Below are 114,013 nucleotides of genomic sequence, written 5' to 3'. Positions count from 1 at the left end.
TGGGATTGACGAGCAGAGACAAGGCTTAGAGAAGAGGGATTGAATCAGCGTGGAGGATTCTGTTGAATAGTAGCACCTGTGAAGAAAAACTATTTATGTCCAAGTACTGGACAAGGAGATTCAGGTTTTATGAAGCAGAGTTTGGAATCAGCTTCCCTCTTCAGCTGCTTTGTTGAATGAACAAAGTCAGACATTCTTTCTGTTATGCAGAATTTTCTGCTTCCTTGAGTTTAATTAATAATCTGGAAGTCTTTGGAACATCAGCAGTAGGACTAAGGACTTCATTGTGTTGGGGAGTGTGGGTGTGGATATGGGTGTGGGTGTGAGTCTGATCAAGGTAATTTCAGGACAGCAGGAAGCAGAACTAGCTACCACTTCTGAAAATATGTTCAGGATGTTTTGCTCTGGATTAGGCCCAGTTCGGAGTATTCAGCTCTGAAAAGCACATTCACTGCTTGCACCACCAGGAGGTGATGCAAGCACACTTTTTGCTGAGTTTCTGCCCTCTTGCTTGTACCCCATGGTAATGGTTGGCCTCAAGCTAAGGATGGAAATCCCAGCTCAGTACCTTCCTTTGTTTTCAGAACACTGTCTCATCACTTCTTTAGCCCACAGGATACCTGGAAATTAACTTAAAGCTTTTCACTTTTAGAAGCCACATTGGATTTTAGCCCCATTGAACACCCAGCAATGGCTCAGGAAGACAGAAGCATGACTACAGGCCTACCCCAGCAAAATTACAGCATAAAAACATTCCCCTGAACCAAAAACCCCCTTCTTCCAGGGCCTGAAATGCTTAGAAAGTGAGTTTCATCTATCACACAGTGATGCACCAAAATTATGGAGAAACTAAATCCCAGGTTCTATCTTGTAAGGCACCTTAGCAGCAGAAGAGGGGACTGGAACCAACCAGAAATGCTGCAGACAGGCATCCCTCACTCAGTAGTCAGCCACCTCACCTCATTGTGAAAAGCGGGTGGAAAAGCAGTTGCCCTTTGCACAGTACCATGCTTTCCAAACCAGCCTCCAAGGGAGAAGGAAGCATGATCTGAGTAAGAGTCTGAGCTGGTCTGTCCCAGGACAGAGTCAGTCATCCTCCATAGTACTGGCTATGATAGAGAGCACCTCCTGCACCATAGCAAGGAACCTGCAGCAGGCACCACTGCAAGACCATAGACGGATGAATGCAGGGGAGGAATGGCAGCATTGTGGCCACATGCTCTTGTTCTGCTTCATCAACCTGGCCTACAGTTCATGGCTGGACCATGAGCATCACTGCACATGAGCTGGCACCACCACGTTAAAGTGGTGTCTGTCACATGGCAATGTGAGACCACAGTCTCCCATCTGCAGTTGCTGCCTAAATTACTTCTGTGACTGTTGAAGTCATTCAGCAAATTAACTCTCTCTTGGTACCCATAGGCACTGGAGCACTAGAGTGAGAGAGGGATGCTGAGGTCTGAGACAGTGAACAAGACCAGATTTGGAACTCCCAAAACATCACCCTCAAGACATGCTGGACACTGCATCTGTGCTTAGTTCTTCTGTGAGAAATGGCACTTCTGGAGTGCTATCAAACAGGAGGGACAACAGAGCTGTGAGGCACTTGTACCCCATAGCTTAACAGATATTCTAGATAAAACACCTGCCATTTCACACAATTAACTCAGCTCAATTCAGATGGCGGTATCATGAGCACCTGCAAGCATACCTAGAGTGCAGGAGGCAGCAGGTTGTGCCACAGCTGATTTCCCCAACATTATCTGCAACATCTGTCAGCAGCAAGGAAGCTGCATACTGCCTGCCTAAAGGCTTTGGATGCTCCCTGGGAACCACCTCTCAGAATCTGACCCAAGTCATAGGAAGTGCATGGGGGAAAGGCTCTGTTCCAGGCCACTGGAAATACACCTTGCAACCGCAGGGGCCATCTGCTGTGCTGGCCTTCCTTGCATGGGGACAGAAGGTCTAGTAATGTGTGTATGTAAGGCAACTACTAGAAACTGAAATTTTCCTTTACAGGTTCCACAGACTTATTTCTGTTTACTTCCAGACAGTTTGCTGGTAGATCTCAGCTTCCTGAAAGAGGTAACATTGCTGAGAACACAGAAGATCAGAAGATAAGATCCTGCCTGACAGAAAAACAAAGGGACAGAAAAACTTCAAAAAGAACAGTGCAAAGCAATAAGGATCCTTGATAAACAATGATAACTACTATCAAACAAGTCTGATAATTATCAATCAAAGTAAGTTACCTTGTTTGGTTAAAACAGGATCTGAAAGCCACCTCACTGAGAAAAGGTGAAGGAAACTGGGTGCACCCCTTACCTGGGCTCCTTCCCCATTGCACCCACTCCTAGCTCAGACTCTGTGCAGAAAGTTGTGATTCTTTGACTCTGCTGTTTTCTCCAGGGCCTATCCTGGGACAAACTTCCTTTCTCTGCAGAATCTGAACCAGTCAGCCTTGCCCAGGATTACCAGCAGTTTCTGTTATGAATAAATCTAAGGTTTAACCATTTGCTTGTATGTTTAACCATTTGTCTGTTTACTCCACAGTTCAAAATTGTTTGTACGTTTAATCATTTGTCTGCTTATTCCACAGTTCGAAAGTTCACTTGTGTATTCACTAATTCCACCCCTGTTCATATCTTCCCTACATGATGTATTTGCCCCCATGCCCAAGCCACACTCCAGTTGTATTCCTCTTGTTTCTGTATTTCTCCCTGGTGTTAACCCCTTTGTTAGAACCCTTTGTACCTAGCAAGTTGAACCCTCTTTTGTCCCCTTCACGACGTCGGGTAGTTCAGCCGCTGCTCCCCAGGATGACTTCCTGATTCCCAGAAGGCCTAGCGTCTATTGCATAGTAATTGCCGGACCCCAGCAGTGGACCAAAAATGGACTCAGACCACAAGCCAAAGTAGGGACTGCACAACAATCCACATCTACAGGATAAGAAAGTCTCAAGGAATCAGAGAAAGCCTTCAACACCCCTGGAGCCAGTCACCATGACTACAGAGAAGTCCGAATGAAGTAACTGCCTTAGAACAATAAGCCATAGCAGAGTCTTTAGATGGATCTTCCAATGGTGAAGATACTGACCCTGCCTAACTGACAGGATCATCTATTCCTTCTCTGGGATGTTGGCTCACCTGGGAGTGGTGGTGGCGGCGTCGTGAACCCTGTACCCCCACCTCCTTAGGCTATCCTTTCAATAAAGACCTTATTAAGAAAGGAGCACATGGTTTATTTACTCACACAGAGCTGTGGTTTGTGGCTCTGTACAGTCGTTTCACAGGCAAGAGTTGACATGTGCTGTAGAGTTTCCTCTTCTCTTAGATTTTTCTCAAATTCATGAAGTTCAGCCCATGAGTGAGGCCAGTTTGGCATTTATCAAAGTCCATTCCACAAGTGCTTTGTTTCCTGCCTGGCACACTTAAGGGAAGGCAGCCAGGCACACTTCATTGGTGCCTGGCTTTCTGTCAGACACAGAGTGAGAAAAAGAATAAGAATGGTGTATCTCATCTTACTTGGGACAGTAGCACATTAACACTAAGGACAGGAATGAACAAAGCCTAGGAGGGAAAAAGGATTTTCTTTGCTGCAAAGTACATTTTTCACATCATAGAGGCCCTGTGCCACATGAAAGCTCAATCCTGCAAATCTGCAATGTGTGAACGACCTTTACATCTCCAAAGAGGCTTTTTGGGTGACTTGAATCAATTAAGATATGGAATTGTACAATAACTAGCAAAACTCCTCCAGCTCCACTGAAGGCAAACTTCACCACTAGGGAGCACCAATAGACAAAGTTTTTTAGAGCTTTTCTGTATTGAAATCAAACTACAACTATAAACTATAAAATACATTTAACAATGTTACAATAAATATTTTAAATTGCAAATTTTTATAACTACCCACTGAGAAACTAAATGAATCAGAATTAATGGGGCAAGAGATTTTAGTTTATTTGATCACTAGGCAAGTCCTGTAAATGGGCACCTACTAAGAGCTCTGCTGACTCATCTCTGCAATTCATGGATAATTTTTTTGAAGTTTCAGTATGATTGGTAACTTTATCATCATAAAAAACCCCACAAATACCAAGCAATGAAGGAATCTTTCTCTACCAGAGATGAACTTTCTAGGTCAAATCCAAAGTACATTACAGAGCCAAAAGAACAAACAGCTTATTTTTTCTGTGGCAAATCAAGATCAGAGGTACCTGTCAGTGTTTAGCAGTGACTCAGAGGTAGATAAAGAAAATTCAGAGCTGTAGCTCAAATCACAGGTCACACAGCAGAACTGCCTGACCAGAGGTGTTTACTAACAGCTCACCCTGTACACCTTTGGTTCCTCTTCCACTTGCTGGAACCACAAGCCCTCCTTATCCTCTCTTTCTCTCTGAGTTGGACATAAAACATAAGCATCGCTAAACGCCTCTGCAGAGTGAGGTGACATTAAGGACATGTCAGACTGTGCTCTGGCTGTTCTGGCTTTATCTGTATGCTCCATCAGCCAGGTTGCACCAGGGTGTTCAGGGGCCTCACAATAATGAAATGAAGACAAAGGCTCAAGTCAACACAACTTTGACACTAAATGGCTTTGTGGACAGCAATCAAAGCTTAAAATAAACTGATAGTTAAGGTAATATTTCAAATCTTATCTTCTGTTTCTGACACTAGAAGATGGAATTAGACTTGATATTTCAGGGACTCAGGAACCACTCAAGTTGCCAGTCTTCCTAGTCTTCATTTTCCCCAACAACCAGGATGTTGCAACACAGCCCTGGCATACCTCAGACCAATACCCACAAAACAGAGGAGATTCAAATGGAGGCTATTTTATAGCCACTGCTCAAAGGGGATCTCCTCTGTGTTTGGAGGCACGGCAGCAAGGACATTCTCCAAACAAACATGCTTGTGCCATATCTGTCAAAAGATGGGTGATGCAAAGCTCTACAGACCTGATGCAGTGGATGATGGCACTCTGAGCACTCCTGTGGAAGCTGTAGTGGTTATTTTATGGAAACTAACCTGCATTCATCAAGCCTGTCAGGATAGCCCATTTTCAGTTGGATTAAGGCTCTCACCTTCATCAGTAGCATGTTATTTCTTACCTTGTCCTTCCCACATCAGTGTAGTGAATGTGCTTTAAATATCACAAGAAGGTGTAATTGAATTCAGTAGGAAAGCTCCTGCTCACTTGTATATTGCAATAACACTTAAGGTGACATTCATGATCACATACAGAGGGACAGCTTCTGTGCTGTGGTGCTGCTGGGCTGGCCAAATGTGCCAATCCCAGTTAAGGATGCCTTAGTCCACCCAAGCACTGTGGGTTTGGGACTGAAAGAAGAAGTGGGGCAACTGAGGAGATATTAAACTGAGAACAGTAGTTGCATACCTGATACATGCATGCTTGATACACTCTCCAAAGCTGGATAGGAGAAACCATACAGAGGGTAAAAGCCTTGAGGGTTTCTGGGCATTGTATGGACTACAGAAAGCAGAAATGAAACAATGCCCTGTGTTGGTAGACAATGCTTCCCTTTTAATACAAGAATTACTAATTCCTGTTTTAGGATCCTGATTTCTGACCTGCCTTTATAGCCATAGCACACATGTAAAGGTCTGCTCTCCAAAGTGCTTGTGAGCCACATTCTTAGTGGAATAAACAGACAAAGTTTTGTGTCAGGCAGGAGTGCATGAAAGGAGCCCTGAGTTGTGAGGGGTCCCAAGGTCTCTGTTGCAACTCTGCTGTGATTTGACCAGTGGTATGCCTGAGCAGACCTAAAAATCAAACCATAGCTCTTGTCAGCTGAGGTGTAAATGCTTATCAGGGCTCATTGCAGGGACTGCTGGACTCCAGGACAGTTTGGATGGGTGGTAACGAAGGATCTCTGAAGCCCGGTCTTTAGAGCATATGGTTTATTGTAAAGGATGAAGGGCCCTGCTTAGAGTTGCTAGCCGCAACTCGTGGCGGGCCCAGGGAGAGCGGGGGAGAGAGAGAGAGAGAGAGAGAGAGAGAGAGAGTGGCAGGTGGGCGTCCCAGCAGGAGGGTCCAAGAGAGAGCGTCCGGTCCCTCGGCCACACCTTATCAGGGGGCTTCAAGGTGGGCTGGGACAGGACTTGGGCCAATGGGGTTACAGACACCTGATACTTCAGGGGAGGGTTACAGGTATGGGATAAACCATACATTGGGGGGTGAGACAGGACATTCCATTTGACCTTAGGATCTATCAGAAGGGGGGATTGCTTTCAGCTTGGCTGTATTATTGTTTTCGGGATGCTCAGTAATTAAGGTTTGGTATTTCAAACCTTGTTTTCATCTCGATATCTGTATTCTCTGATTCTTTTGCCAGGCCATCATATTTATAGGGCCTTGCTATTTCATCTTCCCCAACACTCATGAACACTGTTGTTCTGGGAAGATGTTCCTCTGGCTGGTACATATGTGACCCAGCCTATACATTGCAGGGCATTGCTAGCTACTAAAGAGCTGAAGATCAGCCTCAGCTTTGCACAGAGCCTATATCTGATAGGACTGCCTGCCCTGCAAGGTCCCAGAGCCAGCAAACACAGCTTCAGCAAACGGGGGGTGAACTGCCAGGTGCACACGGAGACTGCTGACCTCTGCTCATTTGCACTCATCTCCTGAAATACCCCTGCATGCACCAGCACACCCTGTTTGCAGTGATTTGACCATCAGCTACAGCATGTGCTCACAGTTAACCTTCTTCAAACAAAGCATTATACGGATCCTACTGCATTTTTCCAAGGACTCCCCTTTACTGCAAGCACCCCCACAGGAAGAAGGAAAATGGACTAAGCTGTCTGCCAAAGTGTTCAGCTTTCCTGGACAACCCCAAGCCCCTGTCCCAGCAGCAGCAGCAGTAGGATCTGGTCCTGGAGACCAGCTGTGTTTCTAGACATCAGCTGCTGCAGGACAGTGCTGTTTGCCCAGTCTCCAGCACTGCTGAACCTGCATTTTGAGAAAGGCCTAGGTGAACAGGAGGCAGCCCTGACCTGGTGCTAATGAACCCAGTCACAACTGCATCGCTATAAAACTGTTTCAACACCATTCAGCTCATATGAGATATTTTTGTTTCATGCTGGTGCAAGTGGGAAATGTTGAACTCTAATGTGCTTGCAGTGATTGACAGGCTCACAAGGGGATCCAAAGATGTCTCACTATCTGTCTGAGACAGCTTTAAAATCGAGCTTACAGTAGTCAATCCTTCTTCAGAGACTTAATGAGTTAACAATCATCCCAGTAAACCAACACTCAATTTACAAAAATAAACCCAGGGGGCAGGAAGTGAATTCAGGTAGGTTTCAGCCCCCTAAGCAAGCCCCACTGAAGATGAAAGATGGTTTATAGTGTACCTGTTCTGCAGATAAGCAGAAGATTTGAGATAATTCTATAATTACATGTGTGCCCTTCTCTGAAAGCAGTGGCTATTTTCATACCTCAGTCCAATAAAGGAAATGTGAGAGGCATCTGTGCTGTGTTTATAGCTCCATTAGCCTTTCTTGAACTGTAAATTACTTGGCAGTGCCTGAGACAAAAGGGAAAGGCAGGGCTGGATTGCAAAGGAAAAGTTTGAAGTTCACAGCTAATTAAAGTCTTTCAGATTTTACTGCCTAAAGTTATAGTTCCTTTGAAAATTTACTCCATAATTATAAAGCTCGTTAGAAGAAATCAGCACATTTAGTATATGTTTAGTTGTAGAACAGACTACTGTAAAACACACTTTTTCATATATTTTCTTCATAATCTTTCAACTATGATCATTTTCCATGGCAATCTTCACTTTTCTCTCTTTCTTATTCTTCATCAGTCAGTGAATAAACTAATGAGTTCAGGCTCTGCCTAGCACAGTTGAAATTTTCAGAGATAAGGGAGTTAGGAGCAATAAATTGTACTCCCATTTTCAGTCCCCTGGTTTAACCACAATGACAACACTAGGAGAACATAAAGGCACAGCCTGTGAGGACCAGTAGCAGGAGGCACAGTGTTGTAACGGCATCTGGAGCATTATCAGTAGCACAGTTGTGAGTAATTGCATTAATTGCCTTTAATTACATTCTCTGACCTGAAGTAGGCTGCTTCCAAGAAACATGACACAATACTAATCATGATGGGTTTAGAAAGTAACTTGAATAAGTATGTGGCTAGATCTTTGTAATGAAAGCTACAGCTGGAGTGACAGGCATATGCATGCTGTATTTTTGTGCCTGTTTTACAGGTCACCCATAACAGAAGTAGAGGACAAAGCAGAAGATTTTTCTTCATAGAGTGAAACCTATACAAAGGACAAATCTGGAAATTATGCTTTGCTTTCCTTTTCATAGATGTGACCTCCTTCTCCTGCCATTAGTGTCCCTGTTCCTATGGAAAATCTTTAGAGGTGATGGGTTTTGCCACAGTTCCTGCTGGATAGTAACATCTTTGCCATGGGCACAGTGCAAGTGGTAAATGACCACAGCTTTCCACAAATCCTGAAAGGATTATTTTTCTCAAAGTCAGCTTGTCTCCTTTTTAGTTGCAGTTCTGCAAAGATGAATAAATGCATTGAGGCAAATCTGTTCAATGCTGGACAGAACTTCCTGATGAAAGACAAATGTCAGTGGAGGAATTGCATTAGAAAGACATTCCCTAAGCTCTCTAGCCAAGTCTTGGGATGGACCTAAACTTCCAGTCTTTCACCCCAGCAGAGCTAGGATGTTTGCTGGTACACACGTGCCTCAGCGCAGGCAGACAGTTTTTGAGGTGGTCTGCTGTGGAAACCAGCACTACTGTTTCTCTGTCGCTCTCATGTTCTACAGCAGGATGGAGCTGCTGGTGTTGCCATGCCACCTTTACATCACTCACCTGCAATTATGGGAGCTGCACTCTTCTTCATGACTCAGAATGTTTTATTCATGATCCATTTATGGCAAGACAAAGCACAGGGAACTCTGATGATACTGGAACTCCTTTGCATGCTAATGGCAAGGGTTTCAGCTGTGAGTCCCTAATTCTCATGCTTTACAGTGACATTGCATGTTTGAAGGAGAGTTGCATTCTGAACCTGCTGCATGTACATTTATCTGCATGTGATGTGCATGCAGAGTGCAGCTGGCAGTTTAAATTTGGTGTGCATGCCTCCGTATGCAAGGATAACTGCATGCTTGACTGCTTGAACACCTGTATGAAGATGGAGGAAAAAGTGATACACTATGTCTTATGGTTCAGGCAGTCACCTTCTCACTCTTTCCATCAAGCTCCTTCAGAGTGTGAGACCCCCAGGCTGACCCCCAGCTTGGCTTCCTCTGAGCTGCACTGTAAAGCCTTCCATACCCAGCAAAATAAAGGGGGATCTATATTATGCCTACTCCTGCTGCTATTTCCTCTGTAGCAGACATAAGTGGAAACCCATACAGTTAGACTGATGAAAAGGAAAAATCAACTTCTGCCTTGCCCTTCATTGTGAATATTCATGCAGTCATAGACTGTCCTTTCCCTGCCCAAGGCGCCAGTAGATCCTCAGTGAGTCCTTTCTGAGTTTCTGATATTCACCCTTACCTGTATTGACCAATTTTGAGGTGTTCAAGACATGGATCCAGTAGGTCACACTGTGATTTTGTTCAAGTCTACCCATCACATCATTCATAGTTTTACGTTTATTTTTAGTTAAAAAATGTATTGCAGGTGGCATATGTATATATTTATAAAGGAACTCAGTGGTTATATGCAAGTGCCAAAAAACATAACAATCAACTGACAGTTTGACCAGGGTCCACATAATTCTTCTTACCTCCTACCTTGGAAGCAGGAGGCAAATAAAGGAACTTCAAATCTCCAATGCGGCATTCTGGTGTTTCTCCTGGGTCCGGAGCAGCCGCCGTGCCCAGCAGGGCATCATGGCTCCTCCAGTCCCAGTCCCGCTGCTGCTCCCGGGCTCCGTGGCTCCGGGAAGGTGGGTCGGCCGTTTCTACCACCGCGTGCGAGGGACCTCGATAAAGGGGGTGAAGGAAGGACCAAATTCCCCACAGCAGAAGCTGGGAACATTTTATTGACACACTCACAACTCCCATGTTGGACAATATGGCCACCCAGCCTCGGCTCCATGGGGGTTTTATAGGGGGTGGAGCGGGGGTTGTCACGTGGTCTGGGGAAGCCAATAGGACACAGTAGGGGACGACACCAGGGCCTGGGGCGGTCCCGGGGTGAGGCGTGGCCCGGGGGAGCCAATATGAGCATGGCAGGGGCGGCACCGGGGCCTGGGGCGGTCCCGGGGCTGCAGGGGTGTGGTGTGGAAGGCAGGAGCCAAGGGGGAAGTGGCAGGGGCGGCACCGGCGCCTGGGGCGGTCCTGGGGCTGCAGGGGCGGCACCGGGGGCCGGGGCGGCCCCGGCCACGGGGGAGGGGTAACAGCAGGAAAGGATCCACAGGCAGGGACCGGGGGGATGGGAGCCAGGCCACATGGTAAGGCAACTCGGGAACCGGGTACTGCGGGGTGGGGGGGAAACCAGGGGATACATGGAGGTACATAGAACTTGCTAAGATATATCAGAACCCCAATCTCAACCCAAATTCCGGGATGCAACACTCCAAAACCACCATTTACAAGTAACTGAAATCTTGTACTTTCTAATTGGTTTCAAAACCAGCAAAATCATTCCAGAAACCAGCAGCAAGTCTCTGACTCCCTCAGCTGTCCCTGAAAACCCTAATCTAAGACCTTGCTCCTATTGTCATTGAAATAATTAAATTAATGAAATTCAAGATCAAGCAGCAGAGGGAAGCGTAGACCAGACAACCAAACACCAGGTTAGGAACTAGAAATTACAAAACCAAATCTCATAGCTCCTTTTCTATAGATTATGCCAAGTTACTCACTTTTCTTGCTCTTTTCTTTATCTGTTTTTAGACTCAGGGGTTTATTCACCTACTTAAAAAAAGATCTGTTCATTTCTATGTCCGCTACATGATCTTCAAGGTATTAATTTTCTTGGATAAAGACATCACTGACAGCCAGGTCTGCCTCTCATCATGCATTTGGGAACAGTCTGGACTTCCCTTTTCATTGCCTGCAACTGTATGAATTCACACAAGAGACAAAAGAAGACAGTGCTGTGCAGGAAAGGGGAATAGACCATGAAGGCTTTTGTTCTGTGCTTGTGAACCACAGGGACACAGGATGCAAGAAATCTGCTGATGGAGGAAGCTGGTGAAGATTCAAGCATACAGTGCCCTTCGTGATTTAACCCCATAGGAAGGAGGTCTCATGACTAACAAAGCATTCCCAGGCCCCTGGTGCATCATCATTGCTAACTGCAGGCATTTTGAAGCTTGCTTTCCCACCCACACCTCCTCCACTAAATCCACCTAGTCCCAATGTTTGGGCATGGACAGCCCTGCTCTCAGATTTTTTATACATTCACAGCACGTGACCAGCACAGCTGTAATACTCATCTTTCCTTGCCCAGATGGTAGCACAGCAATAACCTGGTGCCACTGTCCTCCATGGGTCCCTTTCTCTCCAGCCAGCCAGCCCTCCATGCAGTCACTCAATCCTATCTGCACAGAGGCTTGGCACCACTCTGGGCTTCCCTGGCTGTGGTTTCTCCTTCTCAGGCTGCTCTACACTGCCATCATGGCACCATGCACTTGGCATCACAAACTGCATGTAGGCCTCATGGTAATGCCTTGGAGAGGCTACCTAGAACAGAGGCTAGACAGAGTTAGAAAATAAAGTAGATATTTTTTGAAAGGCCTTTAAAGGATACAACTTGGGCAGTGCAGGAGCCTTGTAGAGACTACACTCAAGATGGACAACAGTCATCAGTTTTCTTAGACAAATATAAGTTTGGTCTATTTGCATATCAGGGGTTAATTGTCCAATTACAGCTTCAGGTAATTAAGTCATATTCCCCCAGTTTGCTCCTCCCAATTCACTTTTGTTTATATTTTTTGGGCCTGAGGCTGAGATGATGACCTTGGTTCCCATCTGAGAAATTGTTCAAACAGTGAGGAGAACTTACTAACACTACATATGAAATTTCAGAGTTATACACTAATGCAGTATAGGATCTGAAAAATATAAAAACTAAAACTTAAGGCATCAGTGGTGACTATGAAAGGGCACTGGTGGTTTTGGCTATAGAGGTTCCCATTTCAACTTTTGAAGTCAGTCTTGATGAAAAACAAGCTGAACACTTACTGCAGATTCAGCATATTGAAATTGCCAGCCACACAAAACATTACATGAACACTTGCTCAACACCACCTTTGCCCCTTAAAGATAGTCATAATGAGAGGGTTTCCAGCACTGCAAATGATGGTGAAGAAAGTTGACTGCATCACTGCAGTCATTTAGCCCAAGGGAACCTGTAGAAACAAATGAGGCAACATATATCACAGATTTGCCTTCTTTTTTCTGCTATTCACCCTAGCCAACAAGGTCATGCAAAATATCTTTCATTTCATTACAGGCAATTTGAGTCATTAACATAAAGCTAACACTGTAGTGTTAATTCTGTTCTGCAATGGTAAGAAAATGGCCAGTGACCTAAATTTTGCATAGACACAGTGAAATTGCAATGCTGCAGCCACGGTCAGTTCCATTTCTGAGTATAAAAAGGCTGTTCCTTCAGACAAGGATTAGAAAGGTCATGCTGTACTGGGTCTGATTGAAGTAAAGTTCACAGCTGTGCTTTGCATTGGTAGCTGAACGGGTGTTGATAACACACCAGTGTTTTGGCTACTGCCAAGCAGCGCTGTCTCTCTGACATCCCTTCCCCCACCAAAGGGGATGGGAGTGGGCAAGATCCTGGGAGGAGACGCAACCAGGCCAGCTGACCCAAACTAGCCAAAAGGATAGTCCATACCATGTGATGTCAGCTCAGATATTTAAACTAAGGGAGAGAGGAGGAAGGGGGGGCATTAGTGAGTTTTCAGTGTTTGCCTTCCGGAGGAACTGTTACAGGTGCTGAAGCCCTGTTTCCCAGGAAGTGCCCAAACATTGCTGCTGATGGGAAGTAGAGACTGATCTTCTTCCTCTTTAGCTCCTGCACACACAGATCTCCACTTGTTTCTTTCTTTTTGCTGTAATAAAACTGCTGGTTGTACTCCATCTTATTCTCTCCCCTGTCCCAGTGAGAAAGGGAGTGATAGAGCGACTGAGTGGGCACCTGGCACCCAGCCAGGGTCAATCCACTACACATGCTTACAAGAAAGGTCATAAACAGACATTGGGAAGAACAGTAAAGGACTCTTCATTTTAAAGTTATTTTGGAATTTTGTGATAATGCTGGCTGGATTTTTAAATTATTATTAAGAAAATAAGAGCAAATCAAATGAGAAGCTTCTCTATTTCTGTCTCAATGAGTGTAAAAAAACACAACTATGAAGAGGAGGGATTAGTAGAGCAAGGAGGAGATGGAAGTTTAGGGAAGGTTATGACAGCAAAGAGGAGTACATTCTGTGTGACCAAGCACATGAAGGAATTTTATTTATTTTTGAACAAGTTATGTAAATTAAAAGGTTTTTTATCACTACATTAACTCAGCTTCGTTTTTCCTTATGAATGAACCAGCTGAGATTCAGCTTTACTGACAGGAATTTGGTTACTCTTCTGATGACCATAAAATGGGAGAATTGGAACAGTTGAGGAAAGGAAGAATCCGTGGCCCACCAAAAAGAAAAATTACCCAAAATATGAGTTATATATTTAAACATGAACCAGCTGATGCCTCATAGTAGCTGTGCATATAGACTGCCCTTTCTAGAACCTTCACAATCTGACAAAAATGAAAGATGATGTGATACAGAAGGAGTTTTAGGACTACTAGATTAAATAAAGCAAGATATCACCAAAACTACATATGGTGCATTTGTAAGACACATTCATCACAGTGCTGTACAAGAGGGAGCTTGTGCTGAATATTCTCCCAAGAGGAATCACAACTTACTTGATATAAATGTAGTCTTAAGCATGTGTGCATGTTTATTATAGTAAGGCTCACTGTTTTCTGCCTAACACAAGGCAAGAGTGCTGAAGATGTGCTACTATAATATTGATTTATTTTCTTAAATGTCACTTGAAGTCTCACTGCACTATTAACTTAAGGATTTATAAATATGAGTAATAACCAATCTTTTTCAAGTTGTTGGGGATTACCAGATCTGTAAGAAATCACAGCAGAACCTTGTTATCTGCACTCAAGAGTGTGATTTGCAGACCCACCATCATTCCATGATTCCCTAAGGGGAAGCAAACACTGCTATTTAGTGCCTTAGTATTCAGTGCTACATGCAAGGCTAACATATTGTCAGACTGTATGGATCAGTGTAAGAATTATTGTATTTTGTAGGACATGGCTATTGCATCCTGGGGTTCGTGTTTAGATTAGGGGTTTTTAATTAATGTTAGATAGCCAAGTTCTGTAATCCCACGCACCCCCCGTATTTTCCCCTCCTCACAGTGGTTCGCTCTCTGCATGTTATTGGAGCTTACCCCAGTCACTCCGGCAGACACTCCCCGTCCTGGCCAGAGAGTTCCCCGCTAATCTCCCTGATGCCGCATCCCCACTAGCCCAAGGACCCAGGAACCACCCCAGCGCCGCCTCAGTTGGTCGCTGTTGCTGACGTCACCGCTGCAGCAGCCGCCCCTATTGGCCAGCAGGCCGTGGATCCTCTCGCCCCGCCCCTCCATAAAATCCTACCCTGCCGGTACCCATGCGCCATTTCTCCCATGCGAGTGCCGGGAGCGGTCGCGTCTTTCCATTGAACCACGCCACGTGACCAATAAACCGTTCCAGTCCAGCACAGAGTAAATGGACAATTCCTTACCTCTTTACCGGATCCCTAGCGCATGGTAACAGAGGCTGGCCAGCCCACGCGCCCGAGACACAGAAACCGGGTCTGGGAACCCGCAGCAGAAAACCCCGGCAGCACGTGGAAGCTACGCCACAGCCCGGCTCCCAAGAGCTGCATGCGGCCAGGGAGAACAAAAGCAAACGCCGCACGTGGCAATATCACTTTTTAGGTCACAACACTGCTGAATCCAGCAGCAACTTAAAAAACAAGTCATGCCACCCTTAACAGTGGGTGGCACTGGAAATAATGCAGTGAGCACTTGCAGAGCAAGTTATGGACTTCAGGATAAGACAAGCATGTCTTGCATTTGGCTCCTTAATGTCGGATTTTGAGGGCTGCTGACTGCTGTAAAGCAGAAACTCATCTTGATTTAAGTCTTGATTTGTTCAAAGTACCACACAAACAGGTTTCAATGTCTGGCTGGTGGCACTAAGGTAAATTGTGCCCACAGCCTCACAGATGCTCACATCACACATTCTTTGTTTCTCAAAAGCCCTTTTTCACCTGATTTGATCCTTGAGCAACCCTAAGAAAGGAATTATCACAGACTGATGCTACCAAGATCCTCTAAATGCTATCAGAAGTCAGTGCATTTTGGTTTCACTAGCACAGTTTTGGGTAGGGAGAGGACAGAGAAGGAGGGGATACTGTCCTGAAAGTAAATGTTTTCTTGTCCCTTCCCATGAAGAAAAAAGTCCATGCTAAACTTTAGCAAAATATAAGAAAATAGAAAATAGAAGAACCAGTAGAGATGTCTGAGGATGGCTCAGTTCACAATTAGCCACTGCAAAATTTCTGTAAAACTATCAATACCAGTGAAACAATCTTTTCATGGGAAATGCAAGTCAGTCTGACATGGAGTATTTTGAACCACTGATGATTCCCAAGGGGATGAATTCAGTTTGATTAAACATAAGTGAGACATAAACACAGATGAGACCCAGACAATAAGCTAATACATGTGCTGCTTCAGTAACAGCAAGAGGACCTCATGGATTTTATAATTACTATGAAGTGGGTCCTTAAAGGATGAGATTTTCACAAGCCCCAGTTTAGTCTGAAGAATGAGCCAATTACAGAGTCAGACATCTCTCCTGAATTTACTGAAAATTCTTTCAGTGACACACAAATATGCTCAGAGTTGCACACTTCATCACCTTCAAAGCAACAGGATCAGTGTAGCATGGAGACAGTGTTTCAAAGGAAGTATTCTTTCTGCCATCTGAACACACAGGAGCAACACAGGGGCACCTGGACTTGCTGTGGAGCCATGCTGATATCCTGACATGACTGGGAACTATCAGGAAGGTGTTACTCAGAAAGGAGAGCCAGTTGCCCCTTTGAAGACAAATTTTAAAGTACAGTGAAGAAATAGAAGAGCCATTTCCATCAGATATAAGCAATTAACAAGATCTCAAATAACACAGCTTAGATACAACAGTGAGTCAAAGAAAATGCTGCTTTTAAAAACAGCTCAAAGGCATAGAAAATGACAGTCATATTGTACTTTGAAACATAATAACCTTTGCAAAATGATGCAAAGCCTCGTCCAGCAGATGGGGAGGCTTCTTCTTTTCACCCTTGGGCAACTGGGCATGTGTGGGACCATAAGCCTCCACCACTGCTGTCCCCAGCTGTTTGAAAAATCCACAGAGAAGCTCCCATCCCCAAGGCTTTATGCTTTTTCCAAGTGAATACAAAGTGTTTGCAAATTAAAGCACCCATATTATCTATGCACTTTGCAGAGATATAAATGCCTGTGAGGCAAGATCCAAGGCAAAAGGGCATAACCAGGGCACAACACTGCACCAGAAATGCTTAAGAGGCATTTATAAAGTACAAAATAATTACCTGTTAAAAGATTGCACATGACTCTCAAACCAGGTATGCAAATACATATCAGAATCAGTATCTACTTGCAGAGGGTTTTCTGTTTGGAAGATCAGTGTGCTCTGAACCATCTGCCCCAGAAGTTTTGTACAGCAATTCAAGGAAAAATGTATGAGAAAAAATCAGTAGACCAATATGTTTTGTGCTCTCTTCTCCCTTGCTCATCAGAAGCTACCCATCCCCTTTGTAATCACAAAATAACAACACAAAGGTCCCCAAACCATTTTGTTCCTTTCCAACTTGTCCAATTTTTAGGAGAGTATGGACTAGAATAAAGCTATTCTATTTTCCCCATCTATCAGTATTTGAGTGTTCCACACAACATAAAAGAGCCCCGGGAGGAGAGAATAGAAGAGCTTCAGACCAGTTGGCATATAGATCTGTTCGTGGGGAGCTGCCTGGGGCTAAAGCCCAGTGATCTTGCATCACAAAAATATTTCTCTAACATGAGACATGTTAGCAACTTTGTGTTGAAAAAGCATGTGTTTCTGGAAACAAGCTTCAAAACAGAAAAAATCCCCAACCCCAAATTAATATATAATCTTGTAAATTATAGAAACACAGGACAATTCCTCTTTGAAGGAGGCCCACTGTCTCCTTTAAGTGCATGAAAGTGCTCACACTGATGCATGCATGATGCTTATTATGGGGCAGAATCACTATTTCTTTTATTCTGAAACAGTAAAATATATATAAAATAAAAATACGTAAACTTACTGAGAAATCTTTGAAAATGTAGTATGGTTCAGCTCCTTTACATGGCTTTTCAAAAAAAATGGATGAAGTTCTTGCAATTCAGTTGGATAAATTCCAAATGTATCAAAATGGCACTCAGATCATTAATGCTACAGTATTTACCACTTGCCTTTAGGTAAGAGAGAATTTCTACAAACCTGTGAATAAATGTCATTTATATTTATTAATAAACTATTTCTGAACATGCACCCACCAGATTGCTGTGGAACTAAAAGTTATTACTCAATATCAATAACTTGTTTTTTTTACCCAAAACCCTCTGCAAATTAAGCTTCTTTTTTACTCTAAGAGTTGTATTTATTCAATCCAGAATTTTATCTTCATTGCACAAAGAGAACATCAGAGGAAAAGCTCCTCAGAGCTCTCCTTTGATAAACATTATGATTACAGGCAAATTAAGGCACTTTACACATACATATTTGTTAACTGCAGCCTTTGCACAACTGATGCTTTCAACGTACAAAAAGAACAGCCCTGAAAGCTGACAAGCAGCTTCATCAAAAAATTTTGATTTACATTTCTCTTTGTCAAGTCCTTTTAGCCCTAATTGAGGACTCAATGTTTAATTAAAAATAAAGCAGAAAGAAAATCACAGACATTTGAGAGCAGCAGCAGCAGCCATGTTCTGCCCCTCCCCCCCCCCCCCCCCCAGCAAACAGCCCAGGAAAGATGCATTTGTATTTGCTTTTTTCTGCTCCTATTTCTGGTCTAAAATCACCAATTCCTCCTAATCAGGCTAAACTGCAGCCAAATTTTATGAAGTCGGAACCATTTAGCTGAACCCTTAGAAACCTGAGATCCTACCTGATGTGTGTTCCTCTGGACAGAGTGGATGAGTAGCCCAGAGCACCAGCTCTTAATAAATCATTGCCAATAAAAGCCAAAAGCCTAAACTTCTTGTATCGTAAGTACTCTGTAATGGCTGGCTAGGTTTTTCATGCTCCTCTTCTGCAGTGGATGTAACCAGCCGTAATCCTTGCTGAAACATCAAGCGTACTTCAGCACTTGGTAGCATCATGTGGTATAACAGCCCCCATTAGCTTTCAGTAGCCTTGAAATACACAAGCTTGGCCTTGCTGCTTGCCAAAGAGGGAGCAGCTAATGGCCCTACCCTGTACCTCCCACTCAGCTTTGAGCTTGCAGGCTCAAAATCACAATGTTCAAAATCACAATGTTCAGACTATGTGGTCAATTCTTACAGTGGTAGTGTCAGATTTTGCAAGAAGATTTTTGAAAAAGCTTCCTCCTGCTTCCCCACTACACAAAGACCAATTATGCAGATGTACAAAAAGTTTCAGCCAGGTTTAGCTTGCTCATTTAAGTGTTGTAGCAAGGAGAATATAGATTACATGATTTTCTTGCAGACTGTGTTGTCTGCACAAACAGCTGTACAGAGTAATAATCCTCATATTACAAAAAAAAAGCACCTGATCCAACCATATTAGAGCTTTAGTGATGCAGTAATTCAAGTAGGCGACAAACTCATCTGCAAAATGTTTGATTAATTGCAGCGCTGCTATTTTGTCCAAGTCCATGAATCATGGAAATTATTAGCAGTTTGTATAACTATGTAGTCAATTACCCTGAAGCATTCCATGTGGAAGCTTGCTTTTGATCTGGAAAAGGCTAACGTAGCCCTTGTTTCCTTGAACATGGAGCAGGAAGACACAATAGCTTGTTAGGTTGGACTGTGGGACAAGGCATATGGATGGGTTTGATGTGACAAGCTGTGACTCCAGCTAATGAAGTACTCCTGGCTCTCCACTCTGCTCTACATTATATGCACAAATATTTAGCCCACAAAACTACTGTCACCCAAATGTGGACTGGGTTAATAACCAGGCAGTCTTATGAAAATCAGTACATCAAATAGATGAATGAAGACACAACAAAATCTTTTCCTCCCAGGAAGTGTTTTCAGCACCTGATAATCCTATCTAGCCAAGGGTATTAGGAAGGATTAAATATGGAAATAAATGAGGCTGAAGTATTCTGTGACCCTATGATAACAAATCAGAAGGGTACTCAAGGGGGCGCTATCCAAACAGAGTTTATCTTCACATGCAACTATGAATTAACTTTTTTTCTATTCATCACTAGACAAGTCCTATCAGATTTTGATTTGTGTGAAAGATTACCTTATTTAGTATCATTTGTATTTGTTTCTTTCTGTGAGGAAAAAACTGCTTCTAAGCACTCTCCCACCACCAAACTATTCACATCATAGGAATTTTGTGCGACAAATCCACTGTCTCTGTATTAGCAACCTGCAACAAATTTGTTGTTCATGAATCTGCCTAATCTTCCTTTGGGATGATGAAAATATTCAACACCCATCCCAGCATCCCATGGTAAGAAGTGTTGTGGTGTAACTACCCAGCAGTTGAAATCCTCTCCTTATGTCTGCTCTGGACATGGCTCTGGAAAGGTTCAGGTGATGTCTTATCCTATTGCTTGTGGGACACCACTTGCAGCCGTGCCACTCATGGTTTGATAGCCAGCTATGATACCTCCTCCTACCAGCCTCATCTCCAGTCCGAAGAGTCCTGACTTCATCTTTCCTGAGCTGGAAGTTTGTTGTAACTTTGCTTATCCTTGTTGCTCTGACCGAGTCTTTTTAGGCCTGCCACATGCTCCTTAATATTGGCTAACCAAACTAGTATTAGTATTAGTATTAGTATTAGTATTAGTATTAGTATTAGTATTAGTATTAGTACTAGTATTGATGGTGCCTGGATGAACACATAATGATGTGCTCTACTTTGTTCCTGTATTGTTCCCCATGATCCCTACTGTGATTTGCTTTTCTGACTGTCAAAGCAAATGAATTTTATTGCTTAATTTTGTTTCAGTGCTGATGGTATGGTCAATAGAGGATTGAAAGGTAGACAGAGAGATGACAAATCTACATTTCTCAATAGTCTGGAAAATAGACCACAGACATTTGCTGTTTGTATTCACTGTTAATTGTATATTTCATTTAAGTTAAAATAAAAAATAAAAAATAAAACCAAGCACACATTTTTGAAGCAATCCCAATGGGATTATTAAAATGTATTGGCCACTTTGGGACCATGCAGTGATTCTATATGAGCAACAAGGTCTAAAGAAGGAAAAAGTACACCCAGAATGTTTTCTTTCTGACAGCTTTCATGCTTTCTATTTCTCAGTGCTGTAATTGGAGGAAAAGCAGAGATGTATTTATACGGTTGCAGATACATGATACAATAGAAAAGAAATTTGTTCAGTTTTGGGTCAAGTGTTTAATGAACATGGGCAAATCTTCCCATTACTGCAGGAAAATAATGTGGTGATTTTTTATTAAGAAACCAACCCTCTAAAACCTTTTACAAGATCTCTGGTGACTTGTGTCAGATGACTGCCAGGTTGACGAAACTGGCTCTAGGGAAATGTGAAAGTGGCAAACCCTGACTGCTGTCAGTGTTCTTGGCCACAGCAGGTCACATCTGCACTGGGGCAGGCAGGGCTTAGAAATTTGGCAACAAGGAATTCATTCAGGTATCACCCAACAACTTGACTCTCCCTCCTCCTGGATTTGAATGCAAACTGAGAGACTTCACATTTCTGAGTTTCTAGAAAAGCAAAGACAGAGGACTTAGACTGCAGGGTGTTTTTTTGTACTCGTAGGTAGGATGTATCCCGGCTGTTTCACCAGTGTGGCACCTGACATATCCAAAACATACCCCAGCTCATGCCCTCAAATTCTTCCTCAAGAACTTTACAAGCTTCAGAAATGTGATGGCTACTCAGGGAACAGAAATGGTTTGTTCAGACAATAGTTTTGCTAATGAGGGTGGTGTTTGCAACCCTGGAAACTGTACAGGAACAAGAAAACAAAATGTATCTGCATAGATGGCATGACAATAATGAGAAAGGAGCATGTTTGTCCTGTAAATCAAGCAGGAGTTTTTTAAAAACTCTCTTCCCTTTTAATTAGAATGCTGTGAGAGAGAAATAGCTAGCAAGAAGCACTGCAAACTCCTACCTGCCTGCAGATTATTGTTCAATCTTTAAGTTTTTTTATTTTCTTGGCTTCATCTGGTTCAAATATGAAGGTGCTCAGGTAGGTCTTTCAGGCCATACTTTCAGGCTGGGCTGAATCTGTGTGATTGTTATAGAGACAAAAGAGAGTCAGGTCTTCAAGTGCATTCTCCCCCTCTCCCTTTCCAAGGTCTCTGATGTTCAGTGTAGTTTGTCTAAGATGGGAACACCAGGGTGGGTATTGCTGGAGGAATTATCTGTGTGACTGCACAAGCAATATATTCCAGAGATGGGGGAGCTGAGATGCATGCATTGACTTCGGCACACATTGGCTTGCTAAAGGGTGATGCCTATATAACTTAGATCAAAGTTACAAGGTGCTTATATAGCTTGAGTTATAAGATATCAATACAACCTGATACATCTATATAACCTGATATCAATATAACCTAAATCATTACTTTTTATATATCTATATATTCTGATACTTTTATAACCTGAATCATAGCTTTTTATACCTATGTAACATGAATCATAACTTTTATACATATCTAACGTGATATAAATAACTTTTTATACAATGTAATGGCTAGTATAAGGCTAACTAGTTGCTTGATGCTGAATAGATAAAGAAAAGAAGAAAAAACTCGCCAGGTGGATAGCTTTAGAGATAGATAAGTATAGTACTAATGAGAAAATGGCAAGTGCAAAGCCAATTAGCCACAAAACAAAGAATTTAGGCCAGTTAAGACCAGACAGACCAAGGAACACTGTAACTGCACATGCTCTGAAGACAGAGTTAAAAAATTCAGATGCAAAAAAGACCTTGGAAGTCTTCATCAAAGACCCCTAGTGACGCCCAAATTGGGGAGGCACAAGTGCAGCGCAAAAGAACTACCTAATAACCATGAGATCATACTATATGAATTAGTTCCAGGGCATATGTGATGATGCTGTAGTGACATAGTGACATTGAGCAATACTTACTCTATCACAGCACTTGACAAAAGTGGGTGAGTTAGGAGGAGAAATCCCCCTCACCACCAGCGCTGCAATAAACAAATACCTGCTCTACAGATGGCGGTCTGTGGGGATTTATTTCCAGCCTTTAGGGCATCAAGTGTATGAAATGCTGCTGGATACTGGAACAACTGGGTCTTCCAAGATTGCAGGCAGCTTCTGTGGGCATATTCTTCTGCCAACCCCACCCCCACTTCCCCCTGCCCCTTGCCAGCACGGATGCCTGTGGATTTTGTCCAGACTGAACATTTGCTATTGGATGTGTGAGTAAAAGCATTAAGAGCCATGATGCTAAACTCAACACCGTGTTTGATGTCCCTTCCAGCTGACCAGCTCCTGCTGCAATTTGTGCCACCCCCACATGCTCTAGTCCAGTAGCACTGCCAAGAGCTGCAATTTTTACCCCTCTGTGTGCATGTTGGCTAGCTTTTAATAACCATATGAAAATTTGGTATCACTTACAACATTTTAAAGAAAATATAGAAGCTTTGTTGATTGATAATGATCTGAACTAAAGGCTACATTTACTGCTTAGTAACCACTTTAGCAATGGTGAAAATTTATTCTGTGTACTGACCAATTAACATGCTCCTGTTGGTAAGACAGTACCTGTGGGTTAGGAAGAAGTAGGGAGACATTTTAAGCAGCAGGCAAATTTAATTCATGGGTTTCTGGAGGGATTCACTGAGAGACTTGCTCATCTTTCATGGCCTCTTCTACTGTAACCCTGAAGCCTGCAGCCTTCACCTGGGCCAAGTGAGAGGTCACAAAGAGTAGGAGGGCACTGTATTTGGACTGGGTTTGCCTGTGACACAGTAGGAGAAGTGAGCAACTGGAAAACAAAATTTCTGGCCTTGTTAGGAAAATAATGTAATGCAAACCTTAAACTTCAAGCTTCTGCTATGCAGAAAGGCTTTAACCTTTTGACATGCCACACCCAGCTTTGGCTGGAAGCTGGCCCTGCTCCTGTGTACAGAGCACTCTTGCTAGGAAGTTGCCTGGTTCTGAGGGGGGTCCCTGCACCCCACAGGAGACACCAGGACTCACCTCCTCACTGGTATGTCCTGGAGCCAGACTTGGGGCAGCAGTCAGTCTGCTCCACTGCACCTGCAGGCAAGCAGCGTTTGGTTTGCCTCAATGGTGGGCCTCACTGAGCGTGGGCAGCGATGTGGGACAGCCCAGGGGACAATGAGACACTTCACAAGGGCGGTCCCCTGCATTCCAGACACCAGTGGTGTGAGCCAGCAGGCTGCATCACCGGGTCTTGTTCTTTGCTGCCTCACACAGGCGGGGGCTGGAGAGCCCCACTGGGGAGAAGAGGTAGCCAAGAGCCCACCGTGTCCCCGACAGCATGGACACTCACAGCATGGACACACCACAGACAGCATGGACACTCACAGCATGGACACACCACAGACAGCATGGACACTCACAGCATGGACACACCACAGACAGCATGGACACTCACAGCACAGACACACCACGGACAACATGGACACTCACAGCATCCTGTGGTATTGAAGGGTCGTTATAGTAACCAGGTAAAAAGGACATTCCCAGTGCAATGGCCTCAGGGGATGGTCCATGTACACCCCTTACATATCAGCACAGCCTGTGTCTAATATATGGCTCCACCCCATAACCGAAATTGTGCTTAAAAAGTCTCCCACATGAAAAGCCTTAAATGAAGCAACAAAGCCATTAAACAAGAATACAGGTACCAGAGCTTTATTAGATGTTTCACTGAATACAAAGAAACTGGATTTTATATTACCTTTTTTACTCTAAATACTCATTCTTGTCATAAAAATTCACATTTGCTATACAGAACTGTAGGCATTTTTAACACAACATTTAGTAAAGTACCATTAAACAGATCCTAAAACGAGAAGGTGCAGCTCTGTGAACCTTTGTGGGCGCAACACGCAGGGAGCTCCATGTTCTCAGTGTTACACAATCCTCCTTCCCACCAAAACTGAGACAAGTCATTCAAATGCATTAATGCTCACTGGGAAGAATAAGGCTTCTGTACAGAGACCCTGAACAGTGTCAGGAGGCAGTGTGGCATGCTAAGTAGCAGACATGCTAATAATCATCACCTAGATGATACTAAATTACTGATGAGTGAGGCAGTCAAAAACTTAACTGTCCTGGCAAGCCCATATAATTTTTCTTTTTAAAATTGTGTTTTTAACCATGTATTTTTATTTTCAGTAATAGTAATTACACATAACTCCAGGATTCTGCTTTAAGGATCCCCGCTTCACAGCAATACTAATTGCAGCTACTTGAGGAATTGATTCTAATCAAACTGACCTTTGTAGGACCAAAGGCTGAAGGAAGATATTAGTATATGCAATCTTAATGCAGAAACAAAAACCCCTAAGTGCACCTCCCTCTGAAGAGATACTCATTGGCCAGGGTGACGCCTCTTCAAGAGGATGTGTGTGCGTAACTTGGAGTGTGGAGATAAACCATCCTGGGACATCAGATGAGGCCCACTTCCAGCTTTTAGCTGCACATCTTATATGACCATGTGGACTGCTCTGATGTGCTGAGGCTGACAAATTTCCAATATTCAGCTGGTGGGTAAAGGGATGTGTATGTACAAGTCCAGACAAACAGCACTGAGCAGAGGCAAAGGAGAGAAGTGGGAAGATGCTGCATTTTAACTGGACAACTGAAGAGGCTCTGAAATCAGACTTGTGCCTTCCCTCAGTCACTGTTCAGGTGGATCTGACTGAAGCTGACCTCATACCAAATGTGCTGCTGGAGAACAGGCACCCTACTCCAAGCCAGGCACAAGGTTGACACTCTTTGTGTTTAGTTAACACCTCTATGCTACTCTTGGCATCAGGCATCTTAAATATAAACCATGAATGGAGAGCTAGACTTGGGTGTGGGAATAGTACAGGAGTCATACCTGTAGGCAATGTTGAGATTCCTAAGTAGGTCCTGCAGGGACAGGGAATTATTATAGTTTTTTTATTTAAAGCTGCCACAATTCCTGAAAGCAGAATGCTGTACATGGGCAGGCCAGGCCATACTGATCAGCCTATGGCGTTCCCAATTTTTACATAAGGATTTTTTTTTTTTTTGATAGGTCCAACCTACAGTGGAGCAAAGTTCAAAGCTCTTTCTGCAAATTTAAACCTATGTTCCAACACAGGACATGAGCAGTATTGCATAGCATCCAGGCACTTCCTTAAAGCCAGGATATCCCCATCTTCCTATCATGACTATATTCCAGAAGATTAATTTGAGGCCACTCAATTACATGATCACAATTCCTGCTGACATTGGCAGGAGTTGTGTGCGCGCAGAAGTGATTTGATCTGTAACACACTGGAAACCATGTCTTTGCCACATTGTACAGTCAAGGCAGTTGATCAGGCAAACATCCTGTTCTGTATTTACAAATCTGTAAGTGAGCTCCAAGTAACTTTGTTTAACTCCTTCGTGCGAGAAAGTGAGGGAGTCAGCTCTATGGACAACCCTTGGTAACATCTGAAACAGAACTGATAATTATAAGATTTAACAATATTATCTTAATGCATTAAGGCAGGTCACATAACTGCCCTTTTCCTTTAGGATTAATTATTATTTCCTTGTACACTGTAGACAATCCATAATCCCATTTACATACATATCTACGAAACAGCAGCACAGTAAAAATGAAATAGACCACTGAACTCCAAATACTTGTAATCAATATATTACACATACTGTACAGCATATTTTAACCTCATCATTGGGTAAACGTATACAATTCAGAACAACATTGATTGTATGTTACACAGAAGCTACCACTGAGATATGGCAAGTACATCATACACTATTAGCTTTTACTTCACTGAAAAGGAATTTAGAACTTTGAAATGGTGTTACCTGAACTCTTGAAATCACCAAATGGCCTAATCAGTTGCTAATAAGTAGTGCTTCATATACTAAATTGAGGATAAACAGCTCTGGAACTGTGTTTTCAGGGCACTCTGCTTTCTTTTTTTTTAATTTTTTTTATTTTGTGGAATTAAGCTCCAGAACTTTAAATTTAATTTGCAACACAGCCTATAATTACTACACAGTGTCTTTCTGCTCACTCTCACCTCAGGGTAAAGGCTTAGTAACTACTTTGAAGTTAGTAGAAACTGTCTAGATTTGTATCAGTATGGCAGAAAGATTGAGCCCAGCATACATTCCCTCTCAGCCACGCATGCATATATATTTATATATACATACATGCTTACATTTAAAAGAATGTTTTGAAATAGCAGGACCTACAAAACCAGAAATGTATCCAACAGCAAAAGAATGCAAATAACCCACTAATTCTAAAACTATGCTCCTGTGGTTTGATTCTGATTCACCCCTCACCATAATAGGCAGGAATTGCACTCCCGGAACCACCTCCTGTTTGGACTGGATTTCTGCAGGTTAGATCAGTATGGAATGAAGATGTCTCAGCATGTGTAAACTGAAAAATGGAGCCAGGTGGGTATACGCAGCTGAGACATTCAGTTTGTGCAGCACAGTTGCCATTTTTCAAGTATGGGTGAAAAGAAAGGATCAAGTAATCACATTAAAGTGCCAGAAAACAAAAGCACTTGATGTATACATCAATATCAATAATATAGACAGGTATTTTTCTTTGATGGGCTGCTTACAGTCAACTAATTTCCCATGCAAGATTCCTCATAATACATGTGAAGAAATCTTTCAAATTCGTGGGATCAGAATAACACATCTGACCCAACCCAGCAAGCACATTTCTGGTTGAAATCAAAGACAATCTTAGCTGCATATGGGTGACAAAACTGGGCTCTTGAATGGTCCAGTTGTGCTGCATAGTACTTTCTGGCTTGTTCTTTTTTGGCAAGATCCCCAAGCAACATCAACAGGGAGTGCATCTCTATCAAGACTTAGTTTTAAAACTAAAACTTACAGCTTTAGGCCCTCACAGATGAAATCTTCAGAAGAGCATGGATAGTATATCCCCACATGCACTTTTTTCTTTTAGTAATTAAGGCAAGTTTGTTTACCTGTTCCTACCATAAAGTGCTGTGCTTCTCCAATAGAAAGATTGACAGCTAAATGAAAACGTATTTTTTCTGACCAGAATTTAAGATTTTGCTAGTATTCTTCCCCATTAATGGACAAATGATACAATTTGTCTATTATTGTTTCTTGTCAGAGGATTTTTTTTTGCTTTGCTTTTACTTTCTATTTATTTCCAAATGAGAATTAGAATAAAACTGACACTAAGCAAACATTTCATAACAATACTAACAAACTCTAGATAGCTCTATACTTATTCATATATATATAGGCACACACACATACATTTTTTAAAATACAGCAAAGCATTTGCCTTGAGTACACCTCTGAGCAAGCAAAAAGCCTGGTGTGTCTGGTATGTTTGAGCAGGGCTACCAGCAGAAACCTGGTGTTGATGCTCTCAGATGCAACAGAATTTCAGCCAGAATCCAAAAAAAAAAAAAAAAAAAAGAAACCTAATTTTCACTCCACCCAAGGATTCAGATCACTTTACTGTATTAGAATGATAGATTAACTCTTTTGGCTATATTTGAATGGCTGAAGAATCACAGGAGGAGTCTGGAAAAAACCAACTCTAGCTAAATGAGAAAAAGAGCATTCTACACTACACTGCCAATAAATAAGCAAACATTTTCACATTTTTATGTAGGACACTCACATAGGTGTGGGTTCAAAATTTATTTTCATGTTTCATTTTATATGTCTGTTACATAAATTTTACTTGGAGAGCCTGTGGAAACCAGAAACAAAGTCTATCAATCCATTCTATAACTTGTTTTGTTGTGGGCAAAAGCATTAAAGTCATACCCCTTGTTCAACAAAAACATGATTTGTGACTCTAGGTAAATTTTTGATGCAGTCTGGATGAAGTTTAAATGCCATAAAAAAACCTAACTAGCTTAGATCACAGATTTCATTGGGGATGACTTGTACAGTCCTAACCTATACAGAAGAGAATGCTACTGAAAGAGCCATCATGACTTCATAAGAGCTGCATGGATTTTTTGCAAACAAATTTGTAGTAGTCCTGTCCAGAACCCCAAAAATCATTATGCAAGTGTAAAAGGATGTGTGTGCTATACACATACATTTAAATGTGTCATACTACACATACAATTAAATTACTCTTTATTCTACACTCATATGTGCATACACTTTTTCCAAGGCACCCTCTCAGTACAAAAAAGCAGGAAGTGTTCTTTATTCCATTCCCTAAAGCAAACAAATCCCCCATAATGCTTCTTACCCATCTGTTCAATATGGCCATTTCTGGACTTCTAAACTCTGATGGGAGATAGTAGTCATTATCATCTGACAGAAAATAGCAACGGATGGTATAATGTGATTCTCTCTTCTCACTCAACCAGAAGTTTTAGTAATATCAACAGAAATTTGACCTTAATTCTATCCCATAAATCCTCATAATATTTCAAAGAACATTTCTTTGTAAGATGTTATAGCATCTATTGTTTCGTACAGATGAGATGCTTTATTTTCCAAAGTTGTGTACATGTGTATTGATGTGTCCAGGTGATAGGACTGCCTGTATTTTCACCAGTTTGGTGTCATACTCCAGTTAGGTGTCAGTTGGAATGCTCTCATTTTATAAATTACTAAGTTTTTCATTTACTTTTTATATATGTTTCTTTAAAGCTAGGATGATCAGTGATTTTGTTGCTGGAACAGTGCCATTCAGTAGATTTTCAATCTTGTGTTATGCAGTATAATATCCCACAGACAATTTAAGGACTATAGAGCTATAGAGTACTGCTATTAGTTAAAATTGAACTACTACACTCTTTAGTACAGGAACTTTTCACTGATTAAACTGGCACTGATTTTTTGTAATCAGTGGAAAAGTGTTCTGCTCATAGCTGCCTTAAAGCAAGCTTAGACTGCACCTATTTTTAAGTGCAGTTTCAGTCTTGCAGAAATCAGGTTTGCACCATGGGACAAAATACTGCACATGTTAGAGTATGCACAACTCACCTTATGTTCAATCCATGCTAAACACAGTCGTTTTCATATTAGGCTCTTATATTAGATTAATCCTGGGAAGAAGTGGTGCTTAAAGCTAGTCTAACTGTGTTCCTGATGGAACTAGGGAAAATATGGACCAGCAGCTGTCCCTTAGAGGTTCATATTGTGACCAGTGTTGTTTAATATCTTCATTAATGACACAGATGAAGGAATCAAGTGCACCCTCAGCTAGTTTGCAGGTAACACCAAGCTGAATGGGGTTGTTAACACACCTGAAGGATGGGATGCCATCCAGATGAACCTGGACAAGCTCAGGAAGTGTGTCCATGGGTACGTCATATGGTTTAACAAAACTAAGTGCACGGGCAGCCCTTAGTACCAGCACAGGCTGAGCCTGAACAGACCCAGAGCAACCCTGCCCAGAAGGGCTTGGGGGTGCTGTGGGTGAGAGGCTGCACATGGCCCAGCCATGGCACTCACAGCCCAGAGAGCCAAACGTGTCCTGGGCTGCATCCAGAGCCCTGTGGGCAGCAGGACAGGGAGGGCATTCTGCCCCTCTGCTCTGCTCTGGTGAGACCCACCTGGAGCACTGCATGCAGCTCTGTGCTCCCAGCATAAAAAGGACAAAGACCTGCTGGAGTAAGTCCAGAGGAGGCCATGAAGTTGATTAGAGGGATTGAGCACCTCTCCTATGAGGAAAGGCTGAGACGATTGGGATTGTTCCATCTGGAGAAGAGAAGGCTCTGGGGTGACCTAATTTTGGCCATCCAGTACCCGATGGGAGTCTACAAGAAAAGTGGAGAGAGACTTTTTACAAGGGCATGTAGTGACAGACAAGGGGGAATGGCTACTTAGAGTAGGTTTAGATTAGATATTAGGAAAAAATTCTTTGCTGAGGCACTAGAACATGTTGCCAAGAGAAGCTGTGGATGCCCCATGCCTGAAAGTGTGTAAGCAAGGCTGGATGGAGCTCGGAGCAACCTGGTCTAGTTAAAATTGTCCTGCCAATGGCCAGGGTGTTGGAACTAGATGATCTTTAAAGTTCCAACCCAGGCCATTCTGTGATTACAGAGTTAGGCCAGTATCATATACCTGCTGGCTTGACCTGAGGCAGAGACCTTGGAAAACCCCATTTTGAGAATGAAAAGCAAGGAGGATTTCATCTGTGCTTTGTGCAAGCTACACAGTAGATGATGTTTACTGTCCACTGATTATGGTACATAACACGTCATGTTTACTGTCCACTGATTATGCATGTGTTAGAAGCATAACTTTGGATTTACATCACAAAGGCATTTAAACCTGCAGCTCATTGATAAATATGATCAGTTAAACCACCTAACAGATGAAATGTAGCAGCTTGAAATTTTTGTGCCAGATATACTGCCCTCAGTCTCCTGGTGCAATGCTCACACCATTGGGAATCCTGCTGTAAGCAGGAAGAGGACAATATATACATCCCCTTGCTCTGAAAACAACAAATTTCTTGGCACTATTCATAACCACAGAAGACACATGAATCACATTTGGTACCTCATGGAGAACCTGTAAATGGCCTTCTTTTATCAGACACTGTAAACATGTTTAGTTTTGCTCTTCACACTAAACACAAATATGAAAAATGATCATAAATGATGAAAACATTTCCCTTATACCCACCCACTAAAACCCTAAACACCTCCGTGTGTTACAAGAAGATGAGTGTTTTACAATATAATCCTTTTAGAATACAATCTTTCTTTTTTTTCAAATTCTGAATAATGCAACAACACACATATCACAGTACTATCAAGTAGTGTCATCTTCACCTTCATCCAGAGAATAGTTGAGTTTTATGACTGTGCTGATAAAGTCACCAAGTTCTACAAAATCTGCAGTGATAATATTCACACCACTCTCTCCTGCTTTCTGAGTTCGGACCCACTCCATCATTGCAGGAAGAGCCCTAAGGAGAAAAGAGGAACAATAATTACTCATAAATCAGTGAGACAAATGCATCAAGGCAGGATTTACTGACAGTGTCTCCCACTGATCTTACTTGGTTCCTAAGGGAAAGAAACCAAGTGAGACAGGACACAGGTTACTGCTCAAGCTTTTTAAAAACTTTTTTTAATTTTCATTCTCTGGGGAAATAATATGTTGATTGCACTTCAACTTCTCAGTGAAAAAGAATGGATGGAAGATCATGCAGGCTTAGAGTAATTATTGATTTTGCCTAGGCACAAGGCAAAATTGGACCATGGACCAGATACTTTTTGATATCATCTGGCCATATGACTGCAAGGGAATTGCTTATGGAAAAAACTAGTAACACAGAACTCAAGCCATTTGCAAAGCAAGTTTGATACACTCAAGGAAATGCTAAAAATAGTATTTCGAAGAACACAGAAACAACCATGATTCCTACAGTATAAGTACAACATATACCAAAAACCCTTTCTTCACTAGTACTGATACGCAAGCCATGAATTAATTAGACTTAACAATGAGCCAGTGGTTGGTAACTGAAATAGAAAGCATCATAATCATATCAACTCTTTTCTAAGATGGCAGATTTTAATTATGTCAGATCCTTAGCACAGGAATACTGGGGTCTAAAGGATATCTGCCTAACTGTGCTTCTGAGTATAAATAAAATTTTCTGACATTTTTCTGTGCAAATACAAAATAATAATCACAAGAAATATCTGTAAGAAAAATAAAAGGCTCCTTAGTCCTGCTGGGGCTGTGAAGCAGCAAAATCCAGTTTTTAGAAGAAAGAAGTTAACAGAGTTCCAAAAAAAATAGGTATACATTTTTCAGAGAAAGGGTGTTTTTCAGAGAAAGGGCATTTTTCAGAGAAAGGGTAATTGACCATTGGTACAAAATCCCAATGACTGTGACAAACTCTGCAGCAGTCTTTAAATAAAGCCTGGGTATAGCTCCAAAATTATACTTTTGGTCAACCTCAAGCTGCTGAGTTAAATAAAAGAACCTAATGTCTGGGCAGGGCTGCAGTCAGTTTAGATGAACATTGTGTTCTCCCTTTGCTCTAAGCTCTATAAATCTGTGATTTCCCCTAAACAAGCATGTTGTGCAGTCTTTTTCACAGACACAAGGTACATGGAAAATTTTGGTCTGACAGTAATGAAGGTGAACATGTTGACCCCATATCTTCTCTCAAAAGCTTTAGGAAAACAGATATAAAGAAAAGAGAACTATTAGCAGACAGAGATTGTACTTTTCAGTGGCTACTAGAATCAGTCCGTTTGAAAAATAATTTAATACAGAATAAAACCCAAGCAGCTAAAATGATTTTTCTCTGTGATTTCACAGGAGAATACCAAGGTTTTATTTCACCAAAATGTACTTGAATCTACTGCAAGATCCACATATCAGCAGTACATTTTATTTCAGTCATTGATTCAGTATGACTGAAGCACTCGTATGTATGCACACCAGCTCATAAAACCAAACTCAAGCATTCTGCTGCTTATGAACCCAGCCAGCACTTTTAGATGTAAGTTTATGTAATCCTGAAAAGCTGTAGAACTGTAACAGGGCACAGGTCAGGTGTTAAATACCTGGCAATGCCTGGACTGTTTGAAAAGATCTGCAAGCAACCAGAACCAGGACAGATCTCAGCAGAACAGGATAGACCACCAAGGTGACAAAAGCAGCTCAGAGCACCTGTAAACTCCACTGCATCTTCACATCTGAAAGGTACTGCTGAGCTCTGCACAAAGATACAAGGCTGAACTTATGAGATGGCTGTATGTTGCTTTTGTAGTTAATACCATCCTATTTAAGACCAAAGAGTTAGAGGTTTAAAGGTCAACTGATTCATTGTAGGCAGGCACAAATCCATCCTTCCTTCCTTCCTTCCTTCCTTCCTTCCTTCCTTCCTTCCTTCCTTCCTTCCTTCCTTCCTTCCTTCCTTCCTTCCTTCCTTCCTTCCTTCCTTCCTTCCTTCCTTCCTTCCTTCCTTCCTTCCTTCCTTCCTTCCTTCCTTCCTTCCTTCCTTCCTTCCTTCCAAACTTCCAAACTTCCAAACTTCCAAACTTCCAAACTTCCAAACTTCCTCCCTTCCTTCCAAACTTCCAAACTTCCAAACTTCCTTCCAAACTTCCAAACTTCCTTCCAAACTTCCTTCCAAACTTCCTTCCAAACTTCCTTCCAAACTTCCAAACTTCCGAACTTCCTCCCTCCCTCCCCTTCCTTCCTCCCTCCCCTCCCTTCCTTATAACCTTGATGTTTTCCTCCCCCTTGAAGTATAACTAACTTCATTTGCTGTCTTTTACTTGTTCTGAAGCTGGTTCTGATATCATTCTTTCTTCACACCATACAGTTTGCTGTCCATACACTCAGCCATATTGACCAAAATACAATTTTCCTTTTCCTGATGTGTTCTTAGTAAGTCAGACTCCACCAAACAGTCATGCCTCCTTTTGATTTAGGGCTTTCTTCTGAAGTCAGCCTGCCTTGCCATTTCATCCACAGTTGGCTTGGTTAGTTGAATGGGTTATTTTTGTTTTACTGATATTTCACACAGGACGCAGTTGCATGACATTCTGCTCACACATAAATTGCTAGATAAAGTCACGGAAATCTTTTGTTCATGAGACTAAAAAGCATTTATAGATAAGTCAGAAATGAATCACATTATCAAACAAAAAACTTATTTGCATAGCAAAGCTAAATAACACAATCCTATTTTTAAAAAAGATAGCTGAAGAAAAGATTCCACTGACCTTAAAGATTTGATGTAGGCTCTGTAGCTCTGTTAATTTTATTTAATGCAAAAACCATACAGATTATCTCTTCCCCATGTGCCATCCTGAGAGTGGATTACACCAGTGACTCTAAAAACCACACGTTGCTCAGTTTCAGTGTTTATCTCAAACGCTCACAATAATTATTAGAATAAGCCTGCTTTAATATTCCTCAGGGTGCCTTTGTGGTAGCAGTACAAACCTTGTTCACCCTGCCTTGTAATTTCCAAATTGTGCCTCAAACTAGTGATTGTTCTCACCAAGGGTTTTACTCAGGCGAACAAACCACCTACATGACATGGTATGTACTGGGCTCACAAAAGCCTAATATCTATGAAGACATACCATGGTCTTCATAGATATTCTTATGTGGTTCTCTGTCAGACATGGGGGAAGCTTCTAGAAGCTTCTCACAGAAGCCACCCCTGTAGCACCCCCCTCTACCAAAGCCATGCTATGCAAGCCCAACTCATCTTGCTGGGTTGGTAGGAAATGATTTTATGCACGAGCATATAGACAGAAGCCTCTCACCCTGCAAACGGGCATCACTGCCTCTGAGTTAGGCAGGTCCTGGCTCTCCTATGGAGGATATCTTTAGGGTGCCTCTCACAGCTGGTACAGTCCAGCCCTTATGGCCACAATCCCAGTTCTCACAAGGAATCATTTCTAACCCCTACGGGTTCCAAAGCCACCATGTTACCCAGAGGCACATGCACAGAAGGTGCTGCTTGACTTTGCACAGAGCCAGGGAGGAGAGTAGGTGTGCTCCTCCACAAGACCTGTGCCAGGAGAAAGAGAGGAGTCCTCTCCTCTTACCTCACTTCTTGGGGCACTGCTTTCATTCTGCTGCAGTTCCTCTGACCTGGGCTGGAGTTGGCCAGATCTGACACTACCAGCTCACCGCAGCACTGCCCCACAAACCAGCATCTGAAGTAAATTAGTTTTTCCACATCCCTAGTGGAAGTAGAGGGGTTAATGGAACCAGTCATCTAGGGAGGGCAAAGACACAAGGCTGGGGGGCTTGAGTAATGGCAAGGAAGGAAGTGAATGGCATGTTACCTCGATTTCACCATGGATTGAGATCAGTAATCTTGGTGATAAATTTTCTGGCCTGAAGGACTGTGTAGAGTATCTCATTTCTTTTCACAAAGTGGAAGTGAGGAGGTGCCAGACAGCTGGCCCTCGCTGCCAGGATGGTGGGAGCAAAGCCACGTGACTGACTGATGTGAAAGAAACTCATGGGAAGGGCTGTGCAGCCACCACCACCACCACTGCACCTCCACAGAAGCAGACAGATCCATCACCCGTGATGCCCAGCAGCCTACTTGAGTAGCATTTCCACCTGCCAAAGACTGCATGAGAAGGGGGAGAGTACAGGAGATCTGAGTGGTAAGGACCTACCTATGCTGGACAATTCAAAGTCACACAGAGATACTTGATGTGGTTTTCTTCTGAGATCTATGTTTTTATCTCAGGTGGCACCTCACTAGGTTAGTCAGAGGTACTCATAACTTGGGCATGACCTGGGTACAAGTATGGTTTACACCATGACTGCAAGCATGCCCTACAACACCATTCTCAGCTTTTTTTTTTTTTTTGTGGAGCCATGTACTTTCTCCTATAGCATTGCTACAGCAATTTTCACTTACAACACAATAAAATCTAGGCTCAGCTTTGACACTTATTTTATTATCTCTATTTTCCCTGTTCTGCTTGCTTGCTTATATAAGCAGAAATGTGCACATATTTATTTTCAAGTTTTTCTCCTCTTTCAGGAACCATTTTCTGATGCATTAAAGATCTGCTGAGAAATACTGACTTCAACTACAAAATAGGCATAGCCTTTTTTAAAGTTACTGAATATTAAAGACCTCTTTCTCCTTTTTTTTTTTTTAATCTATCAAAGCTCTCAAGTGACTTCAATGGCATTGAATTTTGTTCAAAAATTATAATCAAACATTCAAGTTGCTTCAGTTCAAGCAGTAAAATCATGAGTCCCATTAAAAGCTTTCAGAAAGAAAATATGACCTAATTATTTGTATTAAGATTTTCTTTTAAAAAACTCTAAGGCTATTTTAGTTCAGAAAGAGGGTTGGTTATTTGGTTTTTTTAATGCCTGAGTCATGAAAGCCCGACAGTGTGACAGAAGACTAATGACAGCAGGGCTGTAAGACAGGACCTCCTGTGGCAGAACAGCCGTTCCCCTCTGCAGAGCTTTCACAGGAGAGGAGAAGGAAAAGCAACTTCACAAACACAAAACCGAATGGCTATTCACTATTTAATGAGAGTTTGATCACTAAAGGCAGAGAACACGTTTTATTCTGGAGTGCAGGGAGTCAGTACAACCTAATCCACACTGAGAAATTGGTCCCATTCACAGGGTGTGATGCTGCCGAGCATTAAGTGCCTGTTCCCAGTAACACCAGTGAGAACTGCAGCAGGTCTCCATGCTCAGGGCAAAGTGACATGTGGCATTTCTTCCCTCTCCAGTGAACCACACACCCTGCTCCCTGCAGCCTTTCGCAAATAGGTGTTATGGCTGAACAAAACCAGCACCCCTTTGCATGAGGCTGCGCTTACACGACCCTGACTCAGAGTCCCTATATTCTCTAATTTCCTTGCTGTCCATTCAATTTTACCACTGTCTGCAACAACACTGAATTCATAGCCATAATTCAGCATATGCTTACCTTGGCTTTTCAAGGATGCTGAGACTTCATCGCTCCAGTGGGAGCAGTGGATTTCCTGTGTGTCACTGAAGCATGAAAATCATGACTGGAGAGAACTTTGAAAAGTCATCCACGTTCATCCAGCCCACTTTGAACAGGATCAACTGCACAAAGATCAATGATACAAACCAATCCTGGATCAGTTTAATCTATTTACAAGCCCCCAGCGAGGGAGATGTCACAACGTTTCTGTGTATTTAGGGCAACCCTATATAGATATCCTTGTACATCCTCATTTGCTTCACCTGGAGTACCCAGAAATAATGGCATTGTGGCACGCTGCTCAAGAGTATTCACCATGCCCTCACTCTGCTCCGGCTGAAGATTTGCTCTACATATGTAAATAAATTTCCCTGCAAAGGATGAGCCTTAGGTACCATTCCACACTACATCATTCTACCATAATTTTCTCTGTGGCAAAACTACTTTAAAAGGTCCTCCTCTTTTATATGCTAGTCATTTGTTTCCACTCCCTGATCAAAATTTACAATTCTCTCAGTTGTGCTAATAGACCTGTAGAGACACATGCACATGGAAATGGTCTGAATTAACAGAAACAGAATAAGTGGTTTTGCTTTCCCTCTGTCACTGATTCATTGACAAGTTTTGGTTTGTAACAGGTCCTTGCTAATTGTTGAAATGTGACAAACAAGGAACAAATGAACCAAAGCACAGAGATTTACATGAACTCAGCACAAAAAGGCTGGAAAGGAACTCTTCAGATGCACTTCCACATCTTTTGGATCCTCTTTAGGTAGCAGTAGCATTGTCATAAAATCGGCACCACCAAAGTCAGATTGACACAAACCAGAAAATTTGGGCAACATTGAGTGGAAATTTCTTTCCCTGGATCTTGAGTGGACATTACTGCACATGAGCTGCCATGTTGCAATAACTACCTACATTAATATATAATAACCTTGAATTTATTCTTCTGAAAAACTTGTCTGTAATTTAGTCATCCTCAAGTGCTTTATACAATTTGGAAATGCATCTATTCAAATGACACAGACAAGCATGCTGGGGTCAGATGCATCTTTGAGTGTAATTATTTTAGCAGCATACTCTGCACAGTCACCAAGGGCTAGATGTCTTCCTTCTCAGATTGAACTGGTATTGACTTTCTGGGTTTCATTTATAAAGGGAGATGGAAATGAGCTCAAAAGGAATATTCCTGCCCTCCCTTCAAAAAGTATGTCAGCTAAACTTGTTAAACCTACATCTTGTGCAAAACTGCAATGGGATATTTAATATCTGGAGGTAATTAATGTTCAACATCCCATTTTTTCTTTATTCCCTGTTTTTAACCATTGCATCTAGAGCATTAACTAATAGCATTAGAAATGCAGGCAGGAGGAAAAGGACTCAGTGGACACTGTAGTATAAAAGATCTCTTTATGGAGACAACTCTGGTATCTTGGCTACTCTCTTGGTTAATGCAGGAGGGCACAGAAGAGGCAAAGACAGAGCTAAAGTCTGAGCTGCTGCCATACAAACCATGGTGTTCAGCTTTTACATTATGACTGAAAAAGGCTTGTAAAACATGTAGTTACCCTTGTATGGAAAATACAGAACAGCCAAAGGATTTAGAGGAAAAGTACTACTTGCTATGAAGATGTCTCTGTTCAAAGTCTGGTATTTCTCAGTGATTTATCAGATTAAATTAGATGATCTCACCAACTGCTTCTCTGACCTGGAGCTGTGGAAAGCATTTGACATGATCCTTGTCTCTAAATTGAAGAGACATAGGTTTGGTGGATGGATCACTTGGTGGATAAGGAATTGGCTGGATAGTCACACTTAAAGAGCTGTGGTGAGTGGCTTAATGTCCAGGTGGAAAGCTGTGTCAAGTGGTACTCCCCACTGTATTGGGACTGGTACTGTTTAATATCTTTGCTGGTCACATGGATAGTGGGATTGAGTGTTCCCTCAGCAAGTTTGCTGATGACACTGAGCTGGGTGAGGCAAATCAACACACAGGAGGGAAGGGATGGCATCCAGGGGGACCTTGACAGGCTTGAGAGGCAGGTCTGTGCAAACCTCATGAAGTTCAAGGTCAAAGGCAAGGTTCTGCACATGGGTCAGGTTCTGCACAGGCTGGGGGCTGATGGGATTGAGAGAAGTCCTGCAGGGATGCACTTGGGGGTGTTGGTGGATGAGAAGCTCAACATGACCCAGCAATGTGCACTTGCAGCCCAGAAAGCCAGCCTGAGCTGCATCCAGAGCAGTGTGGCTAGGAGGTGGGAGGAGGGGATTCTGCCCCTTAGCTCCACTGGGGTGAAACCCCACCTGGGCTGGAGTAAGTCCAGAGGAGGCCATGAAGATGATGGGCTGAAGCAGAAGGCTGGAGTACCTCTCCTGTGAACACAGTCTGAGAAAATTGAGCTTGTTCAGCATGAAGAGAAGGCTTTAGGGAGACCATAGAGCATGTTCCAGTACCTAAATGAGGCCTACAGGAAATCTGATTATTCACAAGGATTGTGCCTCAAACTTATTCACAAGGGCATGGCATGACAAGACAAGAGGAATGTCTTCAGACTGAAAAAGATCAGGTGTTAGGATTAGATGTTAGGAAACAGTTTTTTACCATGAGGGTGGTGAGGCACCAAAACAGAGAAGTCACAGGTGTCCCATGCCTGGAAGTGTTCAAGTCCAGCTTGGACGGGGCTTTGAGCAACCAAATCTAGTGGAAGGTGTCCCTGCCCATGGCAGGATGCCCTATGCCCATGGCATAGGATGACCTCTAAAAGGTCTGTTACAACACAAACCATTCTAAGATTCTATGTTAATCAGTTATCTCTTGGAGATCACAAAGTGGTGATCAGGGAGGTCAGAGTGGTGTTCAGCCCTTTCAACCTCTTATAGCACAAACACAAAGTTTGAACACTCATTAACACAGGTACCTGGATGAGGCGTATTTTATCTGCATGAGGCAGCTGGTCCTGCTCCCAGTTCCACATAGAAATCTGAGTGTTTAAGAAACATTTGAAAATTCACATAAATGACAATATGCCTGGAATATGGAAACTGGAACTGGAACTTATTCCACTGTCTGTGAAACAGAAAACCTCTGCTTTACAGAAGAAAATATCTGTCATTAATCAAAGGAACAGCTACAGGTTTGGGGTTTTTTTCATCCCTCATCTTCTAGTTCTTTAAAAAAATAATTATGATTTATTCATACACCCATTACACTTGAATCCCTGTATTAAAGCATCCAAATCAGGTGTTAGAATCTGACAGCAGAGCTGGAACTCCTTTGACACAGATGTATGTTGTAGCCAGTACCAGACCATTCACAGCCAAGGGCTTTTCCCCCACCAGACTTAGCCAAGGGCTCTGTTTTCTCCAGGAGCTGCCATCATGTGTTATCTGGGATCTTTCAAAGAGCTCTCTTGCTGAGGAACTTATTTGGGTACTCGAGGTGTAGAACTGTTCAGCTACCACTCATTTTGGAGTTTCACTGGCTGCTGCTGGCTCATCTCCTTGTTACAAAACTCACATTCTTGAAAATGTAAAAATTGAACGATTCAAGAAAAAAGACAGAGATTTAGAGGGGGAAAAAAAGTAGAAGGTAGTGCATAGAGAAAATATTCTGAAATTTAATGTGGAGTACAATGAAAGAGACTCTACCACATCAAAGGAGGAGGAGTGATTTTTATAAGCATTTAGCCCTGCCCAGAACCTTGAAACACAGATTAATTAGCAGAGTGATTATGAAAATCCCACTTCTGAGTAACAGGAAAAGTTAGTAAAAAGGTATGTAACATTAGCTGAGAAAGCAGAGCAGTTAGCTGAAGGGCAAGGTTTATTTAAGAAACTTCTGACTGCCAGCAGTCTTTCTCTGCTGTACGACTTGTAACAGAATTTCACAGGTCACTGCAGTTTCCACTGACATTGTTGCTACAACAAATCTAAATTACTTAAGTAAATAGATAAAACATGGATTTTTTTTCAGACTAATAGTGTAGCCTGAAAAACTGTTTCTTCACCTTAAATGAAAGTGAATCTCACCAATATTTTAATTCTTTGCTATTGAATACAGAGACAACCAAAAAGTAAAAATCTGCAGATGACTGTTTGCCAGAGTAACTTATTCAGTACATTCCACAATATGTTATTCATAAAAACATATGCAGAATAATTTATATGGAAGGAGAAGTTCAAAAATGCAAGGAAAATAACCAAATTCAAATAAGAGGAAGTTACAGTAAAGAGATGCATCTTATGGTGTTCCCAGGAGTTTAATACTTTCTTACAGTTTAGAATAAAGGTGAAAATGTGCTTTGTTCATGAAACATTCAGCAAACAGATTATGATGAAGCAATCCACCTAATAAAGTTGAAAGGGAAAATTATAAGAGAAAGAATTACCTCCAAAGAAGGGAAATAGTAGTTTTTCATGCCTACTGCTATTTGGACAGCAAGAAACCAAGAATATAGTAAGGGTTTCAGGCAGCACATCCAAGTAACAGAAATTGGGCATAATTACAGCTCTGATTTGAATGACGTTGTGATTAAAACAAGTCAGAAAATTAGATGATGAAAACAAAATGACACAGGAACACACAGTTTTTCAGTTAATTAAAAATATATTAAATGTCTAGCTCATGTTCAGCATAGCCAATTAAACATTCTTTTCTCACTCTTTGGCCTCTTAAAACTGTCAAAACACTTCAATATTTCTAAAACATTAAGGTTGAAATTATCACACATAAATGTTTTCTTACATATTTTTCTCATATACAACTAGTCTTCAAGTTTGTCCCCATTTCACAAATAGAATCAACAACATTCACAATTCTGTTTTCCCAGCACATTTCATTTAGCCTGCAAACTCCTCTCTTCTGTACCTCTCTACACCTGAGGCATTACTTCTTCTGCTTCCTTCTTTCTCCTTTTTTTTCTTCACTAAGCCTTTATCTGCAAGGCTGGCTTTATCATTTCCACTGCAAGGCATATACCAAATGGACTCACAGCACATATAATAAGGATGCTTATTTCACTGCAGTCATGGCCACCTCTAGTGCTGTGGTGCCCCAAAACCCCAGCCTGGTGTCTGGACCACATGCACACACCTATTAACTCCTCCACAAAAACTGCTTCACCTCACCACAGAGAAGGCTCAAGCTGTTTATTATAATTTATACATCTTCTGGCTTCTAGCTCTGGATTCCCACAGCTAAACCATCTTTGTTAATCAGCTGGATCCCAGAGGCACTATCCTCCTAAATAGCATCCTGGGCATTGCTGCACATCATTTACCAGGAGCAGCCTTCCCAGAACTATTTCTCATTCATTCTCCTTAACTTTCCTCACAACCTAGAATTAACAAGCCCAAAGCATTCATATGATAAACCCTTTACTATGCCAATTATAATTATCCAAAATACAGTACCCAGGAGATATTATAAAATAGTCACTGCTCTTTTACAATGAGCAGTGTTTGTCCTGGATACAGCTGGTGGAGACAGGCTCACCAGGTTATCTTTCTGCCAAGGTGGGAACTGTCCTTCTAACACAGACTTCTCTGAGTTCTAAATAATCAGTGGAGTCATGAATGAATACTGCACCTGTTTCCCCACCCCCACGTGGGAGTTCCCATCCCATGTCTCAAGACCAGAGTTCTCCCAGGGCTCCCACAAGCAGACCAGCAGGGAGCAGAACACAGTGAGGTCCTGTCCTCCCATCTCCAGTGACAAAGCTAGTACCATGGTAAGGCACTTCGGTAAGGTAGGTTAGCAGCCACAACATTCTCTTGTAAAATGGTGTCTGGGAGGAACTTGCTAACTAGTGATCTCTGTTCCTCTTTCAAAAGTTGATGAAGCTCATCTTAAAAGCAGTCAGTTTCATCACTCCCACTTTTCCAGCTGGAAAACTTCACTGCAGGGAGCTCTTCTCTCACTTCCAACTTAAATTTATTTAGTCAGCGTATACCTGTTGCTCTTGTAAGAATGTTTAGTCCTGTAGCCTAAACTGTTTTCCCTCACTGGTATTTATTCCCGTGATATTTACAGTGAGTAGGTAATCACAAAACCTCTCAGGATTCACTGTGCCAGGACAGTGAAGACAGTGAAGACAGTGAAGACTGTGACAGACCACCTTTCTCAATGTCTTCAGCAATTCACTCCCTGTTTATCCTAGTTAGTAATCCCTCTCTGCAGCTGTGCCAGTATTATCTACTCAGAACATAGATGACCAAAATTGCATTGAACATCCAAAAAGACATCCTATCATACCTCAAATGGTAGTATCAGCATCTTTCTGTGCATGCTGTAAATGTCTAGGTGCATAACATGAGGATACCACCCTTTCTTCTACATGGTTTCCACCAAGGGCTAAGATTCAGCCAACTATGGGTGACACTACAGCAGCTACCTTGCCTGGCAATCCCAGCTGATGAGATCCTGCCTTATGACAGCATGCTCCCATTGTCATGACCTTACATTTTATACCACTGAATTTCATCTCACTTCTTCTGCAGGCGTATCTTGCAATATGTTACCCCTTAGCTTTCCTCAGTTACAATGGCAGACTGTTATTTTGTGTTAGCAGCAAACTCCCTTATTCTTTATAGCAGAAATCAAGGTTCTTACTGGCAGAATTAAAGACGACCAGGGTCTTTGAGGAAAGCTACCATTTCTACAGTCTGGCACTTCTAACAAGTCCAACTTAATTTCTGATTTCCAAACTCCATTTCAGTCGGTAATACCGACTGAACACTTTACCAACTGCATTATGCATTATTTACCAGCTGCATTGGGCCATCCCAGGTGTGACAAACAGGTCAAGGGAAGTAATTATGCCCCTCTGCCCTCATGAGACCTCACCTGGAGCACTGTGTCCAGCTCTCAGGTCCTCAGCACAGGACAGACATGTACCTGTTGGAGTGGATCCAGAGGAGGCCACAAAGATGATGAGAGAACTAAAGCACCTCGATGAATACAGTATGAGAGAGCTGGGGCTATTCTGCATAGAGAAGAGAAGGCTTAGGGGAGGCACTGGCAGAAATAATATCTGCTTCTTTTATTCTGTTAGATAATTCTGCTGACCTCTGAGCAACCCTTTCTAACATTCATTACTGGCATATTTTGTTATCAAACAATAATAGACATCTTTTCTTTTAACTCAACCGTATAGCCAACAGTCTTGAAAGTCAAGATGCTACCATCAATGGCATCATAACATGACAGACTGCAAAATTCAGATCAGTCAAAAAGCTAAGTCAGACTCTTCCACATTGCATAGTTCTGAATCACTACCTCTAGATACACCTGCCAATATGCTGTCTGCCTTGAGTTCAAATAAACTTAGATTTTAGAGAAGGTAGTTGGGTCATTTAACTTCCATCCAAAATAAAGCAGTTGGATTATTTCACTTCTATCCAAAATAAAGCAGTTGAACTTTCTCAGAGAAAAATTAAGGACAGATTTTGATTTATTTTGCCTGCAAAAAAGTAAAGGACCCTGAAACTGTTAATAATAATGCTGCTTTGCTTGGCTGGTGGTATTCACCTTATAGGTGGCAGATAAAACTGTAGGTTTTAATAATCATGAGAAAGTTAAAATGGATATTGAGAATGGGACATAAAGACTGTCACTTGATCAACTGTGATACCAAGGGGCAGGTGAAGGCTGGATGCTTCGGTGCTAGACATCCACTGTGGTACTAAACAGACGTGAAACCAAGATTCTGAAACCGAGAACCATGAAACTCCAGCATTTCAAAATGTGATTTCGTTTCATATTACAAAGCAAAACAAAAATTCTGGCCTTTCCAGAAAATAAAGTCCATTATCTATTTCTGCATAAAAAAATGAAACATTGTGAATATAGAAACAGCATTAAATGTTGCAATTAAGAGTGTAACATAAATCTAAAGACAAGACAGAATAAATAGAAGTGAAAATCAAAATGTTTTGACATAAAGTATTTTGCTAAAATAGACTTTTCCCTGGGGAAAAACACTGAAAAGAGCATTCCTGGGGTGGGGGGGGGGGGGGGGGGGGGGGGGGAGGGGGGAGGGGAGAGTAGAATTTCAAATACCTGCAGTTGTCAATAAAAAGTAACATTGATGGGGAAAAAAACCAAATGGCTTTGTAATCTCTGGGTTGAAGAAATTCACAGAAACATGCACATGATGTCACATCTTAAAAACTAACAAGTATAGACCAAAATCTTAACAAAGGAAATAAAATATTAAACAATATACCACTGATGTGATTTCAAATTAGCTTTAAAATAAAAAAAATATTTAGTGACTTGGAGCACTCTTACTGGTTCTGATCAGCACTAAAAATAGGCAGACATTGTGAGAAGTCTCATGTTTCCAGTAATACTGATAACTTTTGAATTGATCTCATATTTTATTTAACACGAACTCCACAGCAATGAATATGGTTACTAACCACAGGGAAAAGGTAGACTAAAAAATACATTATATATATTGTAAAAATTTATCAGGGGACTACAGAGGATGCATCAGCAATAAAGTAAAATCCTCATGGAGAGAAGAAAAGAGAGGTACTTGGCTGGGAAATACTTCAGCAAAGAGGTAATGGAATAACTGAACTGTTTGGGTTGAAATGGATCTTTAAAAGTCATCCAAGGGGCACAACTTGTCACTGGTGTCCATCAGGAGGACTCCGAGCTATTAACCACTACACTCTGGATATCTATCCAAGCCATTCCTCATTCATGAAAGTCTACTCATCAAATCCATCTCTTATTTAGATAGAAAGATGTTGTGGGGGACCATGTCAAAGGTTTTACACAAGCCCACACAGATAACATCCCCTGTCCACTGTTGTGGCCACTCCATCATAGAAGCCTGGTAGGTTGGCCAGGGAATATTTGCCCTCAGTGAGACTGTGATGGCTGTCTTGAATCACCTCCCTGTCCTCCCTGTGACTTAGTGTAACTTCCAAAAGGAACTCTTTCATCATCTTCCCTGGCACAGGGATGGGAGGGTGACAGGTCAGAGTTCCCAGGATCCTGTCCAAGACTGAGCACTAAGAGGTTTCCTATTACCATCTGAGTAGCAGTTGCATCTGGACAGTTTTCCTTATCTCCTGTTAATAGGCCCATCAATGTCTTGCCATGTGACTCAGAGATAACACTCTCCAGGAGCCAGTTCTGTTTAACAGGTGATTAAGAACATACCTCGTGACTCAAAATAACATCAGCCCATTGTGAGATGCTCCGCCCAGGGGGAGAAGCTAGGCATTCCCACCTGGATAAATCCAGGGATTTCTAGACAGAAAAGCAGCCTTTCCACAGGTTTCCAAGAAGACACAGCAGCCACATCTGCCACTCCAATAGGACTGCAGCCACTCCAATTTGGACTGCTACCAGCACACTGGCCAAAGTGGGTGTCAGGTTGTATTCTGACTTTACCAGTGGTTTTCCTTTTGTATCATTGTTGTGTATTTTTGTCTTTTATTTTCCCTTTTCCCAATAAATTGTATTTCTGACTTGGAGTCTCTCACTGGTTTTGCTTTCAAACCAGAACAGATCCTCCCTTCTACCCTTCTTAAAAATGGATACAACATTTCCCTTTTTCCAGTTACCTGGGTCGTCACCTGACAGCCATGAATTTTCAAACACCATGGACAGCAGCTTGGCAGCTCCAATTCCCTCAGGACCTTAGGATGCATCTCACCAGGTCCCATATATTTACATACTAGCAAGTTCCTGAAAAGAACACAAATGTGATCTTCCTCTTATAGTGGTTTTCCCCCTTCCTTTAATGCCAATTCACTCAAGCTATCCGGGAAGAAAGGCTGCCAAGAGAAGTCATTCCCTTCTCCATCATCATACCATTGAGTCATGCTGCTTCATCAGCACAAGGAAAAGCAGACCTGCCACCTCAGCCATACATGGTGCCTGAGAGTCCCTGCAGTGGCTCACGCTTATCTTATGGAATACAGACCAAACTGCACATTCATCACAGAGATGCTGCAGTCCTCTTCCTCCAGTAAACTTCTCATACCAGAGGTTGATGGTGGTCAGTCTTGGCTAAGCACCTGTCTTGCACCAAAGACCAGGCAGACAGACCTAGCACACCTCTGCCTCAGCACAGACTGGGGTAGATCAGCTGGACAGCACAACCTCTGTCAGTGTGACCCAGTGCACTGGCATAATGTACGTCAACAGAGACGTTATTTAAGAGACAACATGAGTTCACAAAGTGTGGCCTTTGTGGAGGAAAACACACACCACTTCAACAAGCCGATGTGAATCTGTATCTCCAGAGATACACACTCTCAGAAGAGCTGGGCAGCTGGTGTGCTCAGTGCTGGCTGTTAGCAGGATAGGAATCCAGAAAGTCACTGAGAAGGAATTACAGTAACTGACCCTGAATATCAGTCCATCCAATGCATTATTTCACAGAATCATAGAATATCTTGACTTGGAAGGAACCCACAAGGATCATCAAAATCCAACACCTAGCCCGCACAAGACAATCCCGTCACACCATGTGCCTGAGAGTGTTGTCCAAACTCTTCTTGGACTCTGTCACATTTGGTGCTGTGACCGCTGCCCTGGGGAGCTGTTCCAGTGCCTCACCACCCTCCAGGTGAGGGTGTCCTGATACCCAACCTAAACCTCCCTGACACAGCTTCATGCCTTTCACATGGTCCTGTCAGTGGTAAACAGAGAGAAGAGATCAGTACCTGCCTTTCCATTTCCCCTTGTGATGAAGCTCCAGTCTGCTATGAGATCTCCTCTGAGACTCCTCCAGGCTGAACAAGCCAAGTGAACTCAGCCGCTCTTCATACAGTATCTCCTCTAGACTCTTCAGCATTTTTGTAGCTCTCTTTTGGATACTTATACTTCCAGTTATAAAGGATAAAGCAATGTCCTTCCAGAGCTGAAAAGTATTTTTCAAACAGACCATCTGTATTTCTTATGAGAAATAGCTTAGAAGAAAAAAATAAAACAAACAAATCAGGTGTTCATCATATGGATTAATACTTCCATGGAAGTATTAATGTTCCTTGGACTGCAGAGCTCAAATGAGGGTGCTTTCCCCCAACAAAAAAAACATTTATCTGGATTTATGTCTCTCCTGTTCCAGCACAGCCAGACACTAGCAGTAGTGAAACACTGTCTGATGGAGAGAGGAAGCCAGCAGCAAATGACACTTGGCAAGACAGATCATTATCAGCCAAATGTTCTGAGCTGCAATTAGCAACAGGCTCAGAAGAACTCGTTGATGGTGTGAAAACAGGGCAAGAGGCAAGGCAGTGCTCTTGTTTGCAGTGCCACTACAGTGACCTTGCTCACCTCTCTCAGCTGAGTCCTATCCTTTACCTTCAGCAGAAAGACACTTAACAAACTGGGCACAGACACTCCCTATGCCACATGCTCCTACTCTTCACAGAAACAGCATCAGTCTTGGACAACATACAAGTAGCTTGATGACATTCCAGCAATGAGCTTCAGGATCACCCGTCTGGCACCTGAAAACAGCCTGAAACAGCATCCCTGGGTATGAAACATCCTTTCCTAAATCCTTACCATCTTTAAAGGCTGGTAACATTCTGGCTTCAGGTTTATATTTTCACCCTAATTACCCAAACCCTAACCAGCACCTCACATGCAGCTGAAGTAGAAATGAAGCTTGCTGGGGTGACTATTTGCAATAGCTTAGAGGAAAAAAGCAAATCTAAGTAGAAAGAGCATGTGGGAGGAGAGAGGTAAATAAAGGGGCTAAGGAAAGGATGTGACAACAGTGCTCCTTTAGCAGAGGCAGATCCTCCTCCTGACACGAGGTGGCTAGCACAAGACCCACACAGCTGGAGGTCAGCTGAGAGAGTGTGAAAAGCTGTGAGGAGCCAAGTCCTCACTGTTTCAGTGTTTTATTCAGCCAAAAGCAGGGAACAGAGAGGTGGCCCTGAAGTTGCTTTTCTTTGGTAAGACATGCAAATCCAAGACAAATCATAATGAACTTACCTCTGAGAAAAAAGCCTGCTCAGAAGGAGGCAAGTTTCTTTTCAATATCCACTCAAACCTTGAGAAACAGCAGTGAACACTCTGGACAAAATGGACCGCTTTCCCATTATTCAAGCAACACAGTGCACTACGATACCTGCAGGAATCATTTGGGATTACAGCCTTGCCTCAGAGCAGTAATTTGAACAGGTCTCACTGGAAAAGCAAAGAAGCCAGTTTCAGACATCAGGGTACATAAATAAGTTGGGTGGGAGTGTTGATCTGCTGCAGGGCAGGAAAGCTCTGCAGAGGGATCTGGACAGGCTGGATCGATGGGCTGAGGCCAGTGGTGTGAGGTTCAACAAGGTAAAGATCTGAGTCCTGCCCTTGGGTCACAACAGCCCCAGGCAGTGCCACAGGCTGGGACAGAGTGGCTGGAAAGGACCTGGGGGTGCTGGTGACAGCAGCTGAACATGAGCCAGGGTGTGCCCAGGTGGCCAAGAAGGCCAATGGCAGCCTGGCCTGGATCAGCAATGGTGTGGCCAGCAGGAGCAGGGCAGGGATTGTCCCTCTGTGCTGGGCACTGGTGAGGCCACACCTCAAATCCTGCACCCAGCTTTGAGCCCCTCATTCCAAAAAAAGTTATGGAGGTGCTGGAGTGAGTCCAGAGAAGGGCATGAGAGCTGAGAAAAGTTCTAGAGAGTAAGTCAAATGAGGAGTGGCTGAGTGAATGGGGTTGTTTTGCCTGCAGAAAAAGAGACTCAGCAGTCAACGTTTTGCTCTCTACAAAGCTGTGCAGGTTGCAACATGGTGGGGTTGACCTGCTCTACCAGGCAACCAGCGACAGGACATGAGGAAATGGTCCCAAGGTGCACCAGAGGAGGTTCAGGTTCATCTTCTCTCAAAGGGTGCTTAGGGATGGGAACTGGCTGCCCAAAGAGGTGCTGGAATCACCACCCTGGAAGTGTCCAGGAAACTACTGGACATGGCACTTTGTGGTAAAGTTTACTTGGCATGATGGTATTTGGTTGGACTCAATGATCTTGGAGATCTCTTCCAAGCTTATTGATTCTCAATCCAAGTAAGAAGAGAATAAAGATCCATGGCAGTCCCTCTTTGCTGTCCAGCAGCAAAATTAATGTGTCCATTACCCAAGATCTAATTTCATACTTGATTTACTACACAACAATGTCTGCTCACAGAACTGAGAGTGCAGGGTGCAGGTTTCAATGCCCCACCATGGAACAAATCATGGTAAGGTTCATACTTTGTGCTATAGCTCTGAAAACAAGAATGTTCAATAGGAAAGTGCCTGCATCTCACCATGGCTCCTATTTCACTCTAACTACTTAGTCTCCTTCATATCTTAATACTCTTTTATGATATAATACATTCTGGATGACAGTTGCTTAGCTACAAAAACCCTCAGATCAACAGCTACAGTATTAAAATATTGCCAAAGGTCAAATCCTACTGTATGATCATTCAGCATCTTATAGATATGTCTTTTATTATTTTTCTTAGTGTTTGAAATAATTACTGAAAGACATTTTAATATAATAGGCTGTGCTCTCTAGGGCAACTGTAAAACTCAGGACAATACACACAATTATATCACTATAATTACAGTGAAATTCTTATTACAATCTTTGACAACATCAAGTTTGTGTATTAGACCTAGTCCTCTCCTCCCCCTCCAAAAAAACCAAAAAACATTCCTGGAGAAAAATATTATTATTAAAATTAAAATTGTAAAGGAAAGATCAATAAAAGAAGGCTATATATTCGAAGGATTTGTATTCATGAAACCAGCATCTTTCTAGTGACAGTGGCTCCTTAAGAAAAAATTGCATTGCAACCCACAAACATTACGAAATTCTTAGGGAAAAAACCATATCACATCTGCTTTAACAGAAGAAAAGCATGGGCATTTTTACAGTTTATGCAAATTCTGCATCATACAGAAGGTGATACATCAAGAAGACATTTGGCCTGCCTGCTTTCACAATTTCCAGCCCCCTGTTGCAGTGATCTCTTTGTACAATTGTGGCAACAGTGTGCCAGAATCCCTACTGCTTCCTCTGCATGCTTCATCCAACACATCTCTGACTGTAGCCTGCATGGCCAACTGCTAATTCAGCCCACAAAGGCTACTTGTTTGTAAGCACAGGGATGCATTTAACTAAATTAATTGCAGGCTTGGTGTATCTCCTGAAAATGGATTTAAGGGGTTTCTGTCACTAAGGGTCCTTTGACACCCCTTCCTGTCTTAAATCTTTCCTACCAGCCAAGTGGAGATACCCACTGCAAAAGCTGGGGATATGCAGGTGACTTCTCCAGGGACAGTGTGGATGAATTCTCTCGAGATTGCATTTGAAAGCCCTCTCAGGTTTTAGAGGCAGCTGAGAATTGCTCAAAACCAGCAAAAATTATACAGCATATTCAACATGGTTTTACAAGCTGACAGGATTTTGTTTTGACATTTGTATTCACATCCTACCCCTCAAGGACCGTGGAGCAGTGACAGAAGGTTAAAAATTCAAACTTCCAAACATATAATGAGTATGTTAGTTCGTGCAGAACTGTCCAGTTCTCAGCTTAAACTTTGACAAGGATGTGCATATATATCTACTTATATAGTCCTATAAGTAGACTAGCATGGTTTGCAGCAGTGGTTTGCAGCAGGCAAGAGCAAATACAACACAGAGACATGGACGTTGCCATATCTACTGAGTTTGTATTTGCTTGTTTTTGTGTGAAACATCTTTGCTTTACAGAAAATTATTACCAACTTGAACATCACCTTGTGAATGCATCTGGAAAAGCTTGTTTGTGTAAATCTGTGTGCTCATTTTGTACATTATAAATGAAGAGCAGAAGGATCAACCCATCAAGCCATTTCCTTCACAGTGAGGTAGAAGCAGCTACACAGACCCAGGCCCAACATTAGCAAATGCATTTTCCCTGGGGTCAGCACTTGTTAGCATCTATTAGCTTTTGAGTTTCCTTAGTGATCTGAGTAATGCAGAAAGATCAAAGAAAACCCAAGCGACTTAATGAGACATTTGCAATTTCACTACAGCAGCCATAAAGATTGAAGTGTGAAATCTTTGACACAAGTAGATGTAAGACACAGCTTACAGGAGTGGAGCTGAGAGAATGAACATTTCCTTTTTTGTGATGAAAAGCACTTGCTGCTGTCTGTATGTGCAGGGTCACGCTGTGCCCAGAGTGCGACAACAGGAAAACATAAAGTATATTTACAAGTAGTCACACAGCACACACAGTAACTGTAAGAAGGTGTTTAGATGCCCAACATTATAAAACTCACAAGCACACCAAGCAGAGGGAAAAACTGTCAGACACCCATACCTGCCACAAGAAAACATCAGGATAACTACCCCAAACAAACACCCAAAAGCCAAGCCACTGATCATGGAGGTCATCGTGGTGACCATCACACCAATCCTTTTCCTCCACCAAATCCCACAGGCTACTACTGGGTATGAAGATAAATACTTAGCAAAGTTATTAAGAATCTGTGCTCCTGTATTTTGCGATAATTTAATACTGTTCCAAGTTCATGACCAGAGCCATCAGACACAACCACACAGCCCTTCCTGTGGGAATGCTATACTAAAATTCTCATGCAGACAGGTGTTCCGATGATGAAATGCCACTACACATACACAGCCCATTAGGGGTTTCATTGTGCAGGCCTGTTGATGTGGTAGACAGATTCTTTCAATGAAATCTCCCTGTGCTTGTTCTGTGTGCAAACACAGAGATTGCCTTTTGTGTAGAAAGACTGGAAAAGTAATTAAGGATAGTTTGAGGAGGAACAGAAATACTAAGGATTTGTCTGGATTGCCCAGAGTTCTTTTGAATAGGTTACTAATATACCACAATTCCATTTGGTGCCTTCTGTGGTCAGGAAATAATAACAAAAAAAAAACAAACAAACAAACAAAAAAAAAAAAACCAAAAAAAAAAAAAAAACCAAAAAAAAAACCAAAAAAAAAACCAAAAAAAAAACCAATGAAGAAAGGAAAAGATAGCTGTGTCCCAAGGCAAACATATGTGGTCAGGCATGCTTGTACCACACACATTAGTGAGGGACTGAGTCTCCCCTCACCTCTCAGGAGCTAAAGAGCTGACACATCAGCTTCTCAAGCCCTAAAATTAGAACCAGCTCACTGGAGCCTGCTGCTGTTCTGCAGCCTATAATGGAGACAGCCATCAAGTTTACAATCAGGAAGGATGCAGAAAATTCAGAGAAAACAGTTGCCATTGCTGTTGTTTTTCTTTTTCATATAAAATAGTTTAAGAATGGCATCAGTCAGTATGGAATGTGGATTAAAATATGATCAATTCCCACTCTTCCTGTCACACATAAATTCAGCTGACGGAAGTGTGGCACAATCAGTAACTGACTCAAAAAATCCTACTTCTTGCAACTTCAGGAATAATTTTCCATACAATATCCACCTAATCATACAATATCCATACTCTAGCTAAATCTGACTCTACTTAGTTCATGACTGTACCCAGAGGTGTATTTTCTTCTGACAGTGCCCTACTTACCACCCCTTCTGTTAATAGTGTGAATTGGATGCTTTGCCTCCACTTCAAAAGGTTCATTCTCATGTGTAGGATATATATTTTTTTTTAATTTGGTTTGGTTGCTAAGGAGGAAGCTTTAGCATGGTAGGCAGGGATTTAGTCATATGTGAGCCACAGGGAACATTATCTTTAGAGATTAATTTGGAAATCAAGTGACAATTGGCGGGGTATGTGTTTACTTTCTAGTTTTTGAAAGCTTTACAAGTACCACAGGATTTCTGCATCCTCTGAATGAAGGAGATCTATTCTTCTGCTACATTAATAAACGACAGAGACAACAGAGTATCACGCTTGTCTCAAGTGTCATAGTTAAAATTAGTAATTTCACTGCAAATCAGAAAGCAAACTAGATTATTTGGAACAGCTCTATACTAATCAAAAGGGTGTCTCACAACCTACTTTCAGATATACTGAAGGCAGCTGTCTCACTGTGAAGTTAATTCAATGAGCACAGAAAATGTAATTCATTTGGCATATATTGTTTGCTAATCAAAGAGCATTTCTTGGCATCTAAACTGCATGTGTGACAGAATGTTAAGCCTGGAAACACATTGATAGTCCTCAAAGTTTTTCATCAAATCCAAGAAACATAATGTGCACACATTCAAGCGATTCTCCTCATTCAAGTAGTGAAGGTGAAATCTGTGTTACCAAGTTTTGTTACACTGAACTGTGGTCCTAGGAAGACCTCACAAGAAATAGCTTTGCCCTCACATATTTGTGCAGGACAGAAAGCTTCATAATTTTTAATTTCTCCTTCTTTCTAATTACTGTGCCACAGAACACTACCTATTATGACAGCAAAGCCTGTGAACAAATACTACCAGTAGAAAATTCCTGGTTTATCTTCACTGAATTGAGTCTTAGGAGCATGAAAATGTTTTGTTGTTTTGGGGGATTTTTAATATTGAGGTTATTTTGGGCCTCACAGCTTGCATATCTGTGCTCTAGGGAACAGGTTAAGGAATAACAGCCCTTCTCCTTCTGAAATATATTGCCTTGGAAAGCCGCTCTACAGCAGTGTGCATGTGGACCTCCACCACCACAGGCAATCATGATGAAAAGCCATTAAACCAACCATCTTGGCTACAGAGGAATATTTCACTGTGCTCTTTCCCAAAGAAACCTGCAGAACAGCAGAATGGAGTCCGGATGGGATTGCTGTATAGAGTCTGTTCACAGATTTCCTAGTCCAGTGGATGTTGTGACTGAGGGAAACCATGCTCTCCCTCTAAGGCTGCTCTTCAAATAATAGACAATTTCATTATTAAAAAACAACTTCAGAGATCAAAACCTGGCATGTTCCATTGCATCTGAGAGGATCTAAACTTTGCCCTATTTTCAAAACTAAGTCAGTATGTAAAAGGCCACTGTGCAGGTGGAGAAACAAAACAAAAGAAATTACTGTATGTTTTATTCAAAATGCAAAAGGAACATTTCTTAAATGTAATACTTAATTTAGGAAAAAAACCCCAACCCAATCCAACCCAACCCAAACCAAACAACAAACCTCCATGCCAGAAGTATTTGAAAAACTCAACCTTATTCATTTGCTTTCAGAACTTTTAAAATTCAATGGGAGGGAAGAACCCCATCCAAGTATGGTTACAAAAATCAAGATAACTGGATTCTTAACATAAGGCTCTTCACCAGCATTTCTTAATAAGGAGAAAACAGTATAATGTATAAGTCTATGCAGTAACTGGCAACAAAAGCACGTTATCTACCTACAACACAAAGATGGGATTTGATCTGGGTATTTGTTTTGAAAAGGACAAAATAATATTTTTACTGAGTGATGGTTCAGAGTGGAAAACACAGCACAGCTGGAACGTACATCTTTTTACCTTTTGTATGGATTATATATTTTTAAGCTACTGAAACATTAACACACTGAATTGAAGGCAACTGTGTAAACTGTACTTTATCTTTTAATTGCTTGCCTATTTATATTTAACAGAATCATCATAAAATGAGGAGCAGTTCTGAATATATTTGATGTTTACTTTTAGAGCAGTTAACTCAAAATACAGGCTCAGTTTCTATCAACATTATCATAAATCCCAAGCCTGTTTCTTCCTACAGTCTATTTTTGTATTAAAAATAAAAATTTAAAATGAGATGCCATACTTGGAAGACTCAATATTGGCCTTGGAGATTATTTTGAAGGTCTATTTCTCTCATAATGGCTACAAGAATTATGCAAAAAAGGAAACAACTTTTCTTTTAGAAACGTGACTACACACTTGGGGATAATGGGAAAAATCTCAGTTGAAATCTGGCAAAACAATATTTCCAGGTTTTTCAGCCCAGTGATCTATTGACTTTTGAAGGAAGTTACAATTTCAAGATTTGCTGTTGGGAAAGGCATACTAAGAGTTAAACGGCTCTGGACATTCAAAGCTCAAGCATATTCAGCATCTATTTCAAGTCTTTGTTTTACAAATAGTTTCTAAAAAGCACATTATAAGCTAAAGATGAAGAAAATGGGGTTTGATGGCTATTTTATTGATACAACAAGCTTTAAGAACAACCTGTTAGTTTCCTGATTGTGCTACTTCATGTTCTGAAGAACACTTAGAAAGATGTTTACCAGAGGAAAAAGTTCCATAACAACAGGTGTTTATCGGTATAATCCATCAACAAAGCAGTGTTTTAGTATAGAGCAGTGCTCTTCAGACTCAGGAGCAAGGGAGACTCCCCAGACTGATGGAGCCCCTAAAACACAGATGAAGGATATACCAACAGCTGCAAGTGCAGTCGCACAAGCGCTTCTAAACCACGTTCCACAGCTCATAAAACCTTCCATGTCAGTGTTTTACCATGTCAGGTAAAGTTTTTACCTATTTTTTCAAGTTAAGAGCTGTTTTGGAAAGCTGCTGTAAAAACAGCTCGACCTTTCTCAAATATAAGGCATGTTTTCTTTGCAGACACTGTATCTTTCATTTCACAGAAGGGGCTACGCTGCCAACAGACCTTCCTGTCACATGCACATCCATGCAGAGAGCAAAACATTAGCAGGCCACTGACCCCCACTGTAATTTTTTTTCCACTCTGCAACCCTTCTTTATTTTTAAGGAGAAAAAGAAAATAGCTCTTGTGTCTTGGCATTAAATTTCAGTTTTCCTACCAAGTTGTCAACAAATAGTCACATATATATGCCTTTAAACTCAAAACTGGCTGTGATTTATCAAAGTCAGAATGGTATAAATAATGCATGTCTTGCACATGTGGCTTTTTTTGTAATATGATAACTAATGGCCTGTCAACAAGCTATTCCATGTACAGAAGCTATACAATAGTCTGCCATCTCTTTCCTGTATGATAAATGAGGAAAGACTTTAAGGAGTCAAATTCTCTCTAATGGTGTCCTGCTGTCTTTGATACAACATGTGATGGTATAGAGACAGAAACCATGCATCTTTCAGCTGTGTAATGGCAAATCCTGCAGCATCAGGCTTTGCTGATGAGCCAGGGTTTGTTTTTTTTTTTTATCCCATATCTGAAGCCTGATGCACAAATAAAAACTTTAATTATCTAGGTCATACAGACAGATTTGTCTAGATCATACAGATAAGATTTTCCAGTAAGAAAATCCTAGACATGGTATTCAATGCTTATGGTAAGAAACCACATTTGGAAAACAAAGCAAATTAGCAAAACCTGCATTCAGAAAAAAGAAAAGGTTAAGCCAATCCCCTAATATCTTATTATGCTTCAGTGGCAGATTTTCTTTCAAGATGCAAAAGCTTGTCCTTCAATGTGTTTCTCTTTAAACATTTTAGGATTATGCCAAGTTCTGACTAGCCCACAGTAGCATGGAAAAAATGCATCTGCTAGAGTGCCTTTAAAAGGAATTGTAAAAACAGCACTACCAACACATATTCAGCACAGTCAGCACACCTTACCAGCCACAAACTCACCTTTCTGTGATTGTTTCTCTGAGACCACTTGCAACCCCTTTCACCACTGTACTAGCCTTTGGTGTCAGCACTACTTGAGATATGAAAAAGGAGCCTTTCTTTCTTCTTTCAGTGATTGATGCCTGCAGGAACTGAATCAACTTTTCCGTATCTGTTGTATTTGCCCAGGGAGCTGGCATCATCTGGCCTGGCCACAGAAAGGCTACCTCGACAGCCACTGGACTGTGGTAGAACACTAGTACTTGGTGCTCCTTTTCCCACAGGTACTGGAGGCTGACTTCATGGGCAAATATAGCAGGACACATTTTGTTTCCATATGTGTCTTTGAGCATCTGAACAAGCTTTTCATGATGGCATTTCTGCATCCCATAGAAATGATTGAAGTCCAAGAAGACCACTTCTTTTGAGTGCTCAGTGAGAAATGTGTTGATTTCCTCCAGACCTTCCTTGACTTTGGCACTAAATAAACCATGAGCGAAGTAGAGTTCATTGTCTGGGTCTCTGGGCTTGGTGGAAATTCTGAGATCAAAATACCGTATACCTGCCCCCAGCTGGCTGGTGAAGTTCATGGTCTGTGTAGCCAGCCACTTCCTCATCAGCTTTTTAGCCACAGTCCCAAAAACTGACACAAAATTCTGGACCGTCTCTGGCTGCTCAGGCCCAACTGGAGAGGCTTCATCAATGTAGAAGCTAAAAGAGTCATGAGACCCTAAAAACACAAGAGAGAAAAATTATAAAAATGTATTATAAGCATTTAGTGGGTTTGTCTTAATGAAAATAATTTTCTGACCTGTACCAACACCCACCAACCACCTCCCCCACCCTTTCTCTCAACAACAGTACATTTGCCTGGCAGCATTTGCCCCAACAACACATTGTAGGAACTTGAAAGAAAGTCTTTTTCACTGCTTGTTTGTATGCTCAGTCACTCTCTTCCAGCTCTTACTTATGCCTTTAGGCTCAAAATACCCAGTGGTCTCTGAACATCCAAGCAATTCTGCTAGCAAAGTTAGTCACACAATAAGTCCCTTGAGCCAAGGAGGAGAGTTTGGCCCTGCACACGGAATCATGCAATGTCTAGTTTGTAGAACCAAAGGAAAAAGCCAAAACAAACCAACATCCTTCCACACACACATTTATAGCCAGATAAAATAGGAGTTGGAAAAATGTCATGGAACATAACCTTTCTATCTTAATTTCAAGTCTCATCTGGCCATCCACAATGTTACTGAATGCTGTTTTCCTTCTTAAATTTACTTCTAAAATTCTTTACTATCCTTTGCTAAATAAGTACAAGAGATAGAGCCACTGATAAAATTCAGAAACTCTGCTGCCTGCTCTTCAGAGGAATGGGACGTAAAACTTAACAAGCCTATATATAGGAATTACCATTTTCTACAACATAAATTTGAATACAAATACATATTCTATTCTATACATACATATTCTATACATTTTGCTATACAAAATTCTGTGTCTCAAGTTATGTCCACTTGTAAAAGCCCACAGTCTCAAAACAAAAGCCACAATTAACAATGCTCAGCATTCAGACATTGACATGAAAACAGTTTTATGGAGAGATGAGCTGACCCTAGGAGATGCTTATCATCTTTGTCAACCATTACCCTGCTGAACACCTGGTGTTTGTACCTGGCTGTTTACAGAGAAACACTGTCTGTCCAGCTACTGGCAGAGCCACACTCCTGCTATTCCAGCCATAGATGCTTCTGGTCAGACTCACAGCAGCAAGCAGGTCTGCTGCTCAGTCTGAGACACAATGCTTGCAAAACTCCTTCAAGGTTAGCAGGACTTGTATTCTGGAAATGGACTGCAGTATTAGGTGCTCAGAGATCCAAATCCTACATCAAAATGAGTTCAGAGCAGTGGTCTTGTCTGTCTCCAATGCTTTTGCAGGTACTTTTCAAAATTGCTTTCCAGAGCACGTATGCTGTAGCAAGTAAGTATCCCATTAATGAAATTCCGCTAGTCAGTCATTTCTGAGAGCGATGCTGCTTTACCTGAACTGGAATAAACCCTATAAACTGAAGCAGCAGCTATAACATTTTCTTCTTTAATAACAAATAAAGTCATGACAAATCATCCTAGAATCTGGCTTGGATTTGTTTAATCTGAGAAATGTCTTTAAATTTTGTACACACCCGCTTCTCATGGCTGTCTCTTTGAACTGCATTTTGCTTTAAATATTAGATCACTTTTCCATTTCAATGAAGCTTTCTACTGCTAGGTGTTGAAGTGATAATATATTTCTTGCAGTACCTGATTAGATCACGCAGTATCTGGTTACACATTGATATCCTTGGGGACTAGATATGCATACAGAATTCTAATGGTAAAACAAATCATTAGAGCAGTGACCTGTGTATCAACAGTATTACAGGGAAAATCAATGAGATGCATTAAATGTTCTGCGCAGTGTAACCTGCACTAATCTAGAAATCAAAGTAAATCTAGTCTTGTTTAAAACAAGGCACAGCTACTGATATTAGGAAGGGATGGAATTTGCAAATCCCCACTTTGTCCATTGAAGCCCATTTTATTTTTGTAGGGTTTTATGCCAGGTTAGGTACCTGATCAACTGATGAGCAGTAGGCTTAAAACGGTATTAAGATTAATTGAACCACTTGTCTTTTATCTTCTGATCTGCAGACAGGGGCAACCTGAAGTTGCAGAAAAGGTAGTAGCTAAACTTGACTACAGCACTGCCAGTAGGCACATATTGGTTTAAAATACTTCTTAAAACTACTTTAGTCAAGAAAGGCAGCACAATTCTCACAGCAGAAAACTAAGGTGAACAACCTGTCAACAGGTAGCTTTTAGCTAGTGGTAATGAAAAACACAGAGAAGTGTGTGTTTGTGTGTGTGTGTGTGAACACCACAGTTAGAAACACCTGAACACTCCAAGTAGGATAAGTCAGAAAAATAATTTTCCTCATCAAAGTCTTCGTGCACATATTTGAGCCTAAAAATAGATATTCCTATGTGGACGGTAATGAGAAAACTGCACAGTGCTCTGAGAATTTTCATGTTTTGTAACCCAAACAAGGAAGCCCTACAGCATAATACAAAAAGGAAATAAGGCTTAACTTGGTTGATGCAAAATGAAGCAGAGGTCAGCTGTTCAAAAGTATGTAAAGATTCCTCCGAAACAAAAAATACAGCAAATATTTTGTCTTTCCATATGTATAAGTACTTTGAACAGGTCAATTAAATATTATTTTCCACGATGCACTCATCCACATTTCTTTTTGCCTTAATCCTGCCCTGTTGTCTCAAACAGCTTACTTGTGTAACTCACAAAAATTCAAAATCCTTACACTTAGCAGAGCAAATTAGGGTATGATCTTTTCCACTGTCATGCCCAAAATCACCATATTCCTGGTAATGAGGGAATCCTGTACAAACATGTTTTTGGAACCACATTTCCTTCCAAATCTTTCTTTTGTGCATAGGGACATTGGACATTCCCCTCCTGTATTTTCACTGGAACATGTTCTTGCAGGTTCTCTGTATCACCAAACTTCAGCCCCCATGAAGAGAGAATGCAAGTTACATTTAGGAACACAAATGCAATGATGCCTGCAATCTTTTGAAGTTGGCAGTCCTTGCACATCATGTATCTCTGTTATGGTAGGTTTATACCACAGAGACTTTGCAGTCTGAGACCTGGAGAAGCAAAGAGGGGAAATTACTCATCCCAAGTCATTCAGGGAGCAAAAGATGATATTCCTCTTCTGCGCAAACATATATTCTCACCAGTTTACTTAGTGTATAAAATTTTCTTAAAATATTGCACACTGTTTTCCCAACAACCCAGTATATCCAAGAAGTCAAGGATGAAGGCTCATGGATCAGCATGATGGGGGTAACAAACAAGGGGTTTGATGTGCACACACTGTAGACTGCCCAGTCAAGAAGAGAAAGTGGATGAAGCCTTTAAACAACTGGAAGAAACTTCATAATGACATGTTTCCATGGGGGAATTTTGAGACATTTGCAGAACAGCAGAGTGCAGGAAATTCAGAGAGCATCAGAAACTTATTTTTTCTGCAGGTATTCCTTTAAGTAGTGAAGTTGCACTGCTGGATGTTGTATGAATTGAGGAAGAAATGGATAGGGACATAAAGGCTGATGACAACTTTAGACTGAGTGACTACGAGGAGAAATAAGAATTTGAAATACTCAGGAAAGCAATGAAGGCAAAAAGCAGAATAAAGATCCTGGATTTCAGAGCAACTGTCTTGGCTTGTTCAGGAAATTGGTAAGTGGAAGCCTGGAAGAACTCAATTACCTTAAATGCCAAGAGACGCAGCAGAAAGGGCTGAGCTTGGAAAGCAACTTCCCTAAAGCATATGAACACAGCATGAAGAAACAAGTAAGGCAGGAGGCAAGTTTGGCTGAAGGAGTAATTTCTGAGTGGCATCAAACTTAAAAAGCCACTACAGAAGGTCTTAGCAAGGACAGGTTGCCAGGGAGGTACAGAGGACAAAGGCATAGAGGGAGTTCAGAAGGGCACAGCTGGGAAGGGAAATCTGCAAGGGATGGGAAAGGCAACAGACAGCTTCTGCTGATACGTCAACAACAAAAGAAAGCACAGAAAAAGCTGATCCACTACAGAACAGGGCAGGAGACCTGAAGGATGGATGCCATTCAGAGGGACCTGGACAAGTCTGAGAACTAACCCATAAGAATCTAACGAGGTTTAACAAGGCCAAGTGCTGGTGCTGCACCCAGGTAGAAGGAAGCCCTGGTATCAGCACACCCTGGGCATGAACAGACCCAGAGCAGCCCTGCCCAGAAGGGCTTGGGGGTGCTGTGAGTGAGAGGCTGCACATGGCCCAGCCATGGCACTCACAGCCCAGAGAGCCAAACGTGTCCTGGGCTGCATCCAGAGCCCCGTGGGCAGCAGGGCAGGGAGGGCATTCTGCCCCTCTGCTCTGCTCTGCTGAGATCCACCTGGAGCACTGCATCCAGCTCTGGCTCCCAGCACGGGAGGGACAGGGACCTGCTGGAGTAAGTCCAGAGCAGCACCTTTGATCATGAAGATGATGAAAGGGCTGAAGCACTTCTCCTCTGAGGATGGGCTGAGAAAGCTGGGGTTATTAAGCTTGGAGAACAGAAAGCTGCTGAATAGCAGCTTTCCAGTACCTAAAAGGGTCTTATTTAGAAAAGGGAGAGCAAGTTTTCACTTGGACAGCCATAGGACAAGGAGGAGCAGTTTTAAACTAAAAGAGGAGAAATTTAGATTAGATGTCAAGAAGAGGGCAGTGTTATTCAGAGGGCAGTGACGCACTGGATCAGGTTGCCCAAAGAAGTTGTGGATACCCCATCCCTGAAAGTATTCAAGGCCAAATGCTGGATAGCATTTGTTATCTTGTCCTCAGCAAAGGGGTTGGAATAAATGATCTTAAAGATTCTTTCCAACTCAAACCATTCCATTATTCCATAAGAAATTATCAAGAGGCACTTAAAATGTCTACACCAGCCATGACTCAAATAACAGAAGGGGCCAGTTTCAACCACTGAGACACTAAATCTTCATAAACTGGATATTAAAGAATAAATTGTGCAGTATCACTTAGATTGCTAGAAAGCACCTGCTAGAATTTTTACTAGGGAGAACTATCTACTGGTTTCTTTACTGGATTCCTGTAATAGGGCAATTTGGAACATTTAACCCACTATCGCTCTCTATGGTCATATTTATGGCTTCCCTGGAGGGCTAACCCCCCCATTTAAAAAGTAATTGGGCTTGGTGCTGAAAGAAGTCCCTAAAGGAGAATACATTTTAGGTCAGAATTGTTTCTTCAGTGTCTTGGAGATTTACAGAGAGGCATGGCAAATCTACTATTTTTGGTGGCTAAGCTTAAATATATCATTCACAAAACCAGCAAGTGTAGCTGAACTTTGCCATGCCTTTCCTTGCTTCCCTGTCATCTCTGTCCATCCCTTGGTAAATACAGCCTCATAAACAGCACCTAGAATTGAACAGCACTGACCAATATGCTTCCAACAGCAGCAATCATACCCTGATGATCCACAAGTATCAGAAAAAACCCACAAACAAGTAGAAGCAACAGTTCACAGGTTTTAGCATGTTTTGCTCTCTTCTTCTTCTTCTATGGATCTCTTGTCTCTATGCTAGGAGTTATCCAATAGCTTTTGGAAGTGGAAATAGCTTTTGGGTGTCATTAAAAGCTTTACCTGTTGTCTTTCTGTATTTAGGAGATGTCATCCCTTTGTGACTATTGCTGAAACGTCACATGCAGTGCCACATAATTTCTTTAAAGATGTCCTTAACAATGAAGGCTCTATAGTGACTGACAGCAGATAACATGTTTCTTGAATGGTGTAGAGAACAGCTAGGACAAAGTCCATGACCTCTGGTACACAGGAGTTCAATGCAAATGTTCTTGCAATCTCATTTGGTCTTTTCTCCCTGTTTCTTTTTGACCTTAAAAATCAATCACACAAGGAAGAAGCCCTATGAATTGTCAGCTAGTTGCACTGCCACTTCAAGGAACAGTGAAAGCCTAGTCATGAACACTAGACTTAATGCAACTCAGTATTGTGTTTTGCCTTCTTTTTGAGATGGCTGAGAGCTGTTCTCTTCATCAAAGCCCCAGCACACCTCAGGAAGTCAAAAGGTGCTGCCAAGAGCAATGTTATTCAGACTAAACAGTCTAGTTCCCTTTAGCATACAAACTGCTTGGGTGATATCAGCTTTGTTTGATAAAAACACTACACAGAAAAACAAAATCAAAACTGGGAGAAACAGAGAGATTATAGATTGCCCAGTGTCCAAGTGTCTGCACAAGTAACTGCCTCACTTTCCAGTTGCTCTTCCAGTGTTCATCACCAGCTGTGTGTCCCTAACCCCAAATGAAGATCACAGGGCTCAGTCACATGTTGACACTCAGGAGTGCACAATCTAAAGGCATGGGAAGAGAGGTACACACCACCTCCCATAAAGCAAAAATCCGGATACTGAACAAATATTGAGAACAGGAATACTTGCATGACATTAAAAATTGACATATGTGTACATGTATACTACATATACATATATATATATATGTATTTATGCTCATATGCTCCAAGAAATTGCACTCTTCTTGTACTTGTATCTCATTCTGCCTTGAAGATGTTGGTTACAGTATGTGAAACAGTGAGGAAAGGAAATGTTTGCTTCCTTCTTGCCCCATAACTTCCCAGAAGGAATATTCCCCCTCCTCCCCCTGCATATTCTCTTCGCCACCAGGTGAGTTCTGGACCAGCCACTGGAATTGCATATAAAGGTAACTTGGACCCTAGTCCTATGCCTGGGAATACATCACTTGGAGTCTGGACTGTGCTGCTTTATTGAGACTGTCCTGCAGACAAAAGCGACAATCTAAAAAACCAGTCAGGAGCACAGTAACAACCATGCAAACATTTTAACATGGTTTGCTTGCAAGGGTGAGCAGAACTACTTTGTATTGTATTTTGCAACCTCTGCCTGGGTTTCTAATGCTACTACCGCCATGGGTGGAACTCGGCATTTCCCAGCCAAAGCATCTCAGCTGGAGCCCCTCAGTCCACATCAAATGTCCGAGCACAACTTCAACAGACTCACCAGCTACTGGACTGATCTAGGACACAGCCTAGAACTGCACATACAAAACTTTCAGAACCCAGCACAAAGCATCTGCTTCTTGTTCAGTGTAATACAGAACAGAGAGTTTATTTTCAGGGATTCACAGAACAGCTGAGTTTCAAAGAGACCTCTGGAGATCATCTGGTTCAATCCTCCCTTCTCCAGAGTGAAATTAAAAAAAATATGCAAACTTGAAAACAGATCATTGAAGACTTCTCCAAAATACCTTGCTGAAGCAGCTCCTTAGCCAGGAAGGAACAAAACTGGTAGGCCATCAGTCTCAAAATTACATTCCATATCTAATGACCAACTTTCAGACCTGGAATGACTTTGTTTTGTCCTCCCTATAAAAAAAGAAAATTTTCATGCAACAAGAGAGGATTTTAAACAATTACTTGCTCTTGTTCCTCTTACATGTTCTTATCACCTGTGAAATATTCTTGAGAATCAGTTTGGTTTGTACTCTTGAACATGGCTATAATTGCTTCCACAGGGAGACTTCTGCTGTTGACATTGCCAGTCCTCCATGACCATGAGGAACTGCTCCTCACTCAGGCCAAAGATGTTACCATTTAAAGCTGTTAAGAAACTTCTTATGGAATATGGCAGTGCCTGCACTGCAAAGTGTTTCTGGTCACTGAATTGAGCCAAGATCAGTCTTGCCTAAGCACTGCTTCTTTCCTACAAAGAACTCACTTTTAAAAAATAAAACAGGTTGGGAGGTGGGGAGGGATCTGCTTGGTATTAAAGCCCTGGGTAGCTAGTAATTATCACAGTATGACAGACAAGCTTGGCTACAAATCTGATTAGATTACTCATTATTCAATTCATACTAATATGTTTGGTGTGTAGAAAAGTACCCACATGCAATTTCTCAAAGTTCCCTCCTGCCAACACAAAGACCAGCTCCCATTTCTTTTAGAACACTGTATCAGTCAATTCTACTTTTCAAATCCCCAGTAGTGCATTGAAAAGTAAAGGAATAAAAAAAGCAAACTCTAATTATATTTCTAGCTCTTCAAACAGTGTGAGCACATTCATAACCAAGGCCATCACAAGCTCAGTTTTGCTAAATAAACTGTTCTGTAACAGAAGTTTAGCACATGCTGCCCTCCTGAGAGTTTTCCCTCTTACTTAATAACTTCTTTACTGTCCTGTAATTGTTTGTGTAGGATGAGATTAAGTACCTTTTCTGAGACATTGCCAAGTGCAGATAGTGTCCTACTTCTTCCCAGGTAAACCACCTCCTGACAGATTTCCTTGGAGGCTTCATGCAGCCCAGCACTCAGAAGGCAGCATGGTGCAGCAGCACATGGACAGCAGGGGCTTTGTAAGAGTCACAGATTACGTATTCTAAAAGCTCACCTTTAAGTGAATAACTAGCTAATCAAATGCAGCCTCTAAACACAGGCAAATATAAGATTAACACAGATGGAAACCAGAAAAAGGTAAGCAAGGCCAGGACACAGCACAGGGTGGAGCAGGCTCCTTCTCCTGTTTGCCCAGCGCAGCAAAGCCCTCGCCCAGTGCTGCAAGAGCAGCACGGCAGGCATGGGGCCGCAGGGCAGGCACTGCTGTCCATGCCCAGAGCCACTGCCCACTGTTCATCCAGAGCGAGTCAGGCCACCAGAACTCCTGCAGGCACTCAAAGGCAAACGTAAGTGTGGGGAACATTTTTGCATGATAGTTGTAAAAGTGGAAAGGATCATGCTGAGGACTGAGAGATTCAGCTGGAGTGTCTTCTTTCTGAATGTGGTCTAAACCTCTCATCTGTACACAGAAGAAAAGGTGAAGGAGAAAGGCAGTGATACTACTTGTGCGTATACCATATGCAAAAAAAAACCCTGTTGAACATTTGGGCACTGCACCAAAAATTTAAAAAGGTGCAAAAGGCTTAAAACTTTAAAAAAACAAAAACAAAAACAAAAACCTGCCCATAACAATCCACTAGAAAAGTTATTTTTATTTGTTCAGTCAAGCAAAACTGTAAACATGATTTCACAGTGTTTTGTGAGCAGACACATAGCATAAATTCTGTACATAGCATAAATTCTGTAATAGAAGTCTCCCTTCACCTATCAAGCTAAAATGCAGCAGAATTAATGGAAAAATCTCAACCTAAACTTACTAAAATTAATAAATCAGTTCCTAATTTCTGGCAGAGCAAGAGCTAAAAAAAAAAAAAAAAAAACAGTTTTAAAAAATAATCTTTACATCAGTATTGAGCAAGCACCTAAAAAATATGGTTTAAGATCATCAGAATTTATAAGTTCAGCAGCAGACTGGACACACCACCACAGCTTGCATGGTGCAGGTCAAGTGCTGTAGTATGCAGACTGCCACGGTCTTCTTGTTTATGTGTTTGCATATATGAATATTGTATAGAATATTCTAAATCACATAAATTAGGATCTCATATAACTTTGTATTTTATGCCCAACTATAATTTGAAGACAAATTAACTACCTAATCACTTGGAAATAAAATTCATTGGAGCAGAGCTGTTGCTACTGTCTATTACCCAAACTCCACAAATGAAAATTCTTTCAAGTCTTTGCTTTTATGTGAACTGTGGAAACAAATTTAGTATTACACCTTTTCACTCTGCAAGCTCACTGCTGTGTGTTCAGATGCATCAGAGATCTCTATCAGATCTCACATCTTAGTTAAACACTAGTCTCAGAAGTACCATAATAGCATTTTTCATCTTAATTTAGGGACTAGCAGACAAGAATGTGAAAGAAGGAAAGAAAAAGGGAGAAAAAAATAGCAAGAGGTATATCTGATTCTAAGCATAAAATTAATGTGCCAGGAATAGTTTGGGGCATATTTTGTTCCAGCAACAGCTCAGTCTGAGTATGTCATCAGCATCCTAGTCATATCTCCTGGGGCAATCAGAAGCACTAGAATTGTGAGCCGATAGCTTTTGGACTAGTGAGAGGCTGTGATGATCCCAGGCAGCTTTGCTAAGCTTGTGAAATGGCACCTGCCAACAGTAAGCACCTTCCGACCTCAATTCTGGTTCATAATTTTAATGTTGCCATTGACAGAAAAGCCATGAAGGACAGCATGCACCTGTGAAGGCTCCTAAAAAAGAGAGTGCTCATATTTCTACCTCTCCATGTACATAAAAAGCGCAGGTAATTCAATGTTCACACTCTAAAATAGCATTAAATCAGACAACTTCTGCTTGTTGAGCTTTTATTTTATTTACTTTCATGAAGAACATTCTTTAATATCTGAAACATGAGAAATTTCCCTTAAAATAATTGCCTCTGATTACACTGATATATCTCTTGCCACCTACTGTATTTTTTTGGCAATGCAGAAGGTTTTGGATACTTGATTTTGCCTTTCTCTCACCTCTTGCCTATGCCTTCTTTGATTTTTTTTCTCTGACATATACAGTACAGCCTTTTCCTAACTCATAACTGCATTGACATATCTACTAACCTCAGTATAGTTCTTATTTCATTAAGCTCTTCTTTCTATTTAAAAATCAGTAACAGGAGTTTTAATAACCCAACAAAATGAAAAAGGTGCAGTATTTTCTACTAAATCTGAGCATCCCTTCTAAACAGTTCTAGTGATCTTGCAGCTGACAGAAACTACTTGCACAGCATATGTAGTTTCTGCATCTTTACCCATAATTTTAAGGCCAGGAAAAGGACAACAAGAGGTGTGTCTGGATAAAATGAAACCGCATTGCAAAGCCAGTGGGAAGAATGATCACTTAAATCAGGTTTCCTGTTAACTTTAAGAGCACTGCCATCTGAGATGGATCACCACAAGAAATTTAAAAGGCAAGATTTTTCAATTTATAAATATCAAACTGTGCTGCAAGAACCTCTGCAATGCAGAGAAAAAGGACTCTTCCTGCACTGTAATGAGTGTACTGGAAGTCAGTTTACCAGAATTCTAGAATGGGATAGCCTAAAGACAATATGGATGAAGTTTTCTATTGCCACACAAGAAATCCAGGATAGCTTTCTTTTCTTTTTCTCAATCACTGAGTTTGAAAAACTGAGGCAAATCTGAGCAACTCACCTGATGCTTGGGGGGTAAAAGCTGCAAAATATTATACCCTGGGATGGGAGAAATATTATACCCTTTTCTGAGTCAGTTTGCAAAGGCTTTCACAAAGAAACACTCTTAAAATATCATTTTAAAAACCTGTGCATAAAGACCTAGCTGACTGACCACACCATGCCTGAGAGATAACAAAAGGATGTAAAATACTGCAAAGTAAGAAGAGTTAAGATGGAAGCTTGCCAGGAGTTTTATATTTTGAATACTGCCCTTGCTAGGCACCCTTCCTTATCATTTGGTTGCTTCAAATGTTCACATTAGATATTGTTCTACTTTTGTGCACTGCTTGGCAGATTTGACAAAGAGCTATAAACAAAATAACTTCCTAAGCCAATCTGTTCAATGCAAGACTCGTCCTCTGAGACCAGGTGCTCTAAAAGAAGTCTCTCATCCAAGGTCTCCTCAACTGTAAGCAAAGACATTGTAATGTTCAACTTCACACGCCTTAGAGGAAAATACTGAAGCAATTTCACTAGGACCCTGAAATACAAATGGAAAACACTGTCCTTTCTGCCAAAGCACTTTTTTCCTGCCAAACTCTAGAAAAATATCCTTAAGCAATTGAAGCCCGAACTTTAGGAATTCACCAGCTACACATGCTGAAATGGAGCACCCCTCCAGCCCAGGGGTTCCCACACAGTCAGTTTATTTTGCTGTAACTCAAGAGACTGGGCAAAGGAATGGGCAAGTGGAACAGTATCACCACAAGGAAGCACACGGGATCATTCAGCTGGCCATAAATATAACCCCTCTGCCAAGTTACCACACCATGGTGTCATTGGCCTTCTCAAGCCCAGAGGTCTGCAAATAACAGCACAGCTTCTGCTTTGTTACATACACGACTGCTTTACAACATGACTGCCTCAGAAAGAACCACACACAAAAAAATCTTTCTAGGAGGCCTTACTGTCTCCTCCACATAATCAGTATTTGTCTTTTACATCTAACTGCATTAACAAGGAAAACAGTCTCATTCAAAGATTTTTTGTACGTGAGTGTTCAAGTCATGGGTTTCCTAATTCATCAGCTGCAAGACCTCATGAGCCATCAGGCAATGACACATTCTGAGCTTGCTGCCACCCAGAGCCCACAGCAGGTGTCAGAGCATGTCCTCCTCAGACATTGCTGTCCTCACGCCTTTCAGTCCTGTCTTGCACCATGCTTTGCTCCTCAGATTGTCCCAGAAGTTCTCCAGTCATGTTTAGTCACTGTAGGCTATCTTTTCTAGGAGCACATGTGGAAGATAAAAATGTGACTTGCTAGGCACTGAATGAAGAAAAGCAACTACAACATCTGTAAAACAGAGGCTCAATGCCAGAGAAACAGCCTCCTGCTGTGAGGTGGCACAAAAACTGGAAGACAATGAGCCAAGAGGCTTTATAAAGGGAAGCAGCAGAGAGATGCACCCATTTGGAAAAGAAGAACCCAGAGAACACCTTTCAATAAAACTATTTATTTGGTCATTGCTAAATGGAAATATAAGCAAAGGTGAGCTGGTTTTTTAGCCATGAAAATATATCAAAAAGAACAGAAAACACAGGAAAACACCATAGGTATCAATCTCAATCAACAGACAGGAAACGGGACACACCTGTATGCTATTTTAGCCTATACATGAAATAAAAAACAAACAAACCATCAAAATAAACGACCACACTGTGATACACGAAAGAATTACAAATGCCAGTCTTGGAAGAGTCTTAGCTAGTATTAAAAAATGTATCTATCTGCCTCATTACCTGGTCTATATCATTGCCACCAGTAACATAAAAACACTTTTAATTTCATTTTGCAAACAGAATGAAGACAAGTAAAGACACACAGAATAGAGAGAACTTGAACTGTCAATACCTGTCCTCTACACATCTTCTAACATATCTAAAGAGGCAATTTAAAGGTCTGCATGATCAATCAACCTAGACTCCTGTCAAACACCTTGTAACACCTAGCAATCCAATTTCAATCAGTTCTTTTTACATTATTTGCTTCTAACATTATCCCTGCTCAATTTAACACAGCAATCAAATAAGCCACTACACAATAGAGAGAGCTACAAGAAATGAATGAAACCAGATATAAAACAGTATTGATGTTATTTCATTTCCTAAGTTTCCAGCCTACAGTCCACACCAGATCCCCAGTTGGCATTTATTAGTATAGCTCTAATGACCCATTAGGCCAATTTAGACTGCTGCAAATCTGGCTGTTAGTGTTAGACTTTAGCATTAAGAAGTCAATGAAAAAGCACAGGTGGTACTATTGATTAACTGAAAAAATAGACAGATGGTCTGTCCTTTTTCCAAACTCAGGATACAACTACTTTACACTGTATATGCTTGTGTCTTCAAAAGCAATTATTAGTTTAGCTGTTTCATACTAACACTAAGTAAAATACCATCATTTCATAGTATTTTCCTAGCATGTAATTGCATATTATTGTCATAGTCTAATTTCAGCTGTTTTCAAGGATTCAAAAGCTAACTTTAATTCTGTAAAACTTAAATTTAGTAAATGTATTGTAAGGACATTTCAAGACTGAAAATGGAATTTTTTTCAGTCTTGCATATGCTCAAAAAAGAAACCATGTCTTCTCTGAACATAATGGCAATGACCGCAGTTCACCTAGACTGACAGTGTTTTGGCTTCAGTGACACACAGCTTAGAAGTCAAAATATTGTTACCTGCAGTAATTCCACAGCTGGTGATACTGGTAAAGCTGAGGCTATTAGCAAAGATAGCATTTACAGTGAGGTGATGATGCCAGCACATATTCTTCCGTGCTTCCTTTGAATTCTCAAACAACCTATGTATCATCTTTTTCTTCTGGATAGAGATTGCCTTTATTACTTGGTCAGGAATATCACAGATCAAACTGCCTTAACATTCTCTTTCTCTCCGCTTTTTAGCTCTATGTTATCCTGAATATTTTCAAGGTACTTGTAAGGACTTGCTAATTTATGACCCTGTTGCATGAAAATGTGAGTGGCGTGCATGGAAGGAGACTCTTTTCCTTAAATCCTTAAGTAATTCTTCAATAAAATGACACTGGCAGACAGCATCTCTGTTCAATGGTTGCCCTTCATCGCCAAACACAATGGCAACTGTTCCACAATGCTGCTAGTGCTGTTTTTCAAGGAGACTGTTGAAGTTGCACAATGATCAGTGGCTTTTTTTTTAATCTCTCTACCTTTCCTCCAGTTATATCTCTCTAGCTTTCCTCCAGACATATACATTAATTCAGCAAATTGAAAAATTTTGAGCAACTGAGATATTTTGAAAAATAAAGTCCTGTTTACTCATTTTAGGATCAGCTCTACTGAGTAAAATAACAATACAGCAATTGACTTGCAGTTACTTTAAAGAGGACCAAATGGCAAGAGACCCAGATCTTCACATGTAACTGTGTAAAAAGCTTTTCCACAACTTTAACCTCTCTCTTGGATATAGAACTGCCCTCCTGCTGGGACATTACTGAAGCTGTGAGGCATGTGAAACCAAAGTTCCCAGGACCTTTCATTCCTCCAAACACAGCTGTGATCCAGAGGAAGGTGTGAAAGACAAATTCAGGACATAGCTTCGGTGGAAATCTCTTAAATGCTCAATAGTCATTTCTGCAATACTGAGCTAAGAATACACTCTCCCACATTACAGTAATATCCTAGTAAGAAGTGCCACATAGGAATTAGGTATTGCTGGATTTTCAGCTGGTGCAAATAGATAGTCAATGTCTTCACAGCATTCTCATTAATGCCAGTCATGGACCATAAAAATATTCGCGTTGCCCACAGCGGTGCAGCTGCACTGCCACCCTTCAGCTTGCAAACCTGCACATGATGTTGCAAGGACGTTGTCCACCCCTTCCACCCTGGAAGCCTCATGAGCTGACAGATCCCACGTACAACAGAGAAGGCCTTTTTGCTGAAGTTCAGTTTTGTGTTGTCCTCATGACAGTAAACCTTGCGTACGAGTAAAATGTTTAGTGTTTTAAAAAGGAAGTATAAAAATAATTGCATGGCAAATTGTTTCTCACCTATGAAAGCACCTAGTCTGTAAATCCTCTGTTATTAACAATATCACTGACATATAAACAAAAGATACATGCCTCTTATCAGAGTGCATGTTTTTAGATCTAAATAGATTCATCAAAATTAAAATTTATAGGAACTCCAAAATTTTTTCTATATCTGGCAATCAGCCATTTTTTACATTAGTTTACTGCCCTATTTAATTAGCTCTAATTCACAAATTATAATCACTGTATAGAAAAACTGTGACACACTTTTTATAAAGCAGTTGTTCATCTTTATCAACATGCAGTCACCTTATTCTTACAGAATTCACTAATGCAAAAAAAGATCTTTTTCCATCATGAATTATGACATACCTGTCTTCTGCTTAAGTACTCCAGTTTTCTGAAAATCATGTACAAACTACTAGCTAAAAGCATTAAAATCTCTGTTCATTGGAAACAATCAAGAAAAAAGGAAAAAAAATCACTCCTTTGCTACTCCTTTGCTACTTTTCTCAAATACATTTCAAGATGATGTAGAAACTAATCATCAATTTTTTAAAAAATACTCTTGGGTGTATCATTCCATCTTTCTGTTCCCAAGGACCTTTGAGACCCTGACTTGTGGGTATCTATCTATTGCTGTGAGTCAATACATCTAGGCTCTTCCAAATGAGATGGCTTTAAGCCTGGTGGTGTTTAACTAAACATGCACTAATACTCCTATTGAGGAAACACAGTTTTAAATTTGAAATTAAGGATTTCAACCCTATATAATAGTGATATAGCTGTTGATGTTATTGAAGTTCAGGTCTCATACAGTTCTTCAGCATCCACTGTTGATTTCCAAGCATTATTCCAGGCAGTTTTATTTGAGCTCAGTTTTTAAGCGCAGAGTTTTATTCATTTGCTGGATCTGCTAGGTGAAATGTAATCTTCGTGAAACATTAATTACAAAAACCAAACATGGTGCAGGTAAGTGCAAGCCAAAGGAATAATCAGCAGAAAATCTTGAGAAGAAAGGCTTTCAAATTGTTAACTCTATTGTCTGAGAAGAGACTGGCAACACAATGCCTTCTATATTTGCTGAAGTGCACTTGAAGCACAGGAACTTCTTGCTCATGCACTTAGCTACCCAGAAAAGCAGAAGATATATTCCACCTTTTGCCTTATTTAATCTTCCATACCCATCTGGGACAAGATACAAATCTACATTAAACACTAATTGTTTCCTTCTTTCACAAATCATCATCCTTTGAAGAACTCCAGAAACAAAATAGTTCAATTATTTGCATACAAAGAGCCAGATTTCATGGCACTGACTGATTTTCCCCAGCCAAGCAAAAGAGAGGCACAAAAGGGCACTACACTTAGGACAGTTAATGAATATTCAAGGATGATAAGCCAAGCGTAAGTGCTAGACATAGGTATGATGCCACACATCAACAGCCCATAAGGAAGGATAGGAGGCAATCTGTGCTGAAACCCACCCTTGCTGCATGCTCCTTCTAGTGGCTGTTCACAGGCACATCACCCAAAAGGCTCCCCCATCCTGTGCAGCAAGAGCAGCTGCAATGGAGGCAGAATCTGGCCCTCAGTGTAGGAGGAAAAGGAACAGTGAGCAGTACAGCAGTTCCCACCCTCATGGCACCATTTAACAGTTTTGCTGGTATGTGACCTTTTGTTTGCCATCAAATCATCTCCCTATCATTCAGATCATATGTTTGTCTATTCATCAAATCCCCTGAACATTCAAACCACATATACAAAGGCTGTTTGGATCCTTCCTGCCTCTATTGTGGCAGCTCAATAACTAAGACAGGGAGCTCCCAGCTGGGTATCAGCAGCAGAGAAACACGGCACAGCCAGAGGAGAAAGACATGTCAGCAGAGAACACTTATATAGGGAGAAAATTAGAGTCTGGAAACTCACCAAAAAGTCATCCCTTTTCTTCTGAGTGTCATAAAAAAAGATGCTCAAAATAATTACTACACTAGTGGTGTTTAAATGTTAATTTGTACAGTACTCTGTGGAGCATACAGTTCTGATTGACATTTTGGCTAGAAAAGGAACCTTACTTAGCAATCTCTTCTGAATTAAAGCATTAATAGAGGCAGTTTGATAAAAATTATGTTACCCTGTTTGAAACCATGCCAAAGGAAAGATATGCTTTTATGACTTTGCCCCTGCAATTGTACAGTGATATTTAGACCTAGAGACTTTTAGGATGGATTTGAATCCTCACCACTAAAAATTAGGAACTTGGAAACCACTACAAAATTAAAACTGAATTAAACTGCCCTCAGCTGAAGAAGTTGTGTGTGCAGAAGCAGCAATTTGTTGGGTATTTAATTTCATCACACAGTAGCACATTCACTTAGCTGGCCCATGCTTATCACACCAACTATTTCATCAAGTTGCAACCACTTAAAAATGAAGCCTCTTGTCTAAACTGATACTGGTTCTCTAAATTCCTTCTGAGGTGAAAGAGAAAGACCTCTGGTGTCTATTTACCTTGTTCACATATCTGTGTCTAATGTAAGTTAGGATACTTCATTAGTGAAGGTGTTTCTTTTACTCCCTCTTCGAATAAGGAAAAAATAGCACACTTCAGTCAGCTAAAATTAGGTGAGATGTATGTACCCCAGCATACATATCTCTGCTACTAACAAATGAGTCTTCAAGGGAGGGAAATATTATCCCTTTGTTACTAATGGGCAAATTAGGGTCCTGAGAGGCTCTAAGTTGTACTTTCAAAGAATTTAAAGTCCATCTACACTGAATGAGGAAGTTTAAAATCTAAAACTGTAACCCTGAAAACCCCTCTGTGGCAGTTAATGAATAGAAAGTCTTACCTCTTTTCTGTCTCACTGAGGTCCAATTATAGCAGTTACACCTGTACAGGGCAGCTTGAAGAAGTGTTCAACAAGCATGTCTGCTTTGCTTTAGGTAGGAATTGGATAAACTTCTACAGAGACGTAACACAGGGATATTTTTGTAATTGTTGGGCAGGGCTCATGCAGAACCAAGGGCTTTTCTGTTTTTGTTTTTTGTAGTGCTATACTAGCAAGGACCCAGCATGGGAGGCTGGGGGGAGACACAGGCAGGACAGGTGACCCCAGCTGACCAAAGGGATATTCCAGACATATAACAACATACTTAGGATATAAGGTAGGGGGAAAGAAGAAGAGAGTAGGGAAGATATTTCGAGTGATGGCATTTGCCTTCCAAAGTAAACATTCCATGTGATAGAAGCCGGCTTTCCTGCAGCTGGCTGAAGACCTGACTGTCCATGGGAAGTGGTGGATGAATTCTTAGTGTTGCTTTGTTTGTACATGTGGGTTTTTCTTTCTCTGACAATCTGTCTTTATCTCTGAGTTTTCCAGCTTTTACTCTCCCAATTCTCTCCCTGATTCTGCTAGTGAATTCTGCTAGGGGCAACAAGTGAGCAGCTGTATGGTACTTAGTGGCTGCCTGGGGTTAAACCATGACAGACTCGAATAAGACTCCCAGTCCAAAACAGTGTTTCTCCACCGCAGCAATACACAAGATAAAAGATAATGGTGTTTTGTGGGAAATGCTGATTCAGGTTCAAGAGTAGAGGCCATTAGTAAAGGGATGCAGGCAAGAACCAACTCTCCACAGCGACCAGGACTCACCAGATGGGCAGAGGCAAGCTGGGCTCTGAAAACAGGTGCAAGCACCCTGTGTTTGGTGTTGTGGGCAGGGACGTGTGCACAAGAACAAAAGGAAGGAGAGCCTACAAGACCAGAGTTGCTGCTACAGATGCTGCAGAAACACCTATAGGGAAACACGCCCTTCTTCTGCATGTTTGCTGTACGTGCATGGTGTTGAGACAAATGTACATGGCTTCACACAGCCCAGAGAAATCCATTACAACCCCCAAGTGTTCTATGTAAGCTACAAGAGACAGAAATCCTATTTGGAGAAACAGCATACCGCCCATAACACTTTCTGTTTGACAAACTAAAATTACACAAGCCAACTTGGTATTTCTCCCACCATGACACAAGAACAGTGCCCAGACAGTCAGTCCTTGGTGTACTGAGCAAAAGCATTTTTTGGAACACAGTCAGCACAACCCAGGCTGGAATACACTCAGTATCCAGACAGTAACACTTTCAGGTTTCACAGACAGAGCTATTCAGCCTGAGCATATTCCTAGACAGCACTAGTATTAGTGTCAGGTTGTATTTTTGTATATAGCTTGAAGTTTGCTGCTTCCATTTCAGGTCTTGAGAAAGCTTTCTATATCTAAAAGTTTATCCATTTTTTTTCCAATTATAGATGCTGGTCATCAAAAGTTATTACCTTTCCTACGTGCCTGGAACCATCACAGTCATAAGGAAACTACTGCAATATGGGAAGATACTGAATTTGGTGTCTGACTAGAGATTGCCCAAAATGAAGAAAAATGACGGCACATTACCACTTAGTTCTCAAATTTGCACACCATGCCCAGAAGACCTATACCCCTAAACCTCTAAGTATTACTCATTTTTAACTACTATATACAACTAAGTAGAGAACTTCAAACACTGAGAAATCATCTGTTTCACTCAGCGAACTCAACTCAGGAAATAACAGAAACAAGAAAAGTGCTCCCAAACACTTAAACATTCATGCAGCAAAACCAAGCACTACACAGCAAAGCCTATTACACTGCCAAAATAATCTGGTACAAAACAAGGGGAAAAAACAAAAAAAAAAAAGACAAAACAAGGGGGAAAAAATCTCATTAAGATGAAAACACGCCACTGCCAGCAATAACCTGGAAGCCTTACAAATGCATCAAGAAGTAACAACGTCATGATCAATACCCTTGGACACAAAGTCCTTAAAAAATTTCTTCAGTAGAAGGAGACTAATAAAAACCCAAACCTCTTAAACCTTTAATATTTTTTGTTAACGGTAAGTTCTTCATTAAGCTAATCCCTTTAATGCCTGGTCAATAAATTCAACTGCCAGATCTTAACAATACAGGTAACAACACCCAGCAGCCTGTGCTAGAAGTTTACATTTTCCCTCTGCCAAGTACATAACCTCTGAACTAAGACTGATCTGATATCAAAGGCTCCATTTTTCAGATGAGAAAGAAATGACAGAAGATGTGTGAATTGTCAGGGTACAGTGGTGGCACTTTTTGGGAAGTAGAGCCCTTCTCCCCCAGTCACCTCCACCAGACCTCCCTACTAACATGCCTGACTTTTTGCTTTGATATGCTATCAACATCTGAGGGGAGAGACAGCCTAACAGGCAGTTCATGGTCCAAAAGAAAAGAAACACATCTATAAATAAAAAGCATTACACATTGGCAAATGTGCTGATATTTTGTCTGTTTTCATCTTCCCACCTGCACAGCACTAGAAATTAACATTTTCTCAATTTGCTTGAAGAAACACACAGAAGGTTGGCTCGATCTTGTGATTTCTATGGATTATATTACCTGACTCGAATGCCAAACACAGTTTGGTATTTCCAAATATAGACCTTGCATGTGTTTTTCTGAACTGTCTTAGCAAAGGGCTGGACAAAATTTGATTTTCCTTCTTCCCAAAACTGATTATGCTCAGTGGCATATCCACTCCTATACAGTCCCTCCCCATCCCTCTCAATTCTCTCAACCTTCTGTTGCCAGCAAAGAAACAAGAGGAAATTATAACCAACATCAGGTACATTTCAAGTGAAGTCTGTAAGGGCATTTTTCCATAAATCTCTTGGTTATTTCCCATTAATTAATTATTTATGCATTTGTAGCCAAATAGGCAATGGTTTGTACCATAAGGGGTGCACAAAATGGACAGATAACTATACAGTTTCTTAATCTGGCTGCCTTCCTCCTGCAAAGGTGGCTTTAGCTTTGCAGAAAACATAATGCAAAGGTACAATGGTGAACTGAAAGGTCAATCTGACCTTCACTTTGACAGGTTTTAGACATTAAAGGTTAATACACCCAGAAGATGCTAGCTCTGTCTCAAAGCCCCTTTTCCAACCACTCTTTTGTATACAGAAACAATGTTTCTATATAGAATCACAGAATCATTTGTGTTGGAAAAATCTTTCACAATCATCAAATCCAACAACATACATGGGACTCCAAGCCCACTAAAGAGAGGCACGAGCACAAGCAAGACTTAAAATGACATTTTAAGTGGCTTTAGATAAATAAATGCAAGCCTGTCAGAGGACACCAACACTGATGGATGCAGTTCAGACTGGGACTGCTGCAGAACACTGTGTCCACACGCTGTGCTCTCCCCCATCCACCCTGCGAGGGACTGGCATCCCACAGGCACCTGGCAGGGGATGCAGCCAGGTGCCTCCCAACCCCTGTGTGTTCCCCCCGCCACGCCGTGGCATAGAAATTGTTTCATTAATGATACATCGTAACCTGAGTGGAGCCATATCATCAGTTGTTTAATGGGCGACTTTGCAGCTCTCTGTCACACTAAAGTTTCTGCATTTGCATTTGATAGTACAGATACACTTTCCATCCTGCACCTCCTCCCCAGAAATGTATACTTCTAAAGGAAAAGAGAAGAGGGCATCAATTCAAAAATAGATGGAAATTTAATTCCACCAAAACTGGAAAATTTTGAATAGAATATTTTTATCTAGGTAGTATTTGTGAGCCAGAACTCTGACAAGGGCATATTGTAAACTCAAAAAAAAAAAAAACAAAAAAAACAAAAAAAAAACCCCATTCCTGTTCTAAAATGAAAGCAGTGCTATTTAATTACTTCACCATTTTCTCCTCTGGCAAAAGCAGCAGCTAAGCAAATAAAATATTTTAGTATAGAGCTGTGATTCTGTATGGGTTTGGCCAGGTTGACAAATAAAACTAGCAAAAACCTCAAAATCTGGGAGGGAAACAGTTATCTCATTAAAGTGCAGCACATTAACTTGCCATCAGCTCTGCTGCATGCGGTGCTGTGAATAAATTAAATGTGAATTCAGAAGAATTCTGACTGTCTGTGTCTGACAAGCTTTATTACTGTGCATATACCAGCAATCATCTCCCTGGTTTTGCAGGGAAAAAAAAAAACCCACAAAAAAAATATTAAGGAGGCAAGAGCGAAACAGTCCAAGTCTGTCTCTTCTGGCAGTGAAGGTTTATAAGCTAAACTTATAATGCCGGAGATGGCCTCACATAAATGCTTTGATGGCAAATGCGTAAATGGAACTGATCTTTTGGACAGTCACCAGTGAAGCAGATATTTTGGTGACATACCCTTAGCAACTTCTCCTTGTGGTCAAATCTACTGAGAGTCCATGGTTCATGCAAATGCAATCCAAGCTCTCTCAAACAGAAATGCAACCTGAGCACTGACTGATGAGTTTTAGCTCAGTCAGGCACAGGGGAAGTCACTGAATAATATATTTTCCTGGGGCAGTAGGAGCAATTTCCTTACCTTCTTAAGTTCCTTGTCCTTTTTTCTTGTACTGTTACTTTATCTTGGAGCATGAAGAGGCTCCAATATGTTAGCTGTGTTTCATCCATTTCAATGAGAAAGCATTTGACCATGAAAAGCAGGTACTAGCATTTCTTTTCCATTATATTTTCTTAAGTTATAGCGCACTAATAAAAATCAGGATTTGTGACCATTTTCATGTATTTCAAAATACAAACATAATAAAAATTAATGCATTTTAATCAGGCAAAGCCATCAAAAAACCAAAACACAAATGAGGACAGAAGTGAGACAACCATCACTCTAGTTGGCTCAGGTCACCCAAGACACTACCAGAAATGCAAGTATTCAAGACTGGAAGCCATTGATCTGGCACAAAGAAGGAATATGCAACTACGTACATTCTGTATCTGTGCCTACATTATATTATTCTTCAGATATGCTCAATAATAATGTATTAACATATGATTTCTGGCATAAACTTTTGAAGACCTTATGGCTGGTTTAGCTCAATGGGTGCAGCATTATATGATGACCATCAAAGGGTATGCAAGAACAGAATTTGGGACATAGGCACAACTACGAATAGTAGCACATGGTAAGAAAGACTTTGATGTCCTGGAGCACATCCAGAGAAGGGCAACAAAGTGAAGGGTGTGGAGCATAGGTCTTGTTAGAAGTGGCTGAGATAGTGGAGTGGTTTAGCTTGGAGAAGAGGAAGTTCAGGGGGGACTTCATTGCTTTCTACAACTCCCTGAAAGGAGGGTGTAGGCAGGTGGGGGTCCACCTCTTCCTCCAAGTAACAAATTAAATGAAAAGGAGAAATGACCTTAAATTTTGTCAGGGAATATTTAGACTGGGTATTGGGAAGAATTTCTTCACTTAAGGGATTGCAAGCATTGGAACTGGCTACTCAGGGAAACAGCAGAGTCACCATCACTGGAGGTATTTAAAAGATGGGCAGACATGGCATTAAGGGATATGGCTTTGTGGTGAATCCGGTAGTTTTAGGTTAATGGTTGACTTGATAATTATAGAGGTCTTTTCCAACTGAAATTATTCTATGATTTTCTTCTATTGCACAAAGCACCTTGATTTTGGCAAAATAAAATCCTGTAGCTCCATGCTCATTTAACTTGCAGATGCATTAAACCATTTAATGTCAGCAAGTCTCTTGGACAGAAGCAGACTGAATTTCTAGCAGTTCAGACTGATGGGGAATTAAAAATTAACCTTTTACTCATCAATATTTCAATGCCCTATTAGGTTCCATTCAGTAGAGAATGTCCTTAGCACATGTCCTTACAAAACAATCACAGCAAAGCTGGAGAGGATGACAAGCATTTAACTGAAGAAATTAGAAGGGCACAGAATTATCTACTGCTTCATTGCTAAAAGTTACATTGCTTCAGATGACACAAGATAAAATGACACAGATAAAATGACACAGATAAAATCTGTGCATTTCATAGAAGGTTCCCTCTGATGTTGGTCAGAAGTCCTGAAGGAGCTCACCCTGCTCTGCTGACTACACAGAGACAGTATTTTCCCAGGGACATTTTAGCTACTAAGGAGGCTTGGAGGCAGAGAAATGGCATTTGATTTGTGGCCCTAAATCCTACAGTTTTATCACAAGAGATAAAGCATCAACTCCAAGTCATTCACAGGGAACATGTCTCTGACAGGGTTACTGAGCTGAAGCATAATCTTGCAAAACTGTAAATTCAAAGCATGGGGATGCTGTAAGTGCCTGGTACCCACCTGCAGCAGGAGAGTAGGTTGTACCTCTCATACAAAGGACTTCTGGGGAATTAAAGCCCCACCACAGCAAAACACAATTCATTCCCATATCTAGTTTTTTTCCCTCCTACCAGATTTCTCCAGCCAAATCAGACAGGTCATGTACGGGGTGGGGGGGAAATAAACTGAGACAAAGGAAACAACTATAATGTACCTTTTAAATGAGAGTTGTCCAGACACTATGTGGTCTGGTGGTTTAAATTAACTTCTCTGGCATTTACAAGTGATAAAGAGGTTAAGATATTAAATACCTAGTAAATAATTTGCCTCGACAAATACGCTGTTTTTCTCTGGCAAACAGTATAGGAATCACTATAAGATACCTGAGCAGACACAACTTACACATGCTCTCTGAGAGGTTCTACATGGTTTCTTGCTGCTCATCTGCTTCTGCACTACCTGGTGTAGTGTTGTCAGTGTAGGGCACCCATGTGTCCAACTGCCACACACAGAGAACACAGAGGAATAGAGAACTGCAGAAAACTGTGGCAATGTTCACTCTGGAAAAAGACTGTTGAGCTTTTCAGGGTTTCCTACAAAGATGTAAAATTTCTAAACAGGTCCTCCTTTTCTAACTTCTTCATCTATCACTTGATTTGTCCCATATTCTTTGTGCAGCTTGCAAAATAGAGTTTAATTTCATGCCTTATAAAATTTCAACAGGGAGTTGTCACCTGAAGGAAAAAAACACAGAAAAATACATGTACATATATGCAAACACACCCATACACACATACACATTGGAGTCAGTGCAATGATTAAAACACATCCAAATTATTATACCTACTTACCAAGTGATTACTTTACATCATGTGCAACCTTGCTGTTTATAAGTTAACAGGGAAATCTGCTTTCCTGGGCAGGAAAAGTTTTCTGTTGTCTTCAAAAACGCAGATTTTGAAACAACCAGGATTTGGCCCAGGAATAGTTTTTCATTTCCTGAGATCTCCACTCTCTCTCACGCAATCCAAAAAAGCCCAGCAGCCAGTCCAACACCAAGTGTGGCTCATTATCCTGTTTGGTGTTGGAGTGGGGTTTTTCTGTTTGTTTGTTTGTGTTGTGGAGTTTTTGTGGTTTTGTTTTGTTGTTTATTGGGGTTTTTATAAATAATTAAAAATGTTACCAAAATTACCCCTGTGTAGAACTTCAGTTTGCTAAGCCACAGGCAGTGTCTGCTTACAGATATCTTACAGTCTACAAGGAGAAGAGAGGAACAGACAAAAACGGTGCAGAGGAAGAGAAAGAAAACTACTGGTGGCAGTCAAAAATGAAGAGAAATTTCAAATCCCTGTTCATCCAAATGTTGGTTTGGCCTCCTGTATCCTGCACAGGAAGAGGAACGCTCCTCAGCTCTCCTACACGGAGGGATGGTCTAACGAGGATCTGACTCCAAGTAAGACCATGCCCATCTCTGGCAAGTGTTTGCTTATGAAGGTGCCCCTGCTTATTGCAGGGGGTTTGGACAAGATCAACTTTCATGGTCCTTTCCAAATGAAACCATTCTGTGATTCTACAATTCTAACCAGCTGCACAAATTCAACAAGATTTAAAATAGCACATAACTATTCCTTTCAGCACACAAGGCCTCTGCCCAAGTCCAGTGCAGATCTTTGATCTTCAAGCCCTCAAGTTGAAAACCAAAGTGAGAACACTCAGGTTTGCACCAAGGGCAGAGGGACAGGTTGGTCCCGTGAATCCCTTTTTAACAATGTTTTTCGAAGAGCTAACTTCTATAATCAAGAAAGAAACCCCAGTGACTGAAGCATCTCTTTGCAGTAAAAGTGAATGAGTTGTCTTGAAGCCCGGGCATGACTGATACTAGTCCTTTCACTAAGATTCAAGGAGATAAGTTAGCTACAAAGCTCTGTGTTAGCTGGCTACAATATTTGGGGAAGAGAAGGTTAATCCTTCTGGTACTTTTAATAACCACCTCTCAAATCAGTGGCACAGCTGGTGTCTGACAAGGGTAAGGACACCAAATACTGCCAGCTCCAATGTATCAATTAAGTAGTGATGAACTTTGAGAAGAAAAGCCATACTGTGTTTTAACCTCTTTACCCTAAAGAGCTGTACACAGAGGATAATTAACAGAGCAGATCACTAAAGGTGAAAGCCTAACTCAACAGCTGGAAAAAGCCATGAATTAATAAATTACATACACACACATGCATATGTAAATATATAGATATGTAAATATATATATAGATATACACAAACACATTCACACAAATAAAAAATAATCTTCCTACATACATATGTATTTATATATATATGAATTAAAATGTTTGCAGGACTCCTTTGAATGTCAGCCTAAAGAGTACCCCTGCAAAATGTACAGACACCCTCAAAAAGCTGGGATAGATCCTTGCAATAATTTGTTACATTCTAATCCCACTCACTGTCCTTTCCAGGAATTTAAAGAACACATGGTGAAATCAGCAAGACATCCAGACTGAGACAGACAGTAGTCTGCCCTGCATTAGGAAGAGGGAAGCACCCTGAACATGGTCAAGAATGGAGTCACTTTTAAAATGTCTTAAAAACATAAAAACTTCTGTCCACAGGGAAGCCCACATGTGTTTACTTAAGATTCAAATGGGTCTGCTTAGGACAACATGTACATGGACCTCAGCAGTGACCTAACTCTGACTTCTTGAGAGCATGTTTTCATGAATTCCAGATGCATTTAGAAATTCAAATTAGAAGTTTTATTGGTTCCCATGAAACTAATATCATATACCCATGTTACCTGAGTAAGTCAGACAAAATCCCCAAAAGCACTTGTTAAATACATCAAGCATCACAGAAAAATATTTGCATTTTGTTAATATTCACTTGATACTAAACATGTGGAACCCTGAAAGTATATATAGATATTTGTTTCTTCTGATGCCAGTGCTAGTCATAAACAGGGAATTAAAAATGTTTTCATTAACTTTACTCTTCCGTTGACCACCTACCAAAAAGGTTCCCTGTCTTCATACGGCTTGTATGTTTTTATTCATTATGTTAAAACTCAGATGTTCACACTCCAGTCATAGGATTTTCTATTCATATTATGTATCTTAGTCCACAATTTGCTTTGAAACAGTGAATTTGGCTGGGACTAATAGTACTGTCTGAACTTTGCAGGCTATTTATCAGTCAGATTCATCAATTTATTCTCCTATGAGCAGTGGTGAGTAAACTCTCGCTAATTGTTGTCCCACACATAATTGCTTTGTGTTAAGAAATGTTAGGCAAGGGTTCAGGGAAGTTCACTTGGTCAGTGCAGTCAAGAAGGACCTTTTTGTAATTTTAATTTACTACCTCCCAAATGTTTGTAAGCTACTGAACCAGGGTCACAGCCACACTGCACCCTATTCACATTCTGACTTTTCCTGTTTTGAGCATATGGGTAAGCATTTAGAATTTAAGCTTCTATAAAACATCTTGAGAACAAAACTCTACCTAAGCAATTTTGATGATGAAAGTATTATACTTTAGATAGAAAAACTGAATACAAAGTATTGCCGAAAACAATGTGTTTCCTTATTGCTATACCTTGTTCTTTCTAACCCAATCTACCCCACTGCAGTCTATATTTATAAATTCATTCTAAAGAGTCCATATTTGACATCTTACTCTGCTGCAAGGAATGTAAAAATCCAAAGAAAAACCCTTAACAAACATTATTTTTTTCTTCCAAAAAAGGATTAGAAGATAAAGTACCTAATTCCAATGCTACAAAATAAAAGTTTAATTTTTAAAATATTGAAGAGGAAAAAATCACAACTAAGGTGAAAAGACAGTAAGAGTAAGGAAAACAAAAATACTACAAGTCAATGTGATTACACTATCTGTTATGTAAAGCAAATAATTAAGTCTAATAACTATGAAGGGAAAAAAAATAGTTATAAGAAATTGTTGAAGCCATGATTAAATATCCTTGATTAACTATTCCACAACTACTATTTCTTGTTCAGTTTGGAGAGTAATATTGTCCCAGCCTACATATTCTCTATATAATGTCTAAGTGAATATTTTCAGATATCACTGCCTACTTCTGGCTCCTAAAAATGTAATTTCTATTCCTAAAAGCCAAAAAATTATTCAGTGCTTCAGGGCATGTACAGGTGAAGCAATTGTTTAGTCATCCAGGTGATATTCCTGAAGCAGACAGCAGAATTGGCATTGCGGTGAAATATCCCTTTCAAAACCTTGCCAGAGGTAGCCTCTGTTTCTTGAAGAATTTTTAAAAATTTTATTTATTTAATAAAAAATAGTGATAATGGTTTGGTTTCCAACAGAAATCTCTGCAAAGTGCTGAGACTACCATACTTTCCAGGACATGTAGGTAACAGAAAAAGGCTTACTTTTGTTAGACCTAAATTAACATAACATGTCCATTTCATAAAATATTTCCTATATAATTTAATTCGCTAAGAAATAACATTAATTTTTTATGTGTGTTCAAATATCAATCTAAACTTACACATTCTACTACTCAAGAGTGCCCTAAAGGTAGTATTTTACAGGAAAATAAAAATTTTACATGGCTGGTTTACAGAACAGAAAAACTCAAGGGGATTAACAGACAATATCTATAGATTCACACCAACATCATATTAGAATAGACTGTTCAACAAACATAGATTGCAACAACTAGCTCCACAAAAGTCACTTTAAAACACTGAAGGCCGGATACTTTAATTCTTGTGTATTTCCAGCTTATCTTGGCTCTTTGCCAGGAGTTTTCATCCCACAATTCCTGTTTCTGATCTAACTCCATATTCACAAAAAAATGATATATGTAACATAAGCAGTTAAAAACAAAATTTAAAAAAATCTGTATTTCAGACATCACAGAAAGGGAAGCTTTCAAATAGAAACCTTAATATGTGTAGTTTCAGTAAAATACAGCATTCTGTACAGGGGCATTCAGCTCCCCATAAATGAATCCTTTACAATAAATACAGTATTTATAAAATGACCCAGACACAAGGTAGAAAACACTCAAGGTATGGAAAAAGTCACAGAATAAAAACCCTTAGAGGATGACCTGAGAGACTTTCTGAACAGAACTAGATGGACATTTCTCATGGTCCTGAAAAAGCATGCATTTCTCCATTCAGCACCAACAAAATACTTAGAAGTGTTTCAGTAAAAGAAAAGCAAAGTTTATGTTAGTTTTTGTAGCTGACATAACTGCAAGGGTATACAAAACAGCTAGCAGATCTATCCCTGCTCTTCCCTGTAACTCTGCATACGGTCACTTCTGGAGAGCAGGACAATGGGGAGATGGCAATACTGCTATTTACATGTCACTTTAAACATAACATTTCAGTTTGAAAAAAATACTTTGAGTTTGATACAGCTTGCAATGATTGAAATAATACACTTTCGATGACTGAAGTAAAACTTTCCATTTTTGAATGAGAGAATGCCTCCAATCCATCCCAAATGGAGTTTTCCTTTTTCACTGTCTTCATCAACTGCAGATGAGGAAACACATTTGTTAGCTTCCAAGTTTTTTTCCTCACAATACAGCATTTACTGGAAAATGGACAACAACAGTAAGGGCATTTCAGATCAAGGTTGCTTTACCTCTAAGGCCAGAGTAAGTAATGGTTATTGATGCTGGACTGTTGCCTTGCATGGAAGAAATCAGTTCAAGCCATGGAATAATTCAATTCAATAGACTCTACAGCAACTCTGAAACCTCATGCTAAAATGGAGTGCTTTTTCTGGAAAGAACTCTGATCTCACTTTTAACAGATTTCTCAATCTATCAGTTGCTCTAGCAGTCTCATCAGTAAAAACATTCAGTTTAATTTCAAGCTGAATATATTCAGAGAAAAATGACATTTATATTTCACTTCTTGACTACCCCCAGAGTATGCTGTGATAGTTATAATCTTACCAGAAAGCCATTCTGAAAAATCATTGCTCATATTCTTTAATCAGACTCAGAAACATTTTCATACCCTGTAGGAAGAGACAGCTCCATCAAAAATATGACTCTCACAGGGTCTCTAACACCAACTTTCTTCATGGTCTTGATGTAGCAAATGGTCTCTTCAGGATTTCATAATTTCTAGTATCAGAATAAAATGTGTCATTAAAAGCTCTAAAAGAACATCTCATGGAATAAGTTACGGGACATCATCTTCAACTGACATCCAAGGATACAGAGACTGAAATGCACAGGCAGGGCAAAGATCTCAGCATCTTCTTCTGGTATTGCCAGCTTCCTCCTCTTCCCTTTAGCTGGGATAAGCAATTCCTCATTGTCTGCTCTTCTTGAGGCTTTGGAATTCACCTTTAACCTACTAAACAGCAATACCCTCTTCCTAGACAACCAGAGAACTGTGATTATGGAGCACAGCATAGGCAAGAACATACTTTTATACAGAATGACACTATCACATACCTGGACTTCGAACACACTTCGAAAGACATAATGCCTTATGAGAGTAAAAAGAGGATTGCATTAAGGGTGGAAGGGCTGTTCAAGCAGAATGAACAGAGTAACAAATATTGTGGTGATTGTGGGGTTTTGGCTTGGTTCTTTCTTTCATTTGCAGATACAAGGACAGCTCAGAAAGTCAGCATCACTGCCTAAAAAAGAAGATGATAATTTGGTATCAAGTGGACTCCCCAATACGTACTCCAGCATTTTAACACACATATTCAGAAACTCTGCAAATTTAAAGTAACAGGAATTCTCTTTCAGTGCATATTACAGGAAAGGCTTCAGAGACGGAGACACTAGTAATTTTTTCCACATCACCAGACCTTTCGTTTATCTTCATCTTATGGAACTATTTCTACAACACAAAACGTGACTAGCACCCCAGAACAACTCATGGAGAGATCAAATTTTCTGTCTGGATCTTGCAGAGGTTAAGGATGAAATGCTGCCAGAGAACAACAACAGTGTAGGCAGTACCCAAAAATTATAGTTGAGCCAGCCTAGCTAAAATCTGACTGGAAGTGAGCTACAGACAACAGCAAGGGAACTGCCTGATACAGTATGTGCTCAGGTGTGTCCCATGGGTCAGGGACAGGTATCACTGTATATTGAAAAGTAGCATTACTTTTAATTGTTAATATATGTCCCTGTGTCTTCCATGCTTTACATTTTCTTCTAGGATAAAATGTGCTTTCACTCCAGCAAATAACTAGAATATAAATTTACTTGTCACTGATTTACACCAATGATTAATTAAGGCCCAACTGGAAGTTGTCATCCTCCAGTTAAGAAAAGGCTTCTCATGGTATAAACAGTTCTATCAGTAGGCTGGTTCATGTAAAAGACCTCACTGGTAAGAGAAAAAGGATCCAAAATTTGCTGTTTGTTAAGTAGTGACTTCTGCATAATCATCAGGCTGTAATTCAATTGGTTCAGATTCTGACACACACACAAAAACTTAGACACAGGCTCCAAGGTCACAGATGTTGGCTCTTTACCAGAGCTACTCATCACAAAATGTAGGAGGAGGGGTTGGGGAAGGCAACCTAGGGTTGCCATGGGAAACAGCAGTTGTATGAGTTCCCCACCCCTTGTAAGAGAATTGTATCCTCCCCCTGCCCTGTCAGTTATTGTTCAGTCTGCCTTTTAGTCTAGAATCTTCTCTGTTCCATGTTTCCCCATTGGTTCCTCCACCAAAACCACTCCTTTCCCCTTCCCTCATTGGTTGATGTTGTATGTCCCCACTCTCTAGCCCTTTCCCTGTTGGTCCCTTGTACCCTGGACCCTCCTACCTTCCCACAGTTAAAAGATCCTTTACCCTGCCCCTCTGGGCTCTCGGAGCCTGCCTCCCTTCTGCTTCGTTGTCTCCCTCTCTGCCCCATCTGCGATCCCTTCAATAAACGAGCAGGATTTCAGAGTTCCGAGTGTCCCTCCCGTTCTTCTGGTGGACCACCACAATTTCCAGCTATCCGAGCATTCGCGCCGAGAGGCTGCAAAGCCCCCACAGCTCGGCAACAAAACTTCACTATAAAAGAGTACTGCATTTTGACAGAGCTTAAGATGCCCCCTGCAGAGAAGAGCTCAGGGAACAAATCATGTCACGTAAAAAAAATTCAGTCTTCCAGTGCCTGCCCAGGCTTCTCATATGGTATGGGAAAACCATTTACCAAGGCATTCATAGCATCAAGTTTATACAGTAACAGTTGTGGTAAATCACCCATAGTTTGGATTAGCAGCAAATTCTCTAAATTTACAATACCCTTCCAAACTTGTCCCTGATGAAGAAATATAAATGCATCTTAATTGCTATTCTCTGAACTATTTCTTCTAAATGCTTTCTTCCAGAAAGTAATCTCAATTCAAGAGAAATCAACAAGGCATGGATGAACACTTTTCATCTCTTAAGAAGTTTCTGGAAGTGTTTTGTGGAGAGTTCCCTCATGAGTAAACTTTACCAACATCTTGCCAACCTGCAACAGACAGGTGCATCAGCTGCAGCAAATGATGACCAGTGCTCCTAAGATCTATCTGACATTATCCACATGCAGTATAGCATGTGATTCTTAGAGATGGTCCTATGCAGGGCCTTGCCAGTCCCTCCCAACTCAGCTGAGTCTGTGAATACTGCATCTCATTTTCAGCCACACCAGACTCTCCCCCTCTTCATTAACCATCATGGTTCTGAGCATGTGGCTGTCTTAGGTTGGAAATGCAAGATGTGGCCAGGGGTGTGTATTCTATTGCCATCTGTTAAATGTGGGGCAGTCATCTTCTGTTAATTGGGACACCTGTTAAAACCAGGTGCGGCAGTTTTCTTTATTTCTTCCACAACCAATCCTCTCTCCAGGGAAATATCTTCTGTTAATGGGCCATTGAGTGTCACTGCATGACTGATAAAATCACATCATCCCACTGTGAGATGCTCCACCCAGGGGGAGGAGCCAAGCATTCCTACATGGATATAATCTGACATTTTGAACACCACATGCAGCCTTTTCCCACTGGAATACCAGAGGACCAGCTTTCTTTTCCACTAGATTCTCAAAAGATGACCAGGCCCATCTATATCACCACTGGACCTTCAGAGGAAAACAGCACCCTTTCTACAAGATCATTATTTCAACAGAACTGCATCTATAACTCCAGGAAGGCTGCAGCCAACATTGAATCAGACTGCTACCAACACCCTGACCCACAGGGTATCAGGCTGTATTCTGACTCTGTCAGTGTTGTTTTGTATTACTGCTTTTTTTTTTTTTTTTTTTTTTTTTTTTTTTTTTTTTTCCCTAATAAAGAACTGTTATTCCTACTGTCACATCTTTGCTTGAGAGGCCCTTAATTTCAAAATTATAGTAATTTGGAGGGAGGGGGTTTACATTTTCCATTTCAAGAGGGGCTCCTGCCTTCCTTAACAGACACCTGTCTTTTCAAACCCAGAGAGTGGCTAACAACAGCAGTGGTGATTTCTTCCTAGCTGCCTCACCTGCCATAATCCTAGCCTCTGCCATCCTCCAAGTCTCTTCCTGAATTTAACATGTTTTAAATCCCCCTTAAAAAAAGAAACCCTGACATTCAGTTTATTTTTATCCAAATCAAGTCTATTTCTTTGTGATGCAATACAGGCCACTTTTCTTGTGTGCTTTTTTACATTAGTATTCCTTGTATATTTCAATAATGAGCTTGTTCTCAGCTAGGTTGTTAGTGAAAAAAAAAATTAAATTAAACAGGACCCAAACATTGCAGCAATGAAGAAGTGCCTGTTCAGTACCCAATTTTATCGGTTCAGCGCTGCTTTCACCAGCAAGCCATTCAGATTGACTGGATGCAAATAAATCCAAGATTTATTTTGGATTTTTAGGAAGTATCACACACAGCAGGACAACTGTAAAGAAGTTTTAACCTATTGCTTTGACAAAGTCATTAATCAGCCTAGCTCTTTATCCCCAAAGAAATTCCTTGAAGCTTATTTTTCTGAAGTCATCGTGAATTCACTGCCAAGAAGAGCAGCAGGAAGTAACAGTAGGCATAAGCCTACTGGCAAGCACCCTTTTAGGGCTTCAGTAATTTGATATTCTGATTGAAATTAAAGCTATAAAAAATTTACAGCTATAAAAAAATTTTGTCAACAGCTTTCACTTTAAACATCCTAGCTTGGCACTCATAAAGTATTTCAATACTGCAACGTTGTTTGATCACAGTACCAAATTGTCAGAACACATCCCCATTCTGCTGTGAGCTTGCAGAAACCTTTTACCTCCATGGTTTATCATTCACTTTTCTCAAACTTCACAGCAAATTCTCTCACATTCACATTTTTTTAAAGTGAGGCCTGGACTGCAATGGTATATGCACAGTTCTCTCCAAACAGGAGTGCTGAGTACAGAATTTACTAGATAGGGGTATTGCAGTAATGCATATTTTTGGAACACACATAAGAACAGCAGAAGTAACATAGTCTTTTCAGAACCCACAAAAAACTTAGCAGCTGGTGAAATGTCTGGGTATATCCTGTTATTTGGTAGTAAAATGTGGACCTTGTTACTGTAAATTTCACTTATTTTCCCCAACAGCTGTGTAATTAATACCTGTGTCTCTTCTTTCTGAGCACACATTTTCCTTAATTTTTGCTGAAGTCTTCAAAGCAAAATCAGCCAACAAAAGACTCCTGGGCTATGCTCTAGATGCTTTCTGAAGCAATGTTTTGCAAAGAGATGGAGCTAAATCTGGCACCCCCTAATCTCCAGGCAAAGATTTAGGGTAGTAACCTAAATGGCTCATCTGCATCCTTCCAGCCTTCAGAATATTTCTTTCTTTCTTTTCTTTTTTTTTTTTTTTTTTTTCACTTTTTTCTCTCTCTTGCATCACTTTGGGAGCACGGTACCTTCGTGCTTTCAGGCAATGCTTATGAGGCTTCCAAATGCTCACACCTTGCCTCTCTCCCACTTTTTGCTCCAAGATTACAGCAATATGCAACTTGCTTAACAACCTTCACATCAGGAAACAATCCCACACTTTGGTTCTTTACACAGGTGACTGAAGGACACAGATAAAACCAGTTGCCTGTGGTTCCTAGACTGAAAGGGGAAGAAGTGCTGCCAGATGCTGCTAGGGAACATCCAGTGCAGTGTTGAGGCAGTGCTCCTAGACAGCACACCCAACCCCTAATGTAAGTCAGAATGTGCTGCTAACTGTCCTCCCTTGCTCTGCAGAGCTTGCAAACCTCCCATTTAGCTGAAGCTGCTGTAACCCTTTAATTGATTCTCAAGTGAGGCCAGAAACCTTATCTCCTGCTCACCCTCTAATCCATGGAGATCTGCCAAACCACTTACAGCCTGTTTTCACCTCTGATGGGGCCTTCTTTTCAGAGACCACTTCAGAGGTGGGTGATGCAATGCAGTGCTCTGTATGCCATCACATTTGATGCATGTGTGGCTTTTCTGTGAAAAAATGTTTCCTTTCCTTGTTGGTATGACATAGTGCAAAGCAACAAATCTCATGTACAAGACACAAAAACCTGACACGTCTGCTGTCATGAGAAGCTTCGTATACCTCTTTCTCCTCCATGCCTGGGAAAATGCATGGCTTAAAGGTCAAGTCACTAAATTAAGATCTATAAGACAAAGGTTCATTTTCTATTCCTGCCTCAGCATCCCTTATTTTAATCAAGTAATTTCGTTTTCCTGTCATCAAAACATGCAAAACATCCTGTCATAATAGAGAAAATGAATCCTTTATAATTTGTGTTTAATATGGAGGCTATGGAGATGGTTAAAACATGCACACAGCTTCCATGCTCTGACCATTTCTTTCAGACAAGCTTTAAGCCTATATCTTTGGCTCAAGCATTAGCAAAAGCCAGAAGTGAGAAGCCATGTCCTAGACCAGCCCCACCGCCAGTCACTAGTGTTTTCACATGCTGGTATAGAGCTCTATCTGCTTGGCAGGACTAATGTCAAAGTCACCATGTCTGATCATTTGTCTCAAGAATCTCCAGCTCTACTACTCTTCTCAGTGCCCAGTCCAGATATTAAAAACTCCATAAATCCTTATCTTCTATGCAATACAGAAATCCATGCAGTGTTTTTGACAGCTACTCTTCTGTTCTCCCCAGCATAATTTAAACTACCTGTTTTCAAGCCATCACACACAAATGCAATATGAAAATCCAGCCTAGATCAGAGACCAAAGGAAGAGGATTGGTCTTTTGGAAGAAGCTGTTCAAAAGAGGTATGATGAATCTTGGTGTTCCAGGGCTTCAGAAGACAGAGCAATATTGCTGTTATGAAACAACTGTATGCAGCCTTAAATAACCCAAATTTTAAAGACCTTTCTTGAAGAGTGTTTTCTGTTTCAATGCCTATCTCAATTCCATAATAATTCCAGGGACAAAAATCACTACATCTGCACTGTGAGACAAAACCCAGAAATTTCAACCTTTACTTACTCTTGATCCAAGAGTTCTCCAGGCTTCAATAATATCAACATCTTAAAAGATACGTTGAGACTTTGAAAATAAGCTAGCTTGTCTTTGAAATACTTTGGTCTAAATATTAAAGCATATTATTACAAATAAATGTTACTACACCATGTTTTCTACAGTAAAAAGGAGCAAGTCTGTGAAAGGCCTGCTACCTCAAACACCATTAAAATACAGACAAAACCCAAAATATTACTTAGTGGCATTTCAGCCTCAAAATAATCAATTAGACTATATGCTATTTCCTCCTCTTCTGTACATAAGGGTTTGATCTAGCACCATTAGTCATCACAGTGTATGTGTCAGCTGACTTTGCAATGCAATAGGTAAAATCCCCAAACCTGCTTTTCTCTTGTTGTTCCGTGGCTTATATTTAGATCATAAGCAAAGACAATGGAATTTTTTATAAAGCTGAACTGTAAATCTTGTGATTTTTTCACTCTGAAGATAGATTGTATTTTCTTTAATGTAGCTATTTAATAATGGTTCACTTAAAGACTATAAGCAACACAAGCTGGTACTTTTCTTTCTGACAAATGCTTTACAATGGGTATTTTAGAGGGCCATATTTAAGCTCATCATGTAGTCAGCATCGCTTTCTTCAGCTGTTCAGAGCAATTTATTCATCAAGGGCTAACTGAGGCACACTCAGTTCCACCCTGCATAGTGCACAAAGTAAAAATACAGTTTCTGCTCTGATTGAGTGACATTTCATACAGATCTGCATTTACACATGGTATAAGGCAGTGGAAAACCAGACTCAGATTCATGTTAAAATTTCACCTCTCAGTGAGTGAATCCTGTTATCCAATAAACTGCTGAAAATTAATCCAAAGGAAAAAAGAGCACCTGAACCATGAACTGAGTAGAACTTAAGAAAAAAGTTCACTTTAAACACAGTCATTCCCTTCTCTCATCCTGGATCCTTCCTGGTTTGTCTGTAAGTTTGTGCAAATTTTTAAAACACATTATTTTGTCTTACATAGTAACTTGTGAGCACTGTTTTAATCTAGCAGGCAGAAAAACAGGCATGTTATCCTATCCCCACTTACTTTCAAGTGTCATTTCCAATTAGAATACTTCTCCATGTCTTTATTAGTTTTACATATCCCCTTACTATTTCTGGCCTGTATCCCACTCTTAAGACAGAGCTGAAGTAACACCTGATGGAAAGTGAGATGTAAAAGGGACTGCATTTTGCTTCTTGGCTTCTGTGTTGCAAGAACAGTATGCTCTTGTAGACAATAGCATTTTCAAAATGAAAAGGCATTATCTCTCACTTGACTTGGAGAAGCTGCTTCCAAGGAATTTAATTTTTTTATCAGCACTTCTGAATACCTTTTGAAATACAAAACCAATTAATAAAACCTAAACATTACAACCAAACACCATCACCTTACTTCTTCATGGGAAAATTCAAGGTAATTCACAGCCTAAGACAGATGGCTTGAAGATTAAGAAACCTTATCTCTCTTAGCATATCTGGGAGAGCCATGCTGAAAAAAGGTAAAAATACAGTTCTGAAAAGTACACAGGCCAGAAGAGTAAAAGTGTAGGGGGGAATATGCCTTTATTCTCGCCTTGTCCTTGAGCCTTTTCCATGATATAGATCAGAGATGATACCAAAGCCAGGGCACTGAACTTACTGTACCTTTGATCTCCCTTCAGCACAGCACTTCTCCCTGACCCTAGACCTCCACCTTCACCCAGTTTAACCCTGTTTCAATCCAGACACAAAACAGGGTTCTCCTCCAAAACTGAAGTCACTTTCTGATAGCAGAGATTACTCTTGATTTTGTGAAGGATGCAGCCTCAAAGGAAACAGTCAGAATTGTCGTGAACAAAGCATATAATAAGCAACTAGGAACTGAAATCCCAACACGGACCAGATCACCCAACCTTACAGTGACTTTTTCCAACCCCTACAGGGCAAGAGGATGTGACAAGGCCAAATACATAATGGCACAAAAGCCAACCATTTCTTTGCAGCACCGCCATCACCACATCATCCTAAGCTCTCCAAGAAGTCAGTATTGATTTTAATGGTTAATGCACTATTTTCAGTAAAGAGAGTCTGACGCATTGCTAGCCAGTTCATTAAAATTGGTCTTAGAAATCCCAGTTTTCTCCATATTCCACACTGTAATTTCTAAAGGAAATCCTGCCTAATGCACACCAGAAGCAACAGCATTCATTTGTACATGTGCTGTTCATGTCCTTCACAGTGTCCTTTGGCTTCTCTCCCCATTATACAGCTACATCCAAAAATTACTGAAGCTGGCTTGTTTTCTCCTTATGTATTGTCAACTTATAAAATGTTTCTCAAAACACTCACTCGGCACATGCACTAAATAACACTTGGCTAACGGCATGAGACCAGCTCCCACTCACAGCAAGAGCCTGCACTCCTAGATAAGCCTTGAGGCATGTCTAGACATGTGTTCCCCATTCCCATCCTGGACAGCACCTGTTTTGAGGTGATCTCTCCTACTTGAAAGAAGAATGGCTGTCAGTTTTGCACCAGAAGCAGAGGAAGGCAGAACTCCAATAGAGCAAGGCTTTGCAGATTACAGTTCATCAAAACTGAGTATTTCCATATTCAGTTTCAAAGTTTCACTTCAACCATGGAAATGGTGAGATAACTATACAAGGTGGAGGAAAAGTTAAAGCATTAAAAACAAAACAAACCAAACAAACACACAAACATGGCCCAAACCAGACAATTCCAAGTTTGGATTCACATGGTCTAAGTGTCCTGAATTTAAATATACAGGTTGTCTATACAAAAAAAAAAAAAAAAAAAAAAAAAAAAAAAAAAAAAAAAAAAATACTGATGCAACCCCCTAAAAGTGATTTTTTTTTTTTTAGTGCAATGAGGATTCAGATGAACGCAGTCAAAGACAGCATCTGCTACTCAAGTGTCCAAGCTAGATCTTTGCCTCTTCCAATTAATATCCTCTCCCTTTACGTGGCTTAGGTTAACTGGGGAATTTCTGTCCAAAACCAGCTTCATCCAGCCTGTTTACCCCAGGGTAAACTCCTACCCCAAGGTAATTACTCCTACCATGGTAGCATGCAGAGTGCCAACACTATCTTAATTGATTTCCAGCAATGGAAAAAGCAACTGGCAGGTGCCTCCTGCAGCAGCTTCAAAGTGATCTTCTGATCTGCCCACCACACACAGATGAGCCCCTTTGGAGATGCAGGCACTTCAAGTCTGAGGAAATCCATCCAAGTGTCTCCTATTTTTGGATCACATGATGGGAATACACATCCTCACACATGAAATACAAGAGACACCACTACCTCAGCTTGCATGGCTTCTCATACAGTATTTGTGGACATTATCTACACAATAAGAACAGTCCCACAAAATTTGAGAGTTTCAACAGAAAGAAAGAAGACTAATCATAAAATAGCAAATCTCTTGGGATTCCTGTGGTAGCACCTAGAATGAGCACCTGCTCAAACTTCCCCATTGACAAAGCACTTTTGGGTAGCATGCCCAATGGATGGAAAGCAGCATTCCATCAAAGGTTTTTGTGAGCTTTGCAGTATAAAACAAACACCTTTTCTTCCAAAGCACAGCCTAGGCATCAGTGAAATTTTCCACAACCCACTGAGCAGATTTCCTAACCCAGCTCTCCTCCTAAGAGCAAGGCCAGCCTCTGTATCAGTGGTCTCCTTGAGATTACCAGACCCAGATGACAAATCAGAAAACATGGCAGAGATTACTAGCAGGTGTCTTAAGATTTCTAACAGCTGTCTTAAGATCATTCAGCAGCTTCACAGTTAATGAAAATGTGTCAAACTTTTCCATATCTCTTCCACATTTTAGTGGCAGGTATCTAAGTGAAACACCAGAAGACAGTTCCAGTCACATGCTGGTTCAGGAGAGGTACAAACATGCCATTTGGTTTTGGTGTGAACACCCAGACTAGCCTGAAGCATGTGTTTTTGAAATATGCATTTTTAAGGTCCAAGTTCTAACAGCAGGATTTAGGAAAGCTAACAAACTAATAACCTTTGAGGCTCTAAAGCATAAATTTGATTGCATAGCACTACATGTAACTCTTCTACATTTTTCTTACTCTCACTTAAATCCCAGTTGAGCAAGCTTTCATAATTATAAAACCAAACTGCATGGCTGCCAATGTATAAATAAAAGCCATGTGTCTAATGTAGGATGTGCCCATGGGAAGGACAGTGTGGGAATGCCATGGGAAACTAGAGTCATTTAACATAAGGCATTTCCCCAGAGTCCTCTGCCCCCCAGTGCAAATGAGCACGTGCCCATCACCTGTCAGTTTATGGTTGTCATCTCCCCAAGTTCTGGAAAGTTCCCCGTTCTCGTTATTTCTAATGGTTCCCTCTGTAAACCACTCCTTCCCTTTTCCCTCATTGGCCCAGTTTATGTTACCCCATCCCTTATACCCTCTTCCCATTGGATCATTTGTACCCTAGTTACTCCTTCCCTCCCCAGTTATAGACTCTGGCCCCTCCTTCCTCGGGGCTCTCGGAATCTGCCTCCCTTGAGTGTGGTTGTCTGCCTGCTCCTATTTCTGCCTCCCCACTCCTTCGATCAATTCTGAATAAATCCACTTGGATTCCAGCAGCTCAAGAGTCCTTCCGTCTTCCTGGTGGGGATTTTAATTACGCTATCCAGGCACCTGTTGACCACCAACTGAGGGTTACCCTGCGGGACTCGGTCTGGGGTAGCCTATAGTCTAATAGGATTTAAAAAAAGATTCTATTAAAAATCAAAACTACTATGGACAACAGCATGACAACAAGCTAAAGCTTGAAGTATACTATTCATCTCACTGGAGTTTGTTTTGTTAAAAAAACGGCTACAGAATTTATTAAAGGCTAGATTAGTTCAGTGCCCTTTATCCTGGCTTTTTTAAATTACAAGCAAAATTCATAATGCAGTAGACTTCATGGATGGGTTTTTGCCTTGATGGCAGCAGTACATGTCACATATCTCCAATCATCTGAAACATCCTAAGTGACATAGACAGAAGGGAGCAAAGCCTGGTACCAAAATAAAGGAAATCCATTTCTTCTTTACATCCTCCATCTTTTTTCAGTATTCTGCAACATTTATTTTCACAGTTGAAACACTTAAGTATTTAAGCATGAGGCATATAAGCTAACCAGGTAAGAGACTGGATGAGCCAAAGATTAACTTTATTTAATATTGAGAGAGACACCATTTTAAAAGATGGCAAAGCATCTGAAAACTGTTTTAGCAATTTGTTTTCAATTAGATTATGGTGAAAACTGGGATGGTGTTAAAATAGACAGAAAAATAGAAACCTGGACTTTCTAAAATGAAATTATATAATTCAGCCTTTATGTATCATTATTAGCTGACACTATATAGCTATTGAAAATAATGGAAAAATTAAACCAAGGTTTGCTACAGTAGGTCAAATGAAAAACCATTCAACTTTGCAAAATTTAGATTAAAATCCAAACCTTCAGATTCTGAACCACATTTCTTGCCAATTATATTGGTTGCAGTGTCCCAAGGGCTATATTGTAGGGATTGCACAAGGAGATCTGTTCACAAATTAAATACCTATAATTTGAATGTACTTTGAAGAAAGGATATAAGACGGGAATGAAAGCTATTCTCCCTGGAACTGGCTGCTCTTTGAAGAATAGAATGGTTAAACACAAATCTGTCTACTAAATCTGAATGCTGCTTATGAATTATATACAATTAATTTCTAAAAAGTTGTGAGCAGTTTAATTATTATTTCTATCCAGAGCAGTAGAAGATACTGCACAGCACTCTTAGGGGGTTTAAAGTTACAGTCTGCCTAACTTTCTCTACCTAGGATCTGCATTTTAAACTACTTACACAGTTGAGTGAATGTCACAGTTGAGCATCTTCAAAGCAAGATCCATCTTGCATGAAAGACAAGAGTTCAAGTTGCAGTACAGTAAGAACCATAGGAAATGATCAAACATAAAACACACATCAAACACAAAGTTAAAGACTGTCAGAAGGTAAGGGCAGTTTGGATACACAGAACAGTCAAGAAATTTTCACACAAGAGATTAAAAACCCCAGCAGTTCATTGAGTTGGAAAGACAGAAATAATTCCAGATGGCAACAAAGCTGTTCCCTCTGCCACACCTGCCACAGTGGTAGGATGCAAGGCAGGTTGGAGAAGGCAGTTCTGCTGGAACTGAGCCACAGGAGACACAGTGGACAGAGATTGCTGGATTAATAAACAGCCACTGTTGGGAAACCAAGCAAAGGCAGTTTCGAATTACCTCCGGTAGCATATGGGCGAGTAACCAAAGGGTTTGAACTGCTTGATTTTTACGGGAGTATGAGTAAACAAACAGCTTTATTTTGTGTGTGCTAGAAACATGTCACAGCAGCACAAATTAATGGTGAATGCCACAGGAAACTGTATCACACAGAAATATTTCTGAAAGGGTTGGAAATGACACATTAGCACGTGCAAGGCCAGTGAGAAAATGTTTTGTGGATGAAAGTGATTGATGTAAAAAGATCATCAACAAATTAAAAAAGAGCTATCCTAAAGAAAAGTTATAAGGATATTTGCTCATTTTCTGATCTGAAAAAAAAAAAGAAAGCATAAGGTACTTACTTCTGGTAGAAAAATCACTGAAAATTGAGTGCAAGGCACAGTGGAAAAGAAAGAAGTCTTCTAGGTACATATACATGTCAAAAGCTAATGGGCGGCTTGCATTACACTTTTATTTATAAGTTTACCTGCTTCATCAGTTTAAAGTTTTAGGCAAGGCTAATTTTGTACAGAATTTGACCCAGGCAAGTGAAGCAGAGGTACTCTGCTGACAGGGAGCAGACAGACAAGAGTGAAACAGATCCTGCGTCTCAAAGACAATCACCCTTCACTCTTAAGCCAAATCCAAATCATTGGCTATTCAAGATCAAAATTAAAGGATTTCCTAATAACATTTAAACAGTGAAAATGCTGTGTGTCTACATAACCAAAAGGAAGAACTTCTAGCCTTTTTTAAGATGAAAGAATTTCCCCAGAGGGCTGAGAACGGGGAATGTCTGTCCAAGAAAAAAAGTATCACTTGAACATTTGCAAGCTGTTACAATGGAAGTTAAAATATTTGAAACAGACCTGTTAACACAGCAGTGCTACTGTTCACAAAAAAGGATAAAATATTCCAGTTGCATTAACTTTCTTCTCCCAAGTCTCCCCATACCGTCTTCAACATCCTAATACATCTTTGACATTTGACACTACCACACATCCTCCTTATTGTAAAATAACTCCCTATGAGGTCTTGCTCTTTCTTTGCAAAGTATTATGATAGTGGTAAATAGAATTTTCAAGTTTCAGAGCCTTTTTCTAAAGATGGGTAGTATTAAAAAATTCCACCTGACAACTTGCTTCTTATTTGAGGTGAGCCAAGCTAGCTATGCTGTGTCTAGCAATTGCTTTCCAGTTGATGGACAAAAAAATTTACATGTCAAAAAAAAAATCCCATCTGAAAAACCACAGAAGCCAATGAGATCCTGGGAAACTACTTTTCACAAGAATTCTATTGTTCATATTGCATCTTCGTGCAACAAGAACACATGCTGAGGTCAGAGGTTTGATCTGCACAAGGAAATCAGAAACTCTCCTATGAAACAAAAGCCTGAGGAATCACAGCTCTGGAAAGTTATGCACTCAAGAGATATTCTAGGTCTTAAATTCATTCAGAAGGTTTTACCCACATTTTACAGACATGGACCTAGAATGCATCAAGATTGCTCATACCGCAGATCTTGGGCTAGTACCAGTTTTGGTGGAGGGATGAGTTACTTATGGAAGAAAATACTCTTTTCCATCATAAATTATTCTCATGGACTTCTCAGAGTCTTGGAATATTAGCACCAGGGGAAAAGGCAACAATGATTGCACAAATTATTTGTACAAAGACTCTGATATTAACCTAGACATATATTTAAAGACTGTCAGTGAGAAAGTTTATTGATCAGTAAGTGGAAAAATTCATAAGGAAATGCTGCCTACTGATGTCTATTTACTGCACTGCATAGAAATGATATGATCAGCTCAGATTAAGGAAGGTGCATTGACACAGCAGAATACACAGCCTCTCCATACCTCACCTTTCAGCCTCAGTTTGGGAGCATGAAGATTTTAGTCCTATAAACATGCAATGCCTCCAAAAACCTATTTCTTATCCTGGTCAAAGAGGCACAGGCACTGACAAAGCCATATTTTATCAACTACTGAAAGATATCCTTCCGCCAAAGACTATAACCCACAGTCCTCCACCTTTTTCTTAGACAAATTGTTGAGAGTTTAGCCAGGCAGATCCTTTAACACAAGAGGCAGTCTGCAAGCACTAGAAGATGTACACCTTTTTCCCAAAGTCCTAAGAATATATCCTTTCATTATTCTAATCATCATAGCAATAGAAGATTAAATTTATGTGGCATTTTCTGGAAACTAACAGATCATTTTATTTCTGAGGAGTGTATACTGTTATTTTCTACCATTATCACTTGAGGAAAATCTGCCACTTGCAGCATAAGAGAACACAGACATAGTCAGCTCAAAGAAAGATGAAAAACTCATAGAAAATGCTTCATCATCATATTTGGAAGAAATTAAAACAGAAAAGTTTCTGACAGACAAAGCTGGCATATGCTGTATTAGAGATTTCTGTCTCATCTAGAGGGTTCCTGCAGTTGGGAAAACAAAAGGACCCAGCTTGAACTGTGAAGAATTAAATGAATAGATGAACTTACTGAAATACTAGAAAAATCCAGCACAGATTTGTTATTTACAAAAGTATAAGAGGTGGTAAATAGTATAAATTTGTACCTGCATACGATTAGCAACTGAAAAATAAAAGGGTGTGAGCAACATTTTTAAACATATTATGAACAGAAAATTCCTTCAGGAATATAATATAAATACAATCATGACAGAGTATTATGGGCTTGTGCTTCTCTTTTCAACAGCTAAAATGATCCAAGCATGTCTGTGCAAACACAACTGAGTGCATCACCTCAGTTCCAAGCACTCCTTCTAGACAATGAGAAATGTACTAATGATTTTTAAAACAACACTTCTCCCCTAATACACTGGAACACACTTTGTAATGGAAAATTCATTCTAAGATTTTCAAGCTAATAGTTTGTTTTCTTCAACATTAGCATTGTTGGACTCTGGCTCCAGAACTGAATTTCATCCAGCTGATATAAGATAAAAATCAGTATTTGTACTCTGCAAGAGAAGTTTAAATCCTGCTGGGGAAAAAAAAAAAAAAAAAAAAAAAAAACTTCTTCTGGTAAGGAGAAAAAAAACCAATGTATGTAAAATGCTATGAATACTTTAATACTTAAACACTAACTTCAAAAAAGTGACAAATTTACAAGTTAACACTACGAAGGTTTGACATATGAAGGTTTGGATTACATCCATTCCTTGCATTAACTACTTGAATACTAGCATGTGCTAACAACTACTATGCACATATTATTAATGCTCATCTGTAGACTTATGGGAGAAAACTTTCATATAAATTTTATGAATGTCTGAAAGGTTATTTCTTCTTAAAGGATGAAATCAATCCCATGTTAGCCCTTTTCCTTAAAATTGTGCATGTCCATACTGTATGTTGAATATAATAATAAATCTACTGTAAAAAGATAGTGCTTAATCTGTACTGATACCTATAGTCTGTGTACCATGCTCCCTAGCTGACAAATTCACACAAACTATATTGCCACCCTCCCCATAAGACTCTCTTTGCCGAACCTGGCATTTTAAAAGTGAGACAGGCAGATAAGAGGTCTGTGTCAATTTACACTAACAGAAGGACAAATTTCAAAGGTCTTAACACTATGCCACTCAAATCATATAAATTTTTTTGCTAATTTCACAAAAAGCAAGTCTGTGTGCATTGCTGTTACATGAACAAAATAGTTCTGCCAATGTAAGGGCTCAGTCTTTGCACTTACAGCCTGCAGAACTTGCCCACTGCTAATTGCTATATTGGGATTAACCAGCACAGCCCACTGTAAATTGGTTTGTTTGTTTGTTTTTAATTTAAACATGTTAACAAGGTCTGAAAACTTGGATTATTACTGCCAAAGCTCTAAGAAATGTCCACTTCGCAAAACTGTGGACAGTTTTTAGAAAGATGTTGTAAGAAAGTAAGAGAGATCTTGGTGAGATAGATGTACCAGTAACAGCCTCATGATGATTCCTTTGGTAAAGGACATCACTTAATGGTGATGCATAGCAAAGGCAATTTTTTGCATCTGGATGCAAGTTAAGTTTCATCATATCTCCTCAAACGTGGAAAAAGTCTCTAAAACAATACATTTAACCTGAAAAACCACCACACATCCAAAAGAGAATAATGTCTCCTCATGCCAATATTCCATAAGAGCATTTCACAGTTTGTGGATTAATGAAAAGTTATTACACTGGAAGATTTTTACAGCTCCAACAGAATATGATGGAAGAATTGCAGATGCTGGGTTCCTATGCCTCGGAGGGATACAATTTTATACAGGATATATTCAACCAACAGCAACACTGAGTGTAGCAAGTAAAATGCTAGATATAGCTTGTGTAAACTGTAAGAAACTAAGAGACACTTAATTTTAGAAGGGCATACCTGTGTCTAAATGAAACTATAGAAAATACATTCTCCCAAATATCAGTTGCTATTATATTGTCCTAAAGTATCTTTAGTATTATAAAAACTGGTGTAACACAAGCACCTAGTACGTGAAACTTGCAAGAAGTGAACATTTCTCATAAGAAGCTTAAAAGACATTAGAGCTTCAGCATCTCTGAAATCTCATTCCAGTTAGACACCTTAGAGAGGAAGGATGCTGGTAAAGAGGTCTTGCAAACCCTTGAGGTGCTCCCTCAAACCCTAGATGATTTGAAACAATTACTGGTTTGCATTCTGACATGTATTTTGCCTAAGTCTACAACCATACTTAATATCTTACAAAAAAAAAAAAAAATACTGAGACAGGACAGGAAAGAGTTCGTAGTCTGAACATCATCACCTGCTATCCCTCATCTTATTTAAAACTGTGTTGAGATCGAGCGTTTTCTGACAGCGACATGACATGAAACCGCACACTGCCGCAGCCTGCCTCCCCTCCCGCAGCCGCAGCCCTGCGTTCGTCCCCGCTCCGACCGACCTCGCCACACAAGTTTAGGGGGAAAGGGCAGTATGTGGCATTTAGATCCTAAGCGAGGTTTACTGCTCGGGCTGTTACGCCAGTCCGGCGGTACAGGAACAGGCTCCCTTCCCTCCCCGACACCAGGTACCGCCACGCACTCCGCACCCGCCGCCCCACAGCCGCTCACAGCGCGGAGCCGCCGGAGCCGCGTCCCGCCGCCGCCTCTGCCCGCACCTGCCCCGCTCGCTCCCACCCACTCCCACAGGCAGTGCAAGGCAGCGCGGTAAGGGACAGGCACGGACCCCCGCGGCAGCGCAGAAAGAGATCTCCGCGGAGCCGCGCGGCAGCACGGCCGGGGCGCGCCGCCTCGCCAGCGGCGTGGGGCGCTGAACCGCGCCGAGCGCTTCGCCTTCCCGGCGCAGGGTGGCCGCGGGGCGGGCAGCCGGGAGCACCCACCGGGGATGGCCAGGTTGGTGAGCGGGGTGCTGTGCAGGCTGTCAGGCAGCGCTGCCATCCAGTCGGCGAAAAGCAGCTCGTTCTTCCCTTGCGACGAAGCCATGCTGCCGCCGCAGCTGTACCGCCGCCGCCTCTCGTTCCAACTCGCCCAGTCCCGGCCACGGCCACCGCCACCGCCACAGCCTCGCCGAGCCCGGGCCCCGCCCGCCTGGCACCGCCTCCCCCCGCCCCGCCGAGTCCCCGCCGCCTTCCCGCGGCGCGGCGTGAGAGCCCTCGGGGCCGGCACCGAGCGCGGCCGGACGGCACCGCCGGGCTCGGCCCGGGCACTCGGTGGGCGATCCCGCCCCGAGTACGGCAGGGGTCTGGGGACGGAGCGGCGTCACGTCCCGGCCGTGGCGGGTACGCACCGCCTCGGCCCCGGGCCCCAGCGCCCCGGGCCGGGCCGGGCTGGGCTGGGGGCCGGCAGCAGAGCCCGCCCCGAGAGCGCGGGGCTGCCGCCGGCCGGGCTTCTGTGCTTGGGATGGCGCTCGAGGGGAACCCCGGCTGGCGGCTGGTGGCCCTGGGCCTCAGCAGAACCTCCCTGACCTTGACGATGGTTCGGCTGAATGCTCCGCGCCGGGACCCGACATCCCTCGCAGCCGGCTCCTGGGCAGCTTCATCTGCCCCTGATACGAGCCTCTCTTTTTGCAATGGGTTGTTCACAAGAAAAAAAATCAGTGCACCTTAGTTGAACATGCCGTGGAGATCTAATTTCTTGGCAATAATTTTTTATTCTTTGAAGATGATCCAAATATCCAATAGATATCTTCTATTATCATGTCCAGCCTGTCTTTGGAGAAACACCTTAGCGTTGGCAGTAAGGAAGCATTTGTGTGGATGGATGAATGAATGAACCTTGTAAATCTCTCTGAGCCATTTTGAGCTGTTAGAACAAACGTGGTCTTTTCACCTTCAGTGTTACCCATTTTTGTGAAAGTTGTTCATACTTGTGTAGAAGTTCATATGGTGGACCTGTCAAAAACAGTGCCTAGGGACACCCATGATTGAGGCAGATTCACTTTATCAGTTCACCTTGGATTCTTATGAGGGTCAGCACTGGTTCTGTAGCTTGTGTTCTTTCTCAAACCCTTCTATAACAGCTGGGTTTGAAAAACTTCAAGGAACGACTAATAATAGCCCTCCCTTCTCTTTCTGTCTATAAAGTTTCCAGAGCAAGTATGATGAGAAACTCATCCTTTGGCCACAATTTCTTGAAGAGTGAGTATTTTTGAAGTATTTAAATAAAGGAAATTTTGCTGACTCACTTTTTGCAATAGGAATAGCTCTTGAGGTGGGATTTGACTGGGGAAATGTGATCATATGGTTGACCTTGGGGGAGATGTTGAGTCTAATTTGAACAATATGTGAAAAAGGGGGAGGAGAAAACAAACAGCCACCAAGGCCTGTTAAGTTTTTGCAGTCCTGCATCCTGTGTATGAAGATGGTAATCTGCCCCTTCCAAAATCACTGGTATTAGCAAGCATGAAAAAAAAAAGACAAATCCACATCCTGGATAGGAAGACATAAACCTCACAAAAAACATGGAAGATATTACTCACACAAAGGTGGAAGATGTTACATTACATCATCTTCAAAGAAGGGAAGAAATTTTAGTAAAAATGTCAAGATTTTTAAAGAGCATTCCAGTAAGGCGCAATTAATGTTTCTATCAACATGATTAAATCAAATCAGATTTTTTATTAAAGGAGCAAAATTGTTTATGAATTGCACTGGTCACCTGGAAAATTGCTGACAAACTTTCATCTATTTCACTATATGGCCTACCTCTTCTGAGAGAAAACTGAAGTATACATCTTTTTGAAAGATTAAATATGTTGCTAGTGTTGTTGTTGATCTCTTATGGTCTCTGAAGCTTTGGGGATAGCTCAGAGCAAAATAAAACAAATACCAGCAAACTCATCATTTTAAGATGTATTAATATGTATAATAATTAAAACTATCTTTCAGTAGTGCTTTCTACTCTGATGAAGACCTGTAAATGAAGACCTGTACTGACTTGAAACTTGTTGACATTTACTTCTGCAAGTAATTCGGGCTTTTGTATCTTCTTTTTTTTTTTTTTTTAATACCCAAAGTAAGATTCTTCATAGTCAGGATTTTAAAACCATGGATACTCTGCTTCATGAAAACTGGCCCACTCTAACGTGTTTCACACAAATCATGCTTGAAGAGGTCTGCCTCTGCTTCTAGTGCAATGTAACTACAAAGATAACAGGCTTAAAATCTGTCGTTGAGTCTCTAGGAACTTGGAAATCACAGGCTTAAATAATTTGAAGGGAGGTGGGATAGGATAGGAGACTTTTATGGGACAGAAAGTGAGAAACATTTACAGAGCAAGCTAAGAAACACTGACTTGGAAGCTTTGACTTCAGATAAAAAGGTATTTCTTTCAGTGTTTCAGTGGTATGAAAAGCATTTGTCTGTGTATCTGCTTGGGAGGTGTTTAGTAAAAAAAGGCAAGACATTTATCTTGATTAAATAGCAGCTTATTGTGGTTTAGTTTGAACCTGTTGTTTGACTAATTTTCACTGATTTATAAAAAAATGATAGCCTGTAAATCAAAGGCAGAATATCCATACAAGCTTTTGATCCTATTTAAAAACAGTAAGAAACAAAAAAATCACATTTTTGGCTATATTATTGAAATCCTTACACATAGCAAGTCTGAACTGTTAAAGAAAGTAGATTCCGGGAATTAAATCATTTAAAAGCTTAAAAATATCAGGTAAAATGAAAATTAAAAGCAAGATACAAGAAAATACCATCTTTGCTCTTTTATTCACAACTATGGAAAATTGAAATTGTGCTATCTGTTCATCATGTGCTGTGTTCTTTCCAGTCTGCAGTGTGTATGAATAGAGATACCTCTGCTTCCATGGAATGGCAAAATAGAGTAATTTAGCCAATAGGAATGTTGCTTCAGCATTCAAAACTGATTACAATGTTAAAAAAGACTTACTGTTGTTTTTATTCTCCTAAAAATAGCATTTTAACACTATACATTCACTGTTACACTTTTTCATTTCAGCAATCATATAGTTTGCTTTTTTATATGTCCTTGGCATCTATTTTAATCACGTGAATAACAAAGGACTGACAAGATCTTTTTCTGTAAGTTACATAAAGTACATTCCACTTTGAAAGGTAAAAGAAAAAATTACTTAACGGGGCATTGTATTTCCGTGACTGTCCTATTATATAGAATATTTATTTATTTACTTTAAATATATTGTTAATGAATTCAAAATTAGTCTTGGAACTGAAGAATTAGTATTATTTAAATATTTGAACTTTTTCAGTGGATTCTGCTTCTGATGTTGCTTTCTTCCTCCTTCTTACTACTCATTTCTATTATTAGAAGTTTTTCAGAACGAATCCTGGTTGCCATCCCATGTTTGCATCTGTCATAACTTTCAGTGACTCTATCAGTAGCATTTGGGCAGTAAAGCCCTTGCAGTTGTTTGCAGCTGAGTTGCTAATTATATTTTTGTTATTTGGGAAGACAGTGGATATACAGTATTCTCAGTTTTGCTACTTTCTATGGCTAACAGGTGTAACAAGTGGGACAAGTACATAAAATCTCAAAGAGTCAAAGATTGACTGAATGAGATAATTTATTCAATAGCCATATGGGTGACTAGAAGTTGTGACAGGTATTTTGTTGTCATTTTATACTATGCGTGGCTACTTTGAGAATCTCATCCTGCATTCATTACGCAATCTCTGTTTAGCGGTATTTGTCCTGTCAAAACAGATTACAAAATTCTCCAGTAGTCAGAAACCTTGTAGAAACAGGAAAATAGTATTTTCTTCATTTTATGTAAAAGAATAAATCTGGTTCTGATTTTCAAGCAGAAGAAAATGTGGTTTATTCTGTACTCTGATTCGTTATTCTCTGCTAGGAAAACCAGAGCATCCTTGCTTGTGCCAGTAATGAATCTGAGAAGAAACAATATTTGTTCCAAGCAGCTGACAAATGGCAGGATGATGCTAATGTTATCCCTACTGTCTTGTGGTAAATTACATTGACTGGGAAGATGATGGGTTAATATAAAGGTATAACACATGTTTTTACTTGCATACTTTTTAACCAAAGCAAAGACATTACAAAAATATACAGAAAATTAAATAATTAAAGTGTATAACAAGACAGATTGTTATAGATAACCAGATTCTGGAAGCTTGAAATAAACAGGATAAAAGGCAAATTAGAGTATTTGTATCCAGTCCTCAGATGGAAATGAGTTTCACCTTAGCTACTTCTTTCTGAAGAGTGTTTTTCAGGTTTCTGGAAGAAGGTTTATTTTGTCTTTTTCTCTTTAACTTTGTCAAACAGAATCCTACTAGGCCTCACCTAGCATCAAAGCACACCAGTGGTTACCTTTTTACTTGGTTAAAAACAAAGAGGTGTGGTTGTGTTGGCATCACTGAAAAGACTCTAATGGCATTATCAAGAACAGCAGTGGCAGAACATGAAAAACCCTATTTTCTTAGAGACAGTGCTATCAGATCACAGCAAAGTATGCAAATTTGGTGCAGGGAAAGGTGAGAAAGAGATTGCTTTTTATTTCTAGACCAACTTGGTCATGTTTAAAAGATTTCTGTAGAAACTCATGAACATTTTGTCATGAATAAGTGTTCCTGAGACTTGAAGGCTCCACATTTGGCACAGTTAGGAATTTGCAGACAAAGCTTGATTCAAGCATTTGAATGTGAGCTCATTCTCTAGATAGAAAACTGCTGTTTTATTGAAAACTAAAAAAATACGAGATTGTTTAGTGGTGGGCTTACCACAGGCAATGCAGAAGGAAGCATCAGTGCTGATCATAATCCTTGTAGCCTCCCAACACAATGTTGACATGGTCACAAAAGACCTTATCAACATGAAAATATCTACCTTTAGTTTAAAAAAAGCTTGAAAGACACAAAACAACCTCTCCTCTGCTATGTTTCCCAGTCCTGTCAAAAAAGGAATGAGAAGTTTTTTGAGGCAGTCAGATACTTCATGACTCTACATAGTTTTGTTAGAAAACACAGCCCTTTGCCTGAATACAAAATTTTGAACAGTCTAACTAAAATCTTCACTAAAAAGTAATGATAGATAAAACATTCCAGAAGATTGTTTGGATGATGTCAAGTCTGCTTCGGGGTTGTAACTAGCACAGACAAATTAGGAAATTAGGAATGTTCAAGGCAGGATAAATACTGTTAAAAATGCAAGACCAAACCAAGTGAAATAAAAAATTTATTTTTATTGACTATATATTGTGTTATCACATAGTGGTAAATAAAAACAAGTCCATACACAGAAAAATCAGTGAAAGTTGCAGGAATTAAATGGATGAGATAATCAGAAGTAGATAATGCTTGCAGCATTCTACAGTGGACCACCAGAAACAGAAGATGCAATCTGCTTGTATGTGTAAACCATTTAGGATGTAGTTCAGAACTACCATGCACAGCATTTAGAAAGGAGAGAAAAGAGGAAAATAGTATTTCTAAATAGATGTTAAAGTACTTTTTAATTTGTTGAGCTATGGAAATTAATTGCTATAAAAAGAAACACTCATTTTACAACTGTTTCTTTACCATCAAGATATTTAGAGTGGCATTTTGTAATGGATCCCGGATTTGACTAGCAGCAGATATGTACTATTACATAGTTCCCATATCTTTGCTGTATGCTTACTTTTAAAAGAGCAATAATCTGTCAAACAGTTCATGGTCTGTAGTAAGTGTTTTTTAAAACATTCTAAAAGAAATGGGAACTTAATTAAATGAGAAAATAGTGAAAGCAAATAAATGTATAATGACTGCTTAAGCAGTGCATATTAGGCAATAATTAAGTATTTTTATTTCTGTGCCTGTTGGAGAATAGTCCAAAATCAGTGTGATGATGAAAAAGCTCCACTGAATTTCGATCTCTTGGATGTAAAACTAGTATCAGTTGGTTAATAGCTGATGCACCTACTGCACTTATATCCTAAGCCACTGGAGATGAAAAGTCTTTTCTGTTTTTAAATAGGAGAGGTGATGGATAACACAGAAGGCTTTTCAACAGGAGGTGCAGTGTGTTAATAGTGGTCACTTCTACTCTTAGCAACTGGAGTTGTGTTTCCTGAAAGATGTATGTCTGCATCCCAGATGAGGCGTTCCAAACAGGCTCTTGCTGTTTGCATGGTAATGAAGCATTCCCAAAAGGTGTTGAAAATAGTCAGAAGGACTGATAAGATTTTTAGCACATGACTCAAATCAGTATGCCAGCCACATTTCATGGGCTGCAGTTGGTGTCTGCTGAGTGGATGAGAGGTCATGTTCTTTTTTAATTACATGCACCTCATGATCAGTGAGTGGTGCAGTTGTTTCGGTCTGGCATTTGCAAGTTGGGTAGTACAGGGTGCAGGGCAGTGTCTCAACCCCAAACAAAAGGGTGGTGCATCAGACTTCTCTAGGGAAACAGGTTGGCACAAATGCTAGAGAAAGAGAGGTGACAATTACGTGTAAGAAGAAAGCTTTTGTGTGGTCTGCTCTTCCACACTCCACCTTGTGATGTGATGGAACACTATGTGGTCATTACTCAAGGTGCAACAACATAAAACTTCTTACCTGAAGCCAGGGATTTTTATTTTTCTAGTGCAAGAAGATAGGGTGAGACAGAATAGGAGATAGAACAGCAGAATGGAAAATGTGGGTGATAACAAAGAAATGAAAGGAATCCCCCAAAAGCATGGAGAAAGTTGATATCCAAAAGTGGTGGTATCACCAAGAGCTTATAAATCAAGTTCTGGGATTTATATCTGCCCCTGGACATTCATTCTCAGGGACAATGGAGTGGAGGAGCCAGTCTTGCTTTTCCTTTGGAGAGTGTCTGTTCCGCTGCCATCTAACTCCTGTTTTTTCTGGATTCATCTCCACATCTCACTGCTTTGAGTTGCCGCCTCACCCTTGGACTTCATGGCAAATTAAATTACGCACCTAAGACTTTAATTTTATGACCGCACTGTACCTAGTGAACCATTCCAAAAATCTGTAACTATTTCTAGCTAGAGATTGGAAATCAGACATCAATTTCTGAAAGAATTCTCTGCCTTCAGGGCTGGGCTCTAGTTGCTGTTCATTGTGACTTGCTACTTGTTAAAAACAGTTTCATTAAATGCAGCGCAGCTCAGGATTATCAAGATAATTAAGTTTGCAATGATCCATATGACACTGAGTGAATAAAAGCTATCAGGAATTCCTAATATGAGCACAATCCCCTCAGGACTAAAATTCATTATTCTTTGCAATATTAACTCAAACATTTTAGTGTCTAGGCCACAAAGTATTTTCCCAATTTTCTTTGGGGAAAAATTGAGATTACATAGGCTGA

At 40.7% G+C, this 114,013-nt stretch overlaps 1 protein-coding gene across 2 annotated transcripts; it reads right to left on the bottom strand.

Annotated features, from left to right (window-relative positions):
* Positions 1-31,351: 31,351 nt before the first annotated feature.
* On the bottom strand, positions 31,352-106,687 carry PLCXD3 (phosphatidylinositol specific phospholipase C X domain containing 3). Of its 2 annotated transcripts, XM_053932318.1 has the most exons (9): positions 106,581-106,687; positions 99,611-99,624; positions 92,084-92,094; positions 90,282-90,297; positions 79,777-79,798; positions 73,167-73,178; positions 62,499-62,506; positions 57,525-58,233; positions 31,352-31,508 (listed from the first exon to the last, which is right to left on the bottom strand). In XM_053932318.1, exons 1-9 carry the CDS (start codon positions 106,685-106,687, stop codon positions 31,352-31,354), a joined length of 1,056 nt encoding a protein of 351 aa, XP_053788293.1. The 2 variants fall into 2 exon arrangements, with proteins under 2 accessions (XP_053788293.1, XP_053788294.1); XM_053932319.1 differs by lacking the exons at positions 62,499-62,506; positions 73,167-73,178; positions 79,777-79,798; ... (1 more) ...; positions 92,084-92,094; positions 99,611-99,624 and having other exon boundaries at positions 106,585-106,687.
* Positions 106,688-114,013: the final 7,326 nt, after the last annotated feature.

This window comes from Vidua chalybeata, chromosome Z (genome assembly GCF_026979565.1).
Source record: "Vidua chalybeata isolate OUT-0048 chromosome Z, bVidCha1 merged haplotype, whole genome shotgun sequence".
Classification (NCBI taxonomy): Eukaryota; Metazoa; Chordata; class Aves; order Passeriformes; family Viduidae; genus Vidua; species Vidua chalybeata.
The sequence above is the reverse complement of the archived record's forward strand: the minus strand, read 5'-3'. Positions and strand labels throughout refer to the sequence as shown.

What these genes read in the sequence shown, in the direction of transcription:
- PLCXD3 (XM_053932318.1), bottom strand. Translation starts at nt 106,687, where the DNA reads ATGGCTTCGTCGCAAGGGAAGAACGAGCTGCTTTTCGCCGACTGGATG. An exon ending in AGAGAAACAATCACAGAAAG is followed by an intron (nt 31,509 to 57,524) that starts GTGAGTTTGTGG and finishes TTTTCTCCTTAG; the next exon opens with GGCTCTTCCTGCAATGATGG.